General features: G+C 46.3%; 1 long non-coding RNA gene across 1 annotated transcript; it reads left to right on the plus strand.

Moving 5' to 3' along the window:
- Nucleotides 1–29,817: 29,817 nt before the first annotated feature.
- Nucleotides 29,818–103,982, plus strand: LOC129386324 (uncharacterized). Its single transcript, XR_008613748.2, has 5 exons — nucleotides 29,818–30,012; nucleotides 70,250–70,335; nucleotides 73,313–73,383; nucleotides 75,617–75,679; nucleotides 103,656–103,982. It is a non-coding gene; the product is annotated as an uncharacterized lncRNA (long non-coding RNA).
- Nucleotides 103,983–144,179: the final 40,197 nt, after the last annotated feature.

Raw genomic sequence — 144,179 nt, forward strand, 5'->3', positions numbered from 1 at the left:
ACTGCGTTCTATACCAGGAACTTTCGAATGCGTTTCGCGTTTCCATCCGTACCAGTTGAAAATAAGATGAGTTCTTGTGACACATGGCGTTTAAACAAAACACCAACAATCTTAAAGCATTGTTGGTATTTCGGAACACTAACCAGCCCCTTCTCATAAATAAAACGTTACGATAGCCCCCCCTGCCCCTCTTGAGTTCTTCGACAGCACTAAATATTTAGGCGTTTACATGAATTATAACCTCGCGTGGCACAAGCGTGTTTAGCATGTTTCAAAGAGAGCTGGACAGCTGACTTGGTTTTTTTCATACAAATTTCCATCCGGCTCCCGTCTCACAACAAACTTCTACAATTTAAAATCGTCGTTTGTTCTAAGCTCGAGTAATATTCATGCATTTAGGACCCTACGCTTACACTAGCTCACCTGTACACTCATTGGAATCAGATCAAAACCCTTGTGTTCGATTTGTCCTCTCTAATTCTTCGCACGTTGCTAGAGTCTTGGGCATTAAGCAAAAGCTTGAAGTCCCGCACTTGCTTACTAGACGTTGCACATTCCACCATAGGCATGTTGTATAAAATGCGTTGCACTGATAAAAAATTCCGACTGTCTCATTTTATACATCCCATCCACTTGTCATTCCGCATTGATCACATAATTCAAGTAGGGGTTCCACGACGTAACCCAAACGTGTATATCAATGCTTTCATACTTAAACCAAGCCAACACTGCAAAGGCCTTGTCGCCTTCATTGTCAACATTACTACCCATCGAGCGTTGAAGTGTGCTGTCTTATGAGGCTTTACATACCAAGGGAAAGAAATGAAAACTGACGAAACAGTTTTGGCTTCTCGTCAGTGTGCTGCTGCGAAAGGATTTTATTGTCTAACTCAGACACCTGTGGAATCGTACTTGTCCTACGATATTGTTACGTGCAACTGTAGCCCAATACTATATACAATTTGTTTAGAGGAAGCTAACGGAAGGCCAATATGGCGACGCTATATCAAAGGGGTTCACATCGTCTTCCTCCTCTTCACTGCAGCCACACTGTGGTGGCTGTTTCGTAGCATCACCCCCGGCAGTAGAAGCACCGTCCCGGTGCTTAATCTACACATCCGCGGTGAAAGGTGTATAGTATGGCTTTAGTCTCGCCACGTGAACGATGTCACTTGCAGCCGACGATGACGCTGAGAGGTCGGCGGCGACGACTTCATATGTGAGATCGGTCACTTGTCGCACTACACGGTATGGGCACGTGTATCGCCACAGCAGCTTTTCGGAAAGGCCCACACGTCGAATGGGGGACCAGAGAAGCACCAGAGAACCCGGAGTAAAGTGCACGTCGCGATGGCGGCAATCATAGAGGCGTCTCTGATGCTCCTGCGAGGCCTCGAGACGGGCGCGGGTGAGCTGGAGCGCCTGGTCGGCGTGTGCGATCGCGTCGCGGGCGTATTCAGTGGCTGAACGTGTGGCCGAGGGCAACAAAGTGTCTAAGGGCAACGCGGGTTCTCGGCCGTATAGGAGATAAAATGGCGAATAGCCGGCGGTGTCGTGACGCGATGAATTCTACGCGAACGTCACATACGGTAAGCGGAGATCCCAGTCATGGTGGTCGGTCGCAACGTACTTCGAAAGCATGTCGGTGATGGTCCGGTTGAGGCGCTCCGTCAGGCCGTTGGTCTTTGGGTGGTATGACGTGCTGAACTTGTGCTTTGTCGAGCAGGAGCAGAGGATGTCCTCGATGACTGCCGACAGAAAGCTGCGGCCATGGTCAGTGAGTAATTGGCGCGGAGCACCGTGCACTAAAATGATGTCATAGAGCAGAAAGTCAGCAACGTCAGTAGCACAACTTGTCGGAAGGGCTCTGGTGATTGCGTACCGCGTAGCATAATCAGTAGCGACGGCGACCTATTTATTTCCCGAGCCCGAAAGAGGAAACGGTCGAAGCAGGTCTAGACCAACACGAAAAAAGGGTTCCGGTGGGATGTCGATCGGCTGGAGACATCCAGCTGGAGGTGTGGAGGGCTTCTTCCGGCGCTGACAGGGCTCACAAGCGGCAACGTAGCGCCGCGCGGAGCGGGCGAGACCCGGCCAAAAGAATCGACGTCGTACACGGTCGTATGTGCGCGAGACGCCCAAGTGTCCAGCCAAGGGGACGTCGTGAAGTTCTTGGAGGACAGTCGAACGCAGGTGCGATGAAATTATGAGCAGAAGTTCAAGGCCGTGTGGATCGCGATTGCGGCGGTATAATGTCCCCTCCTAAAGGAGAAACATCCGGAGAGAGGCGTCGCCAGGCGTTGACTCCAGATGTTCGATGAGGGCTCGTAATGAAGGATCTCGGCGTTGCTCGTTGCCTATTTCAAGCAACTGGAACACAAAGAAAACGCAAGCGATGGTGTCCGCATCAACCGGTTCGTCGACGGGGTAGCGGGACAAACAATCGGTATCCTGGTGCAAGCGTCCCGTCTTATATACCATGGAGAACGTATATTCTTGCAGGCGTAACGCCCAGCGAGCGAGTCGTCCCGTGGGGTCCTTAAGCGAGGATAGCCAGCAGAGCGTGTGGTGATCAGTGATGACACAGAAGGGGCGTCCGTACAAGTATGCACGAAACTTCGCAACAGCCCACACAAGAGCGAGGCATTCGCGCTCTGTGATTGAATAATTGCGCTCGGCGGGTGATAGAAGTCGGCTGGCATAGCTATATAACACGATCATGTCCACGCTGGCGTTGTGCTAACACTGCTCCTATGCCGTGACCACTGGCATCTGTTCGAACTTCCGTTGATGCAGACGTGTCAAAGTAGGCTAAAATTGGAGGTGTGGTAAGGAGAGTAGTGAGCTGCGAAAAATATGCGGCATAGTCAGGTCCCCAAGAAAATGGGGCGTCTTTCTTCAAGAGGCCGGTAATACGTGTTTGAGCACTTTGGTGAAGACCTTCGTCTCTGGCGACAGCATGGCGTCCGAATTGCGCTTATCGAGGACCGATTGGTGTGATCGGAAAACGCTCGGAAAACGCAAGAAATGGGGGTCTATAAAGTAAAATTATTCCAATATGTTTTATTCCTATATTCTGACGTCAAATCTGCGTAACCCCCGGCGCAAGCATCGGGCGGTGACCCACAGGGCTGTCTGGACTGACCAATCAAATGCTCTCCTGATTTAGAGGCGGTCGCTTTGTTTGCTTTAAAGGGAAAAACACTGCCTACATGGCGCAGCTTGTCTTATCTAATTGGCTGACAAGAGGCAAGGGGCACGCTCAAGTGAGAGGGATTTGATGGGGCTGAGCCACTGCACTGAAAATCGATAGCATGGTGAAGAGGGTGGTGCCAGCATCTGTGATTGTTCGGCTTTCCCTTACATAGCTTGTGGTGGTTCGTCGAAAGTCATGGTGACATGCAATGGAAGGATAAAAATGCCACTAAAACAAAATCTTCAGCAAAGAAGAGTTGCCAGAGAGAGGTCGTAAACGTGCCGAAAGTGCTCGAGAAGGTTACATGGTCACGCAAAAAGTTTTATTGTAGACAAATAAACCCAAGCTCTCCTGCAGGTGCGAGTAGCCAGTACTTGAGCGATCGACGGCAGTCATCATTTATTCATTTCAAAACGGGGCAGCCTACGGTTATTCAGAAGAAAATTCACTTTTTTTTTCTGGGATATTAGCATCATTAACGCGTACACGTCACTTTGACGGGGTGACTTTTCGCGGTTTTGTGACGTCGCCCGACAGGCAGGTGAAGTGGGCGCACTCCTATAAATTTGACCGATATCCGATATCTAATGAAGAAAAGGCGTTGAATCAGAAATACCACTATTTCTTTTGTTCAGTCCAATCATGCATAATCAGTGTGTACGCGTAATATCAGATTGGGAACTATCGCGGTTTTCATGACGTCGCGCGACAGACAGGCGAAGAGGGGTGGTCCCAAAAAGTTTTCGACTATCCGCGGAGGCCTCATTTCAGAATTGGAATAGAAAAGTTTGGAAAATATTTACGCTATAGCCCCATAGATTCGCGAACTTACTAAAATACAAGTGAGATTTCAAACTAGCTTAATATTAGGACTTAGAGAATAGTAATATGCAAGCTATACTGCAATATGGTCAATAATGGATGTGCTACAACGTAAGAGCACGGATTAAAGTTAGATGAAGCATGATACGAACTGGCCAGCCTATCATGCGAGCTACACATAGTGTGGAAATCAATCAAACGCTCTAAATCTAAACCATACAAGCCTAAGCAGATCCGACAGAAAGCCGGCATTAAAGTTTTATGAAGCACATTGCAGCTAAGTATTTGTTTATTTATTTATTCATTGAATTATTCATTCACTGAGGAATGAATATATCCCACTTCGACATAATTGTAGGTGGTCGAAACAACAACCAGATTGGAAATATGGAAGTAAGCAAGCACAGCTGTCACTAAAATATCATCTAGAGCGTTCATCTTGCAAGGATAAGAACACAATTGCGCCACCGATAACACTCCTACCCATCGGATTCAACTCCATGTCATAAAATGAAAAAAAATTAACAATCGTCCAAAGGGCCCATACGACAGTAATATTTTGTCTGGTACGGCCGTAATATCTGGCGCTGTTTCGGGTGCTTCGAAAAGTTTTGAGAAGGACTAGGATGTCTGTATACTATTTTTGAAGCGAGCCTGTGGTAGACGAACGAAGACTGACGATGACGTTAGCTTGACGGCATTTTTTTTTCTCGTTACAACCTGTTCCGTTACCAACTGGGCAGCTCTTGAAGCGGTGCAGTCTAATAGAGCGTTGGAAACAGCAAGCCCTCCCCCACCCCTAGGCAAGAATAAGGGACACTGACAAACTCGTTGTCATGACGCAAGGGAACGAGAATGGCTAGCATGTTTTTAAGCGAAAGCTCCGAGATGCGCCTATTGTCTTAAAGAGCTCATTGGCAATTCCGCGAAAGACGGACATATGTGATCGTCGAAAAAAACGATGGCACGCTTTTCAACCTTATCAGGTTGCTTATCCTGCATAACATATAAAAATAACAAATAGTAGTGATGCACACGGACATTGACGTTCCTGTAACTTGCGATTGTTTCGAAAACAAATGTCAGAAAATTTGTCGCTATTCTTTCCCATGTGTGACGTCTGTGTCGCAAACATTCCTTCAAACAACATCCGCCGCAAGCTGATATTTTGGAGTGCTGTGAAGATGAAAATTTTCCAGGGATTGCTTACCAAGCTCTCTGCATGAAGTGAGGCTGCAGCTGCATAGTCGAGACGTTGACATTCTTAGAAAACTTAAAGAGCAGGTGTGATGTTGTTGAGAACGATCATTTGTTCAACGTACTGACGCAACATGCGCATACGTGCAAGCACGTCACCTGTAGGGACTGTCCAGCTGTAATATCCTAATAAAGAATTGTGAAAGATATCTTAAAGCGAAGCTTTGAATGGCAGCACGAAATGAAACTCCGCGTGTCAGCACCTGTGTACAGAAAACTATCATCATCAGCAATGGCTCGAGCTTCGGCGTCTTCTCCCAAACCTAGCTCGTTGCCGCCCCTCGGCGCAAACGCGCGAATTTACCACAGCTGCTGCTTTAGTCTTCGTCGCTTTGTCCACAGCTGTCTCCGTTGCCGCGGATGATTCCAGCATAGAATTTCGCTCCTCTTCTGTCGTCGTATTGGTGAAGCCGCGTTTACGGGGCATGAGCCATTGCTTAAGGCGGTATTAGCTATTTATAGACGAAAAATCATAAGCAGCAATGGAGGGCGGATGCTAGTAACCAAGCCTCCGAGCCAACTCGAGGCATGGAAGGCAAGCGACAACGGCGGGCTGTGGGCGTATCATCACTGACGTCGTTCTCTCCGTCGCAGCCGAACGTGTGTGGTACCTCATTAAGAAGCAAAAAGACGTAACCAATAATTGAGAAAGACTTTAATGAACCATTGGGATTAACCCAGGGATAAATACCGAGGCCTCAAATTTTAGCTTCTTTGGTTAACCATCTGTGCGGAGTGTCTGGGTGGTGATTTTTTTTTTTGCTCAATTTGTAATAAGATAGTTGGCACCCGATACCATAAAACGGATAGATAGCACCTGTCTTAAAGTTGATACCCTCCCTTTACGCTGCGCACTCAGGCTGACCACGTCCTGATACCTACTGGATTGCAAAAAGGAATCCCCGTGTAGGTTGTCAAATGTAATGTAACTTTTTACTTGGCCAACGACCGCAAACTTCTCTCTTTTTTAGTCCAGTATACTACCTGAGTAGGGGTGATATGTAGGATTCACCGAGTTTCTCATTCGCGCGAATTTGGAACGAGTTTGCTCGGTGGCAGCCTGCGAACGGAGATAGAATGTTAACGCGCAATAACAGCAGGGAAAAATGAATTCAAGAAAAAGCCGCGTGTGAGAATATATGAGCGCAACCTGCGTGGCACATTGCTTCCGTGTTTCAAGCACAGAAGGATACGAAGCGAAACGCGCATGCGCCGCGTACTGTTAACAACATATTATTGCAATTAACAATACCGTGACTGTGCCGCTGTCTATCTGCACGCTTGCCATGAACCGCTTGCCACACCTTTCTCGGGCGCATCAAGGGCATGCCCCCTTTTTCGGGTGCTATGATTCTATCCACAGTGGAGAGCGAACAGGACGCATGCGGCGCATTCTTGCACCTACACTTTCCCTCGATCGAATACTTTAAAATACAACAAAATACAACACACATTTTTTTTATGTATCTGTTTTTCGTATTAACCGCCATAAATTTCTGATGACGAACGAATAACTAGTCAATTATTAAGTTTTCCATATTTTGTCGCGAGTTGCGAGAGTGAGGCGGAACCTTATAAGCGGGTACATCTTGAGGGTCGCATGCATAAGGGAGTTCATACGGTGAGCAGTCACAAGGGGCACTGCCGTTGTCTTCTGGATAAAGTCAGCCATAACAATAATCGTACCATCTCCTATTCATGGAGTGGATGGCAACACAGTGTCACGGCATGGTGATTCTCCACAGGAACTTCACCCAGGTTATTAAGATGTCCGCTTCACCAACCACAAACGACGCTCTAGCCATAGTGGTGGGAGCAACTACTGTCGCTGCGAAATGGCGGCGCGATATTCTATAGGTTAGAAGTGACTCACCACCATAAAAATGTATAAATTTATCTCGGCGCCCGAAGCCTCCGCGTTACATAGTGAAGGAAAGTGTTGCGTCCAATGACACAATTCATCACTTGTCTGGCCTGGCCCATTGAAGGTGTCTCTGTGCGCATGTACGAAGTGTTTGAGTGGGTGGTGCAATTCAAGGTGGTTGCCGATTGCCTCAGATGGAGCTAACAGCTATCGCCGGTGGATATCGTAAAGATACCGCAGCAATAGCATTTTGGCAGGTGAGAGCCCTTGTGTGCATTTATGAAATGAGGTTTCAAGCGGAGGAAGGTCTTGCAACTGTTTAGTGCACAGTACTTGTGATGAGAAAATGCCATCACACAGGGTCTGGAAGAATGAGTGATTCTCGACGCTGACTGTGTTTCCGACACTGCGACTCCGATGCGTCACCAATGACAAAGCAGCCATTTCAAACAACAGCTGCAATACGTAGTCGTTCGAGAACAGTACGTATTCCTCAGCATCGTCGTCCACCACGGGGCATTGATTTCTTGCAGGCAGATGGAGTGACGTGCCGATAATTATTTGCCATGCACTACGTCGCCACAAAGCAGGGTAGTCAGGGCAAAGGTACTTTGCAATTGTATCATGACACAATAAAATATTCGAACAACAAGGATGTAAGATACAGACACAAGATACTACTGCAATTATCGTATCGGACAGGATGCTTTCCATTTGCATCTGGAGATATTTCTACACATTCGTAAATTTCTTCGGTACTTCCGAGGAACAATCACGTACACAAAACGACCGCTTTATTCGTCTCCTAGAAGCAGCGCCATACATGCTTTGGTTCACAACAGTCAAACTTGCATCCACCAGAGCTTTCAAGTCACTGAATTGCGAAAGCCACTCCTCATTATTGCATGTTCAGCGTTCGTAACAAAGCACCACGCAAGAGAAACTTCGATACTGACGCATTAGAGGCATCAGAATTTGCAGGAAGGGAAGCCGCATGCATTGGCGTACGCAACACACTAATGGTATCTTCGACTGGTCGCCTGTATGCCCCTAAGCAGAGTCGGGTAGATCGGTCGTTTTCCGAGCTCAAAGGTATAGGGGACAAGCGCGCAAGCCGAACGTGCGACTCGCTCTCGGAGGAGGAAATTGCTGATGCGAAACCACGTGACTTCTGCCAACGTCCGATGTTTCGCCTGTCCAAAGCTCCCGGCGCTGCCCAAAAAACCGGCGGACGTGTCGGTGGGACGAACGTTCGTCGAGACGCCAGCATGCAGTGGCCTAGGTTGCCAAGGTTACGGTGGGCCGTCGCCAACAGCAGTGACGCGGCGCTGCGATGGCGGTTCAATCTCAATGACTGCTCCACGACAGGGCTCGGAGCGCCTCAGAGCGCTCCGAGATAGAGGAGAGCAATCGAGAAGAACCAGCCGAACGCAGGGCGCGCACCCTCTTCTAACCAGTCGAAGACAACGCTGCTCGCGAGAGCGCTCCAGAGCGCTTAGAAACGACCAGCCGAAGATAGCATATGGTGACTACGAGCAAGTGACATGGCATCAACGCAATCGAAAACAAAAAGAAATCAAGAAATAAAGGCCGGCGGCACGAAGGTGTTCGCGCGCTTGTCTTTGTCGAGACGGGGCGAACGCCGGCACGTGACTCTGCACAAATAGGGATGCGCAGACCTAATCGCCTGCCCTCACTGGGCAACTGTGGCGGAGAGACACAGAAATGCCGGTGCCTTTAGTTAAAAAAAAAAAAAATTAAATTATGGGGTTTTACGTGCCAAAACCACTTTCTGATTATGAGGCACGCCGTAGTGGAGGACTCCGGAAATTTCGACCACCTGGGGTTCTTTAACGTGCGCCTAAATCTAAGCACACGGGTGTTTTCGCATTTCGCCCCCATCGAAATGTGGCCGCCGTGGCCGGGATTCGATCCCGCGACCTCGTGCTCAGCAGCTCAACACCATAGCCACTGAGCAACCACGGCGGGTGCCTTCAGTTTTATTCAGGTGGCTTAGTAGCAGCAGTAGCAGCTTGAGAGCGGAGTACAGACAACATTTGTAGTTTCGGACGGTGGGGTTGCGATAGGAGTATCTTGCATCTTAAGATACCTGATTCATTGTTTCTTGTATTGCGAATACAGATACTGAAACACGTCTTGTCAGACGTATCTAAGATGCAAGTATCCTCGATACTGCTCGGGCCTGAAATTGATGCAGACAAGGTGACCGTGTTGTGGGGCTATCACAGCTTGGGAAGATATATGCGTAAGCCAGCGGCAGTCGATTCTTTGTTTTTGATTATAGTGCTGAGCACACCGGCGGGGAAAGTGGGTTGTGCGTGTTTTATATCGGGGGTCACGACATGTCTCTCAGCACTGAGTCGCTGTTGCCGAAAAATAGGTGGGGTGTGGCCCAACCATGGTAGGTGCGCGTGCAAGAGTCACATGCCTCGCGAGGGCCATTAATAATAGTTTTGAGTGACCGGTGAACTCGTGCCAAACTCGTGCATCCTGAACACTCACCTCCCCCCCGAGTTCCACTCACGAACATGGCGGTGGCAGCGGCAATCTGTGTCATCGCATCCGGCAGCAGCAAACGTCAATACGACATTAATGACTCGTTCACGTACATGGCTGGCATATAGCTTCACGGTCATTTCTGCCTTTCCAAAATGCCAGAGCTACGCCTGTGTGAGCAGTTAGGCGAAGACCCTCGTCTGTAGAGACAGCATGGCGCGCAAATTGCGCTTTCCTAGCGCAGATTGGTGTGATCGGAAAGCGCTCGGAAAACGCCAGGAATAAATAGATTCGCAAACTTTCTAATAGACAAGGTAGATGTCAATCTAGTTTATTATCGATACGGAAGTATGAAGGAAGAAGAAGATCGCGAGACGCTGGCGGCTGCGTGTTGTTACTTGTTAGCCATTTTTAACCCCATTGACTCTGCTTGTATATACCTTGTAAACACAGTCTTATATCCCCAACATCCCCGTAACACATTGGTGGAGTTGCTGGGTGCCACGGCTGAAAACAGAGCTCCGCAATGGACGTCGCATCACCGTCATCACCGTGAATGACGGTGAGCACTCGGGACCAACTTCGTTACCACCTCCAACGTCACCATCGCCCGCTACGTCACTGTCCCCTTCGGTTGTGGTTGTGCAAACCAAGGATCCCGGAACTTTCTGCGGGACTGAAGGCACCGACGTTCAAGAGTCGGTGGCTATGTACGAATGTGTGAGTGGAATCATCAGATGGGACCCTACGCTTATGCTAGCTAACCTGCTGTTCTACCTAAGAGGCACGGCAAAGGTGTGGTTCGAAAAGCATGAAGAGGAGATGAACAGCTGGGACACATGCAAAGAGAAGTTAACAGAGTTGTTTGGCAAACCAGCCGGGCGTAAAATTGCCACAAAGCAGGAACTGGCATCTCCTGCCTAATCCTCCACACAGTCCTCTGCTCATGAGCGAAAGCTGCTCTACAGCTGATGCTATCATCAAGGAGTGCCGACAATTGGAGCAGTCCAAAAGCCAACGTGTCCTGCACCCATTCACCAGACTTCACAATACTGCCGCAACGTCGACGTGTAAAGATCAGCCTGCAGAGCAGCATGCGTCGCCATCAGAGGACGTGGTGCGAATCGCTCGACGTGAACTGGACGCGATGGCGCCCGTAACTTTCAACTCTGCTCGGAGCACGTGTTACAGTCGCTCACCATCGCCTCGCTCTCCGCAAACACGTCGCCCATCTTCCCGTTCGCCGCAGCCATGTCGCCATTCGTGTCCTGTGGCTTTTGGCCGCCCCCTTCCGGCAAACTAAGAAATGCAGCCCTCGGAGGTGGTGCTGCATTGTCCACTACTGCAGAAAATCATCTGTCTGTGCCCACGAAATAGACGGCGTACATGTCCAAGCACTCGTCTACACTGCAGCCCACGTATCTGTGATGAGTGCTAGCCTACATAGATGTTTAAAGGTCCTCACCCCAGCAGCTGCCCGAGTGCTTCGTGTGGCCGATGGTGGCGTGCTGGTTGTACTTGGAATGTGTACTGCTCGCATAAGTATAGCCAGCCGCAGTATAGCCACAAATATTAAAAGCGCTTTCGGTAACATGCACTACGCTGCAAGAGGAAGCAAGGACTCTGCCACAGTCAAGGAAAGACGTATAAGCAGAAGAAATGCAATACAGGAAAGACTCGCGATCCCTCAATGCCGCAAACGCTAAGCGAAACAGCGGCGCAAAATGTCACGGAGCAGACGAAGCGGCACAGGCCCCTTAGGCGGCCGCTTGTTGAATATTTAGTCGACAAGCAGCGTACGACGACATAGAAAGCTAGCGTATAGTTTCATAAAATAGTCCCTAGAGGGAACTCTGACGCTAGTGTATTGGCAGCTGAAATTGGGGCGGTTCGGCCAGCATGGAAAGTATCTGAAGTACATGGATTTACCTAAACTTCATTCTTATGGCTTTAAACGACTTCATGACTTAGGGAACTAGTCATATTCAACAAATCATTACGTATTAATGAAGTTAATAAACATGACTAAATTGTTCGACGTTAGCATTCCAACAAACGACCCGAAAAGCATAGAAGCCTCATATTCAATCCATGACGCCAGGAACGCGTGCACCGACAATCGACATAGAAATGCCCTTGTGAATTTATTGCGGGAAAGCCAGTGCCTTGAGGTGCTTGGCGCGTTTACATTGGGCCACCACGACAAGCCGGATCGTGACAATTATCAGCGACGGTGCTTGTCCGGATCATCTTCTGCACTTCGAAAACTATAGGTAGCCCTCAAATTTAGGAATATGAACGCATATAAAGCGCAATATAGGAAGCCACAAGTACGTCTGATTCCACAAGCACAAATAGTCAAGGAAATCCATGTACTGCCCATCATTCCCATGACGCCTCAACGATTGCAGTGCCATAGTTCCATCTAGTAACTATTGCGGGAAGCCCTTCGAGAGGAACATGACAGTCTGTAATGTTGGCTGTCGAGGTGGCACTCGAGCGCTAATCTCGGAAGCTGGCATCGCGTCGGAACGTGGCACCTCGATGGAGTTTCGCACGCGCTCCCGTGGTCCGCATGCCTTTCTTTTTGCTTACTGGTGTACATGTAGGAAGCTGGTTTTGTGGAGTGTCATGATTCTCATTCATGAAGGTATAATGATGCCCTCTGCAAGTCTGCGAATTCTTCGAGCTATGTAAGACGGCAGTCATGAGTGGCTGGTTAGCCATGAGGATGGTATTTACCTGTTCTTTAATCGGTGATAAGTTTTCCGCGGTTTGTGTGTGCAAGGTAAATATAGCTGGTAGCGAAGCTTCCATAGGAGCCTATACGTTCAAAATATGGCGGTCCAACGGTGGTTCATGGGGCTTAGCGCCATCTGTATGTGGTGGGAACACTTCCGGCTGAAGAAAAAATAATGTGACGCCATATCCGCTAAAGCAGAAGTGACGTCACGTTGTTTTCGAAGGCGCGAAATTTGTTTTGTTGTACTGCCTATGGAGCTAGATATTCAAATGTCCCGCCAATCGACTTGATGGGCGTTTCGAGCTTTCAGCGTGGAAAGCTACGCAGGAAAAGGCCAGCCGTACCGTTGTCGAAATCGCATCCCTGCCCAGAACATACTTTCTATGGAGGCCGACGAAAGCTTTAGGTGTAGGGTGCTTATTCTATTGTAGGATGCCAAGCCCATCGGCCAGCGCAGTCGCGCGAAAACAACTACACAATTATCTGGCGGTCGTAACTCACTACTTTTGACTGAACAGATTAAGAAGCGATGAAGCTACCCGCGTCACCAAATTCAGACAAACTTCGACAAGCAAGAAAGCACAAACTGTGATGGGGGCGTATTTCAACAGGTGAACTTTACGAGTGCGCCTTCCTGCCCATTTCAAGACGTGCATTGCATTGCGAGTGATAGTGGCGTCAACGCCCCCTGTAGCGATGGGCGCTGAAAAGAAATGCATTTTTTAATAATACTAAAATTAAATAAACTTGTATTTTCTTAACTCTTCACGAATACATAAAATTGAGTAGCAATTTTATTTTCGTTGAATGAATCTAACTGTGTCTCGCTTGAATTAAAAAACGCGTTTTTCTTTCCCAATGTTTGTTCCCTCCCAACATAGTCGTGCTTCAATTGCGGCTCCCATAACCTCCCATGCTGATGTCGGTGACAATCTGTACTGAACGGCTTTTCGCCTGAAGCTTCGCGACCTATTTCAATCGACCTTGGTGTGTGTTCGTAATTTCTTAAAAAATAGGGCTGTTTTTTGAGCTACAATTCCTACAGGCTCGTGTAGACGAGTGCAGTGCCGGGCAGAGGCGATGACGTCATGTGCTGCACTTGGCTGACTGGGCTGTAGCGAATCCAGTGAACCTCCACTATCGTTGGCATATCAGCGCTGGCAGTGACAGACAAAATGCTGCCACGAATTTTCAATGGCAGCCTGTTTGTTGTCTGCTACCTACACTCATTAAAACGCCGGTGAATAAAGTATTGCTTCGATGCTTCACCACTGCTAAAAAAGTGGCTTCATGTAGGTGGGCGGTGGAAGATTTTTTCTACACCAATGAAAAAGAAATTGCGACTTTTTCTACTACCTCCACTCGTGTAGCAAGTGTAAAAATAGCCCGAGTCTATTGCCTTTTACTAGCTAACGCGGATTTTGTTGTAACACATTGTGTTGCCCTTATTTTAAAACGAGTGCAGCTATTATGTTGACATTAATATGTGGTAGTAATAAACATGCAGCTTTATGAATCGCTTTTGTTGTGCTTCATGAAAATTATATCCAAGATCGAACTGAAAGCTTATGCTTAAGGTAAATTTACTGGCCAAAGTGCTATAAATTGCAGCTGGATCAAATACCATGCCAGCCGAGTAAAAGGCTGCTATTGTCGGTTTGGCAACTCGCTTGCGTTCTCTGGAAGATACAGTTGACGAATACGTCGGATGGCGTGCTCAAATATATGTACGCAACATATTCATTGCATAAAGCAATGGCAGTATCTTGGAGTGTCAGGTATCAGCTTGAAGCTTTTCTCAGAGTTCTGAGAAAGGAAAGTGCATGAGATTTTGTGAAGTCCCGTCCAACAAAGAAGCGAGTTGGTGTTTGGTATGTTATTCTTAACATATTAGAATGAAGTGTAAAGTTTGTAATGGCGACGCAGCCAAGCAAGTTGTCCAGGCCAAGTGATAGCGGGCCAAGCAGTCAACTTTTTTGTTTCCGTAATGACAAGTGTCGGCGGAGCATTACAAAAAAAAAAAAAAAAAAAAAACTAGCTCCATGAACATGGTTAAACGTACAATCGTAAAAAAAAAATACAGCTTTGTTGTAAGTAGTGTTGTATTTCCCAACTACTCGTATCAATAAAAGGAAAATGAGATATCTATTCAATCGCAGTTATTGCTATAAAGAAAGCCCATTCGGATTTCCTCGAAAGAAAAGCCTTGCAGTCGAAGAAAATGTCGTCCTGGTGCGGAATTTTTCTTGAACTGCGATGCTTTTTGCTCGAGGAACCCGTATGAATTTCCGTTGTAGCAATAGCTACGGTTGGGTGGATGCTTGATTTTCCCTTTATAATTACTTATCTGCACCTTGGGTGTTTCCACAGAACCATTACGTCATACACGTATCTACATTCCCAACTCTGAAATGCTCTCAGCGCAAGATGTGCATTGCTTGTCAAGTGAGGTTTATGTCTTCAAAGCAAATTTTCACGTGCCAAATTGGTCTTCTTTGAGGTGATCTTTCTAAATATGCAATGTTTCCAAACCAATTATTTGAACAAATTCAAACAAGCGGAGAGCCGACATATGCTACGTAATTAACACATAAAATTACGCTGGGAGCTTAAGAGGAGTGATCAACGATAAGGGCAGTCAGTGCCCCATGATAAGGCTTGGTAATAGTATATTTATATATCATGGTTAGCAGCTCATCGAACCCCTGGTTGACACCCCATAACAACTACATCAACTAAATTCTACAATACAAGTGTGGTGTCCTTGTATTTGCGAACAGTTTTCCAAAAACAATGTTGCAGTTGAACACCCTACCAGTGCTTGTGAGGCACATTGCATGTTTGAGATTAGAAGTCTATTGCTTGGATAGGATGTTATGTATATACTATCGTACTTTATATGATACGTTCACATCTGTATTTTTATCAGATCACTTATTTTCTTGTTTCTTATCTGCAGATAGTGAAAGACGTTCGTAATTTGTCTCATTTTAGATATTAGTCAATAATATAATTTTACGTAATGCGAATAGTCCTTTCGAGACAACATCAAACGCACATCTTCTAGTCCGATAAATAAATTATATTGAATCAAGTATGGAATAACATTTGAAGAGTTTTGGAATCTCGAACTTCCATTTTCGCCAATAATATTAAGCAATGCCGGTATCTCACTATTAGCAACGTTAGCACGTTGTCGCTGTTACTCTGTTCATTGCACATAACGCCTTGTTAAGAGCTCAAATGGAGCATTATAATCAAACAAGCCGGTCTCTAAGGAGCACTCGTGGTTGTCAAATAGCAGAATGAAGAGTTAAAATGCAGTCCTATAAGCCACTAATCATCTCAGCATAACTTGAAAAATAAAACGAGAATGCTTGACCACTGCAGCCGTGGCATAGCGACGAAATCAATATTGTTTCTAATCAACATGTTCACAACATATGGCGCGGCTATGGTTCAATATAATGCTACAATCATTTTCAGAATTATCCGAAATAAGAGACACAGGCAGCTATGGTAAATTGCACGAAACTACACAGCGGAGCGTAATGTCTGAGAAAATATTTAATTGCGAATGATTGTGCTTCAACTTCAAAGTTCGGGTGGCTCTTTGAGCGACGCAGCGCGCTCAACGTAACTTCTCGTCTTTTACGTTCATTGTAGCAATGGTGTAATTAGCGTCATTTCTGCCACAGTTTCATGTTAAATCGTGCACATTCATTCATGTTAGGTATTCTAAAACTACAATGAAAAGCACTCGCATTTGCTAATAGGCACTATTCGATTCGAGGACAGAATCAAAGACGACAATATTCAAGTCTTTATTTGGACGGGTCTAATATTGGCGCAGCCCTAATAAATTTTGTTCAGTCAATTGCAGTGTGAAGTTATTTGACTAATTGTTAAACAAGCTTCTATTATGTGCCGTTCGCGCTCTGTAAATTTCAATATTTCTCTTCCTGTACCAAATCTACTGCTTTTGCTTGACAATAATAACCTGCCATATTACGGAGTATTTACGTGAGCTATAAATAGTGAGAGAAAGACGCTACGGTATTAGCCAAATCGAAATAAGCATTTCTACTTAAAAAGGAACGTTTCTACCTTTTCTGGTGGGCTTGAGGAACATGAGCATAGAGGTAAATATTTAACAAATGTGCTATAATTTCGTGCGAAATTTCAACCCATATGTGCTGTGATTACCATTAGAATGTTTGCTTTTCGTAATGTTTTACCACAACCTGTGATACCATATATAGGAGCCAAATAAAAATAGTCTTACACTCGTATCGGCTTAAAGGCAGACACCCTACCTGTACGGCACCCAACATCAGGGCATGCAATAAATTTTGGAAAGGCATACTTACGAAGGCTGTAACAATAATTGTGGAGAATGAAACAAAGGATAAGAAAGCTGTCTCAGAGCACGCACCTACTGCCGAATGCTGGAAAATGGTGCGCGAGAGTATTTAAACCCAGAACTCGTTATTACTGCACCGTAATTGTCGATGCTGGCTAGCAGGTGCGTATGACAAATGACCTGGAGGTATTTACTGCTGAGTTGTCGGCCACAGAATAATGTCTTTATAACTTGCTTGACGGGCACTCACTAGACATCGTATGCCAGTAACAATCTATGTCTGGAAAGTAATATATCATAAGCGTCAGCTTATACTGAAAGCGGCGCTGATCTTTTTTTTTTCAGTTTAATCTTGGCTCTAAGGATAATATTTCTAAGAAATTATGTTGAGGCAAGGCTGTCAAAAAGGCATCGATTTCAAGATCCTGACTACGTAAAGCCTTAACCTCGCTGAAATTTGCTGTACAATATACATGTGCTCCTGGAATGTTTATCAGCGTCGCATATGTCAAGCTGCTGTGCCGTGTTTCCATACCTCAGCGACATATTCGCCTCCGGTGGTGTCTATGAACAGCACTTTATGACGTATTTGCAGAAATAAACTAAACCAAAAGAACACCAGTAAAGTCTTGATTTTACGTTTCTGAGCTTTGTCAACGATTCTTTAGGTGAGACAGTGAACTGATGTATATGCACATCGATTAGTTTAGGCATGCCTGTATCGAAGAACTAGTCACATTGATCGGCTCGTACACTGCAGGCATGCGTGAAAGTCTTATTCATTATCTCATCACCCATCCGATTTGGTGCTGGCTTAAAAAATAGCTGGTATAAACACAATCAAGCATAAACGGGTGGTGATGGTGCACTTTCTTGCGTTCTTTCCAGTAGCTCTCGCGCAACTGGGATTTTTTATTTATGGTTGCGATGGCGATGAATAATAACATAAAACATTGTTTAAAGAAACAAACACCTAAGAATGTTCTCCATCAAATAAATATTTATACACTGCAATAAGATATGTTCTTCTTCATAAGTATCTTCTTTCTTACCAAGGGACAATTCGTTTACTTCTTTTCGGCTAAGCATGTTTTTTGTCAATGCTATAACAGCACGCAAATCGCGGCTCGAACAAGCAGTTGAGAAGTATGTTGCTCAACTTCAATTACATGGAAATGCAGGGTGGAATGTAACTAGCGTTTGCGCAATCTGCACTTCTTCCTCTGTCCCGTCTATCGCACCTTGACCACAGTCATTTAAACAGCGCAGTACCAAAGTCAATGGTAAACCGCCATTTTTTTTCTGCGCACGCGAAGAAATCTCACATGTACGTCTTATTAAATTTTTTCCTTCCTTAGCGCTCGGCGCTGCATCGATAGTTCTCATTAGGGATGCACTGCCAGGTGGCTCGAAGAGAGGTTTCAGATTCTTCGAGCGCTGAATCCGGAACAACCTGGAGTGGATGACACATAGAATATCACGGACGAGCGCGTACGAACAAGGACAAAGTGAGGAGTAGAGAACACAAGTGTTTCATCATGACGCAGAGGCAGTGAAAGCGGAGCTTTGCCCCGATCATTCGGCAAACGAATTGAGGGAGAAAAGAAGCATGGCTATGGAGCAGGGTAACTTGTAATCGCCCGTACATCTCCTAGCATGAGACGTTTCATACAAATTCCGGTGCGAATACTTTACTGCAGCTGTGCCCTACGTGTGTACAAAATAAGTGCGAACCGCCTCGGTTTAGGAATTTATGTGCGCACCAAAATTATGTGAACTACGCCGATAACAAAACAAGACATCTTGCGAGCTTTCATGGCATTTCCAACATTTATGTTATTTAAACATGTCGACAACTTATGACTTTCGCAGCTTCATGATGTGAATACTGCACCCAAACACCTTTTATTTCGCGAACGTGACGAATAAGACGGAGCATTAAAAGTAATAGAAACGCTTGACATTTCGCTAGAGCCCATCACGTGGTGTTATAACAATAACCAAACCCAACACGTCGCGACGCCAGCACTCAAATTTGTGCTGCACAGCACTTGAAGCTCCGGCGCGGATGCCTGGAGCGTCATAAAGCATTTGGAATGAGGAGTCTCAGCAGCTGCTTAACAAGCATCACACCTTGATTACGCTCGAGAGGGAATCCAGAGAAGCGCGTCACTATTTGTCGGTGGCCTATGAATGAATTACTTATATTTAGCCTGAAGTTTACCATGGAGCACCCTCCGTGCTGAAAAGGAGGCGCATCGTAGAGCAAATCACGGCAGACAGAAAAAAACCAACCTCATATGGCAGAAACACGCAAGTGTGCTAGTTTTGCGCTACGGCGGGAATATTTGAACTGAGGATCGCCGCCGTAGTGGTGTACAATATCTGGGAGCTAACCTTCCCGTTTACGCACATATGCCCTCCACCTGACGCAAGCACGGCAACGTAGGGGCGCCTTCCGTAGCTGCAAACAAAAAAACCAAACAATTACAGCAAAGTTAAAAGACAACCAGGTACGCGTCTACAAATATACAGTGCCACGTACAAGGCCACGGTTACGTTCCGCGTAACTTGAGCCAAACATTGAAGATAGGCAAACAGCTATACATAGCTGGACCCAAACAAAGCAACGATGTTTGCCGTCGCTTGGCAATAGTCAGTAAATTTTTCCATTCAGCCTAATTTGATAATTAGTCCTCATATTTAATAAACTAACGAGTAGATTAGATGAAAAGTGTCAATGAGAAATTTGTAGAACAACATGAAAAACTTCCGATAGAGCATTGTCTTTCTCAATACGTGCTACATAAAAGTGTTTTTCCGAGCTTGAAAGAAGCCCGCGAATACAGGCAAAATTGGCGGGACACTGACCGCTCGAGGCACTTTGTGTGTATTCGCAGGCTTCGATCGGTACGAGTGATATAGGTGTGTTTGTGCTCGCTTCAACAGAAACATATAGGGGGGGGGGGGGGGGGGGCGGCGGAGCTGCACGCTGTGATAGGATTTGTGAAGACAAGATCGTGGTCATGACTCATGTGCTCACTGTCCAACAATGTGGAAAAAATTGGCAAGTAAGCACGGGTTGAAGTGGTGTTTTTGGCAGCTGCTACACTGCGGGGGCTGTGTAGGACGGTGAATGTTAACAAAATAAAATTATGTTTCTGTTGAAGCGAGCACAAACACACCTATATCACTCGTACCGATCGAATCGTTTGTTCCATTCCTCTTACCTATGAGAAACTATATAGCGGGCAGACGGGCAAAGATGTTATTGAGAGGCTTAAAAACAACAAGAATCGCTGCACAGTTATACCTTCACGACATTAGTACTCTTGATGCAGAGATTGCGGCTGCTCAACCGCAGTCACAAGAGCAGTGCTTGTGCGCAAAGAATGAAACAAAAAAAAAACAAGCAAAATTTTAGAATCTATAGAAATCGAAAAGTGGAAGGACGTGTGGATAAGTTGGCCTCCACATCATCTTCACAAAAAAAAAAACGTGTCCCTACCTGAGAGTTTGATTCTATATCTTGTACGCACATGGTCATGTGATCGGGTTATTTGTTTTAACCTTTACGCTCTGGTTTGCCTCGCCATGCATTTGTCACAGAGCTTAGATTTGCATACGCACTGGTTGTCCGGATAATCTCGTTTTGTTCTCTCAACTTGTCTGTGCTTTTTTCCTCTGTATCCTCAACCTGGGCACCACGCATTGCGTCGTGGTTGCTTAGGTGAATCAGCTATGGACAAACCAGCGCCTGCTCAGCGTCCAACGAAAGCCCAGTGCTTTCTCTTCAATGTACCGGTTTCGACGCCAGTTGACGCCATCATCGACTCCATCGAAGAAGTCGTAGGTGCCGGAGGGTTGCAGTATCTGCAACATCCCGGCGGCAACAAGTTCTCGGCAGCTGTCCGCTCCGCGGCTCAGGTAGCCAAGACGGCGGCAAAAGGCTCCCTGCTGCTCGCCAACAAGGTCGTACCGCTGGAACGCATGGGCACTCCAGTGGTTTATGTGACGGTCTATCGTCTTCCACCCTGTGTCAGTGACGACGCCCTGATTGCTGCACTTGCACCGTGTGGGAAGCGCCGAGGCATTTCCGACGTTGTTTTCAAGGACAGGACGGACATTAGCAATGGCAGCCGCCTGGTCAAGCTCGAGATGGTAAACCCGTCCCCCGAATTTCATCATGGTGACTGGCTTTCGGGTAATGCTGGAATACAATGGAATAAAGAGAGTGTGCTCCAAGTGCGGAGGAGAAGGTCATTTTGGGGTCACCTGCACATCAGCTCGATGCGCCCGATGTGCCATTTTCGGCCATGCAACTGCAACGTGCCATGCAGACGTTGTAATGGCGAGCACGCCACTGTTGACTGTGTGTTGCCACGTTCGTATGCTGCTGCAGTGACACCAGTAACGCCCGCCCAGCCACGACTGGGAGAGAATACATCTGAAGAGGCAGTACAGACGCAAGCCACAGATCAACCAGGAAAAGAAAGTGCCCCAGAGGCGCCGACGACAGCGTCCCCTGATGCCAGCGACGCTGCGTCTTCTCCCTCTGCTGACGAAGAGAGCAACGAGACGCCACCAGCCACAATGGCGTCGTCGGCCACGGAAGACGACGACGAGCCTACGTTAGACGCCCAGTCTACGCTATCACAGCGGGAACGGCTCCTTGCATGTGCTACAACACCGAACGCTAGCGAGGACGCGGATGGACGCCATCGCGGCCTCCCCGAAGTCTCGGCCGGTCCGTCGAGGATCACGCCGGTTGCCAAGACAACGACCGCGCTTGCGAGTGGTACTAGTACAGCGGTGAATGAGATGCACGCGCTCGCAATATGAAACTCTATGACGCGCTCGCAAACAGCGTCTGAAGAAGCCAAGAGAATGCTCTCTTCAGAGAGCTCTACCACTACCACGGACGTTGTCTCCGATTCGGAGACGTACTAACAATGGCGCCTTACACTGCTTCTGCTGCCCGTAAGGCCTGCTTTTCCTCTACTCCCCGCTACGAAGCTCAGGCAGCGTTGACGGAACGGTTTTTGGCGCAGACATCGCGTTCCCGTCCCTGTGCGAGCGTCTGCAGCCTCGGTATTTTAGTAATCAGCTTGCTTCCGGCTAACTTGTGTGAAGAACATGAACAGTGCCCGTTTCGCGTTCGCTGCTGTGACAGTCTTATGTCATTGCTTACTTTGCCGTGTACTGGCTGTTGCACTGATGTAGGACGCGAGTCAGTTCGCAACTAGCTCGTAGTAAGCTATTTGTCTTAGTCTGTTTCTGTACGCAACTAACTCACCATGTATTTGCACATAAAGACACTTAACGCACAAGGATTTCGTAGCAGAGATAAGCAGAAGGAAGTAATTCATTTCGCTCGCGAGAAAAAAGTCGACCTCCTCTTTCTTCAGGAGTGTAACTTGAGAAACAAGCAGGAAGTTAAAAGATTTTGTGATGAATTTTCTGTTAAAGCTTATTTTTCATATAGCCCCGGAAGATGTTGTGGTGTAGGAGTGGTGGTTTTTCGTAGGGTGCTTCTACATGGAAGTCACCGCCTTTTTGATGTGGAAGGTCGTGTAATAGCTTTTGATTTTTTTTCTGGGGTGAGAGGAAAGGTCGGGTATTGAATGTCTATGGACCCGCCATACGGTCAGACCGCAATGACTTCTTTGCGAGACTCTCCCCTTTTTTGTTAGACAACCACCCATTCTTTATCATTGGCGATTTTAACTGTGTGCTCTACCCCATGCGCGACTCACGAGGCCCAAGACAAAACGCTTCCAATACGCATGCAACTGAATTATCTCGTATAGTGAAAGAATACAGTTTATCGGATGCCTGGGTCCATATGCATGGCGGAAGTTTTGGCGCCACATGGCAGCAAAGGCAGTCGCAATGTCGTCTAGACCGAATGTATTTCCCCCCTGAATTAACAACGCAAATTGTCCAGTGCAGCATCCTCGATCTTCCCGCGGACGCCGGGTACATTTCAGATCATCGCGCTCGCTTTCGCTGTCGTGTTGAACCTCCAAGGAAGGCCAGGTGAGCGAACTAATATGTGGAGACTAGACATTGCTTCTTTGCGTGACCAGGCGACTCTAACCGAACTAAAAGCGTCAGTAGCTACAACAGTTTGCGATTATGAATGCAATATCGAAGCGTGGGATACATTAAAGGAAAGGTGGAGGTCAGTATCTAGCAGTAGCTAGCAGGAAACGAAAAAGAAAAGAGATCGAACAGCTTTTTGAGTGCCTGAGAAAGATAAGAATAGTACGAGATGGTAACTCCCAAACACAGTTAATGCGCGAATACCTAGATCATCAGCGTGAACGCTACCATAGACTTATGAGCTGGTACTCTCGCACCTCTGCAAAGGCGTGGATGACCAACAGGCGAATTTCCGACCCTGAGGTGCTGCGGCTGGCTCGTGCGTCCAGCAGGAGGCAAAATGGCAGCTCTTTCATTGAAAAGGTTATGATAGAAGATGGCACAGAGAGCAGTGCAAGGCGAGATATCGAAATAATTTTTTGGAACTGGTTCTCCGACGCATTTTCATCAGAAAAGAGTTACAATGCAGAGCTCTTGAGCGAAGAAAGTTCGGTCTTTTGCGAGAACCTACCTCAAGTTGAAGATACAGAAGGCCAGAATTTATTGTCTCCAACAAATCTGCAAGAAGTTTTTGATGTTATGCGACCTATGAACAGCGGATCAACACCCGGTCCAGATGGCTTACCAGTCGAATTTTACCGGTCCTGCTGGGAGGAAGTAGGCACTGCCTTAGTATAGCTCCTTAACGGCATTCTTGCACGGGAAGGTATTCCTAAATCGTTTAATCGGGGCCGCGTAATGCTTTTGCCAAAGCCAGACTCCAACCTTGCAGAACCCTCATCCTGGAGGCCTATAACGCTGCTCAACACAGACTATAAAATATTGACAACCCTTCTTGTAAATCGCATGAAGATATTATTGCCGAAAACAGTCAGTGTACATCAAACATGTTCCGTGCCGGGTCGGAGTATATTTTCGTCTCTCAACTTAACACGTGATATCATACAATACACAACAGCGCGTAAAGCTTCAGGGTATTAGTAAGCTTGGACCAATCCAAACCGTTCGACCGCTTAGAACACCAGTACTTATTTGAGGTTTTACGATGCTATAACTTCCCTGAAGAGTTTCTAGACATCCTGCGGATGTTGTATTCGCGAACAGCTGAGCTACTGCTTAACAGCATTTTAACACCTATATTTGACGTGACGAGGGGAGTGCGGCAGGGTTGTCCTTTGTCACCCATATTGTTTGTGCTTGCGATTGACCCGTTGTTAAGGCGGTTTAGCGAGAGCCCGCTCGTAAGAGGCCTTCCTATGCCGGGAACCGGGTGCATAAAAGTATCAGCGTATGCGGATGACATCACTTTGTTTTTACGGGATGGGGACAGTCTTGTTGAGGTATTTCGTATTTATAATCAATATGCTTCAATGTCAGGGGGCAAAACAAATATGAGAAAATGCGAAGCATTAAAATTAGGTCGCGCCGAAATAACGCTACCAGGGGACATTAAACAGACCGAGCATATGCAAATACTAGGTATCAAATTTTGTACCAGTGGAGTTTCACCTCACACGTGGCGAGACATTGTCAGTTCCATTAAAGAACAGTCGGAAGCAGTGACGGCGTCGCCACTGCCGCTGGCAGAAAGGGCTTTCTTCATTAAGAAAGTAGTGTGCAGTAAACTGTATATTGCTGCAGGGGTAGCTCTCCCGCCGTCACCAACAGTACGAGTAGTAAACTCACTTATTTTCTCATGGTTCTGGCTAAACAAGTCGCAATACGTAGCGCAGCAATTCTTGCGTCTGCCAAAATTCAGCGGAGGATGGAGCTTGCCGTGCATAGTTACATTCGATAGGCTGTTGTGCACTAAGAGTACATGTGATCTACTTGATGATGATGAGTACACTGGTAGGCCACTGCTCCTTTATTGGCTGGGCCATTACCGTCGAACGCTTATGCCGCAGAGTACAGGCAACTTGCTTCCGACGGCGACAACGCCAGCACCGCAGTATGCGGCGGCTGCGCGCTTGCAACGCCAGCTTGTACAACTAAGAATTACAAAGTGGCGTGCGACACCAGTTTCCAGGCTTTGTGAAATGTTCTGTGAGACAGCTGTACGTCCACGGACAGCTACTACACAAACATGGACAGCTGTGCTTTCACCTCATTTGCCCTCTCAAGTGAAGGATTTTCATTGGCAATATCAGTGGGGCATTCCGCCTACAAAAGACAGGCTTGAACGCTGGCATATGGTAGCGAATGATAAATGCATATATTGCGCACAAACAGAGACCAACGCGCATGTAGTAAAGGACTGCGTTGTGGCACGCACCTTCTGGAAGCTAGTTGCGAGAATGTTCGGAATATATCTATCGTGCGGCCACCACACCGCCGAGATCGGTTTGCGAGTCTCGTCTACTACAGCGCTAGCTACGTTTTGTGGTGCTTCCGTAACATCGCAGAACGATCTCGGCATTCAAATAGAGCAATGTACCCCAGAATGCGGAAACTACGGGTGATAGTATGGGGTCATCTTGAAGAACAGTTGCTCAAACTCGGTGAAGCCGAGTTCCTTCGCCGCTGGTTTACGCGGGGCAAAGTCTTTCTACAGCCAGAATAATGCTGAATTCTGTTGCCTGAGTTCAGACTGTATCTGTATGTGGCCCGGGTACCTTTCATAAATTCGAGGCGGACAATAATGCTTCTGCGTGGATGCGGTAAAGAGTTTTGTTGTTGTTGTTGTTGTGTGTGGCAAAGCCAGTGTCAAGTAGACACCATTTATTATTTCATTTGTTAACCTGTTTTGTTTATATCAAGTATGATGCGTTACATGTGATGTACTTCATATTGTACTTTTCGTTCATACCACAGTTGTAAGCGTGCCTACGGGTGAATAAATTTCCTTGTCAGCTTACTATAAATGGTCGTCTTTTACTCCAATGCATGCGTAAGTGCTTATCATCGATTCAAGTAGGATCTTGGTTTGAGCTAGTTGCTATTGATTCATGGTTAAAGCACACTTTCTGGCGGAAATTAAACGAGGACGAAGTACAACAATTTCTGGAGCCCGTCTTGTTGTTTGTGTTCTTCGTCCTCACTTAATTTGATCTGAAAAGTGTTTATTCATTTATCGTCGATGTTTGTGTTTAATTTATCTGGCCTTAGAGAAATCAGTGAGTGCTTTACTATTTGATGTTTATCGGCTACACTTCCAGGTCAATTTTGTGCTGTGCATGTTATACAAAACGTTCACGTGTTTATATAAAGATTGTTTCCAGACCTTATAGACGAACACAAATTTTTTGATGTTTCAATATTTGTCTTACACTGCCACTACTTAGCAGCAGACTTAATCATACCTGTGTCCTCCTTTTGTAAAAATGAATAATTAGCGGAGTTAAGCATCCAAGTATCTATATCGTCTTTTTAAGTACGGGTTCAATAGACGACTACAAGGAAACCTTCAAACGGTGATGCTAGGGGAATTCCCGTGCTCGTAGAAACCAAGCACGGCCAAGAAGCAGACCTTGGGAGTTGTGCTCTTTTGCAAGACGCCATCTTTGCGTCACCGCCCGAGCTGTGTTTCTTGAAGAACTAGTTGTCGAACTTTTTATCCAGAAATGTTTAGCGCCTGAGTATAGCGTCCTAATCCATCACACTTAGTCGATGTCCACCAAATCACAACGCGGCCACAGTTCTGTTCCCGGTGACGTGGAGACGGGCAATCGTGGCATGCCTCAAGAAACTGCACTTTCGCTAAATTCTTGAGATATCAGCGATTTTGTCGCTAGATTCACCTAATTTTTCGCCTGTTTAGCCGATATAATTTTCATTATAGCTACCTACGGCTTTTTTAGCAACCTTGTAAAAATAATTTTTGAGATACAATTAGTGACGTGAAAGTTGTAAAAGCGGTGTAGAAAATGAGATTTTTGAACGTACTTCATAATTGATGCCCTAATTAAGGTATAGACCGTGTAAATAGACAATGCGGCGCGTAAGCTAAGTGACCGTGATCGAGCAATCTGGTCACAGCTCACAGAGGTCATACACTGCGGTTAATTGCGCTGAAAAACGGACACTTCTAATTCTTCTTTTGAAATGCTTGTTTTCTTCCTTACGCCTACCTAATAGTAGGCGTAGGCGTATAGTAGGTGCTTGAAGTAGCACATATACTACTTCAAGCATCTTCAAGAGCGGTGTTACGTCAAAAATTATAAAATACGGGCAACATGAGAAACTCCCGTTGCAGCTTTCTGTAGCTCGTAGGTGCGACATAAAAAGTGTTTTCCCAAGCGCTAAAGAAGCCTGCGAATACACACAAAGTGCCTCGAGCGGTCAGTGTCACGCCAATTTTGCCTGTATTCGCGGGCTTCTTTCAAGCTCGGAAAAACACTTTTATGTAGCACGTATTGAGAAAGACAATGCTCTATCGGGAGTTTTTCATGTTGTTCTACAAATTTCTCATTGACACTTTTCATCTAATCTACTCGTTAGTTTATTAAATATGAGGACTAATTATCAAATTAGGCTGAATGGAAAAATTTACTGACTATCGCCAAGCGACGGCAAACATCGTTGCTTTGTTTGGGTCCAGCTATGTATAGCTATTTGCCTATCTTCAATGTTTGGCTCAAGTTACGCGGAACGTAACCGTGGCCTTGTACGTGGCACTGTATATTTGTAGACGCGTACCTGGTTGTCTTTTAACTTTGCTGTAATTGTTTGGTTTTTTTGTTTGCAGCTACGGAAGGCGCCCCTACGTTGCCATGCTTGCGTCAGGTGAAGGGCATATGTGCGTAAACGGGAAGGTTAGCTCCCAGATATTGTACACCACTACGGCGGCGATTCTCAGTTCAAATATTCCCGCCGTAGCGCAAAACTAGCACACTTGCGTGTTTCTGCCATATGGCGGTTGGTTTTTTTCTGTCTGCCGTGATTTGCTCTACGATGCGCCTCCTTTTCAGCACGGAGGGTGCTCCATGGTAAACTTCAGGCTAAATATAAGTAATTCTTTCATAGGCCACCGACAAATAGTGACGCGCTTCTCTGGATTCCCTCTCGAGCGTAATCAAGGTGTGATGCTTGTTAAGCAGCTGCTGAGACTCCTCATTCCAAATGCTTTATGACGCTCCAAGCATCCGCGCCGGAGCTTCAAGTGCTGTGCAGCACAAGTTTGAGTGCTGGCGTCGCGACGTGTTGGGTTTGGGTATTGTTATAACACCACGTGATGGGCTCTAGCGAAATGCCAAGCGTTTCTATTACTTTTAATGCTCCGTCTTATTCGTCGCCTTCGCGAAATAAAAGGTGTTTGGGTGCAGTATTCACATCATGAAGCTGCGAAAGTCATAAGTTGTCGACATGTTTAAATAACATAAATGTAGGAAATGCCATGAAAGCTCGCAAGATGTCTTGTTTTGTTATCGGCGTAGTTCACATAATTTTGGTGTGCGCATATATTCCTAAACCGAGGCGGTTCGCACTTATTTTGTACACACGTAGGGCACAGCTGCAGTAAAGTATTCGCACCGGAATTTGTATGAAGCGTCTCATGCTAGGAGATGTACGGGCGATTACAAGTTACCCTGCTCCATAGCCATGCTTCTTTTCTCCCTCAATTCGTTTGCCGAATGATCGGGGCAAAGCTCCGCTTTCACTGCCTCTGCGTCATGATGAAACACTTGTGTTCTCTACTCCTCACTTTGTCCTTGTTCGTACGCGCTCGTCCGTGATATTCTATGTGTCATCCACTCCAGGTTGGTCCGGATTCAGCGCTCGAAGAATCTGAAACCTCTCTTCGAGCCACCTGGCAGTGCATCCCTAATGAGAACTATCGATGCAGCGCCGAGCGCTAAGGAAGGAAAAAATTTAATAAGACGTACATGTGAGATTTCTTCGCGTGCGCAGAAAAAAAATGGCGGTTTACCATTGCCTTTGGTACTGCGCTGTTTACATGACTGTGGTCAAGGCGCGATAGACGGGACAGAGGAAGAAGTGCAGATTGCGCAAACGCTAGTTACATTCCACCCTGCATTTCCATGTAATTGAAGTTGAGCAACATACTTCTCAACTGCTTGTTCGAGCCGCGATTTGCGTGCTGTTATAGCATTGACAAAAACCATGCTTAGCCGAAAAGAAGTAAACGAATTGTCCCTTGGTAAGAAAGAAGATACTTATGAAGAAGAACATATCTTATTGCAGTGTATAAATATTTATTTGATGGAGAACATTCTTAGGTGTTTGTTTCTTTAAACAATGTTTTATGTTATTATTCATCGCCATCGCAACCATAAATAAAAAATCCCAGTTGCGCGAGAGCTACTGGAAAGAACGCAAGAAAGTGCACCATCACCACCCGTTTATGCTTGATTGTGTTTACACCAGCTATTTTTTAAGCCAGCACCAAATCGGATGGGTGATGAGATAATGAATAAGACTTTCACGCATGCCTGCAGTGTACGAGCCGATCAATGTGACTAGTTCTTCGATACAGGCATGCCTAAACTAATCGATGTGCATATACATCAGTTCACTGTCTCACCTAAAGAAGCGTTGAGAAAGCTCAGAAACGTAAAATCAAGACTTTACTGGTGTTCTTTTGGTTTAGTTTATTTCTGCAAATACGTCATAAAGTGCTGTACATAGAAACCACCGAAGGCGAACATGTCGCTGAGGTATGGAAACACGTCACAGCAGCTTGAAATATGCGACGCTGATAAACATTCCAGCAGCACATGTATATTGTACAGCAAATGTCAGCGAGGTTAAGGCTTTACGTAGTCAGGATCTTGAAATCGATGCCTTTTTGACAGCCTTGCCTCAACATAATTTCTTAGAAATATTATCCTTAGAGCAAAGATTAAACTAAAAAAAAAAAGATCAGCGCCGCTTTCAGTATAAGCTGACGCTTATGATATATTACATTCCAGACATAGATTGTTACTGGCATACGATGTCTAGTGAGTGCCCGTCAAGCAAGTTATAAAGACATTATTCTGTGGCCGACAACTCAGCAGTAAATACCTTCAGGTCATTTGTCATACGCACCTGCTAGCCAGCATCGACAATTACGGTGCAGTAATAACGAGTTCTGGGTTTAAATACTCTCGCGCACCATTCTCCAGCATTCGGCAGTAGGTGCGTGCTCTGAGACAGCTTTTTTATCCTTTGTTTCATTCTCCACAATTATTGTTACAGCCTTCGTAAGTATGCCTTTCCAAAATTTATTGCATGCCCTGATGTTGGGTGCCGTACAGGTAGGGTGTCTGCCTTTAAGCCGATACGAGTGTAAGACTATTTTTATTTGGCTCCTATATATGGTATCACAGGTAATGGTAAAACATTACGAAAAGCAATCATTCTAATGTTAATCACAGCACATATGGGTTGAAATTTCGCACGAAATTATAGCACATTTGTTAAATATTTACCTCTATGCTCATGTTCCTGAAGCCCAGCAGAAAACGTACAAACGTTCCTTTTTAAATAGAAATGCTTATTTCGGTTTGCTACGTACCGTAGCGTCTATCTTTCTCTCTCTAATTATACCTCACGTAAATACTCCGTAATATCACAGGTTATTATTGTCAAGCAAAAGCAGTAGATGTTGTACAGGAAGAGGAATATTCAGATTTACAGAGCGCGAACAGCACGTCATAGAAGCTTGTTTAACAATTAGTAAAATAACTATGGATAACTATGGATAATTATGGATACGCAAATATTAGACCCGTGCGAATAAAGATTTGAATATGGTCTTATTAGAGTCTGTCCTCTAGCCCAATAATGACTATTAGTAAATGCGTGTGCTTTTTATTGTAGCTTTAGAATACCTAACATGGATGGATGCGTACGATTTAAAATGAGACTGTGGCAGAAATGACGCTAGTTACGCCATTGCTGAAATGAACGTAAAAGACGAGAAGTTACGTTGAGCGCGCTGCGTCGCTCAAGGAGCCACAAGAACTTTGAAGTTGAACCACAATCATTCGCAATTAAATTTTTGCTGAGACTTTACGCTCCGCTGTGTAGTTTCGTGCAATTTACCATAGCTGCCTGTGTCTCCTATTTCGGATAATTCTGAAAATGATTGTAGCATTATTTTGAACCATAGCCGCGCCATGTGTTGTGAACATGGTTATTAGAAACAATATTGATTTCGTCACTATGCCACGGCTGCAGTGGTCACGCATTTTTGTTTTATTTTTTAAGTTATGCTGAGATGATTAGTGGCTTACAGGACTGCGTTTTGACTCTTCATTCTGCTATTTGACAACCACGAGTGCATAATGCTCCATTCGAGCTCTTAATAAGGCTCTATGGGCAATGAACAAAGTAACGACGGCAACGTGCTAACGCTGCTAATAGTGAGACACCGGCATTGCTTAATATTATTGGCGAAAATGGAAGTTCCAGATTCCAAAACTATTCAAATGTTATTCCATACTTGATTCAATATAATTTACTTATGGGACTACAGCATATGCGTTTGATTTTGTCTCGAAATGACTATTCGCATTACGTGAACTTAATTTATTGACTAATATCTAAAATGAGACAAGTTACGAACGTCCTTCACTATCTGCAGATAAGAAACAAGAAAACAAGGGATCTGGTAAAATACAGATGTGAACGTATCATATAAAGTACGATAGTATATACATAACATCCTATCCAAGCAATCCAATTCTAATCTCAAAAATGCAATGTGCCTCATAAGCACTGGTAGGGTGCTCAACTGCAACATTATTTGTGGAAAACTGTTCACAAATGCAAGGACACCACACTGGTATTCTCCAATTTATTTGATGTAGTTGTTATGGGGTCTCAACCAGGAGTTCGCTGATCTGCTACCAATAATATATAAAAATACTATTACCAAGCTTTATCACTGAGCAGTGACTGCCCTTTTGGTTGATCAGTCCTATTTAGCATCCAGCACAATTTCATGTGCTAATTACGTAGCATATTTCAGCTCTTCGTTTGGTTGAATTTGTTCAAATAATTGGTTTGGCATCAGTGCATATTTAGAAAGAGCACCTCAAAAAAGACTAATTTGGCACGTGAAAATTTGCTTTGAAGACATAGACCTCACTTGACAAACAACGCACATCTTGCGCTGAGAGCATTTCACAGTTGGGAATGTAGATACGAGTATGACGTAATGGTTCTGTGGAAACACCCAAGGTGCAGATAAGTAATTAATAAAGGGAAAATCAAGCATCCACCCAACCGTGGCTGTTGCTACAAAGGAAACGCATACGGGTTCCTCGAAAAAAAAGCATCGCAGTTCAAGAAAAATTCCGGACCGGGAGGAAATTTCCTTCGACTGCAAGGTTTTTCTTTCGAGGAATCCGAATGGTTTTCCTTTAGAGCAATAACGACGATTGGGTAGCTATCTAATTTTCCCTTTATTGATACAAGTAGTTGGGATATACAACACTGCTTGCAACAAAGCTCTATTTTTTTAAAATTGTAGGTCTAACCATGTTCATGGAGCTAGTTTTTTTTCTTGTTTTCTTTTTCATGCTCCGCTGAAACTTCTCATTACGGAAACAAAAAAGTTAACACTTTGGCCCACTCTCACTTGGCCTAGACAACTTGCTTGGCTGCGTCGCCATTACAAACTTTACACTTCATTCTAATATGTTGAGAATAACATACCAAACACCAACTCGCTCCTTTGTTTCACGGGACTTCACAAAATCTCATGCACTTTTCTTTTTTAGAACTCTGAAAAAAGCTTCAAACTGATACCTGACACTCCAAAATACTGCCATTGCTTTATGGAGTGAATATGTTGCGTACATACATTTGAGCACGCCATCCGACGTATTCGTTTACTGTATCTTCAAGAGAACGCAAGCGAGTTGCCAAACAGACAATAGCAGCCTTTTACTCGGCTGGCATGGGATTTGATCCAGCTGCAATTTATAGCACTTTGGCCAGTAAATTTACATTAAGTATAAGCTTTCAGTTCGATCTTGGATATAATTTTCATGAAGCGCAACAAAAGCGATTCATAAAGCTGCATTTTTTATTACTACCACATATTTGTGTTGACATAATAGCTGCACTCGTTTTAAAATAAGGGCAACACAATGTGTTACAACAAAATCCGCGTTAGCTAGTAAAAGGCGATAGACTCGGGCTATTTGTTACACTTTCTACACGAGTGGAGGTAGTAGAAAAAGTCTAAATTTTTTTTAATTGGTGTAGAAAAAATCTTCCACCGCCCACCTACACGAAGCCACTTTTTTAGCAGTGGTGAAGCATCGAAACTATGCTTTATTCACCGGCGTTTCAATGAGTGTAGGTAGCAGACAACAAACAGGCTGCCATTGAAAATTCGTGGCGGCATTTCGTCTGTCACTGCCAGCGCTGATATCCCAATGATAGTGGAGGTTCACTGGATTCGCTACAGCCCAGTCAGCCAAGTGCAGCACATGACGTCATCGCCTCTGCCCGGCACGGCACTCGTCTGCATGAGCCTGTAGGAAATGTAGCTCAAAAAACAGCCCTACTTGTTAAGAAATTACGAACACACACAAACCGCAGAAAACTTATCACCGATTAAAGAACAGGTAAATTACCATCCCCATGTTTAACCAACCAATCATGACTGCCGTCTTACATAGCTCAAAGAATTCGCTGACTTGCAGAGGGCAGCATTATACCTATATGAATGAGAATCATGACACTTCTCAAAGCCAGCTTCCTACAGGTACACCAGTAAGCAAAAAGAAAGGCATGCGGACCATGGGAGCGCGTGCGAAAATCCATCGAGGTGCCACGTTCCGGCGCGATGCCAGCTTCCGAGATCAGCGCTCGAGTGCTATCTCGACAGCCAACATTACAGACTGTCATGTTCCTCTCGAAGGGTTTCCCGCAATAGTTACTAGATGGAACTATGGCACTGCAATCATTGAGGCGCCATGGGAATGATGGGCAGTACATGGATTTCCTTGACGTTTTGTGCTTGTGGAATCAGACGTACTTGTGGCTTTCTTTATTGCGCTTTATATGCGTTCATATTCCTAAATTTGAGGGCTGCCTATAGTTTTCGAAGTGCAGAAGATGATGCGAACAAGCACGGTCGCTGTTAATTGTCAGAATCCAGCTTGTCGTGGTGGCCCAATGTAAACGCGCCAAGCATCTCAAGGCACTGGCTTTCCCGCAATATATTCACAAGGGCATTTCTATGTCGATTGTCGGTGCACGCTTGCCTGTCGTAATAGATTCAATATCAGGCTTCTATGCTATTGGGGTCCTTTGTTGGAAGGTTAACGTCGAACAATTTAGTCATGTTTATTAAGTTCATTATTACGTAATGATTTGTTGCATATGACTAGTTCCCTAAGTCATGAAGCCGTTTAAAGCCAGAAGAATGAACTTTAGGTAAACCCATGTAGTTCAGATAATTTCCATGCTGGCCGAACCGCCCCCATTCCAGCTGCCAATAGACTAGCGTCAGAGTGCCCTCTAGGGGCTATTGTATGAAATTATACGCTAGCTTTCCATGTTGTCGTACGCTGCTTGTCGACTAAATATTCAACAAGCAGCCGCCTGTGGGGCCTGTGCCGCTTCGTCTGCTCCATGACATTATGCGCTGCTGTTTCGCTTAGCGTTTGCGGCATTGAGGGATCGCGAGTGTTTCCTGTATTGCATTTCTTCGGCTTATACGTCTTTCTTTGATTCGGGCAGAGTCCTTGCTTCCTCTTGCAGCATAGTACCGAAATTTGTACCGAAAGCGCTTTTAATATTTGCCGCCGAGACGCACTACGGCTACTTTCGTAGATAACAGGTTTGAAACACTGTGTGATACACCGACTGGAAAACAGAGCTGGAATTGGCGGCACATGTGCCGCGGTTGATCAGTGGCTGTGGTGTTGGGCTGCTAAGCACGAGGTCGCGGGAGTGAATCCCGGCCTCGGTGGCCGCATTTCGATGCGGGCGAAATGCCAAAACACCGGTACATTCAATTGATTACTCGAAATTTCTGATATCTGGATGGCCTCGTCATTGGGCTGTTGTCCATGTGCCATTCGGTCTACAGAGTCTACAGAGCACACAAAAATGTGCGTGCGTTTGTGTTTGCAAAGTACAGAGACAGTATTAAAAGGACGTCTTGTTGGGGGAGTTGGTCACAATTCATCGTGGGTACTAGGCGCGAACACACACAGAAACAACGAAAGAGGCGGGACAGAGCGCCTGTCCCGTCTCCTCCCTTGTTTCTGCGTGTGTTCGTGCACAGTATCCAAGATTTACAGAGACAGTGTATAGTACTTTAATGCAGTCCCTTTATATGTTCGAGCTAATTTTCAACGTCGTTCTCAAGAAAAGATCAGGCGTGACGAATTCTAGTTTCAATGTATAGAAGGGGAACAGAGGGGCTCAATTTCGTCATTCATGACCATATCGTGGCCATTGCCTGTTGGCTTTGAATGGTCACTTTCAGCTAGGTCATTCTTGGACGTTGCACGAAGCACTATTTATTATGCAATGGCATCGGACGTGGTGGTATACTGAGGCACGTGCATTGAATATATGTGCATTCATGTTTGCTAATACGGTCTTGAGTGCCTGTCTGGCATCCACGGGGTGCTGAGGCTCGTCCTGATCTCTGCCCTGTAGTCTGTCAAACTCGATGCTCCCTAGCTACAGCAGCCAGATATTGTTTGAGCGCCGCTTCTGGAGCGGCTGTGCGCAGTTTACGTAGGTGAGCCATGTCTCGGGGTAGAATAGGCGTGAACCTTTCAAACAGACATGACGGCGACAGGGTCATAGATTGCAAATGAGAAGCCGAACAATATAGAAGACTAATAACGGCGAAGCATGGCACGCGCGATATTCCTCATTTCATGTAGAAGAACGAAGCTGAGTTCAGTCCACCTTTGGTAACTGAGAAACCGACGTGCTAGAACACATCGGAGGCGCTGACGCCAAAGACATCTGCGACACAGCTGTAGAAGTCGAACGTGCGTCATATCAACGGCGCAGCAACTGGAGTTGTCGCCCTCTCAAAGCCCGGTATTCATTGTCGGCTGCTTTAGCATTAATGGATTGTTCAAGAGGCATATATTTCTTCTGGCAATCTTCTGGCCCGAATTTGCGATTCTCGAAAGGAAATGGAGGCTATTTTTTATCACTGTAAGTGTATCGCAACAGCTTTCGGGGTTCTACTGACGTACACCGGCACGAGTGCCCGCCATCGAAACGATTGTTTCCTTCTAGGAATTGTGTACGTTTAGACGTTTTCGAGTGTTGACACTATTCACAGGTATACTGGCTTACCCTTTTACCTGGGACTGCATTTCCTACCAGCTAACAACCTGAAGTGATTCTTCAGCGCAAGACGCAAGTGCATAATTTAGAACTTCCTCGAATGTTATCGTCGATTCTATCTTTGGCGGTAGTGGGTAAAACGTCATTGGCCAGGAGGAGGAGCAGGGCTGGTTTGGACACCTTACCTGCCCCATGGTTGTAGACAGCAGTTTTAGAGTCACGGACAATGAATGAAGAATTTGGGATCGTAAAGGCCAGAGCGTCTGTGATTTCGCCCAACCCTACGTAATCACATTGTAGTTGACACAAAAACAGGCGTGCTATAAAGTACAGGTATTGCAAACTTTTCAGCTCCATTTCTGCAATCAGCCCTCCATGATTGGTCAAAAACTTTTTGGGTCACCTCCACTTCGCTTGTCAGCCGTGCGACGTCACGCAAAACTCGATAGCTCAAAATTTGATGTGATGCGGGCACACTGATTATGTAATATTCAACTGAACAAAGAAAAATAGTTATTTCTCATTCGACGCCTTTTCGCCATTAGGTCTCTGCCACTGCTCAAAACTTTTCGGCCTGACCCCAATTAACTTGCCTTCCCGCAACTTCAGAAAACCATGAAAACTCACCGCATGAAAGTGACTTATACGCGTTAGACATGCATTGCTTTGTCAAACAAAACTGAATTCTTTTCTCTATAGCCGCAGGCTGACGCATTCTCAAAGGAATACACGATGGCTGCCGCATATCGCTCATGCACTGGCTACTCGCACCTGCCGGGGAGCTTGGGTTCATTTTCGTATAGTAGAACTTCTTGGGTAACCGTGTAACGATTTCGAGCACTTTCCGCACGTTTACGACCTCGCTCTGCTAACTGTTCATTGCTGAGGATCCGTTTTAACGGCATTCTTAACCTTCCGTTATACGCCGCCGCGATATTGGAGAAGCCACCGTAAGCTAAGTAAGCGAAAACGGGCCAATCGCAGACGCCGACACCGCCCTCTTCATCCTGTTGTCTATTTTCAGTGCGCAGGCTCCGCCTCATCGAAACCCTCTGCACTTGACCGTGCTCGTCGCCTCTTCTCAGCCAATTACAAATGAAAAACGGCTCAATGTAGGCAATATAATTCATTTTGGAAGCAAAGTCACCTCCTATAAACGAGGAGAGTGTTTGATACGGCTGGTCGGCAACGCTGCGGCTAACCGCCCGATGCTTGCGTCGTGGTAACACAAATCTGACGTCACGAGATTGGAATAAAAACATATTGGAACAATTTTAAGTTATATGGCCCCATTTTTGTAATTTCTGGAGATTATGCGAGCACCCGTGATTACGCTGGAAGCTTCGACAAGTCATACAGGGCAGATGGTTCGTACTTATTTTGTACACACGTAGGGCACAGCTGCAGTAAAGCATTCGCACCGCAATTTGTACGAAGCGTCTCATGCTAAGAAATCTACGGGCGATTACAAGTTACCCTGCTCCATAGCCATGCTTCTTTTCTCCCTCAATTCATTCGCCGAATGATCGGAGCAAAGCTCCGCCTTCACTGGCTCTGCGTCATGATGGAGCACTTGTGTTCTCTACTCCTCACTTTGTCCTGGTTCGTACGCGCTTGTCCGTGATGTTCTATGTGTGATCCACTCCTGGCTGTTCCGGATTCAGCACTCGAAGAAGCTGAAACCTCTCCCCGAGCCACCTGGCAGTGCATCCCTAATGAGAGCTATCGATGCAGCGCCGAGCGCTAAGGAAGGAAAAAATGTAATAAGACGTACATGTGCGATTCCTTCGCGTGCGTAGAAAAAAATGGCGGTTTATCATTGACTTTGGTACTGCATTGTTTACATGACTGTGGTGAAGGCGCGATAGACGGGACAGAAGAAGAAGAAGAAGAAGAAACTTTAGTAAAGAATAGTCCGGCAGTTCTTGATGTGGTGGCCTCAGGTGACGGCTCGAAGTTCTTGGACTCGAGCGGCATCTTTGGCTTGCCGGACGGCCCAGAGCTGGTCTGCCAGCTCTGAACTTCTGATAGCCGCCTCCCAGCGGCGGCGACGCCTACGGAGAAGGTCCCCGTCGGCTCCCGCATCCGGGGCGGCGTCGGGAAGAACGGAGCTCGAGCCTTTTCCTACTCTGGCAACAGCCGCGATTCTGGACGCGTCGCCAACGGAGCTGCTTTGATTACCGTTGTTGCCGGCACACTCCCAGAGCATGTGTGGCAGCGTTGCTCTGTGTCCGCATGCTTTACACGCGTCTGTTGGATACAGACTCGGATAGCAGTGGTGTAAGATAGCGGGGCTAGGGTAGGTGTGTGTCTGTAGCAAGCGTAATGTTACAGCCTCGTTCCTGTTCAATTTATCGTGCGGTGGCGGGAATGTGCGTCTTTCAAGTCTGTAGTGTTGGGTGAGGTCTCTGAACGTGGTTAGGCGATCGCCCCACGCCCAGTGTGTTTCTTGTTGCTGTGTTTCTGTTGTAGTGTCCCGATCCGGCAGATCCGATGCCCCGCTCTCGGGGGTGGAGGCGGCCACATAATCAGCAGCGGCTCGGCGTGTGAGACCTCGAGCCGTGGCGTGGGCCGCCTCGTTTCCCGCGAGCGGAACATCGGTGTGTGCCGGGGTCCAGAGGAGGAAGACCGTAGAATTTTGGGGTTGCGAGGGCGAGTCGCCGTCGTCAGAAATTTGGAGTATGCGGGCCGCTTCCCGCGAGACACGACCACGCGCGAAGCCGCGGATTGCCGCCTGCGAGTCGCTGATCACGATCGCAGCGTTCGGCACCGCGACGAGTGCTAGGGCTATCGCGGCTTCTTCGGCCGCCTCCGTGTGTCCCGTGGTCACCGTGGCGCTCGCGAGGCACCTACCCGAGCGGTCTACAACCGCTATCACGTGCGCGCTTCTCCCTCCTCCATATCGCGCCGCGTCTACGTACACCGCCTCGTTGCTGTTACCAAACTTCTTCTGAAGGTCGCTTGCTCGTTTGTTGCGCCTCCCGACGTGGTGCGTCGGGTGCATGTTTTTGGGAAGCGGCGGGATGATCAGGCGGTCGCGAACAGAGGCGGGAACCGCCGTCTTTTCTCCATGCTGAGTGTGGTACGCGATGCTGAGCGACTCGAGGATGCATCGACCTGCCTTTGACCTTGATAATCGTTCGTATTGCGCAATGTCGTGCGCCTCGATTAACTCGTTGAGGGAGTTGTGAACTCCGAGCTCTAGAAACTTGTCGGTGCTCGCGTTGAGTGGAACGCCGACCGCCCTCTTGAAAGCCTTTCGGATTATGCATTCGACTTTGTTTTTCTCGGACCCGATCCACCTCAGGTAGGGGGCAACATACGTTATTCGGCTTATCGCGTACGCCTGTACGAGACGGATCGCGCACTCTTCACGCATACCATTGCGTCTATTCGTGATGCGACGCAAGAGTCGGATCGTGCCATCTACCGAACGACGAAGTATTCGCACCGTCTCTCCGTTATGGCCGTTTGCCTGCAGGTGTAACCCTAGGATTCTAATTTTCTCTACGTGCGGTACGGGAGTACCATCTGCCAATGTAATGCGTATTTTGGAATATTCCCGTTCCTCTTCGTGCAGCGTTTTACGACCTCTCCTTGTGGGTTTATAGAGTAAGAGTTCGGACTTGGTTGCCGAGCACTCGAGGCCCGTTCCACGCAAGTAATTCTGAACCGCATCTACTCCTGCCTGTAGCGTTCGCTCGACGTGACCGTCACATCCTCCTCCAGGAACCCAGAGGGTGATGTCATCCGCGTAGAGACTGTGATGTAATCCTTCTATTTCTGTTAATTTCTCGGGTAGACCAAGTAGAACTAAATTAAATAGTAATGGTGATATGACGGACCCTTGCGGCGTGCCGCACGGACCCGTCTCAAATTCCGGTGATTCCTCGTCGCCGACGACGACGCATGCGCGCCTACCCGTGAGGAAATCTCTAACGTAATTATACATTCTTTGGCCTAGTCCTAATGTTCTAATTGTTTTTAAGATCGCTTCGTGCTTAACATTGTCAAACGCCTTTTTAATATCTAAGCCTAGAATTGCCTTAGTGGAGCTGGTAGCGTCGTCAACGATCTGGTGTTTAAGCTGAAGCAATACGTCCTGTGCTGAGAGGTTGCGGCGGAATCCTAGCATGGTGTGCGGGAACGCGTCATGATCTTCGAGAAAGTCGGTCACGCGGGTGAGAACTGCGTGTTCCATGACTTTCCCGACGCAAGACGTAAGCGAAATCGGTCTTAGATTATCGAGCGTAACTTGCTTGCCAGGTTTAGGAATCATGATAACGCGCGCCCGTTTCCACGCTTTGGGAAGGGAACCCTCTCGCCAGCACTCATTGACGTAGGCCGCGAGTCGGGAGATTGACTCGTCGTCTAGGTTTCGGAGAGTCTTATTGGTAACCCGGTCCGGGCCGGGCGCCGATCGAGTGTTGAGTTTGAACAAGACTAACCGAATTTCCGATTCGCTAAATTCCGCGTCCAGTTTCTCGTTTGTGACGCCGTCGTACTCGGCGTGCTGGATGCTTTCGGCCTTCTTAAAGTAACGGTCACGTATTGCGTCGAGGAAGTTACCGCCTTTATAATCTCTTACGAGTCTACGAGTCTTATGGCCTTGAGCGGCCCGAGTCTCCTCCGGATCTAATAGGTGTCTAAAAAGGCGCCAAGCGCTCGCCCCGGTCATCTGCCTCTCGAGGCCGTTGCACGTGTCTTCCCATTGTGCCCTGCATACCTGAAGCGCGTGTTCTTCAATGCCTCTGTCTAACTGTGCTATGCGTTTGCGCAACGCCTTATTATGTCTTTGGCATTTCCATCTCTTTAGGAGGGCTCGCTTTGCTTCCCACATGTGTAGGAGCCTGCTGTCAATTATTTCGAAGTTCGCCTCGGGCGGAACGTCGCTCGTTGCTGCGCCTACGTCCCTTCTGAGCGTCTCACTCCACTCGTCTATGTCCGTAATCGGCTCGTCGGCTCGCCCCGCTTCTTTTCGCTTCTTGCGGAACGTGTCCCACTTCACGAGTTTGAGCTGACGACCTTTGCCCTCAGGGTTAGTATCCCGACCGCTCGGGCCCGTGCCTATCGTGATCTCGATCAGCGCATGGTCGCTCCCCAAATCTTCCTGGGTATTTTGCCGGTTCCTGGGTATTTTGCAAACAAACGCAAGGTCTGGTAACGTATCGGCACTCACGCTGTTTCCTCTGCGTGTAGGATCGGCGGGATTCGCGATCAGTGCAAGCCTTTGGTCTTGCGAGTCTTCCCAAAGGTGTTTGCCCTTAGGTGTTTCTCGGGTGTAGCCCCAGGCTCCGTGGGGCGCGTTAAAGTCGCCCGCAAAAAGTAGAGGCTCGCCGCCGGAAGCCGCACGCGCGCCCCGCAGTGGGTCCCCGAATCTGTGCTGCAGCGTGGGTTTACTATACACGTTAAGGACGAAGAGTCCTCGGCCGCTCTTACGAATTAATTCTACGAACACGTGAGGTATATTTACGCAGGCAAGTTCTCGCTGCGCCACAGTGACATTACGTCGAACGAGCACGGCGGCGACCGGCAACGGGCGCGGCGGGGGAGACGGCCGGCGTGGCACCATCGCCCCTGGCCCAGCGCCACCCGCCACGCGGGGTGTAGCCCGTTTCCTTCTTTGCCTGTTCTCCGTCGTGGTCGCGTCTATGGCTTTGTAGCCAGCTAGTTTAACCGGACTGGCGCAAACGCTAGTTGCATTCCACCCTGCATTTCCATGTAATTGATGTTGAGCAACATACTTCCCAAGTGCTTGTTCGAGCCGCGATTTGTGTGCTGTTATTGCATTGACAAAAACCATGCTTAGCCGAAAACAAGTAAACGAATTGTCCCTTGGTAAGAAAGAAGATACTTATTAAGAAGAACATATCTTATTGCAGTGTTTAAATGTTTATTTGATGGAGATCATTTTTCGGTGTTTCTTTAAACAATATTTTATGTTATTATTCATCGCCATCCCAACCATAACCTAAAAATTCCAGTTGCGCGACAGCTACTGGAAAGAACGCAAGAATGTGCACCATCACCACCCGTTTATGCTTGATTGTGTTTATATCAGCTATTTCTTAACCCAGCACCAATAAGGATGGGTGATGTGATAATGAATAAGACTTTCACGCATGCCTGCATTGTACGAACCGATGTATGTGACTAGTTCTTCGATACAGGCACGCCTAAAATAATCGATGTGCATATACATCAGTTCACTGTCTCACCTAAAGAAGCGATGACAAAGCTCAGACAGAGAGAGAGAGGGCTCTTTATTAGAAAAACAGCGAATTTTGCCGGCGCGTATATAACCCCTGGCATGCTACTGAGTATAGGGATGGGGAATGGGATTAAAAGCTTCCAGAAAAGAGTGGGAGAAAAAAAGGATAAAAGTAAATATGAAATGTCCGAGTGGACCTGATACTAATATTTACAGGTGGCATGGCGGGTAAGTTTAGGCTTTTGTATAGGAAGGATGCAACTTTTAAAGCTTTCCTATTTGACCAATTTCTGTCAGGTATTTGAACAATAAATCCAAAACCCGTCGCTGTTTTGAAGGGCCGGGCATTGGACCTAGGATGCTCGGTAACGTTAACGGTTCGTGGCAAATCATGTCCATTTGGTGCTCAAAAAATTGTGTCTCGTCGCGGTACGCGGGGCATTCTAGTAATATGTGCGCAATTGTCTCTAAGTTGCGACAGTTATCATAGTATGGGTTAGTGGCAAGTCCTATGCGGTACAGATAATTGTTCGTGTATGCCACGTTCAGTCGTAGACGATGGTACAATGTCTCTAAGGGTTCAGGAAGTGGTCGTGGAATTTTCGGTCTCATTTCTGGGTCAATGTAACGTAAGAAGTTTTCTTGGTGAAATGGCTGATTCAAGATGCGGTCTTTTTCTTGATAGGCATATTTTTTTGTTATGTTTGAAGTGTCGGCTTTTGAAAAATATGTTCTTTTGAACTTGCGGTATTGGAGTCCATTTCTGGCAGCTTCGTCCGCTCTTTCATTTCCCGAAATGCCGGCATGGCCAGGTATCCACTGGAACTTTATGCAATGCCCAGAAATCTTAGCCCTGTGGTGAAGATAAGCAATGTCAAATGCTGCTGGTTGATTATTGCAACGCTTGTGCCTGTTCCACATACTTTGTAGGGCTGCTTTTGAGTTTGTGAAAATCACCCATGTCTTTGGCGGCTGCTGTCGAAGTACATACACAAGGGCCTCCTTAATGCCATATAGCTCCGCTGAAGTGGATGATGTCGCTCGCTCAAGACGAAACGAGAATCATTGCCCTGTAGAGGGAACAAAAGTCCGCATGATGCACGATGTGGAGTTGTAGAGCCATCTGTGAAAATATGCGTTGCGGCTGCGTATTCTTTGTGCATATGTTCTAAAGCTATCTCATAAGTCGCTGCTTGCGGCATTTTCTTTTTCGCACTGATTCCAGGTATATATGGCACGAATTCCAGTGGGGACAGTGTCCATGGTGAAATGTTTCGCGGCATAATTTGTGATGCCTGAGCAGGAATCGAAATAGATATGCTTCCGACCACCTGCCCAAAGCTAGATGTAGCACGGGTTCTGGAAATATCCTTTAAAAAGTGAGTCTTCGTATGAATGACGTGGCGGAGGTGTATCCGAAGTGTCTCCTGCGAACATAGCACTTCCAGAGGCAGGCATCCAGCTTCTGCTACAGTCCCTGAGCGGGACAACCCCTTCGGAAGGTAAAGACATACGCGAAGGCAGTTGTTTCTTGCTGCCTCGAGTTTCCTCTTGCTTGTGGGAGATATATTGTGCAGGATCGGGAGGTAATATCGTAGTGTTCCGTCGACGTAGGCCTTATGGAGGAGCACAATTGATCTACAGTTGCTGCCCCACTGTGATCCGGCTAAAAATCGTAATACGTGCGACACCGAGGAAATCTTCTCACTCAGTTTTTTTTCAATTGGGGCGACCATGTGAGGTTCCTATCAATCGTCACTCCAAGAAACTTTTGCGTCTTGACGTATGGAAGGGCACGACCACCCAACACGAGTGGGTATTTTTCCATACACCTCCGCGTGAAAGCCATGGCAACGCTTTTGTAGGGGGACAATTTCAGACCCCTTGGATTTAGGTAGGCCGATATATTTGCTAGCGCTCTCTGGAGGCGTTGTTGGGTGGTACAGCGGAACGCGCCGCACTCCAAATGCAGATGTCGTCCCCATACGGTGTGATTTTGACGCCAGGGGGCAGGTTTCTTTTCAGATGAATGAGGATTAAATTAAATAATACCGGGCTTAACACAGCTCCTTGTGGCCCTCCCTTCTCGACGGCATAAAGCGCCGTGGGGCCATCCGGGGTACACATGAAAAGTTGGCGTCCTTGAAGATAGTCTTCAATCCATGCGTAGAGCCGTCCTCCAAGACCAAGGGTTTCTAAAGCGTCAAGTATTGCTTTATGATAGACCAAATCATATGCTGCCTTAATGTCTAAAAATAATGCAGTAGTTATGTTTTTAGATACCAATTCCTCTTCAATTGATGAGACCAAGGCAATGACATTATCAATTGCGGATCTATTTTGCCGGAAGCCATTCATTTCCTCCGGGTAAACTTTTGCAGTTTCCAGGAACCAATTTAGTCGTTTGTAGATCATTTTTTCGAATAGCTTCCCTACGCAGCTAAGCAGAGATATGGGTCTGAAGGAGGCGTAATTTGTTGGCTGCTTCGCTGGTTTCAATATAGGAATGACTTTCGCAAGCTTCCATTCCGTAGGAACCTCCCCAGTTATCCATGAGGCGTTGTAGTACTCCAGAAGGCGTAGCCGAGATGTGTGGCATAGATTTGCGAGCGCTTCATAACTCACGCCGTCATGGCCAGGTGATGATCGCTTGTTTACGTGGCCGATTGCTGCCGTGAGCTCTTCGATGGTGAATGGTAGTTCTAAGTCAGGAAGGGTAGCTCGAGGTGGACTAGGCTGACGACTTGCAATTTGCCGCAAAGGTTGTGCCCCGTTGGAAAGGAGCGTGCAGTACTGCTCTGCCACGTCTTTCAGGGATGCGTGCTCATGTACTGAGAGGGCGATAAAAGGATAAAGCTGTTGCGGCTCTTTGCGAATGCCTCTGACGACTCGCCAGATTTTGCTCAGCGGTTGTCGTATGTCCGGTGTCCCACAAAAGTCCTTCCACCTTTTTCGGTCCAGTTTAGTGAGGTAACGTCGTATATGTCTTTGTGCCCGTCGAAAAGTTCCGAGGTCTTCGATATTCTTAGTACGTAGAGCCTTCCTTTCGGCGCGCCTTCGAATGGCACATAACCTTTCAAATTCCTCGTCGTTTCTTGGTACATTACAATGCTTAGTGGCAGAGCGGGTACTTTGTTTCAGGCAATGAGCTATTGTCGGTATTATTTCTGTATTCGTAGTCGAGGCTGTGATTCCTCTGTCTACGGCTGCTGTGTAAGCTTCATATTCTACCGACGTCAGTTTCACTTTTCTGGGCGACGTCCGAAAATGAAGGGCAGAGATTAGGATCGGGTAGTGATCACTACCTCGAGTCTCGAAATCTGTACACCATCCGAACATAGGGGCCACTTGACTTCATACGAATGTGACGTCAATGCAGCTAACACTCGTCGGATAACAGTCGTCGGAGCTCAGAAACGTAAAATCAAGACTTTACTGGTGTTCTTTTGGTTTAGTATATTTCTGCAAATACGTCATAAAGTGCTGTGCACAGACACCAACTGACGCAAACATGTCGCTGAGGTATGGAAAGACGTCACAGCAGCTTGAAATACGGGACGCTGATAAACATTCCAGGAGCACTTGAATATTGTACAGCAAATGTCAGCGATGCTAAGGCTTTACGTAGTCAGGATCTTGAAATCGATGCCTTTTTGACAGCCTTGCCTCAACTTCATTTCTGAGAAATATTATCCTTAGAACCAAGCCTAAACTGAAAAAAGACATCAGTGCTACTTTCATTATAAGCTGACGCTTAGGATATATTACTTTGAGGACATAGATTGTTACTGGCATACGGTGTCTAGTGAGTGCCCAAGTTATAAACACATTATTCTGTTCTCATTACGCTCCGCTGTGTAGTTTCGTGCAATTTACCATAGCTGCCTCTGTCTCTTATTTCGGATAATTCTGAAAATGATTGTAGCATTATTTTGAACCATAGCCGCACCATATGTTGTGAACATGTTGATTAGAAACAATATTGATTTAGTCGCTACGCCACAGCTGCAGTGGTCAAGCATTTTCGTTTTATTTTTCAAGTTATGCTTAGATGACTAGTGGCTCACAGGACTGCATTTTAACTCTTCATTCTGCTATTTGACAACCACGAGTGCTCCTTAGAGACCGGCTTGTTTGATTATAATGCTCCATTTGAGCTCTTAACAAGGCGTTATGTGCAATGAACAGAGTAACAACGACAACGTGCTAACGTTGCTAATAGTGAGACACCGGCATTGCTTAATATTATTGGCGAAAATGGAAGTTCGAGATTCCAAAACTATTCAAATGTAATTCCATACTTGATTCAATATAATTTATTTATTGGACTACAAGATATGCGTTTGACTTTGTCTCGAAATGACTATTCGCATTACGTAAAATTATTTTATTGACTAATATCTAAAATGAGACAAATTACGAACGTCTTTCACTATCTGCAGATAAGAAACAAGAAAAGAAGCGATATGATAAAATACAGATGTGAACGTATCATATAAAGTACGATAGTATATACATAACATCCTATCCAAGCAATCCACTTGTAATCTCAAATATGCAATGTGCCTCATAAGCACTGGCAGGGTGTTCAACTGCAACATTATTTTTGGAAAACTGTTCGCAAATGCAAGGACACCACACTTGTATTCTCCAAATTAGTTGATGTAGTTGTTATGAGGTCTCAACCAGGGGTTCGCTGACCTGCTAGCAATGATATATAAAAATGCTATTACCAAGCCTTATCACGGGGCACTGACTGCCCTTATTGTTGATCACTGCTCTTAAGCTCCCAGCAAAATTTAATGTGTTATTGGTAATTACGTAGCATATGTCGGCTCTCCGTTTGTTTCAGTTTGTTCAAATAATTGTTTTGGCAACATTGCATATTTAGAAAGATCACCTCAAAAAAGACTAATTTGGCACGTGAAAATTTGCTTTGAAGACATAAACCTCACTTGACAAACAATGCACATCTTGCGCTGAGAGCATTTCAGAGTTGGGAATGTAGATACGTGTATGACGTAATGGTTCTGTGGAAACACCCATGGTGCAGACAAGTAATTAATAAAGGGAAAATCAAGCATCCACCCAACTGTAGGCATTGCTACAACGGAAACCCATACGGGTTCCTCCAGCAAGAAGCATCGCAGTTCAAGAAAAATTCCGCACCAGGACTACATTTTCTTCGACTGCAAGGCTTTTCTTTCTTGGAAATCCGAATGGGTTTCCTTTGTAGCAATAACTGCGATTGAATAGATATCTCATTTTTCATTTATTGATGCGAGTAGTTGGGAAATACAACACTACTTGCAACAAAGCTCTATTTTTTTTACTATTGTACGTTTAACCATGTTCATGGAGCTAGTTTTTTTTTTTTTTTTTTTTTTTTGCAATACTCCGCCGACACTTGTCATGACGGAAACAAAAAAGTTAACTGTTTGGCCCGCTCTCACTTGGCCTGGACAACTTGCTTGGCTGCGTCGTCGTTACAAACTTTACACTTCATTCTAATATGTTGAGAATAACATACCGAACACCAACTCGCTTCTTTGTTGGAAGGGACTTCACATAAAGTCATGCACTTTTCTTTCTCAGAACTCTGAGAAAAGCTTCAAGCTGATACCTGACACTCCAAGATACTGCCATTGCTTTATGGAGTGAATATGTTGCGTACATGTATTTGAGCACGCCATCCGACGTATTCGTTTACTGTATCTTCCAGAGAACGCAAGCGAGTTACCAAAGAGACAATAGCAGCCTTTTACTCGGCTGGCATGGTATTTGATCCAGCTGCAATTTATAGCACTTTGGCCAGTAAATTTACCTTAAGCATAAGCTTTCAGTTCGATCTTGGATATAATTTTCATGAAGCACAACAAAAGCGATTCATAAAGATGCATGTTTATAACTACCACATATTTGTGTTAACATAATAGCTGCACTCGTTTTAAAATAAGGGCAACACAATGTGTTACAACAAAATCCGCGTTAGCTAGTAAAAGGCGCTAGACTCGGGCTATTTTTACACTTGCTACACGAGTGGAGGTAGTAGAAAAAGTCGAAACATTTTTTAATTGGTCTAGAAAAAATTTTCCACCGCCCACCTACATAAAGCCACTTATTTAGCAGTGGCGAAGCATCGAAACTATACTTTATTCACCGGCGTTTTAATGGGTGTAGGTAGCAGACAGCAAACAGGCTGCCATTGAAAATTCGTGGCAGCATTTTGTCTGTCACTGCCAGCGCTGACATGCCAACGATAGTGAAGGTTCATTGGATTCGCTACAGCCCAGTCAGCCAAGTGCAGCACATGACGTCATCGACTCTGCCCGGCGCTGCACTCGTCTACACGAGCCTGTAGGAAATGTAGCTCAAAAAACAGCCCTATTATTTAAGAAATTACGAACACACACAAACCGCCGAAAAATTAGCACCGATTAAAGAACAGGTAAATATCATCCCCATGGTTAACCAGCCGCTCATGACTGCCGTCTTACTTAGCTCGAAGAATTCGCTGACTTGCACAGGGCACCATTATACCTTCATGAATGAGAATCATGACATTTCACAAAACCAGCTTCCTACATGTACACCAGTAAGCAAAACGAAAGGTATGCGGACCACGAAAGCTCGTGCGAAGCTCCATCGAGGCGCCACGTTCCGGCGCGGTGCCAGCTTCCGAGATCAGCGCTCGAGTGCTATCTCGACAGCCAACATTACAGACTGTCATGTTCCTCTCGAAGAGTTTCCCGCAATAATTACTAGGTGGAACTATGGCGCTGCAATCGTTGAGCCGCCATGGGAATGATGGGCAGTACATGGATTTCCTTGACTCTTTGTGCTTGTGGAATCAGACGTACTTGTGGCTTTCTTTATTGCGCATTATATGCGTTAATATTCCTAAATTTGAGGGCTACCTATAGTTTTCGAAGTGGAGAAGATGATGCGAACACGCACGGTCGCTGATAATTGTCACGATCCAGCTTGTCGTGGTGGCCCAATGTAAACGCGCGAAGCATCTCAAGGCACGGGCTTTCCCGCAATAAATTCAGAAGGGCATTTCTATGTCGATTGTCGGTGCACGCTTGCCTGTCGTAATAGATTCAATATCAGGCTTCTATGCTATTGGGGTCCTTTGTTGGAATGTTAACGTCGAACAATTTAGTCATGTTTATTAAGTTCATTATTACGTAATGATTTGTTGAATATGGCTAGTTCCCTAAGTCATGAAGCCGTTTAAAGCCAGAAAAATGAAGTTTCGGTAAATCCATGTACTTCAGATAATTTCCATGCTGGCCGAACCACCCCCATTGCAGCTGCCGATAGACTAGCGTCAGAGTTCCCTCTAGTGGCTATTGTATGAAACTATACGCTAGCTTTCCATGTCCTTGTACGCTGCTTGTCGACAAAATATTCAACAAGCAGCCGCCTGTGGTGCCTGTGCCGCTTCGTCTGCTCCGTGACATTTTGCGCCGCTGTTTCGCTTAGCGTTTGCGGCATTGAAGGATCGCGAGTCTTTCCTGTATTACATTTTTTCGGCTTATGCGTCTTTCCTTGACTCAGGCAGAGTCCTTGCTTCCTCTTGCAGCGTAGTGCATGTTACCGGAAGCGCTTTTAATACTTGCCGCCGAGGCGCACTACTGCTACTTTCATAGATAAAAGGTTTGAAACACTGTCTGATGCACCGACTGGAAAACAGAGCTTGAATTGGCGGCACATGTGCCGTGGTTGATCTGTGAAGATGGTGTTGGGCTGCTGAGCACGAGGTCACGGGATTCAATCCCGGCCTCAGCGGCCGCATTTCGTTGCGGGCGAAATGCGAAAACGCCGGTACATTCAATTGATTACTCGAAATTTCTTATATCTGGATGGCCTCGTCATTGGGCTGTTTTCCATGTGCCATTGGGTATATGCCCATACTTCGGAAAGTCTACAGAGCACTCAAAAATGTGCGTGCATTTTTGTTTGCAAAGTACAGAGACAGTATTAAAAGTATTGTTGGGGGAGCTGGTCACAATTCATCGTGGGTACTAGGCGCGAACACACACAGAAACAAAGAAGGAGGCGGGACAGAGCACCTGTCCCGTCTCCTTCCTTGTTTCTGCCTGTGTTCGCGCATAGAATCCAAGATTTACACAGACAGTGTATAGCGCTTTAATGCAGTCCCTTTATAGGTTCGAGCTAATTTTGAACGTCGTTATCAAGAAAAGATCAGGCGTGACGAATTCTACTTTCAACTATAGAGGGGGAACAGAGGGGCTCGATTTTGCCATTCATGACCATATCGTGGCCATTGCCTGTTGGCTTTGAATGGTCACTTTCAGCTAGGTCATTCTCGGGTGTTGCACGAAGCACTATTTATTATGCAATGGCATCTGACGTGGTGGTATACTGAGGCACGTGCATTGAATATATATGCATTCATGTTTGCTAATACGGTCTTGAGTGCCAGTGTGGCGTCGGCGGGGTGCTGAGGCTCGTTCTGATCTCTGCCCTGTAGTCTGTCAAGCTCGATGCTTCCTAGCTACAGCAGCCAGATATTGTTTGAGCACCGCTTCTGCAGCGGTTGTGCGCAGTTTACGTACGTGAGCCATGACTCAGGGTAGAATAGGCGTGAACCTTTCAAACAGACATGACTGCGACAGCGTCATAGATTGCAAATGAGAAGCAGAACCATATAGAAGACTAATAAAGGTAGCATGGCACGCGCGATATTCCTCATTTCAAGTAGAAGAACGAGACTGAGTTCAGTCCACCTTTGGTAACTGAGAAGCCGACGTGCTAGAGCACATCGGAGGCGCTGACGCCAAAGCCATCGGCACCTCAGCTGTAGAAGTCGAACGTGCGTCATATCAACGGCGCAGCAACTGGAGTTGTCGCCCTCTCAAAGTCCGGTATTCATTGTCGGCAGCTTTAGCATTAATGGATGCTTCCAGAGGCACATATTTCTTCTGGCAATCTTCTGGCCCGAATTTGCAATTATCGCTTGGCAATGAAGGTTATTTTTTATCACTGTATATTTATCGCAACAGCTTTCGGGGTTCTACTGACGTACACCGGCATGAGTGCCAGCCATCGAAACGATTGTTTCCTTCTAGGAATTTCGTACGTTTTGACGTTGTCGAGCGTTGTCACTATTCACAGGTATGCTGGCTTACCCTTTTTCCTGGGACTGCATTGCCTACCAGCTAACAACCTGAAGTGATTCTTCAGCGCAAGACGCAACTGCATAATTTAGAACTTCCTCGAATGTTATCGTCGATTCTATCTTTGGTGGTAGTAGTGAAAACGTCATTGGCCAGGAGGAGGAGGAGGGCTGGTTTGGACACCTTACCTGCTCCATGGTTGTAGACAGCAGTTTTAGAGTCACAGAAAACGAATGAAGTATTTGGGATCGTAAAGGCCAGAGCGTCTTTGCTTTCGCCGACCCCTACGTAATCACATTGTAGTTGACACAAACACAGGGGTGCTATAAAATAAAGCTATTACAAACTTTTTTACTCCATTTCTGCAATCAGCCCTCCATCATTGGTCAAAAACTTTTGGGTCACCTCCACTTCACCTGTCAGCCGTGCGACGTCACGCAAAACTCGATAGCTCCAAATCTGATATGATGTGGTTACACTGGTTATGCATTATTCAACTGCACAAAGAAAAACAGTAATTTCTCATTCGACGCCTTTTCACCGTTAGCTCTCTGCTATTGGGCAAAACTTTTCGGCCTGCCCCCAATTAACTTGCCTGTCCCGCAACGTCAGAAAACCCGGAAAACTCACCGCGTGAAAGTGACTTATACGCGTTAAACATGCATTGCTTTGTCAAGCAAAACTAAATTCTTTCTGCATAGCCACAGGCTGCCGCGTCCTTAAAGAAATACACGAAGGCTTCCGCAGATCGCGCATGCACTGGCTACTCGCACCTGCCCGAGAGCTTGGCTTCTTTTGCGTGTAGTAGAACTTCTTGGGTAAACGTGTAATGATTTCGAGCACTTTCCGCACGTTTACGACCTCGCTCTGCTAACTGTTCATTGTTGAGGATCCGTTTTGACGGCATTCTTAACCTTCCGTTGTACGCCACCGCGATCTTGGACAAGGCACCGACAGCTAAGTAAGGGAAAACGAGCCAATCGCAGACGCCGACACCACCCTCTTCATCCTGTTATCTATTTTCAATGCGCAGGCTCCGCCTCATCGAAACCCTCTGCCCTTGACCGTGCTCGTCGCCTCTTCTCAGCCAATTACAAGCTGAAAACGACTCAATGAAGGCAATAATATTCATTTTGGAAGCAAAGTCACCTCCTATAAACGAGGAGAGCGTTTGATAGGGCTGGTCGGCAACGCTGCGGCTCACTGCCCGATGCTTGCGTCGCGGTAACACAACTCTGACGTCACGAGATTGGAATAAAGCATATTGGAACAATTTTACGTGACACGGCTCCATTTTTGTAGTTTCTGGAGATTATGCGAGCACCTGTGATTACGCTCGAACCTTCGACAAGTCATACAGGGTATTTCAGCGGCACTTTCAGAAATAATACGGCAAGAAATTTTTGGCTAAGGTTCCGTGAAATTTTCATTTGTACGAGCAACAACTATCGTCATCAGCAATGGCTCATGCTCGCACAGCAATGGCTCGCGCGTTTTGTCGTCGTCGTCTTCTTCCACAGCTGGCTCCGATGGCACTTGAAAACACAAACGTTTTTAGCAAATGTGTATAATGAATGTGTAACACCAATTAACACAACTGAATAAGAATAAATGTTTGCTCTTACGTTTCGTCACGATGACCACCGATGAAGAGAAAAAATGCGTTCGTACCTTTGTTTAAAGCTCTGTGTCACTTCTTCGTGGTGTGCTACACAGCTTCGCTGGTCATGCACCTTCACAGAGTGGATTGACTGACGATATTTCAAGGATTGCGTGTGGCACATAGCACAATTCTAGTCCATGAGCTGGTCTACTGGAAGAGGGGAGCATTGCTTGCACGAAAAATTGAAATGTATAAGTGAGTAATTAAGAAAAATTTGCTTATTAAATTTTTAACTCTGCCCGACTCAGCTGGCTGAGAAGTAGCCGAATATTAGCGATAGCTACGCGCGTGGCACAGGTAACCCTTTGCACGACGGAAGCACCGGTGCTGGTATCTCTCGTTCACTTCGCTGTTTACTCGCACCGCCTGAGAAAACTTGAAGGCGCAGCCTCGTGTGTGTTTCCTTTAATAAATTAAAAGCCGCTGTTATCACATCATCTGATTTTGTGAAAAGTCAATAATTGTAATTACAATATGAATGCAGCAGTGAAAAGTGGAAATATTCGTAGGAGGTTTGTAACTTTTAACCAATATTATTTCAAACAGACGCGTTTCTTTAAAAAAAACGATGGCCAGAAACACAAATGCCGGCACCCCACGAGAGCGATGCAACTGATTTGAGCACGCATTAGGCTAAACAAATAATGGCTCGCCTGTAATCGAGAGTAAATGCAAGCACGAAATGGCTAACGGCGGATCATATTGGTTATAGACAATACTAGCCCCAACCTAATAATGTGTGTAGTGCATGTTCGCAATGGCACACCCCGGCACACCATACTTTGTACTGGTCAATATGGACGCAATAGTTTCCTAGCACATACAGAACCTCATTGCAAGTGTCGTCTCGGTCAAACAGCCATCCACGGTACGGCGGACGTTACCAGCACGGACGCTGCCGGACGCCACCGACGCTTCCGGCGGGCCGTACGCGCCACAGACCTCACGGACCTCAGGCAACTCTGTCTCAGTGCCCAAAGATGACAGTCAAGTGTATAGTGCCTTGCATCTGCCTGCTGGTCGCTGCTCCTGGAAATGACAATTAAAACTTCAGCGTGCTAGAAGTTACAGCTTGAGTGATATTGTGAACAAACATTTGGAGGAACTCGGAAGCAATATCTTTGAAACTTGTCTTGCAATATCTTTTAAACATTTGTTCTCGCAACTTACCCGGATGTCCTAGTTTTGTTTCCAAATAATGGCTCTGGCTTTTGACTCAATGTCACTTCAAGGCCGCCGACAATGGGAGCAAGAAGCATTTTATACTTAAAATTTTGATGCACCCAAACGACGAGGAAAATGCGGCGATACACATGGAATACCGACCCAGTGCGACGTCACGCAACGTCAAATTGACGTTTCCGATGTGGCCCTCCCCGTGGCGTCCCTCGGGGATATTCCTTCTGCCAATCGAGAATCTGGCATAGTCGCTATCTGGACACCCACCACATACATATTACCGAAATTGCAGATTCGTTGCAAGGTCTTCTGCACGCTACCTCACTTTTTTATTGAAACGCTAACATCGCAATATAGCTGCGAATGATAAGAAATAAGTACTCGTTGATAAAATGTGCAACTCCACGTCACGTTTCGTCATCTTGATAAAAACTCATAATTGTATGTTGCGAAACTTCCGCTTCCCGGCACAAACGGTAGAACAGCTGGCCTCTAGACAAACAATAGGAAAGTCCACATGATGAGTCCTGGCGTCCGTGCAGCCACATGCGTGTCGAGAATAGTCCATGATAACGTCGACTAGAGTCTACAGGCCAAGATAAGCGTTCATGACTGGACCTGCCGAGCGACCTTCGTTATCCTACAGCACTGCTTGCGATACGCATTTCTCGGCATAGACCTTCTGAAGCAACACGGTAGGATCATTGACCTAAAGTACAAGTCGATAGCGGTATCCGAAGACCTAGTAATATCGCCGGAGAGCTCTCTGAGTCACCCCGCCTTGCGTGTGCCGTAAGGTTGAGCCCCCACCCCCGCAGCGTTCTGCCTCCCTACAATATTATCATTTCCGCCTGCACCCTAACACGCGAAGACGTAGAAGGAATCATCGAGGGCGACAAACATACGCTCCTAGATAAGACAAATTGCGTGGAAAGAGAAATAGCTAGACTACACGGAGGAAAAGCGATAGTAACGCTGACAAACTTTAAGTCAGGATACAAATATCTAAAGATGACACTCGCATACATAGTGAAAATTGTGGAAGCCAGGAATACGTTTGTACTCTCGAATTTCGCCGCATCTACGTCGAGGACTCTACTTTCTGAACCAGCTGTCAACGTAAGTCCAATTCTTCCAATACGTGAACAAGAACAGCTTGGAAGTCTGCTACAATGGTACAAGGACATCTTTTCAGTCTCACTGAAGATTCAACGAACACCATCAGCAAAGCATTGCAGAGTACATGAAGAATGTCATCGACCACCCCATCAGGGCTCATACTGAATGTGGACACGCCGATTAAAAGCTACAAAGCGACAGCCAGCTCGGTAAAAATGGGGCTACACAAAATCAACCAGCCGTCGAACAGCCGATTGCCGTTTCCTCTTGCCTTGTGGAAGAAGAAAACAGCCGAACCTTATAGCTACTAAGAAAGCACGGCGGGTTACTGAACTGCTTTGGGCATTGAGTAGGTGCACTTATACAGTGACCTGGGGACAAAAAACACACATATTTGGAAGTTGTCTCACACTTTCGATAAGTTCGGTTTGCACTTAGGGCAAGCATTACAACCTCATCCACAGTCCACATTGAAACTCCGAAAAGAAAGTAACCTTGGGGGAGGAGATCCGGAGGAGCGTTACTTGGTGAAGGCGGACCTACGTTTGCCAAATATAAGGAAGAATCGAGGTGACGCCGAAAATTGCTGATCCTGGTATCGCTAGCTCTTTTCACTGAGTACGTTCGTACTCCGTCGGTTAAGGTGTCACCGCGTCAGTGCACAATAAAAAAAAAACATTACACCGATAGCTTTCTTGGACTCTTCTCCCCCCTTTGTTGTTTAATGTTTCTTGCCGTTTTATGGTCTACTTAGGTCACTATATGTCACCAGTTTCTATTGTTGCCAATAGTAGATTTTGAACCCTGGCACCTGTTGCGAAGTCGGCGGACTGTGCGGCCACGAAGGCTACATAGATGGTGTCGTGCCAGGTACCGGCAGAAAGAAAGGCCCTGAGCGATGTTGAAGAGATGAGTAAGAGGTTTATAAACAAAGTCACATGATCAGGTTTCACATAAACGGCTCCATGACTCTCATAGCACACAATATGCTAGTCTTTGCATGTCCGAGCCTCTCTCACAGCAGTTCAGATCTGCCTTTTGTGGCGCTTATTTCCCTCTTTCACTCGTCGAGGAAATGCACTAGTAATGCGATTACTACTCCTGAATCATAGCGAAACTCTGGTTTTTGTACGTGCGTCACGCCAATCCCCGATGTCAGCAAACGCCTAAGCTTGGCAGCTGCCCTCCGTCGCTTTTTCAGAGTCTCCTACTGGATCTTGCCCTTCGCGTATTTGCTTCTGTCATCTTGGCACTGCGCGCGTATGATTCTAGATGCCTCGACCACGCCTGCCTTTCTCATCTTGTGCCTACACCTCAGCTGTTCTTGCCTATTCGAATAGCAATGGGTGACTTTTTTCTGGCAGGCGAGCCGACATTGCCGCCACCATGCAGACTTAACCTAACGGAGCCCTCCGTGTCTTGTGCGGGAAAACCGCCGCTCTCTTCGGCAACGGCTTCCCCATCACTTCCGGCTACTAACATGTTCGACTCCTAACTGTGCGCAGCTGCTTTGGGAGTCGTTCTTTGGTCCTCTGACCACAACTCAATACGCCTATCAGTCTCCGAGTCTCCTCCCGTGTTTTGTCCCGGAAACTCCTATAGTCGAGAAGGATTCTCCTCGCTCCGTCCACGTTTGCCCCGACCTATTCATACAGCAATAGGTGACTTGCTCTCGCACGCTGGCTGAAATTGTCGCCTCCGTACAAACATTGCCTTTCACTGAAGGCTGACCCGTATACAACTTCAACACCTGCATGTTCTTATCAGAGTCCTGAATTGTGGCAATAAACACCCGCTTCTCGCACCTCCTGGCCCTGTGGCCTTTTTCTCCACAGCTCTAAAATATAACTCTTAACCGCACCTCCAACGTGAGCGCGCGGTCAACAGGCGCCTTCGTTTCTTGCGCTACTCTTGGTGCGAAACCCTATTTCTGCTGATACCTGCCGGGGGAGTTTGTAGTCTCCATTTTAAAATTCCTACGGAAATACTTGTTAGCCTTAGTTTTGTAGAACCAAATCCTTCTCTGTATCTTGTCTCTGAACGTCGCGGCGTACAGCGGAAATTTCGGCACGTGCAGTAATCCTGGCGAATTTTGCTGCTCTCTCTTTTTGGCCTTCGAAGTTGGCCTGAAATGCCAGGTTGAAGTGTCTGAACAAATCCTTCTTAGTCCTGTCGTAGTCTCCCACTTTCTCATCGCACAAGCAATTCATGAAACACGTAGCGACACCAAACGGGACCAGCTCTGGTAATCTCTCGGTCCACGAGTCACGGCTGACACCTTCCTTCTCACAAATTCTTTCAAAACTGACGAGAAAATTATTCATATCTTCGTCTGCCTTAAAGCTGTGAATCTGGTGTCGCGCTATCTGCCTACTAATTCACCGACTTTAACGTTCAAGCTCTTGCATGCAAAGAGCGTGCCGTTGCGCTTCCGTCTCCTCGCAGCTCTAGCGCATTTCTGCTTCACGCTCGCGCCTTTCTGGCTCTTCACACTCGCGCCTCTCGCATTCCTCTGCTTTTTGCTTTCTTTGAACAATAGTTTCTCAGGTCCCATCATTCGCAGTAGTCGGGGGGCGGCGTTGTCGTCTTGAAGTGAGCTGTCATTGTTTATGCGTCACCGTCGGCGCCAGGCCAGTCGTATTCCAGGTGGGCACTTGTCTTGCTGGTCAGCTCTGGGCGGTCGACAAGCCGATGATACAGAGCCTAATTCCATTTCCGTATGACTCAGATGACGTTGATTTAGTCACCTGGAGTAAACGGCGAAGCGTAACTATCACCCGAGACAGCTGCATGTGTGCCGGTGAAGCATGCTCTGTCCCGAGGGATGACCATGCAAAACACCCCCCAGCAGAGTAGTTCGATGTTCTAACAGTAGAACACGGCTGCATGTCTCAAAGAGCGGTACAAAATTGCGCAAGCCAGTGCTTGAGGGACTGGGCTCATCGAATAGGCATAATTTACTTATAAGAAATTATGCAGGTGCAACGCGCTTATTGGAATCTACAGGAAATCAAAGTTTTCTTGAAGCAGGTAGTCAAATCGTCATATTTTTTTAAGTGTTTTGCATAAGAAAACTGGCGCTCGCGTTATGTTGAAGACGCAGATACGCTTTCTGGCCGACCCCTGCTTTAGGCACGTGTCACGATATGATAATTAGAATTATCATCAGCGCGCGGCCATCCCTTCAAAGAGCTAGTGCCACAGTGCCACGTTATGTGGCACCTGTTTTTGTTTGATGCCCTCATGTCGGTATGTGCCACACTCGTTGCGCACAAGACGTATTGTAGCCGTCTGGAACTATTGAAATGGGCTAAAATGCCCAGAACTATTTAGGGCGGCTGAAGAACGTCTTTTTATGTACGTGTACAAGACATCTTGTAGACCCTATAGTGTACTTGAAATGATGTTTTGCAAATCTTGCCAAGACCTCTTGTACACTGATGAAATGATGACGTGTTGAGTGGGATAGTCTGCACATTAACATCATAACAAGCGGATACGCTTGTTGGCCGATGACGCCTTTATTGGACGTGCTGAATGCGTGGGTTTGCTTTGCCCCAATTTTTACATAGCTTTTGTAAGATGTGCTCACTTCAAATTACTGTTTGTTCAGTTTTCATGCGTGATCTTCAGCGCAATATACCGAAAAATTGATTATGGCCTAATTGTTAGCACACCAGGTTTCTGCGCAGAGAGATTACAGTTGGAATTTCGCCGCCATTTATTAATCCACTGTAATCTATGCAAACCCAAGCAGCGACCGAGCGACCGGTAGACAACAAACAGACGGACCCATCCCATCAAAACTATGGGAGGCTAGGCAATAAAATTTTCGCTTTTATAATAGGCGCGCGCTTCTTCTAGATGGCAATGAAGAAAAGTGTTACGGGATACTTTCGTCCCCTGATTTCGCTGCGCAACTTAACGAGTACTGTGGCAATGCGGCGCGTTTGTACAAGATCTGGCACATCATTTCTTGTGATTGAATGCGTTTTAGTGCTGACTAGCGCTTCCTCAGTGAAGTCGACCATGATTTTTGAATGACAAGTTCGTCACTGAAATCTGCAGCGCAACTCTTGTAATGCTCTAGCTATTACATACAATAGCAACAACCCAAAGTTCTGTCAGATCGTATTTTTAAGTGGCCTGTTGAGATATTGGACAGCTGTGCTCAAGTAATGTAGCAATATGTGCTTCCTCAACGACGTCTGTCTCTTCCCAAGAAGAATTAGCACTCAAAATCTCAGTATGTAGCGACGGTCCCAATTCGTCGTGAAACCACCAATGACGCACCCTCAACTCTTTGCAATGGTCAGGCGAGAGGCTTCACATGCCTCTAAGGATGAGATTGAAAGATATATTTTTCAGGGACTTCAAGAGCTTGAGAGGTGTAAGCGACCGAGTAATTATATACCTTTGAATAGAATACTTTCATTCCCAAAGCAAAATTCTTTGTACTTGTTAATGGCCGACAAAGAAGGTCGTTTCGCTGTTATTCTGAAAAGCCCGCAAGAGTTGAAGGCTCCTCTCGCTGTCCTTTCTGCCTTTCCTAAATTCGGTTATGTTTCTCTAGAAAACGAAGCAAAGAACGCAATAAAGGTGTACATACACCTAATTTTCAACACCTTAGGAAGTCAATTGATGTTTGAGGAAAGCTAACTCTTGATTTATGTTCTAATGCAAAAACGCACAGACCTGAGTTCCCGCTACGAGTTATTATATCAGAGGACTTCTCAAGGGCGTGGCAAGGATGTGGCAAAACATACAGGCAAGGACGTGGCAAAAATATCGATAAATTTCGAAACAAATATTTTGTTATTTTAGCCACCTATTCATTGATCGAAACTCGGAATATGCTCTAGGTTATTTTGCGAAATAAACGAAGTCTTACCAAATATTTCGCGCTTTGATTGAAGCTAAGAAATATTTATATTACGTTATACCACAGAACGCCTCCATGGATTAGCAAGTGTATGACCAGCACGGTGTTACAAAATTTAGGGCGCCGACAGTCTTCGCGGTAGCCAGTTTCCGGAAATGTTCTCCACTTACTTGCAATCAACTTTTGCCGAATGGGGACCCGATTTATAGATCCACAGCAACAGTATCTTTATCGGTAATCACATTCCACCTGCAGACTGCCAACTTCATCTGACTCCGCATGACAGGAAACGAAACAGCCTTGAACTTCGGCATGTAACTACAATTTTCAGATATGCTGATGTTGCTGTTTGTGATTTCAGATTGTCAACAAACGTTTCTTGATATTGGCGTGTCTATCGCTATGACAATATTAACCCTGTACCTTGCACCTTTGATTCGGAGACATAAATACTGAACAGTGGATTATTAGGTTTTGTAGGTCTTGGTCCCCATCTCTCCTCAAGTCGTGTTTGTTAGTCTTGTGAACCGAATGGCAACAAACCTGCCCTTCCCTTTCCATCGGCTCATTGAAAGCTAGTGAAGAGGGTGGTTGCCGCTTCGCAAACCCAGTAAGCCACCTCACAGACTCTGGCGACCCATCATAGCTGTTGGTTTCAGTAGTAAAACATTTACTGAAAAAGTCTAATATAGCATGCGGAGCTGCACGCTGTGATAAGATTTGTGAAGACAAGATGGTGGTCATGACTCATGTGCTCACTATCCAACAATGTGGAAAAAATTGGCAGGAAAGCGCGGGTTGATGTGGTGTTTTTGGCAGCTGCTAAACTGCGGGGGCTGTGCAGGACGGTGAATGTTAACAAAAAAAATCATGTTTCTGTTCAAGCGAGCACAAACACGGCTATATCACTCGTACCGAGCGAATCGTTTGTTCCGTTCCTCTTACTTATGAGAAACTATATAGCGGGCAGACGGGCAAAGATGTTATTGAGAGGCTTAAAAAGAACAACAATCACTGCACAGTTATACCTTCACGATATTAGTACCCTTGATGCAGAGATTGCGGCTGCTCAACTGCAGTCACAAGAGCAGTGTTTCTGCGCAAAGAATGAAACAAAAAAGCAAGCAATATTTTTGAATCAATAGAAATTGAAAAGTGGAAGGACGCGTGGATAAGTTGGCCTCCCACATCAGCTTCAAAAAAAGAAAGTGTCCCTACCTGAGAGTTTGATTATATATCTTGCACGCACATAGTCATGTGATCGCGTTATTTGTTGTAACTTTTACGTTCTGGATTGCCTCGCCATGCATTTGTCAGATACCTTAGTTTTGCATACGCGCTTACTAAAAATGGGCGTCTTTTACTCTAATGCATGCGTAAGTGCTTATCATCGATTCAAGTAAGATCTTACCCGCAGTGGTTGCTCAATGGCTTTGGTGTTGGGCTGCTGAGCACAAGGCCGCGGGATCGAATCCCGGCCACGGCGGCCACATTTCGATGGGGGCGAAATGCGAAAACACCCGTGTACTTAGATTTAGGTGCACGTTAAAGAACCCCAGGTGGTCGAAATTTCCGGAGTCCTCCACTATGGCGTGCCTCATAATCAGGAAGAGGTTTTGGCACGTAAAACCCCATAAAAAAAAAGTAAGATCTTGGTTTGAGCTAGTTGCTATTGATTCATGGTTAAAGCGCACTTTTTGGCGCAAATTAAACGAGGACGAAGAACACCAGTTTCAGCAGCCCGTCCTGATATTTGTGTTCTTCGTCCTCGCTTAATTTGATCTGTAAAGTGTTTATTCATTTATCATCGATGTTTGTGTTCCCGTGTTTTTTTATAAGTCCACTGTTTCACCGAAATCATGGATGACCAGCTAGCCCATCAATACCGATTAGGTAATTTCCGTAAATAATGGAATAAAACGAAGCATGATAATAGTCGCTTCGTTGCTGGAGGGAGAGAGACTATTGAAGCCAGAAGATGGGTGCCCTAGCATTTGCAAGAAGATAGTGGATGACATATGAACAAAAAGAGATAAAATAAATAAACAAATAAATAAACATTTGCACTTGAGCAGACAGCCGGCACATTTCAAGTTCACAATATATGTTGTGAGCAAAGAATGCCGAGAGTCACATATTTCTTTATTTCATTTAGAAGAGCCCGTGGCGTAAATATGAAGAGGGAGAAGAATTCCAATGCATTTTATTTCACTTCATTTTATTTATTTAAGCACCGAGTGCCTTCAACATCACACTGTGTGTGTCGCGGGGGGGGGGGGAGGTTACGTCAGCCACACAGCACGAATGTACCTAAATATAAATATGGGAGAAATCATTTTTCTTGTAACATCACTATGCAAAATGTCAGAAAAAGAATTGTAATAGAAGTGGAGCGCATCAATATTAACAACAACACTGCAATATCATAATAATATGGAACATTACTAGAATTGCAACACAATAGTAATAGTAGATATAATACAAACGAAACGTTACCGCAAGTTACTCAGGTGCAAGGAAGTTAGTTATAGCATGTTGAAAAAGGCACTGATGAGTGATCAGAGTTAGTTACAATGCTATGTAGCAGCTGATTCCACTCAATGTAAGCTTTAGGATGAAATGAATTTGAAATGGTTGCAGTTCTACAATGAAGAAGAAATTCCTTACGTCCATGATCAAGTCGTCTCGACATAAATGACGCTCGACCTACGAAAAGAGAGCGAAGTATTTCGGTTTTGGTATAATTATTTGTTAGAGGCGAGAAGCCTGAGGGGCACCCTCTCGCGAGTGACGCCACTGCTTGGACGTCCCTCACCCCGGCTCACTCGGTTTCCGCATGCGCTCGTTCCTTCGTGCATGCTTCGTGGATATTGGTGGCTCGAGCCGTACTTATTAACGGATATTTCGGATTATTTTTGCTGTCACGCCAGAACGGCACTTTCTTCTTCAAAACCACGTGAGTCGTTAAGATTTGCGATTCGATATCGAAAGCTATGTAGCGTTGAAGGTATCTACTGGCTTAGCGATGCATATATGCTCCGTGTCTATCGGTAAATTTTGCATAAACAAAATGTCTGCAAATTGAACACGCGAAGTTATGTGTGATGCTCCTCTAAACACTTAACATACCCTTAGTACTTAGCTACCAGAAACATTTATTTTACACGGAAGAAAAATCTGTGTCAGCATTCTAACTTCGTGCTAGGACTCCACATAGCGAAGTTTTCATGATTCTCATTGCTCTGGTGAGCTGTTTAAGTGAGATGTGTCCACTGCATTAATTCGTAAAATAACGAGTTAGGCTCGCATTTTGTGTGAAAAGGTTTGCTACTAATTTCGACGTTCGCTAAAACAGGCAACCAGAAAAAGCATTAGCTCTTAGGAGAATGGCGCATTATGTATAAGCATGCGCACACTTCGTGAATACGACAAATGCAATCACCTGAAAGAAAATTTTGTGGTTAAGATCGAGAACCAATTAACTGAAAATGATGAACTGTTTCGTAGTGGCCCTCACTAGCCTTTATCCAGAATATGGCAAATCCCTCCAGCAGTAGGAGCAACCGACTGTCGTTATGGCGAAGCACGCGTTGTTCGCGAACCCCGGCAGTTCATTACACCTTCACATTGAAACCATGAAATAGTTATTTACAGCGACAGCTACAATGCGTAAAGTATACTCGACGCACTACAGAGTAGCTTAGGTTGCCTTGAAAAGGAAAATTCAGACACCTTCTGCCTCACCATGTCTAGATCCTGCGTTGTTTATTTCTGCAAAATGACAACTATTCGCTTCGTCAGTACATAAAATAGAATCTCATATTCCAGCCTCATTAAGAAGACAGCGCAAGACTCACATGAATAACCTTGATTTCTGATCTGCGCTGGAGAATAATATCTTCAGTATGTCCCACACTACTAAGGAATGAGGCGTCGGATTCAAGCTCTTGCTGGCTGCACCCATGCGGAGCAAAAGGCATATTTTACTCAAAAATTGTCCCAAGCAGCCTGTGTCCGCCAAACAGATTCTTCATGTGTTTTCCCGAAGTAAAAAGCACCAGTAAATCGCTCAAGGGAGTTGTACGTCTAGCACAGAAAAGTGAATAAATATTGGTACAGTTTTTTCCATGTGCTGTAAACAGCTGTAAACCGCAAACAGCTTTAATTCAAGTTCTCGTCATTTAAAATTATTCGGGGAAGCAAGGCCTAATTTTATGAAGCAGTCAAATGCGCAAGTAGTGCCGGTAGAATCTAAACTGCAGTGTTACAAGCGAGCGATTCTGTAAAGAAATGTAAAAATCCGATATTATGCTATGAACTACTCGTCGTGAGCAAACATGTTTTAGTCGGCTAAAATCAAGGTAGGTGTTGTAGAAGTCATATATATAGCCAGTATTTAGGATATACCTGTTGCACCATGGCAGGTATGGTATCCTAACTGGATGTTGAAGCGCTGTTTTCTTTTCGTTTATGCTTTTATTATTCACGTGAGCATCACTGCAATGTGTAGACCGCGCATGAAGAAACCCGCAATGAGCTGGTCTGAACTCGTTCGGCTGGCAGCGTAGGGTTGCCTTTCAGAACTATATTCTCGTCTAGAAAATAATCTCTTTGAACCCATAAGCGCGAACGAAGAGGCAGTAAAAGTATATTTGAGACGATCGTCATAAGTATGCAAGCATAGAGAACGAGAGTGAACAAACAGAAACACTGCAGAAGTAACCTTGGCACGGCCCGAACTGCTGCATACGACAGGCTCTGACGTCACGTGGCTCTGACGTCACGCTCGCAGCGCTCGCAGCGCCCCTGTATGTAGTTCTCGGGGCTAATGGAACAGAGTGAGGCATGACTCGTAAGCAGTTCAGACATATAAATGTAATAATTTTGTGTCTAAATTATTGCAGATCCCCCCCCCCCCAAAAGAAATACTGTTGCCTTAACGTGTATATGACGAAAACAGAATGTCGCATCACATACTCTACTAAGAAATGCCAATGTGCTGCGTTTGCATATTTATTTATTGCAAATATCACTGCGTTTGTGGAAGACAGGTTGAGTGAATAAAAATAGCGCAAATGAAATAAAAGACAAGAAAAATGAATTTACAGTGCATAGGTAAAAGGCGAGATAACGAAAGAAAAACTCAAAAGTATCCCCGACTGGTATCTGATGGCCACAATGCTTAGAGGATGCGTGCGTCTCTGCCATCGGGCAGAAGGGTGGGGAAACATTGCAGGTGCCGGATTGGTGGATGTTTAATTCGGAATCTTGTTGGGAAAGGTGTCAAGTTCACGTAATTTCGTGCTTTAGGAGCAGCATGCAAGAAACGCATAGATTCTCATGAGGACGGCAAGACGCGGCCATATTTGTGTCAAATTGATCCAGTTATCTTCCTTTGTGCAGAATCTAGTTTACCTGTGTTCTGTTCAAAATTAAGTTACTCAACAACACAGGTGTAGTCAAGCTTTGATTGAATCAGAGGTTTATATGCCAAAAGTCTTCGAATCCCTGATTACACGTTAGCTTTACAGTTAGAGAACGTTAAAGTACCAAATTTTCGTAAATTTTGCATTTAAATATTGTCTTCGCCGTTGTGCCAAGTTAAGTTTTCCTTAAATATGACACCGACGTATGTGAACTCGTTTTGGGGAACAGACTGTGTGTATGATTAGCATACTTATGAAAGGCCACTTATGTTAGTAATCGTTGTTAGTACTAATTTATTTATTCTAGTTTCTACCTGGCCCTAATTACTTCATGTGTGGTGTAATTTAACGTTATTGATAAAATCTTAGGGTGACTAAGTAGTACGTCATAAATGATGAGCAAATAATATCTATATACAATATTTTTAGCAATAGCACGTAGAGACTAAGAAAGAGCTCACCAGAGAACAGGCAGAGCAGTCGCGCTTTATTTATGCGCTCTTTGGTCGATTCAGTATATCAAGTCCTACTTTAACCATGTATAAAACATGTATACTTCAGAGCTATCAGAGGTAATAAAAGAAGTTTCAAAATATTTCATGAAGATAAACAAGTTGAAGTATTCATTTGGAAAAATGAAAAAAGTAGTTATTCATAACAAGATCAGCCCTCAGCAACGCACAGTGATCACCGTTCACATATAGAGCCCTCTGCTATTTTTTATTTATCGTCGACATTTACTTGGGACAGTCGGTTTGTATACACACATTCATACGTACAGGATGTCCCAGCTAACTTTAGGCAGAATTTAAAAACATGCGAATGCAATGTAGCTAGACAGAACAAGGGTGACGTTGTTTGCGATCGCTTGGAAATACTCAGACAATTTTTTCATTCTAAACACATAATTAGTCTAAATACTTAATAACTTCTCAATATTATAATTAAATTATAAGTGTCAATGAAAAAATTGCAGAAGAATATGAAAAACTCCCGATGTAACTTTCTGTTTCTCAATACGTGCTACATAAGGGTGCTTCACCGAGCGTTAAAAAGCCCTCGAATACACGGTGAATTGCCGCGCGACTGGCCGGTGCAGTCATTTTGCGTGTATTGGTGGGCTTATTTTACGGTCAGAAAAACCTTTTATGTAGCACATACTGAGCAACAGAAAGCTGCATCGGGAACTACTTATGCTCCTCTACAATTTTTTCATTGACATATTTCATCGAATCATAATATTTGAGAATGTGTATAACAATAAGGCTAATTACTTAATTGGGCGGAATGCCAAAAAAATATTCTAAATCGATAACCACCTACTGCACTTATGGCAGGCTCGGCGATCGCTCCTCAAACGATGGCACCGCCAAAAGCTCAACCGCAAGCTCCAACGCCGAATTGCCCTATTAAGCATGCAGGCACAGGAGTACGCTGAACAGCTAGCGAGTCAGAACTGGCGATCCTTCTGCAACCAACTTCAAGGGACCCTCAGCACAAAGAAGACTTGGTATATACTTCGATTCCTGGTTGACGAAACTTACACCAAAACCCAACAAAGACATACAATTCACCGACTAATCCACAACTATGGCGGCACAGAGGAACAGCTACTCCAAGAACTTCAGACGAAGCTACACGGCTCAGCTAACCCGCAAACCACTGCCACCAACCTTTCCGCCCCTAGGGAGTGCCAAGAAGCGCTGAACGAAGAGCTAGATCGGCCTTTCACACAGGCAGAGTTGCAGGCGGCCCTCTCAAGGCTAACACGCAATACGAGCCCGAGCAAAGACAAAGTCACCAACAAGCACCTTCGACAGCTACCCCCTCGGCCGTTGACGGCTCTCCTTCGGTACTATAATGACTGCTGGATTAAGGGCGAGCCACCAACAGCCTGGAAACACTCGGAGGTAACCATGGTACCCAAGCAAAACAAACCCATCTCCATCGCAAATCTCCGCCCCATCTCCCTTACGTCCTGCGCCGGGAAACTATTTGAACACATGATCAACGAGCGGCTCACCACACATCTCGAGGAAAGCGATCGCTATCCGCACACCATGTTCGGCTTCCGCGAGATGCTCTCCAAGCAGGACGTCCTCTTCCAGCTAAAGGAAGATATTCTTGACCATTTGAGCAAACACAGCAAGTCTTCCATTCTAGCGCTAGACGTAAAGGGTGCCTTTGATAACGTGAGCCATGAAGCCATTCTCCGTAACCTAGAAGATATCGGCTGCGGTGCCAAAACATACGCCTACTTGCGCGCTTTCCTCACCAACCATACGGCCACGGTGGGAATCGCCAACCTCCGGAGCAAGACATTTCACCTACCTAACAAGGGTACGCCACAAGGTTCGGTAGTCTCGCCACTCCTCTTCAACGTGGCCCTCCTCAAGCTTCCCCGCCTCCTAGACACCGTCCCAGGGATATTCCATGCTCTATATGCAGATGATATCACACTGTGGACGAGAGGCGCGAGCACGGCTGAACAGGAGGACCGTCTTCAGGAGGCGGTCAACATCATCGAACGGTACCTCAACACTTGCGGCCTCCACTCTGCTCCAGATAAATCCGAGCTGTTAGTACTCGGGGCACGCACCCGGGGCTGGCCCCCAAGCCACCACGCACCGGACCCACAAGTCCTTCTTCAGGGAGTCCCGATACCGAAGGCCGACTCATTTCGAGTCCTCGGGGTTCATATACACAAGGACGGGTCCGGCTCCACCACACTCCACAGGCTACACAATACCGTGGCACAGCTTACTCATCTGATACGACGGGTAATCGCCGCAATGGCCTCAAACAACACGACACTTTGCAAATGGTACAAGCCCTCTTTTACAGTCGCATTACATACGGAACTCCTTACCTCAACCTGAAGACAGCCGAGAAACAAAAAAATGGCTGTGGCTTAGCTGAGGTTAAGCCCAGGATGCGAAGCATACTAGCCTTTATTTTAGTTGTTGAACCACTGTTTAGCCTGGTGAACTGATGTTGCTTGGCTATATTTGGTTCGGCTAGACGAAGAAACAACTCATGCGTTACTCTGCTTCGCCTTCAAGAGTGGAACGCGACAGCGTTCCCGTCGACCCGCCAAGGGGTGTAAGACAATGGGCTACGGCGCAGCGACTACGCGCCCCGCATTGGACGCGGTGAGCGTCGAGCAATGCAGCGTTCGGCGCGGCAACGAAATGTGCGCCTGAGCAAGCGACGCACGCCTGAGCCTTAGAAACAGCTCGTTTCTAAGGCAACACCGCATTCACTAGAGGCGCTTTTGTACCGCTTTGAAGCATCGTACTCGTGGCTCAGTGGTAGCGTCTCCGTCTCACACTCCGGACACCCTGGTTCGATTCCCACCCAGCCCATCTTGCAAGAGTTGAGCCAAAGCCACCTAGAAACAAGCGCAGCTGCTTATATACCGCCGCGACGCCGCGAGCGACGGCGCGAGTTGGAGCCCCGTTTCTCCTCTGTCATGACGTCACGGTGTCACGTGGTCAGCCTTGCAGGCGACGCCGCGAGCGACGGCGCGAGTTGGAGCCCCATTTCTCCTCTGTCGTGACGTCACGGTCTCACGTGGTATTGAAGGCGACACCGCCGCGCCTGAGGAGCTGGGTTGAGCTCTAGTAATATGCTTCGCATAAAACTAAACCTTCTAATAAGAAAGGCCACGAAGCTCGCCCTAGGACTTCTGACAACCGCCTCCACTGACCGATTGCTTCGCATGGGAGTTCACAACTCCTGGGAAGAACTCGCGGAAGCGCACCTCATCAACCAGATCGAGAGACTCAAGCTCACAACCACAGGCCGAGCAATTCTCCGACGCACAGCATGCGCAACGAATCTAGAAAACGATGGAGAACGCAAGGAAAAGATCACATCGAAGCTTCGAGAATGTCTACAAGTTCTTCAGATCTCTCGGAACATGCATCCAGAACACCATCGAGGCAGACGGCTCGCCAGGGTAAATGCCATCAGACACAAGCACCGTAACGACCCGCAGGCGCGCTACGTGCAGCCAAGTATCCGGGCCGAAACGCCTTCGCCATCAGCGTGACAGACTACAGGGGAACGACACTGGCGTTGGCGACAATTCTCGCCAAACGCGTGGAGACAGCTGAGGAGGCGAGTGCTATAGCACTCGCCACCCATACAAGCGAGGATGCCATAGCGGTCTTCACCGACTCTCAAACAGCGGCACGCAACTACATGCTGGGCAGGATCTCCATCAAAGCGATCAACTTACTGAAACGTGGCGATACTCTTCCCCCTTACACCTGCATCATGTGGGTTCCGTAATACGCAATATTCGAATTTATTACTCTATCTATGATTTATTGATAATGTATTACAGTCTGTGAAAGTAAGCTATGGTAAGTATAACAGTATTGTTTCGGTATATGGCAGCCCACAGACTAAAGTATTGTGTAAAATGAAGTATACTCATCGTTGTAATGAATAAATGCTTTTGTAGTGGTGAATAATTTGTGTATGATATATTATACCTTACATATATTATGTATTACTTTCAGAAAAATAATGCAATACCAAGTGAGTGCAGTAAAATTTCATGTGTACTTCACTGCAATACTCCTAATTTTCATTTGCAAGTCTGCAGGTAAGCATATGCACTTAGGCTTTTCACCTGGGAAACTTACCCTGTCCATTTTTTTCTTTATGCAATTTCTACCCTATCAGTTTGAGCAATTTGACCTTTTCTACACAAGCCATAACATGTTCATAGCCTTCATGCACATATGGAATTTCAGACAACAATAAATGTGCTGCTGCTTTGTGCCATTTCGAAAACATCGTATGATCCGTGGTTATCTTGTTTGAGGTGGGCCGTAACAAGAAATTGCAACGGATTCGGTAGGTTTAGTTAACCTTTGAAGAATGGATAGCGTACTGCAAAATACAGGTTGCCAACCCAGGCCAGGAGGCAGAAGCCAGCTTTGCACACGTTTCAATACATATTCTTCTTCTGGTTCCGCCGGGCCGCGCGATATCTTCTACGCGGGCAGACAGCGAACTCTGAGAGAGTTACATAGGCAGCAAGGTTATGAACTTTCAGTCGGGCGACGTGCGTGTGTTGCGTTTTACGTTACCGCCACTTGTGCAAGGTCACTCATGTGATGACGTATGTGACATCGCTATAGCGTAACAATATCACATATTGGCCGGTGTATCTTGAGAGGATTTTCTGTACTGCCCCTCTTTTCTTGTTGGTGTGCAAATCAAATAAAGTTCCCAAGAGCAAATGTGGCGGTAAGATGTTGAGCCTCACTCAACGACTTCGTACGATTCTTAGAAGAAAAGTTCTGAGGCGAGGCTGTCGACGTGCTTTCTCAGCGCGACGTAAAGTCTGATCTATTGAAGAGTCATCATGTGGAGACTAGGGAAGGATAGCGTCGATCAAAATTTCTGGATTGCGAGTGTACAGAAGAAACCAAACTGGTTTAACCTGTGACTTTGTGCTCCACACTATTGTAAGCGTCCATCAGGCATGGTAAAATATAATCCCACTGTTTCACATCTGTGGACACATACATGGCAAGGATGCTGGTCGGGGTGCGATTCGTGCGCTCAGTGAGGCCGTTTGACTGGGGGTGGCATGTTGTCAAGGCATAGTGGCCGGTAATCACAACTACCAAGACGTAGTAGTTGTCCAACAATATCCACATTAAACTGTCCTCCACGATCACTAATCGCAACAATCATAGTCCGGTGACGCAGATTGACTTAGCACAGCAGGAAAGAGGAAACATTTGCTGCTGAAGCCGAAGCGAGAGCCGTCGTTTCGTAATACTGCGTCCAATTGTCCCAAAGCGCAATAGTCCAGACACGCCCGGTAGCAGGCCCAGCAAAGGGACTAAGCTAGGTGACCAAAACATTTTTAGAAGGCAAGGTTGTTTACTCAACTGGTTGCAAAGCAACTGCATGAGGCGTAGTTGACTGCTCATGGTGTTGGCAAATGGCAGAGCTGTCAATGTATTGGAACGCCGTCTTCATGCGCTGGGGCCAATAGAAACGCAGGTGCAGTCGGTGTAGCGTCCAAGCGAAAACAAGGTATCCGTAGGTGATGTCAACCTGCGTGGCATAAAGGATCATAGGCATCAGTGTCTGGCGATTGGAGAGGAGGAGCAGGGCGCCTTCAGTAGAATTATTCTTATTATGAAATAAATCCTCAAAATAATTACAGGTGAGCACTGTGCTAATCTGCGTTACTATTGCGCGCATAACAACATTTAAACTTTACCTAACCAGTTCTAACAAAACATATGCCTGACTATAGTTGATCCCTGCAAGATCATTTCCAGCTCAGACGCAACTGGTTGATCAAGTTGAAACGAGGGCCTATAGTTACGAGGGACATGATTTCGTAGGTTCTTTGCGTGTCGCGAGGTGAGAGAGAACACTTGGGAAATGAAAATAAGAAAACTTTATCGCATACAGGTTGGATATACACTAACAAAGAGCTACATTTCAATGTTCTGCGTCTACAAAAATAAAGTACCAACAAATGACGCGAAATACAAAACAATAAATATCCCACGCACGCCATGTCCAAAAAAGTGACGGCAAACAGTTACGTCATGTTCATCTTTTTTTGCGCACGTAATTGTGGGCAAGCCCATGGGTAAGTGTTAATGCTGCGGTTGGAGGCGAGCCGAGGTGCCTGTGGCATTTTGTTTCACTTGAACCTGGCAGAACGACAACATATATACTACGTTGCTATACCACGTGTGGCAGCTGCCTACATCTGTCTGGCGGCGCTCCTCGGCCCACATCTCTTGTGGCCCTAGTCCCAGAGACGAGTCTCAGCAAAGGCGCCCCTGCAAAAGGCCCCTCAAAAAGCATCTTCAGCGGCCCTCCGTTTCAACACTGGCCACCGGAATCGCACGCGTCGCTGAGCATATGCGATGGCTGGGTGTCCTGATCACAGGCCCACAGCTATGACACCTTCTGGCAGGAGCATTGGGCAGGCGGAGGGGCGGGCTGGTTCGTGGGTCTGGCTTCATCACAGCTGGTACTGTCACACAAGTAATTTCCCCTATGTTGTCCTTGGTGTCAGTGTTTGTTGGCTTCTCATGATATGACTAATAAAAATCGGGCCCCTCGGTTAACCCCCTTTCTTCTCGTTTATTACATAACGAGGGTCTTGAATCTGGCAACATTGATGCCTTCAGGTAGCATATGTGGGTTTATTGACCAGTTGCCTTCACCCAAAAAGATCACGTTCTCGTGACGCCTGCGGCAAAAGCGACGTTCCACGTCCACCGCCAAGGTCTATGAGTGGTGGCGCTGGCTAACACTCCCAGGGTTCTACTAGTACACATAAATACCCAAGAAAGTGGATGGGGAAACGCCGCCGTGGTAGCTCAATCGGTAGAGCATCGCACGCGAAATGCGAAGGTTGTGTGTTCGGCTCCCACCTGCGGCAAGTTGTTTTTTCATCCACTTTAATTTCCACTAATTCATCGTTTCTTTATTTCATTTATTCAGCACAAGTAATTTCCCATATGTTGTCCTTGGTGTCAGTGTTTGTTGGCTTCTCATGATATTTCTTATACCCACTTATTCAATCAAAATAGGAAAGCTACATGCTAATGTTGAAGTTGCTGAAAGAACTGAGTCCAAGGATGCTCAAGTATCGTCAACAGGGGTAAGTCTACATAACACGCGCACATTTCCCTGATGTATCATTCATTGTTACTCTAGCTACATAGGCTGGAATTCACAGATAAAAATTAGGGAAATGCAAAGTATTACTCTTGAAAAAACGAGCTGGCGAACAGACTTGTCAAGAATACTGGGGCCCATAGTGGCGCAGCCAAACTGCTATTTTCATCGCCGTTGTCAACCTATCCTGAAGGAGCAGCTAGAAGAGCATCGACTGCAAAAGCTATATGTATTTACCGAACATTACTAAAAGTAAACGCTCAATGCAATGGCGCCACACAAGTCCAAAGTTTTCTTTCCAAATCGAATGTTTAGCAGAGCCCCGATGAATAGTATGGTGAAAGCGTATGAGGCAGATAATGTTCTAAAGCGACAATAAAGAGAAAGAAAATGTATGCTGTATTCGCTAAGTACCTTTCTACAATGCCAAAAACACCACTATTAGCGCGGGAAGACGCATGGTAAGCCAAAAACAACTAAAGACTCGAAAAACGGGTTGACATTATCGAGGAACGAATGTCAAGAGAATTATAGCACAATTTATGGAATAGGCCGAGCTGCAAAATTAAATTATGGTGTTTTACGTTCCAAAACCACTTTCTGATTATGAGGGACGCCGTAGTGGAGGGCTCCGGAAATTTCGACCACCTGGGGTTCTTTAACGTGCACCTAAATCTAAGTACACGGGTGTTTTCGCATTTCGCCCCCATCGAAATGCGGCCGCCGTGGCCGGGATTCGATCCCGCGACCTCGTGCTCAGCAGCCCAACACCATAGCCACTGAGAAACCATGGCGGGTAGCAGAGCTGCAAAATTATACGTCTTGATGCTGAAAGGGGCGGACCAATAGATAATTTCAATTTAGTAACGCTGATAGTGTTGTCATAATTCGATAAGATAAAATGCGAGGCACGATTTCGAGTAGCTTCTAAAGTGTCAATCAAGTACTTTCGATGCCGATTCCAAATTGTAGGTGCATATTCTAATTTGGTATGGTTGAAAATTTCATATGCCAGTTTACGAATCAACAGAAGAGACAAGGATAGGGATCTTTAAGTATAGTTAAGGGATCTTGAGTCATCGGCTGTTATTAGTAGAACGTGGTTCGACCAGTTTAGTTAGTGATAACGCCAAGGTAGCGGTAACTGTCGACCTCAGCTAAATTCACAGAGCCTAGAGAGCATGGAAATTTTCATATAGAACGTTTACGTGATACATGCATTAACTTGCACTTGGAGACATTTAGTTCCATCATCCAACGTGAGCTCCACTTGTCAATAGAATTTAGGTCATTTTGCAGAATGGATTGGTCAGTGTTAGGAGCGACACGACGGTGAATAACACAGTCATCGGCGAATAGACGTATTGTGGATGATATGGCTGTTGGGAGGTCGGTAATGTATAATAGAAAAAGGAGTGTGCCGACGACGGATCCCTGTGGTACAGGGATCCGTCCTCGGCTACCTCAAGTTCACAAACCAGCTCTCTGTGACGTCATAGATTTGAATGGCATCTGTTCAGGCCTAGTTAATTCTTGATTGGCAAAAATGCACTACATTGTGTTCTAAAGAAGCCGAAGATATATCATTACAAGTTTCAGTAAGAGCCAACGTGGCCTAAATGAGATTTTTTTTGTTGAGTGACAGCACAGCAACGTAACGACGTTACGTTTCTCGCATGGAATAAAAAAAAATTGAACTTTGATGTTCATTTTTATTCTAAAATCCAACGGATTGTCACTACATTGATAAAGACAGAGTTTAAGAGAATACTCCATCAATCTAAAGTGATTGGTTCTTTCTCTTTAGTGTCTCTTTAACCTTTATTTTATTAGGTTCTTTTGTGACAATATTATTGCGCATAAAAAACTATTTGCAAGAAAATCATAGAACACATGTGAATGCCACAATTATTAGTACAAACGCAGAGGCTACTACTAGGCTACTGAGTGGTTTATCACATAATCATATCTGCTCACAGCTTCGTCCCTTGTTTTAGTCTGGCGAGATACGTAACCGAATGCGTTCACAGATTTGTATTGCCACTCTCTCATGTGCTTTCGGGAAATGAAAATGAGGGTGCATTACACCAGATTGCAGCCTGAAGTGGTAAATATTATTCGTTTAGCCTTGATTAAATATTATAATTATTAGCTTTATGCACCCAACTAATGCTACCTATGGCTCGATAATACTATTCTTTTTGTGTTTGGCGCAGGGGGGAACCATGGACTGCATTGGTAAAGATGGCGAGCCAACTAATGAAGGAATGCTATGTTCAGTAAGTATACTGTTGTGTTCTTGTGTTCATGCAATAAATCGCTAATTTCGTGCGCGCAAATAATTTAGTTGCTTCGACTCTGACGCTCATCTCTTACACGGTCACATTAAAGTTGTACTTCAATTATACAATGTATCTATTCAACAGGAATTTTTTTTAACAGGCATTGTAAAAAAGTTCATGGTTATTCCGACATTTTACTATCGATATAACTTAAACGGACGTTTGAGACACCTTTGCGTCATTGTCGTTTGTGCTGTCGACATTGCTGCTCCTAATGTTGTCATGGTGTCGTGGTCTCGGAGCTCAAGGGCAAGAAGTACATGGAAGGGTACATGGAAGGCAAGAAGGGCTCCACAGACACGCAGTGCATTTGGCGTAGTACTCTCGGTGACAAGTAAATATTCCGAATTGTTTTCTTGGTTGCAAGCGAAATACGCTGGTTTTCCATAGGTCATGATTTGTCCATCATCGAAATGAGACGCCTGCAACGCCGTTGACAATGCTCCTCCGCTCACCAGCTTCTTTACGCGCCTTCACCGTAACGCAAAACCTTGCTGTCGGCTTGAGGAATTTGAATTCTGGCTAGGCTACCACTTCTACTTATTTGCCTCTTATCTTTCTTCTCCTCTTTTTTACCGGCACTGACTTCGTATGCTGTCTGACGATTCTAGTCTCTTTGTCGTAGGCGCTTCACATTTCTAATTTAGTATCTTCTAGTATTTATTATTTATTGTATTTGACACGAGAATATCATCTTCCCACACCTTGAAGGGCCTCGAGTTTGACACAGTCAATAGTGTAATCAATGGAAGTTCTTGAACTTAGCGTAGCCTTTCAATTAAGCGTCAGTATGCCTGGATTTTGTGCTTCTACGTGGCAGATATTTTGTAGAACATTTTTACCTTAAGTTTGACAATAAGTACCCGAGGTTACCATTGCATATTAGAGCTTTTACGGCAGCGATAATGGGCCATTCTGTGGCATAGTTTCCCTGAGAAAAAAAAAGCTACCATTACATTAGTGCCATTGCAGTTTCGCATCCATCCATCCATTACATTAGTGCAATGCTTTTGTGATACACTAAGCATGTTGGAAATTATTATCAACCCCTGATTTTGGCGGTTGACTAGTTGTTTGTCTTGTACAAGGCTTTCCAAAGGTGATCAAGATTTTATTCCATAAACAACAATAACGTGAGCCGGTTAGCCAGCTGCACTAATTCTTTTAATTTGTCGCATAAATAATAATGAACTCAGCGTGAATATGGATGCATAAAAACACTGATATTTACGTTTGAATAGTTTAGAATGCCGAAGAAGACATGTCAAAGTGGACTCAAACCTTTATCAGACGCGTTCGTTGTCGAAGATACTCTCAAATATTCAAATAACACGTGTCATATAAGTGAATTAAATCAGCTCCCAATAACAGAGCTGCTATCAATAAAGAGTCAAGAACCAAAACAGTCACGCTGCCCCGAAAGGCGAAAGAAGTTTAGCAATAGAAAAGTATGAGAGTACTATACGAAGTAAGTTTAGTTCTTTTGTCCGCAGTTTAAATTTATATCAACACCCCGTAAACATTACGTTAGCAAGCAGGGTGCCACATGAGTGCAGGCAAAAAGAAGTCTCCAGAAACTGCTCTGGTGTTGTGACTGATGTGTAAACATGCATCCAAATTTCAGTTGCCCCACCCCCAAATTTAAGTTAGCTCATCCCCAAATTTCGGTTTCGCCCCCCTTCAATTTCAAGTTGACCCACCCAAAATTTAAGTTGGCCTAGCCCCAAGTTTCAATCAGGTCCTCCTCCACATTTCAGTTGGCCCACATTGAAATTTAGACTTGGCCTATCTTCAAATTTCAAGTTGACCAGACCCCAAATTTCAAGCCTGCCTAACCCCAAACTTCCGTTACTCCATTCCAACTACAACGTCCCCATGTAGGAAGGAAAGGAAACAAGGGATGAAATGCAGAGAGGCTAACCAGATTAAGTGTCCGGTTGGATACACTGCACAGGGGGCGGGGGAAGGGCAGGAAAGATAAAAAAACAAGAGAAGAATAAAAATAAAAGAGGAAAGCATGAACTTGCTCATCCAATATTCTTTCAATGAGTCGTGCTTTTTTGAAAGCACACTAGGGACTTTAAAGCAGTTCGTGCCGATGTCGGCATGGACCAGGGCCTTTAAAATTCTGCCTTCTGTCAGGGGACTGTTGTCAGTCCGGTCGAGGGTGGTGCTGAGGACTTGGCCTTGCGCACTGAAACAACGACAATCACACAGAAGGTGCGCTATTGTCTCTTTGAACCGGCGAACTTCACGATATGGAATTGAGGTCGTTCCGACGAGGTATGAGCACGCATCGCCAAAAGGCGCTTCAAGCCATAGTTGACAGATGAGTTACCTCCCGTCGTGGTAAACCATCTGGAAAATGGAGCTTCTGATCAGGATTCAGGGAACAAAGGCGCTTGTTTTTATAGCCTGCCGAATCCCATTGGGCCAAGGTAAGCTCGCAAGCAAGCAAGCGTAACTTTCCCGCTTCGTCTGTTCTTGACAGCGAGATGGCAACACAATCGGCACTGTTGTGTGAAGATCGAGCGGCTGTGTCGCTCTTTTCAAAGGATGCCATGATAACTTGGCAAACAATGAAATAAAATGTCATGTCCGGTCTCAACGGCGCGATGGTAAATTTGCTCTTCGTCCGTGACAAGTGGCTCTTGGGGTCCACGGGGTAATGCAGAAAGCCAACTCTATAGGGCGGCCTTGGAATCACAGAAGATGGATCATTTCTGGGGCGTTTCCTCATCGACCAACTGAATTGCTGCACACAGAGCTGCGTGTTCGACAGCCGCCATGGATGTCAAATGCAATGTTCTGAATTTTGTCGCTGTAGATTCTGCTGGGACAAATTCTGCAGCTGCTGAGTTGGAGTGCATGACCGACCCATATGTGCAAGCATGCAAACGGTCAATGTGGACCTCATATAATAGCAATAATGTTACCAGGTTCAATGCTGCTGATGGCATTTGTGACTTCTTCTTGATGTGTTCACTGGTAAGGCATACTTTAGGTGAATGCAGAGACCATAATGGCAGCGAAGGTCATGCTGCTGGGCCGTAATTCGAAGGTAGGGATGCTCCACGAGCAATCACGAGAGGGCTGAAACTCGTACGTGGCCTAGTATTTGGCAGGCAAGCAAGATCGTGAAATGGCGCCCTTACCACATGTCGAATGCGCACGCTTAGAGCGTCGACTACAACGTATGTTGTTATTGGCTGGTCACGCCTATGGTGATTGTGGCAGCTGTGAATGCACACTTAGGGAGGCCAAGTAACATCCGCAGAGCTTGGGCTTGTAAACGCTGGAGTGCACGAAGTATATTTTTACTGGCGCTTTCCTGCACGTGCAGGCTGTATCTCAGGAAGCCCATAAATAATACATGGCAGAGGAACAGCATCCATTGCACCGATGCGCCCCGACACTTTCCGGCGGCAAATCTGAATGCGTGGGCTATTGCAGCCAACCACTTTCTCATATATGAAATTTGTGGCGTCGAAGAAAAATGACGGTTGATGAGGATTACAAGAAAACAATGCTTTCTTTCGCATGCAATCACTTGTATATTTACGCGCGTATCATATGGAGTCATGGGTTTGCGTGTGAATGCGATTAATCGGCACTTTTCTGAGGAGAGTTCTACACCCTTCATATTCAGGTAAGAGACGTTTGTGTGACCGCGCTCCGCAGACTTGCTCGTATCGGCAGAAGTGTCACGCCTGACGCCCAGATGCAGATATCTGTATACATGGACATCTAGACCATCCTTGGCAATGATGCACCGTAGCAAAACAGTGCTACATTGAAGAGAAAGGGGCATAAAGAGACCCTGAAACGATTTTGACAATTTTGTACAAACATACTGAGTCGTTAGAGTAGGTCCTTCTGATCAATAATTGACGTATTTAAGTGCTCCGCGTAAAGCGTGGAATTTATTATAAGGCTTTAAAAATCTACATTGCTGCCGATCGCTGCACATTCTTCGGCGGAATTTTCAGCCGCCTCTACCCATATGACGTAAATCACCGAATTCACGTAAGCTATCCGATCGGCTGCCGAGGGCGCATCATCGATAATTTTTCCGTCTTTATGTTGAGCATATGATGGTCGTAATAGTTAGAATGGTACTTAATTAGTTTCTATAAAAAGAAAGTAACAGAAAGAAACGGCACAAGAACAATTTCTCACTACGCTTAAGCACTTCCGGAACACAGCAAGCGTTTTCTGCTCTTGTTACAACGTGCTCTGTCTTGACGGGAGCTCCGCGGTCAGTGTCGGTCTGTCTTTTCGTGAGCACCATGAATCTCCTTTGTTGCGTTGCGGGCTGCAAGCGTAGCGACTGGCAATATGTCAAGCTGCGACATCTGTCCCTCTGCAAGGCAGCAGACGAGCGGAGTGGCTGCAGTGCATCTGACTGTCGCTATCCGATCGGCGCCAGAATTTGCGCGTTTGCGGCCGTTCCTTTACACCGGAGGATTATTACAACAGCGTCCCACGAGTCTGGTATTCGGGTAAACGCAAGTGAGGGGACAGGGCCTGGTCGCTTGACCTTGCCGTTTCACGGGATGAGCAGAAACGCGAACGTGACTGATCTGCACGGAGCAACCACTTGGTGGCACAGAGCTCAACCAAATACAGTAGCAGTAACGAAGTGTATTCTCTGCTGCTGGTGTAAATTTTTCGCAGAAGCGTAATCGTTAACATGCTGTTTATGTAAATGCTTAAAATGTTTTACACTTGGTTACAGCAATATTAGCTCTTTCTTTGGCTGGTTAAGCTCCGCGCGAACAGCTAGATGGTCCATGCAGACCGATCAGGCCGCTCACGTACGTCTACGGTAATGTTGCTTCGTCAGCTTGAGTTTAAGCCTCCACCCATCTGTCTAAAGGCCCAGCACGCCTGTGGTTATCGGAATACCCGACACGACCGGCACTGCGACAGAATTCTCGCAACGCACGCTGCTTCGATATCTCTTGCTTGGGGTCGACTGCGAAGCAGCTGCCGGAGACGTTGGAAAGGCTTCGCGCGCTCGCTCTTAGAGAACCGGAAGTGGATCACACGACGTGCCATCATGATGCAGAGCCAGTGAAGGCGCAGCTTAGACCCGATCACTCGGCGATCGCGTTGAGAAGAAAAGGCATGGCTATGGAGGAGGTTAACTTGTAATCGTCCGTAGCTCTCTTAATATTAGACGTTTCACACAATTTGTGTTGCGAATGATTAACTTTATCTGTACCCTAAGTGTCTGCAAAATTTGTCCGAACCGTTTCATGGGCTCTCTAACACTTCGCGTTGCGACACACCTTTGCTGCTTAGATGATGGGATCTCATGACATACTCTGTAAGCTCAAAGAAGGATCTGTTCTCCAAATAGCTTTGAATCCGGCACAGTGAACAGCCACCAATTCCCACATCAGTCAAAGCATCGAGGATTGCTCGGTGCGCTTCATTATCACATGCGCCTTTGGCATCAAGAAACATCGCCACCTTTAATCATTTGATAATCTTTTGATGTTGAATAGATGTTGCCAAATAAGGCACATTATCGATGGATGATTGACTGAGCCGGAAGTTCGCCATTGCATTCGGATATACCTTATTATGCTCTAAGTACCATTCAAAGCGCGTCAGCACGATCATTTTTATTTGTTTCCCAACGCCACTGGCAAGAGCGATGGGACGGTACGATTCCAAGCCTAATGGAGATTTAGAACTCTTACGTAAAGGTACTAGGTGTCTGACCTTCCACACACAATCAATCAATATTTCGCGCCACGATTCGTTGTATCTCTTCAGGAGTACATTGCTGGTTTTTCGGTCAAGGTTCCTAAGTGGGTTGTATGTGTTACTGTCGGGTGCAGGCGATGATAACATCCAAAAATCGGCAGCGCAGCTTCTACCTCCTCCATAGAGAACATCACATCGATGCGCAACTCCTGGGATGCCTAAACATCGCGTGATGTTGATACAGGCAGTCACGGCAAGTCAGCAATTTTTGCGCACAAGTCCTCAGCCACGTCAATCGCAAGTCATCCTTAGATGCAGGGAAAGAGAACTAAAAGGGTGGCGCTCTTGCGGAGATGATTGCAAGCCACACAGAGTTCTCCACGCATGGGACAGAGGCCTACGAGGATCGAAAGACTGGCAAAAGGATTTCCACTTTTGAGATTGCACCGCATCGATGCAGCGCTGGATTTTCTTTTGAATCTGCCTCACCTCCCTCAGATCGTCAATGCATTTGGTGCACATGTATCTTCTTTCTGCTCGTCGACGAATCGCTCGAAGCCTTTCCACTTCCCCTACGTATTCTATATAATTTGGAGAAGGCCTAAAAATGAACATAGTCTCTTGCAGTGCATGTCAAATCTGATTTTCAACGAATGACGGGTGGCCTTCTTGACATTCGTCTTCCATAGGTGACCTGAACTTTGTCCAGTCTCTGTTTTGCGGAGGGCAGTCGATAGACTTGTCCACTCCCCTGATATTCAAATAGGTAGGAACGTGATCACTTCAATGGGTTTCTATGTCTGAGAACAACTTTACACAGCTTCGAAGGCACATAGACACCAAAGTCAAGTCTAGATACCTGCTGTAGGTCAGTCCACGTAAATATGTTGGGCTGTCGTCATTGAGACAACAAAGCTCTTGGTTCGAAGCAAATGCTACTAATTTTCTTCCTTTGGAGTCCATCTTCAAACTCCCCCAGAAAGGGTGGTGTGCGTCAGAATTTCCACTAAAAATCCAAGGGTCAGGTGTTGCGGATAACAAAGCCTCCAGTAGTTGCGTGTCAAAACAAATGGTTGGAGAAATATATACAGCGACAGGAGTGAATGTAAGTTTTTGTTTTCACTGTTAAACGCACGTATTGATCGTAGCCGCGAGGCAAAACTAAATGTAGCGCATAAGTGACTTCACACCGAACATAAGTGACGGCCTTGCTGGGCACATTACACGTTGTGGATAACAAAGCTTCTTATCCGAACAGCCGGATTGTAGTTTCAAGGTTTGGCTCGCAGACGACGATGGGAGATTTGCTAGAGAAAATGAAAGGTCGAAAATCAGAATTTCTTGATCTGAGGCACCGAGCATTTCACCGAAAAAGTGATGCTTCCTTGACATCTTTAGCGAACGATAGCGGTGTATGAGGCATGATGCTATTCAAGAAATACAAGTAGTGGATTCATCGCGTCCTCTACCTTCCGTCCGCTGCGACCACTTGGAAGTGCTTGCCATGCCGTATGTTCGTGTTCGCCATATGAAATATATATATATATATATATATAAACATGTTTATTCAAAAAGTAGTGCAGAAAGAGAGTGGGTGGAGCCCCTAGTCCAGGGCCCCGCTGGCTAGAGTGGTCCACCGTGCCTGGTCGAGGAGCGCTAGTTGCATCTCCCTATCCTCGCTGGCGAGCCAAATCTCCCACTACTCCCTTCCGGAAAGTTTGCCGGCTATTTTTGGTGTATTAATTTTGGGTGGCCTGTTCTGGCAATCCCACGTAATGTGGGTGAGAGTTGGCCGGCCTCCGCACTAAGGACAGTGAACGCTGTACAACGGTCGGGGAATGGCATGTTTGAAATAAATGTTTGGAAATGTGTGCGTCTGTATTCGGCGCTCTTCATAAGAGTCCCGCCTGGGTAGGTCAGAGTGTGGTGGACTGTACTTTCTTCGCTCGCGCCGTTGGTGCTCAAGAATGTCTTGTGCAAGGGGTTTTCGTCAGATTGGTCGGCCGCTCGTTTGACAAAAGCACGAGCTGCGCCGTCCGCTCTCTCATTGGCCTCGATTCCTGCGTGACCCGGGCACCAGATGATCATGTGTTTCTGTGTTACGTTGGATCCTAATAGGTGAGTGGTGCTGTGTTGTAGCCTCCCAGTGAGGAAGAGTCTACATGCCACTTAGGAATCTGTGAGAGTTATCGACGATTCTCCCAGAGCGTCCTTAGTTTTAATAGCTAGTGCGATGGCTGAAGCTTCTGCGGTATTCGCAGATGCAACTCTAGCCGTGGCGAAAGTCACAAGCCCTTGATCTGCGACCGCTCCTACTACTGCGAGGGCGTACTTGTAAGCACTATATCAAGCGATATCTGTGTAGACTGTATCCGAGTTTCCACCAAATTGTTGCATTAACTTTCGAGCTCGAGCACTTCTACGAGCCCGGTGGTATTTCGGATTCATATTCTTAGGGATTGGGGCTACTATGATTCTTTCACGAGGGAATTTGGGCAGAGATGCGAGTTCTTCTCCCGCATACTGTGGAAGAGTAGGGTAACCTACGCTACAAAGTAATTTTCTGCCAGAGGAGGTTAAGCTAAGCCTCTCCCGTTGAGATATGAGCATCGCTGCCCGTAGCTCCTCGTAGTTATTGTGAATCCCGAGGGCCATCAGGCGTTCAGTATAGGTTCCCTGTGGTAGGCCGAGAGCCGTTTTGTACGAAGTTCTGATCAACGCAACTAGGGCCTTTAGTTCTGTTTTCGGGGGGTCCTGGAAAGGGAGGCTATATTTGAGACGACTTAGCACAACAGCCTGAACAAGCCGGATCGTCTCTGTTTCCTTGAAGCCTTCTCGGTGATAAATTACTCCATGAATCATACGGGAGATCTGTTTCACCCTAGTCCTAAGGGTTTTAATGGTGTCGTCTATTCGTTTGTTGCTTTGCAGCTACAGTCCGAGGAGTCGCATTTTCTGGACGTCCCTTATCTGGCTGTCTCCCAGGAAGAGGTTGACCGGTTAGTGAGTCTGACGGCCTCGACCTCGGATTCTGATAAATTATGATCTATCGGGAGCGCAGCTCATTCCGCTGCTGCGAGCGAAGGTTTCAACAGTGGTCGCTGCTTCTTGCAGGCTTTGTTCTTCTTGTGCTAAGAGCCGCTGGTTGCCCATAGGGTAATATCGTCTGCATATAACGTGTACCCAAGCCCGGGTATGACGTCGACTGTGTTTTGGCTAAGCGTCTCATGCCGATATTTAAAAGAAAGGGGGAGAGTATCGCCCCTTGCGGTGTACCTCTATTGGGCAAGGGAAAAGGGTCGGGGCGCTTAGTGCCGATGCCTACTGTCGCGATGCGAGAGATCAGGAACGAGCGGGCGTAGTCATAGATTCTTTGTCCCCAACCGATGTCATTTAGCTCAGATAAGATAAGTTCATGCGAAATAGTGTCCAATGCGCTTTTCAAATCAAGAGCTAGGATGAGATGTTCTGCACCAACCGTGGTGTTGCAAAGAACTTCTTCGCGAAGTAGCAGGAAAACATCTTGTGTCGACAAATGTTGGCGAAAGCCGAATATTTTTATGGGAAATAGGTTGCGGTCTTTAATGTAAGACGTGAGACGTGTGTGGATCACCTTCTCAAATAATTTGCCAAGACAGGAGGTTAGTTATATTGGTCTCAGATTTTGTAGATCATGAGGTTTTCCTGCTTTCGGAATAAGCACGATTTTGGCCTCCTTCCACTCTTGAGAAACTACGCCCCTCTCCCATATCTGTTCATTGAAATACCGAGTAAGCTGTTCTAGGTGCTCGTCGCTCAGGTTCCGGATCAGCATTTGTGAGCTGATCTTGTCCTGGAGCAGTATTTCTCTTCGCAGCTTGCGCTGCCGCGAAGAGTTCTGCCTTAGTTGTCGGGGCGTCTAGTATGGCAAAGTGCATGGGGGAGTGATTGCTGCTCCTACGTACTTCTCTTTAAGCTTAGTGAGGGGGGCCTGATCTCATCCGAAAATTCTCCGGCAACTTTTTGAAGGGTGCGGTTATTGGCCGGTTTGGTTTTTCCTGGTTCTATTATGCTGCGAAGTATCGCCCATGTCTTGGAGGTGTGTAACGTTTCGCGAAGTGAGTCGCAACAACTCGCCCAACTCGCTGCCTCTAACTGCTGGGCGTAAGCGTTTGCCCGCTCGGATATTTCAGCAATTCTGTTGCGCAGTTTGCAATTAGGTCGCTGTTTTTTTTTTCATTCTTTAGTTAGGCCCTTCTGGCTTCCACACATGTAGCACATGGTTGTCAACTACCGGTGTTTCCGCTGTGGGCGCTAGCCGCTTAGGTGTTGCTTTAGGAGCATCTCGTATGTGCGTTGCCCACCCTTCAGCGTTCTCAGGTGATATCTCCGGCATGGGGATTTTGCGATAATTTACCCAGTTCATGATTACAACCTGGCCGCAGGGTCGCCGAATTTTCGGGGAGCCTACCGACACGCTTATGATGAAATAGTAACTGCCTAGATTCTCTCCTAGATTCTCTTCAGAATACCTCGTCGACATTATTTGTGAATGTGAGATCTGGAAAGGTGTCTGCACTGACACTGTTACCTAATCTCGTCGGGTTTTGAGGGAGAATGATGAGTTGGAGATTATAAGCTTCAGCCGCTCGCTCGAGCTCCCGGCCTTTGGGGGTTTCTGTTCGGTAACCCCAGCTGGTGTGAGAGGCATTGATGTCCCCAAGAAGCAGTAATCTATAATGGGTGCCGGAGTGACGCATGACGTACCGAATGTGGGCCTCAAAACCAGCCCTCCTTGCTTTGCTAAGCTTCTGCGGTAGTATTGTTACGATTTGGTGGTTGATGCTGCTAGCCGCCAGATATTCTACACTGGTTGCTATGTCTTTGAGCATCATCGTCGCGACCTTAGGGTAGTCTGGGTGGGATATCGTGTAGTAGCCAGTCAATCTGACCGGTTGTTACCGATCTCTTGCAAACAAATTACATCAGGTTTGACTGGCACCGTGTTTATTTATTGCTGCACAGCTGCCGCCCGTTTGTGGTAGGTGCGGCAGTTCCATTGCAAAATTTCGAGATATTCGTGATGTGCTCGCGTTCTACTCGCCATGAGTAGTGTTTTCGCTGTCCGAGGTCGGTATGGGTCGCCGATGGCGGTTAGATTGAGCACTGGGGCTAATGCTGACTCGCTTACGAACCGCGCTCTTTACACTGGCCACGGATTCATCGACGTAAGTTTTTAGGCTTTGAAATTCTGTGTACATCTGCTGCTGAAAATTTTGCATACTTTGTAATTGATGCAAAACTTGTTGGAGTGTGACTTCAATAGAATTCGGCGTCGTTATAACCTCGGGAGGTATGCCTGCTGCTTTAGTATATGCTGTTTTGTTCGGTTCGGTACAGGGACTAGCTTTGAGGGAGGCAACTCTCGCTTAATTTCAGCCAACCTCTCGCGGAGAAGCTTGCTTTAGTTAATGATCTTCTGATATTCGGGATTTTCTGTTACAGGAGCAGTAAGATAAACGACTCGTGCCCAGCTTACCATGTTATCTTGTGGCGCTTGCTTGGTCACAGTGCCGAGAGGCATTTAGGCGACTTTGAAGATTTGGAATAAGGTGGGTTTTTGGCATTGGACTTCTTTCGGGTCCGCGATCTTGACCTGGATCGACGGCGACTCCCTGATACCTCCGCCGAGGGATCCGATGCGGATTCTCCATCATCGGAACTCAACCAACATAGGCGCTGAGGTGGCTTCGTTGAGCTGTCCTACCGGGTAGACCATTGAACGCCAGTTCTCGGCATTCTTTTGCTTTGGGGTTTGAGATGTTTCTTACAACAACTATCTCCTGTCATTTGACCCTCCCCACAGGCTGCACATTTGGGAGCGCACTCGTGTCCGGCTACAGGGTCCCGTTGTCCACATGTACGATATACTGTAGTGTGCGGCTGGGGACAGACGTCCGATCAGTGACCCCTTTGATGACACTCTTTGCACACATGAGTGGTAATTTTGTAGCGATAGCAAGCAAGTTCTCCGCCGTTGTAGTGGACGTACCGCAGCGTAATACTCCCAAACAGGGCGATAACGGCCGTTTTAGTGTTACGGAACATGCGCGCTTGGAGAATTTCAGCCCCTTGCGTGCGTATGCGTACATTCGCTTTTAGCGTTTCAGACGTCGTGTGTGGGTCTAAGCCGTAAATGACACCCTTGGTTGTACCGTCACTTGTCGCAACGTAGGCGTTGACCGAGTGAGGCAGGCCCTTGATGTTTAGCATTGTAATACTTCTAACGCAGTCCATCACTGTCTGGTGCGGTGTAGACACGATAAAGGTGTTGGAGCCCGGCTTGATTCTGAGCAGGCATAGCTCACCTGATATTTGCCCGTTCCATGCAGCAATCACGGCATCCGCGAGTAGTGGACTAGTCACGTTCGTGACCGGTAGCCCTTGATGCGGTCGCACCATTATCTTGAAATGATCCTTCGGCAGGGGGGGGGGGGGGGGGGGGTAACCGCCTGTATGCTGCTTTGTGTTTAGATTTTCTGGTTGCTTGACATTGCAAACTTGTTGATTCTTCATGGTCCCCGAATATGCCAGTGCTCTAGTCTGCTTCGCTTTCGCATTGTCTTTTTTTTTTCTGCCGAAGCGTGAGGACCGTCTGCCAATCCCCGTCTGTTTGATTTTGGCTCTCTGTCCCGGCGTGCTGGTCGCTGGTTCCTTTTGGTGTCGTGAGGTGGTGAGCAGCAGAGTCTTGAAAATCCATGTTGTCAAGGTCCTGGCAGCACGTGTCCGTCATCCGCGAGGATCCGGGACGTGCAGTTGCGTCGGGGGGTCGATTTATAAGAGCCATCGAGAGGTGGGTGGGAAACGGCGAGAAAGCCGCTTCCCATATGACTCCCGGCGAAAGCGGCCCGAGCAAGGGCGGTCGGTGAAGGTCGCGTCGTCTCGGTGGCTGCGGAGCGCGCCGACGACACGTTCGTTCACTTCCAACGCGAAACTACGAGTTCCGTCTTTTAGAAGAAAGCATTTTTGAGTTCTTGGTATTTGAGCTCCTCGGGGTTATCTTTTGTGCGTGTGCCGGCGCAAGCAAAACACTACAGTTTTATCACTCTTGGAAATCGCTCGTAGGATCTTCGACTAACGTGAGTACCGAAAGAAGGTATATGTTGCGGGGCCATAGAAAGCGTCACAAACTTGTCGAAGATTTATTACACGCCAAACTAACCGACACCATGACCGCCTTCCTTTTTTGCAGCGTCACAACCCCAGGCGGGGCGAGTGTGCCTCAAAAGCATTCCAAGAATAACGAAATTAATTACAATAATTTTGGGGGTCACATAATGCGTCACGAACTTCTCCTACTAAGATTCAGTAAACGCGAAACTAACTTCGACACACGGCTGAGCGACTTTTCGCTAACTGCGTCACAACGCCAAGGGTGGCCACTGTGTGTGAAAAGTACCCCAAAAGAAAGTAACGAGATTAGTCACAATAATGTTGTGGGTCAGAGAGAGCTCCAAAACATGTCCCGGTAAGCTTCAGTAGACTCCAAACTGCGTCACACGGCCGAGGTGCTTTTCGGTAACTGCGTCACAAAGCCGGGTGTGGTGAGCAGGCCCGAAAACTACCGGAATATGTTTTTATAATGTTGGGGCTCATAGCAAGCGCTGCAAGCATCTCCCAGTACGATTCAATAACTCAAATTACCCACCAGGACGGCCGAGTTGTTTTTCGCTAACTGCGTCACAAGCGTCACTTCCGTGCCGTAAAAGCCAAAATTGCTTGAAATGCGTCGCAGAGTGTCAAAGAAAATTTCTCACCTTGCCACAGTGCAATAATGCAATGGTGGGGTGTCGAAGTGAAGAAGGAACGCAAGAAAACGCTGGGGGCCCAACAAAGACACTACACGCAAGAGAGACACGTCGCCGAACAGGCGAACTTCACATGCCCAGCGGCCTCGCTGGTTTCAGTGGTGGTGGTAACAACTTTATTGATATTCTGCTCAGTCATCTGGCAGGCCCGAGTCTTAGGATGGCCCCTCACGAGGAGCGACCCTTTCGGCCCAGGCAACGAGGGCTTTTTGTAGTTTTATGCGTCTCATATTGCAATCACTCAGTTCAGCCCTTGGGCGCGGCCGGGCAACCACCATTGACCTTTAGCGCAACCACGTGACGTGACGTCACGACAGCCGGAGGAAAAGCTGGGCCCCAACTCGCGCGCAAAATGCAATGCATTCTTGGCTTAACCAAGCTAAGCCTGGCCATTTTTCATCCGGCGTTCTGAGCAGCTCCTCCCACGTCTGTTGTGAGGGAGCTGGCAGGAGCGACCTGGGAGGGGGCAAGCCCTCGCACCCCCAAAGAATGTGATTTTGGGTAGCCAATGTTTGATTTGTGCAATTTTTACATATTGGGTTCCATTGCCCGTTGGTAATTATGGCCAGCCAATGTGGGCTGGGAAACGACTTAGTTTGGATTCGACGCAGGATTGAGGCTTGCGCTCGCGTGAGGCTTGCGTTGGGAGGCGGGTAGATTCGCCTTTCTTGCTTGTAGTAGTTTGTTATCTCGTGGTATGTCGTCGGTGCCTCATCCATGGGATCCGAGTCTGAGGGGCACACGTCCCGGTTGATTAGACCTCGGGCTACCCAGTGCGCCTCCTCATTCCCTTGACTCCCCGAATGGGCAGGGACCCATACGAGTTCTACAGTATTTGCATTTGTGAAGTCCCGTAGGACTCGCGCTGCACAGACGCCTATGCTGCCTCTCGAAAAGTTGAATATTGCCCTTTTTGAGTCGCTCATGATAGTTTGCACGGAGGGATTCATGATGGCCAAAGCAATGGCAGTCTCTTCCGCTTCCACGGTGGACACTGTTTTTATGGTCGCGGCGTTGAGGATACTTCCCTCTCCGGTCACGACGCTCACTATGTAACTTTGGTGATTTTGCTTTGCTGCATCGACATAAGCGGTGTGCTGGTTGCTTTTGTACCTTTCTTGAAGGGCCTTGGCTCTGGCAGACCGCCTCTTGTCGTGTCTCCCAGGGAGAATGTTCTTGGGTAAAGGTTTTATGACCAAACGGTGTTTGACCGCACAGAGTAATGTTGTTCTTCCTGCTGAATTCATAACGGGATTCAGCCCGAGTTTACTTAGAATGACCCTGCCAGCTGCGGTGTTGGAGAGGCGTTCACTTTGGACTGTTTTATGGGCCTCCACGAGTTCGTCTAGGGTATTGTATATACCTTGCTCAAGTAATCGTTCAGTGTTCGCGTACCTCGGGAGACCAAGTGCAGCTTTATAAGCTGTGGGAATGACGCTGTTAACCTTTTTCTTGTCAGAAAGGCGTAGGTGGTAGCAATGGCAGGAATACACGATTCGACTGATGAGGAAAGCCTGCGTCAGATGGCAGATATCAGCCTCCTTCATAGCGCGGTGTCGTGTGGCTACTCGTCTGATTAGGCCACATATTTGGCGGGCTGTCGTCTGTGATCGGGCAATCGCCTCAGAATTGTGTTTTATGTTGAATTAGCATGCCCAGAACTCTTATAGTCAGTAGGGCGGAACTGGGCCATCTTCCATACTGACTCGTATAGGTGAGGTGACGTCCCTTTCGGTGGCGTGTTTGGTTGATTGATCACGGATGACGAGAAGCTCCGATTTTGTCGGCGAGCACGCTAGACCATTCCGTCGTACAAAATTTTGTACGGTATCCGCGGCCGCTTGTAATGCTTCCGTGATTTCTCCATCGGAACCGCTATTGGTCCAGATGGTGATATCATCGGCATAAATGGAGTGTTTGATATACGGGATCCTTTTCAGTAATGGAGGCAGGTTTCGCATAGTCACATTAAAAAGGAAGGGGGAGAAGACCGCGCCCTGAGGGGTGCCCCTTGTACCTAATCGAAATTGTCCGCTTTTAATGTCCCCAAATTGTATTTCTGCAGTGCGATCCTTGAGAAAGCTTGTAATATAGCTATAAGTGCGCTTCCCGACATTCATTTGGGCTAGATTTGTGAGTATTGAAGCATGTGACACATTGTCAAACGCTTCACTTACGTCCAGCCCTAGAATTGTACGGGTGGCTTTTATAGGACCCGGGTGTAGGATATCTTGCTGAATTTGCCACATAATTTCTTGAGTTGACAGATTTGATCTGAAGCCTATCAACGTATGGGGCAGCAGCCCATTGCTTTCAGTATACTCGTTTAGCCTGTGAAGAATTACGTGTTCCATAACCTTCCCCAGGCTTCAGTGGGGTGACTGGCACATGACGCAATCTGTCGCGCCTGGCGTGCCGTTAGCTTGCGACTAGGTAACTCAAGAAAAAAGACGCAAAGTATAAGTTTATTTATACGCAAAACTCTTAGTTCAAGCGAAAAAAAATGTAAATATGAAACGTTGTCTGTAAGTTCATTTGACATTCCTTCTTTCCTGTGCTCGCGTCAATTAACAGATGGAATTAACATTAGCCGTGACGTGTTTCCTGTTGCCAGTTTTCGCCGAGTGTCCCCTCTTCTTGAATTTCTTTCTCTATAATGAACTGATGAGGCAAGCACACTAATGCAGGTGGCGGCGTCAGGTGCGCTGATGAGGTTCCGATCCGTAGCCGTGGCTGTTCTACAGTGCTCGTGCGTGCCTGATTGTGCACGTCACGTGGTCACAGAGATGCACTCGTGCCGCTGCTCGCGCAATCATCGTCGTCTTTTTCCACAGCTGGCTAGCCCTACCTTTAAAGCGATCGTCTTACGCGAATGAGGGACGCACGGACAGCTTTCTCGTTTGGTAACCATAGAAATGCTTACGCATTTATATAAAGCACCAGAATTCTCGCATTCGTGTATAGGGTACGCCGCTATCAACAGCGCCGGCCATACGGGGGACAGAACAAAGAGACCCAGAACGCTCTCCTTCGTTCATTGCGTTCGCCGCCAGCGTTTCCCTGTAAACATTGCGGTTAGATAAGCTGCAGTTGCCGGAAAGTGTGAGAAGCTGTCGCGGATGTATGAATGCTATCGTTTTGTACGCTTAAAGGCGTCGCTTAAGCGCCTCCCAAGTTTCCAAGCGACAGCTTTAACTACAGAGTGAGCACAGAAACGACGGCATTGAGCGTAAGTGAAAACACTCTACCGGTCACACCGCTGCGCATGGCGTGTGCCGAGTTTCTACCGAGCACAGAACGGCAACCGACACGCGACGTGTTTCTACCAACCTCAGAGTGGCGCTCGGTTCCTTGAACGCCACCAGATGACGCTAACCTCCGCATATCCGCCCAGCGGTCGATTTAGAGAGCTGCCCAGCGGTTGATTTAGGCACCACTGACCTCCTTGAAGCCCTTGGGTTCAGCGAAAGCAGGGGAAAATTAAACATGTCCGCAATAGAGATTAGTAAGAGGCGATTAGACGATTGGCGGAAGAAAAGTAGGGAAACGACAAAAAACGGAGATGTACAAAAGCAAAGTTCGCAATAGGGGGTAAGGCAATTTTGTTGTGGGAGTTAATAGTGGTTTTATTTTTTTATTTTTTAGACAGTTTATTAGCACACATTAGGCAGTTTAATAGCAAGAGACTGGTAGCGCAACCCACCGCCCCGTTCGAAAGGGGACGTTCTTAGCATCGATCAATTCATCCGTGGCAGCGGCGCCTGAGGCCATGCGGGAGAAAGAAAAGAAAGAACCAGAATGCTCACCTTCGTGCATAACCTTCGCCTCCAGTGTTCCAAGTAAATATACGGTTACCTAAGCTACGGTTGTTGTGAAACGTGAGAAGGAGCCAGTGATATTTGAATGTAATCGCGATGTACCCTTAAAGGCGAAGCTTAAGCGTCTCCATATTTTCGATGTCGACGCCTTAAACGCAGTTGTATTTTGTATCTTTTTAATGCATAGGGTACCATGAACGCTTTTACCCTTGCAGAAGCTTTTGTGGTCGTTGATAAATTGAATATTAATCGTGATGATAGTCGTACTGGGGCGCCATGGCGTCGTATGAACTTTCTATGACACTGGTTTGGCGGAGTCACAGGTGAGCATTGCCGATCTTTAGAGCGATATTGTACGCTCCCCAGTGTTCACGGAAGCATTCCCTCGCACTATGCTCCACCTCACAGGCAACATGCACAAGGCCGAGGGTACGATGCGTACACAGCCAAGATGACTACTCCGCGTAATATAGATTCGTGCGTAACTGTTTAAATATTGGCGAGATTAGATAGCTTTATTTTGGCTCGCTAGTTCATGCATTTCAGGGATACTGGAAAAACGGGGTACCAGCGAAGTACGAAGCACGCGCACACAAGGAAAATGCGTTAAGAATGGACGGACGCTGGTCTGTGTCTGACGTCCGTCCGGTCGTGTTTAACGCATTTTCCTTGTGTGCACGTGCTTTATGTTTCGCTGGTACCCCTTTTTTCAAGTTCCTTATGCACGAACTGGCCCAAGAGCTTGCGCTAATGCACCTCATTTCAGTGATACCTAACCTGTTCGGTCTTTCGCGCATATGCGTCGAAAGCGGCAAAATGAGTGCTACGTTTAACGCGGCTAAGCGTAATAGCCACCTAACGTAGACTACGTAGCTACATGGCAGAGCTATCACAGCCCAGACCGCCAATTCTAATGCTAATGTTTTTGGCCAATCCGCTACTACTTGTACGACCACTTGTACGACTGCGCGCCGCATCTGTATTCGCAGCACCGTCAAAACGACCAGCTGATTTCAAAACTGAAGACATAGCTCATGCTTTGCTGAAAGCGTGATATGAGTTTAAGTGATGATGAGCTTTAATATTTACTTGTAGCTCCAAGGGCGGAGAGCCAGCAATCAGCGGAAGTTCAAAGCAGGCGGCCTCGGCTGCATGGACGCTGCCATGTTGCTACGTAATCGTGGTTATAGGTGACTATTAAGTTTACCATTGGTAACCACCACAGTTATTCGCAGTATAACACGTTTATGGGTAAAGAGCCTTACATGGAACGTAGCGTTGTAACGTATAAAAAATAACTCGCCATTCCGGCCCTCCAAATGGAGGTCCAGCGATGCTGTTCAGTAACCACCACTACAACTGCCGAGGGCAGTATGCAATGCTTTATGGATGGTTCGCATGCTTGTTTTGAGCTTGTTGTTTATTGAAACGTATACTGTACTGTGTGTTGTGTGGGTGATTTCAATGAATAAATGCACTGCTCTCTTCAGTTTACTGAGCGCTTGTAGCATCTGCCTTACGGGACGCGAGACATTGTACGTTTTGCTTGCTTAGTCGATCAAGAGGCATTGCATTTTGCTTGCTTACGGGTTATACGGCATTGCTGATGATGATAGTTGCTTGTTTTGAGCTTGTTCTGTATTCAAACGTACACTGTTCTGTAGGTTGTATTGCGTGATTCAAATCAATTTATGCACTGTTCGCTTCACATTGCTAAGTGCTTGTAGCTTCTGCTTTACGAGGGGGTGAACCAATGCATTTTTGCTTGCTTAAGCCGGTATGATACATTGCTGATGATTATAATTTTGTCCACGGACGGTTACAAAAACTGCGACCACCGAAAGGTTAATTTAATCCAGCCTATATTAGGAAAATTACGCCCGGAGCTTTTTTCCGCAGCGCAGGATGTTCCCAGTGTACAGCTCGCACCTGAGGCAGTGCTACAAGTTACATGTGAGATCGAGTATAGTATGATGCGGGATGACGGTGGCGTGCAAACGCCAAATATACGCGGAGCATACACCCTAAAAAACGTTTCCACCCTTTGGGGTGCATATTTGCCACACAACAATAATTGTCATCTGTCTTGCCCGCGTTTCCTTTCTTGAAAACGTGGCGCTTGTTACTTTCTTTTCAAGATGCTCTGTCATGGTGATAACGCGCATGCCGTTCGTGAATTGGAAGTACCGGGCTCGCAGCATTAAAGAATGTAAATGCGGGCAAGGCAGATGACGATTATTGTTTTGTGGCAAATATACACCCCAAAGGGTGCAACTGTTTCTATGGTGTACGACGCGACGCTGATGAAAATTTTTACGCCTGAGAACTGCCGAGAAAGCGTACAGATGAGGCGGCGCCCTGCTGTCGCCTTCAAATAAACGCAGCTTATGGTTACAACGTCAAAACATTTCTTGCGTAAATCCACCAACCTGTAGGATGGCAGAGCAGACGCTGAGCAGACGACGTGGCCCGTATGAACACATATTGAGGGGCGAACAGCCTTCCTATTCGCTAAAATATCACATAGCTTCCACAGTACTACTGAGATAGAGTATAGTATGATTTATTTACCATGCTCACAGAGTGTTGCAGTACCCCTTTAAAGCTTTAACACGCCCTGTAGGATGTGTAATGGCATCGCACAGGTGCCACTAGAAGGCCAGTCAAAAGATGCAACAGTAAAATTACACAACTGTGAGATTTTAGCATTGGTATTGCGTTTACCTTTGGTTATTTATTACCTTAAGACAATTTAAGATAAAGGCCATGCTCCGTAAATGTTACGTTTCTTGACATTAGTTTGTTGGCTACCTTCCTCAAAAAATTTGAAGAATATTCAATAAAGAACGGAAACACCTGGCTTGAGCAATTTTGGTGCTAGAATGTCTAGCACATAACTTGCACGTGCTGCATGCCATAAACACATGGGATTCATATACCTAAATATATGCGCAGCCTCTTGGCGGTGCTGCCGTCTAAAGTTCATTTCAAGTGTCAATAGAATTGATATACCAATAAAATGAACAAATCTCACTCGATGATCGCAAACACTCGCTGTCAGAACGCTGCCGTAGTATAATGCTTCAGTGGAGAAGAACAAACACTATGTGCTGACCCATGCTTCACCACGACTAGGAAATGAGACTACGCTACGTACAACAGTAGGCGCTTGGCAACACAGCGCACACGAGGCCACCAGCCATCTGTGCCGGCATTTCACGTTTGCACCGGTTTCTCATCAGCTCCAAACGACAGTGTAAGCACCGGTGCTCTGACTGCATGACTGAACGCGATTAACAAATAATAAACTTTTGCGTTGCAATGACTGCACAGCACCTTCTGTCGGAGAGGCCGAATGACGAGAAGTCTGAATAAGGGAATCAACGCTATTGGAGCCTTATTCTCGTTCAAAAATTCTCGCCCGTACTCTCGGTTGAGGATACTTTCACATTTGCTTGATGTGGCGTCTGAAATTGCATTTCAGTGGAGTGACAGGCGTTATGCCTGCAGGGTCAGCGAATCAGCGTCCGCTGAAAGTGAAATGGCAAGCAATTAAAATTTACTGCCACCAATATGCTTTGTAAAATTCCTATAAGGAGCACTCACTACTATTACCTAAAGCAAAACATTGCTATTACAAGCATTTAGAATTATACGTATTATAAGAGCAAGAAATATTCTAATTATGCCGTATATCCAATTTAGAAAGGCAATACTTCAGTATCGTCACATATGTTCTGTATTCCTTGTATTCCATGAAGAAAAAATGGCTGTGGCTTAGCTAAGGTTAAGCCCAGGATGCGAAGCATACTAGCCTTTATTTTAGTTGTTGAACCACTGTTTAGCCTGGTGAACTGCTGTTGCTTGGCTATATTTGGTTCGGCTAGACAAAGAAACAATTCATGCGTTACTCTGCTTCGCCTTCAAGAGTGGAACGCGACAGCGTTCCCGTCGACCCGCCAAGGGGTGTAAGACAATGGGCTACGGCGCAGCGACTACGCGCCGCGCATTGGACGCGGTGAGCGTCGAGCAACGCAGCGTTCGGCGCGGCAACGAAATGTGCGCCTGTGCAAGCGACGCACGCCTGAGCCTTAGAAACAGCTAGTTTCTAAGGCAACACCGCATTCACTAAAGGCCCTTTTGTACCGCTTTGAAGCATCGTACTCGTGGCTCAGTGGTAGCGTCTCCGTCTCACACTCCGCAGACCCTGGTTCGATTCCCACCCAGCCCTTCTTGCAAGAGTTGAGCCAAAGCCACCTAGAAACAAGCGCAGCTGAGCCGCGGGCGACGGCACGAGATGGAGCCCCGTTTCTTCTCTGTCGTGACGTCACGGTGTCACGTGGTATGGCATGGGGTCAAAAGTCATTGAAGGCGACACCGCCGCGCCTGAGGAGCTGGGTTGAGCTCTAGTAATATGCTTCGCATAAAAACTGTTGTGGTATTAGCTCCAAGAAATTAGCAAGTTCGGCTATACTTTGCGCTCGCTGATCTTGGAATGCGTAGGCAACGTTAAATAACATGGCCCCAGGAAGTCTGCAGTCAGTAATCGGAGTACTTTTATATCTCGTACTCGTACTTTTATATCTCGGGAGTGACGCTGAATTTTACAGCGTTAACTGTTATGCACTATTTCTAACAACCATTTTTGTTGGCGATGGTGTCCGCCGCCGCCGGCGTCAGTCGCAGCTAGCGCCTAGAATGCGAGAAACAAGTACTAGTTCTCTCTGGCATCAATACCCTGACCAGCTGCGCGGGAGTCACCTACTGTATCACTGAGCCACGCCAGCGCTTGTAGCGGAAAAATGCCCTACACATGCGTCCTAGCACCAAGAGAGAGAGAGAGAGAGAATAAAACATTTGTTGAGTCTTTGAAATGAGAGTGTCAGCCAGTGGGATCCGTAGTCTGGGATCCCATTGGCGCAGGCCCCTCTCTTCGACCGTTTCACGAAGGCCTCTTGATTCTTCCAATAGACACGCGATGTGAGATCCGCGCCACGTAGCGTCAATACGGGCACACTTTGCGTTGCTCTTGGTGATAATACACCAGCTGGCACGTCATATAGCAGCTGCAAAGGCAGCGATACAAGGAAAATAGACAAGTCTTGAAGAGGAAAAAGAAGATTTAGGGAGATGTATAAAATGCCCTACAATGATAAATATGTATGGCATACCTGATTAAATCAAGCAGGCTTTCTTAAATAACTGTTTGTCACAGCGAAGTTTCAAAGGGAATGCCATTAAAGCATAGGCCCCATTATCATCATCATCACCATCATAATCATTTCCTTCGCATCTTGCCACTTGTCACGCCGCACAGCGGCGATACATGCACACATCGCATTGCAGTTGCGTATTATTACATCAGGTGGCACGATGTAGCAGTTTATAGGCAGTTGCACAAGGTACGCAGAGTGTTTTTGTGGAAGTAAAAGAATATTAATAAGATGCATACAAAAATGCTAGAACGAAGGGCATGCACAGTACACCTTAATAATTCAAGCTGGTTAGGTGACTACTTGTCACTGCCCCTTTTCGAAGGACATGTCAATATATCATCATCAGCATCGTATCCTGCCACTTGGCACGCGATGCGTGATGCGCGCCGCGTAGCGTCGATATGTGCGCACTTTGCATTGCAGTTGCATATTATTACACCAGGTGGCACGCCATGTAGCACTTAGTAGGTAGCGGTACAGGAAGGTTTGTGGAAGGAAAAATAATATTAAGCAGATGTGTGCAAAAATTCTGGAAAGAAAAACATGTACAGCACGCCTGAATAAATCAAGCGGGCTAGGTGACTGTTTGTCACCGGTCCCTTTCAAAGGAAATGCCAATCGATCATCATGATCAGAATAATTGGCATCATATAGCGTCACTTGTCACAACTTGACCTGCGTGCCGCGTAGCGTCTATTCGTGCCAATTTTGCGTTGCAGTAGAGCTCAATTCCACCAAGTGTCCCGAGATGTGGCAGTTACAGGTAACAGTTCCATGTAGCAGTTGCATGTGGCAGGACTTAGTCAACTCCAGCAAGCTAAGTGACTATTTGTTACGGTCTCGTTTCAAAGGGGATGCAAATAAATGATGATCATCATCATCAGCAGCATCGTATCGCACCGCGGGTCAAGGAACGTGATATCCTTGTGATACTTGTGCAAATTAAAAGAGTTTCGAAGACTTCTAACATGCAATTCGTTTTGTCTAACGTAGGAAGATGCAGAGGGCTTCACAAACGTTCCTGTGACTATACTAATATACAGTGTGGTAGCCCCAAAGGAAACAGTTATAGCAAGACTCAAATTCAAGCCAAGCTTTTGGAAGGGTTGTTCGAAAAATTTTTTCCGTTCAATAATAAAACAGCGGCATGTCAAAAAGAAGTGTTGCTGAGATTCAATCTCATTGCATAAAGGGCACAAGGGCGATATAGCCAGATCAGACCCGTGGAAGTAAAAGTTCTATAGACGGGCTCGGCACCGTAGTCTTGTAATAGTTACCTAAATTTTTTTAGAGGAGCAACATTTTCTGTTCCAAGAAAATCTGAGATGCAGGAAATCAGCTTTTGCCAATGGTAATTGAGCGAACTTATTTGTAGTAGTATATTTTCTGAATCGGCGCCTCAGTGATGAGAGCTGACGAAGGTAAAATGGGGATTATAGGACCATTGTGTGATGCTACGGCGAGTGATCTGCATATTCGTTGAAGGCTAGGCCTTTGTGACCTGGCACCCACATTAAACGGACGACACGTAAATGTGTTGGGAGAAGAGAATATAAAGTTTTTAATGAATCTGACAATTTGTGTGTGGTTAGTGTTTTTCACTAATCCCGCGCAAATTCATTAGGTTCCTGCTGCTTCTTGGTCAACTCTTGAATTTGCAAGCTCTTTTTAGCTTCTTTGAAGTTACTGCTTTCACCGTAATCACCGATCTGGTTCGCATGTTCCCATCGACAGGCAGTTATTTTTTAAAACATAACGGGAACTCATCCATTTCCACGAAAGTTGGATTCGTTACTGTTTCCATGTGAGCAATGGCAATGTTTCTCGCACAATTTTTTGTACCCAGTTGGCATACTAGCATATTATCGGGAATGCCGGCGATACATTGGCATTCAAAGAACTCGAAATTATTCCTTGACTTGACAAACCCCAGTGCGTTTTGAATTATGAGCGCCAGATGCACCTTTTCCATTTTCCACTGACACTTAACTGCCCCTGGTTGATGCTTAAACATAAGTCACCCGCTTGCCTCGCCGCAGTATCGAGGTTATGCTGATCCCCTGTCTTCAAGCAGAGTCTTTCATTGGCTACTGTTACGATCGGCCGGCTGGGGCAGCAACCTTGCAACCTCTCTTCGATTTCCTGAGACGAAGTTAACATTAAGTTTCGCCATTCATACCAGTAGCCACACCATGGTGTGGTTACTGAGGAAATACGGCGTGGTTGATGAATGGTGTGACATCTGACGAAATACGACGCGATTTATAAATGCCATCGGGCCGCCGACCCCGACGTTGGCACAAAGAAACTGCCTGGAATGTGCATTCGGCGCCGTTTCGTTACGGCTGCTGCTGGCCGGTCAAACCAGCGTCCGAAGAAACAGATGATGGCTGGGTCATTGTATGAGCCGAGATGCATCAATTGAGACAGGCGTGAACTCTCCTATTTTCGCATGCCCCATCCTCTCTCTGGGTCACTAAGCCGTGTGCGCCCGAGGGTGTTCTCCAATTGTGGTCAAACAACTAAGGTATCGGAGTGATTATGCGCACCCTTGCTCACAAGGTGGGGCCCTTGATGACATTGGGCGCTACGCTTTGGAGGAACGTGCCACCGCAGATTTTCTTGACATAGGGATCAAGGGAGGGAAAAAGGGCATAGCCCCATAGGCAGAGTCTTTCGGTTCATCTGGGGTGCTTGAATTCAGTCATGCTGGTGTGTGCTGGTGTGCTCTCCGAAAAATGAAGTCTGGTCTGACCTGTAGTTCATGCTACAAGAACGATGCATGGAGCTCCGTGCTCCGGCCAGTACGAGTTCCCCTTGTTTTATGTAAATAAGTTTGCCTTTCCTATGTTAATAAACCCCCTGTTCTGTTTATCCAACCTCTGAGCCTCGTAGTCTTTACGAAAGAAGCAACTCTCGTCAAGGAAGCTCCGCCATACTCCGAGACCACGACCCCCAAAGCCTACACCACGCGGTCTTTGGTCTACCGCTGACTACACTTGGCCTTAGGCTTTAGCGAAAGAGCTCCCGCTTGGTATGCGCCCCTGCCGCTTTCCGTTTTTCTCCTCTGCTCTTTCATTTTTTTTCTCACCATGACACCAAGGGTCTGCGCTGCTTGAACGGACTTGAGTGAATGTAGACAAAAGGCATGGGTCGAAGCTTGAGGAGCTGCTAAATATATAGGCAGTAGGCGCCTTTTAATAAGATCAAACTGTTTGTTCAGTGGCGCTCTTGAATACCGCGCCTTTGTGCAAAGGTGTCCAATTCTTGCTCGCGCAAGCTCGATTAAACTTTCGCAGACGTAGTCTTGCGGCCGCAGGGCGCGATCACTGGTAGTTATGGCATTCTACTGCGCCTGGAATCGGGCATTGTTCTTTGGCAAACCGAACATATGAAATATATGTTTGCAGGTAGCATGGCCGCTGCTGCATCCCGGCGCAAGGTACTTGTCCGTTGTAGCTGCTAGGTGATGACGTCACTGCTCTTTGCTGACTGGCGCAAGTGCTATTTTTGCACTACCTCCACCACTGCCAAGCATGCCTGCTACGAGAACTGGGAGGAATTATCTGCTGCTCATGCCGTCCATGTGATGCAACTGCCTGCATGTGACACAAATTTTGATAAGAAACTTTGAACGAAAGCTATTGATAGCTACAAGAAAAGGCTCTAGCAACAAACATTCTAAATTAAAAAAAAAACACGTAGCTCACTTTCTGACTACTGCCAGTAGGCTAGCGGAGAACCATGCAACGTGCCCTGCTTCTAGGGTGCACTCAGACTCAAAACAACACGGTATGCATTGTTGAGCTGATCCCTAAACTTTACGTATTAGAAAATGCAAGACGTTACTCGTATTTGTGTCACACGAGAGTTCAATGAATTCTAAGGTTTGTCTATACCGCTAAGGTTTCCTGCCTTTCGGCCTCACTTAGGGTAGCTGCTATGGAGCGGTTTTAACGCGAAACTCGATTAATTATGAGGCATGCCGTCCCCGCTGCCACAGTGCGTCGTTCGAGCGCCTGTTCTTTCCCTGTGCTGTAAATACGACGCGTTGTCCGCGTATGCGATCAGCCATGCAGAAAGCTATGTGTAGCAAGGGCCGTGCAGGACGAGAAGACGCGCACACGCCTGCGCACGCTACATCGCGTGACCTCGAAAATTGGGCCCATCATCATTAGCATCATGAGTGCACCATCATTCCCTGGTCACCCCGCACTCATCGCCTACGGTGCGTGGCGCGCAATAGCATCTTATCGCACTTACACTTTACACAGGGCGAAAATGTGGCGGGAATGTGCGCGTCACATTTATCGAAATAAAACTTAATCACAAAGTAAGCAAAATATATTCGTGTCTAGGTAACCAGAAGAGGAATAGCCGAAAACTGGGCCTACGGTCGACCAAAGCTGTAGTTGAATGCCCGCGGCTGATGACGCGGCCAATATTCAGTGTTAAAGAACAGCCAGCTACGCTGCCCGTGTCTAAATGCAAAATTTTTGCCTTGAAATGTAATTAGCAATAATTAGAAAATACGTTTTGCCTTGCATATCTTCCGTCGAACAGATAGCTACTTTATGTCGTTTTTGTCTAGCCAGCAGTCCGCGAGTCTTGTTTATCGCGTTGCGTTTTACCGCATCCATGTTCGAGATCTGCTAGGAGAGTGCCCTGCTGCGGTGGTAAATGTTGCCAGTGTCGTCCCGCACTGCCGCCTGCATGGATTAAGCCTTAAGGCGGTCGTATGACAAGGATACAGTAGACACTAACCAGGACGTCCATGAAAAACCACTCCCCGCAAACACATCCCAAGTACTGCGATTGGTTGTGAGAACTTTCTCTTATATTTTCGTGATCTTTGATGCGTCTGTCTCTCAGATAGGCATAGAACTAAGAAGCTGTTTTAATTATGAGGCTGTGCATGCTATATACAATGCTTGAGTGCAAGAAGGTAGGAGTAACATAAAGGTTATAACAGAGAGCTAAATCCAGTCGAGCTGCAGCGTTACGTTTTGCTGTGAAACCCACACAGGAATTTGGTTTTGCGCACAGCTCTGGTCTTGTTCAAGTCGTGCAGTACAATATCATAATAAAGGTTTGCACCGCCTGGGTTCAGATAGCATGGAGCCTTATTTTTACAGTACCAGCCAGCTCATTATGAGCAGATTGGATAATAACAACGCCATCCGCCTTCTCTCTCTCTGTGTGTTTTTTTTTCCTTTTACCACTTACCCTCGTAGAGTCGCCCACCAGAAACAAAGCTCTTTCAGCTGACCTTTCCGTTTCTCTCGAACTTAATTTGGTTCATTTTCTCTTGCAGTTAGTGGTCGTGCTAGAAGGAAGAAAAGCCGATGTTGAAGCTACGTGTTTGACCGGCGCCTGCAAGAATGGTACTTGCACAAATATTAATAAAACAGACTGCACCAACGTCTCATGAAGAAGAAAAGAGTAAACAAGATGCAGTATAATGGAAAGCATCGTTTACAAATAGAGTGACATCCGGAATGTGGTTCGGTTTCGCTAAAATGTTTGTTTAATAACTTCTGAAAAAAATTTTGTCTTTGCAGGCCACATATTATTTCAACCACACCACCCCCCTTACTTGTAACATTTCCTATAATAAAGATACCGTTTCTGATGGATTCTGCATGCGGCCATTTTAAACAGGCAACACACGGAGAAGGTTATCCTTGTGCAGAGTATACCGTGCTATTACGACAGCGCTCGTCCAACACGTGGAAATATCGCTTACCTATTATCCCTCCTTCCAACGACATCTTAGAGCCCGTAGTTCAACTAGTAAGATATTTTGGAAAAGTAAACTCCAGGCAGCTTTCAAATTAACATTGCTAATTTCATCATATAAGTGATGTGTATTCTCGTGTGATGGTTACGCCCCGCGATGGGCACAACTTGTATATACACTGTTCGCATTGCGAAATTTATCCAAACGTTTTAGGGATTCTATGCCACCTGTGTCACGTTGGCACATAAAGGTTCTAGAAGATTAGCAAAGAATGGGCAAACACCCAGTGGCCCATAGTGAATAGCTGAATCATAGAGAACTAAGCTCATTAATTTTTGATATATCTCTGCTCGAAATAAATTTCAAAATAAGACAGCTTAGCTCCTTTTTATAGCAAAACTTTCTCTGCCTCTTACCTGGGGTGTGGAATTCGTCGGCGTTTTCTCCCGGGATACACTTATGGATGAACACGCGAAGCTTATATGTGCTCCGAATGAAAGTGCCAGCGTCCCGGCTTCTATAAGGTCGGTCTTCTGAGTGGCCAATAGCTTGAGGAAGGGCGCCGGTTTTCTCCGTAAAAATAAAAATTCTTACATAAAGCTTGAACCCAATATCGGCTCACAGGCAACTCAAAACCTGACCTACACTCTAAGAAAGAATGGAGTGACACTTCATTTATTAAGGTAGAAATGGCGATGTCCCCTATGTTCATCTTAAAATGGAGAAAGTTTCCTCCCTCATGCATGAGAGCAACGGTTCCTCCCTCTCCAAATCCAACGTGGCCGACTCCAGGCAAGCGAAGCGATGGATGCGACTAGGCCTACGAAATGTGCTAGTTCGCATCTGGGAAACAACGTACGCGTCATAATCATCGTGTACGGCAAGCTTTCTTTGGTGCAAACAAGGAACCAGGTGAAGGACGACACGATTTTGTAGCGATGCCTTTCACTCGACTGCCGCGCTTACCACCCACTGTTGACGCCCGGCTGATCATGTTAACAACGTGGGCGGACCGTCGCTATAACCACTGCCCAAGCGCGAAAAGGAATGGCATCGCTAGAACTTCGCGGTGCTTAACTTACGTAACCACAAAGATACCCATACATCAATCCATCGCGCGCGCGCACGCATAGACACACCCTTATTTATTTATTTATTTATTTATTTTATACAAAACAAAGCAATAAATGGAACTTACAGGAAAAAAAAACACCGTTTGCAGCGACACCAGTAAGTATTCAGTAACTGCAGACCTGAACAACGCTTGGTCCTCAGTGGCAGCGATGGAGGGGCAAGGTGATTCCACCCTCTACTTGTATTCGGAAGAACGGAATGTAAACAGAGGTTAGTACGGCACAAAGGGATGGCTACTTTATTGGGGTGGTCAACAGGTGATGAAACGTAAGCAGGTTTTGAGAGGTTCTGTTTAAGTACTTGAATATGAAAGAAAATATTATGAAAAAGCAAGAGGCGGGAAATCTTCTCATTACCAGGTCTGCAAGGTTAAGAGTGGATTTCATCAAGGTGACACAGGCAGCACGAGGACAATTATTGAGTATAAATCGAGCTGAACGGTTCTGGACCCATTCTATGGTGTGAATTAGCGTTGATTGAGTGGATCCCATACGGCTGAAACCTACTCGAACTTTGGACGGATTAATGTTTGATATAGCTGTAGTTTAAGGTGTGCTGGTTCTTGGCGAAAGTTTCGGCGAAGGTAACCAAGGACACGAGAAGCATTGTTAATAATGTAGTTAATGTGAGAGCGTCATGATAAATCATTCGATATGTAAACACCAAGATATTTGTAATTTCGTTCCGTTCAGAGTGTGTGTAAAAGGTTCAGAAGTGTTAGAAAAACGCAAGATTGCCATACTTTTACATTCATTTACATTAAGGGTAATTAGCCAAGTATTGCACAAGTCAGAGACGCGATTAAGGTCAGCTTGAAGAAGGTAGTTATCGTTTTCGTTGGCTATTCTAAGGCACATGACGCAATAGTGGGCAAACAGTTTTATGGATGACTTCATGTTATGCGGAAGGTCATTGATATATATTATAAAGAGCAAAGGACCTAGAACTGAGCCTTGGGGAACACAAGATTTAACTGCACAGGAATGTGAGAAACAATCATTAGCGGTTACGTACTGAGTGCGGTTAGCCAGAAAGCATTCTATCCGTTCGAGAATATTGGGGTCGAAGTTCAGCGTACTGAGCATCAGTAGTAATAGTTGGTACGACACCTTATCAAAGGCTCTTGCGAACTCTAGAAACATACAATCAACCGGAATTCTATTACCTAGCGCTAAGATGACAATATGCGTAAGAGACAGAAGCTGAGTTTCACACAAGTGGTGCTTACGAAAGCCGTGTTGGAACCTGCTTAAGAATGAGTTGGTTTCAAGAAATGTTATAAGGTTAGAATAGATTACATGCTCAAGCATGTATATTGGTCGGTAGTTTAAAGCAGAGTGTTGGTTACCGGATTTAAAGACAGGAATCACCTTCCCCACCTTCCAATCAGGTGGCAGAGTAGAGCACTGGAGAGACTGCATGAAAATGTGTGACAAAATTATGGAAGAGTACACTTCAGTGTTTTTCAGAAATTTCGCGTTGATCTCATCAGTGCCGCAAGCAGAAGAAAGCCTAAGTTTCTGGATTAGGTTAATGACTCCTTCAAATTGAATCACGAGAAAATTCATTGGAAAAAACCTGCTGTCTCATAGCTGCGGCACCGAAATCGCTCGTGAATCAGAGAAACATTGCGAAAGAACGTCGTTAATAATGGAACAGCAATCTTCGTTGCGCAATGCACGCCCATCGGATCAAATAAATGTTATTACAGTGTCCTTCATTGGTTTAACGCTTTCCAAAACTTGGATGGGTCAGTAGACAATAGCGAGGGAGGCGTAACGTTGACATAGCCCCTCCTGGCGTTTTGGTAGAAGAGCGATATACGGAAAGAGCTTCGTGAGAAGCGTGCCAACGACAAGCAGTGCTGCCAAGCTTTGCAGAACCGAAGAGGTGCTTTTTCTTATGAAGAAGTCTTTTTAGGCTTGTTGTAAACCATGGCGCTCGCTACATTTTGGATATAATTTTCAGTGGTACGTCCCTGTCGATCAATGAAACAACTTCGTCTCTAAAAAGGCTCCGATTCTGATCGACTGAGCTGTCATAAAAGCAAGGCATATAGTTATCGATGAAGTGTTCCAGTTCCTTACTTATTGCTGCATAGTCCCTTTTCTTGTAATTTCTTAATGTCTTGGTAATAGAAGTTCGGGGAGAAATGCCGACGTTTAAGATAAATGCAAGGCAGCAATGGTCGCCAAGACCAGGAAAATAAGTCAGTGAGCGCGTCAAGTTTGGTGTGGTGGTCAGGATAAAATGTGGATGGATGGATGGATGGACGGACGGACGGACGGACGGACGGACGGACGGACGGACGGATGGATGGATGGATGGATGGATGGATGGATGGATGGATGGATGGATGGATAAATGGATGGATGGATGGATGGATGGATGGATGGATGCTATTAGCGTTCCCTTTGGAACGCGATGGTGGGTTGCGCCACCAAGCTATTGCTATTATACTGCTTTATAGCCTACCTACCTAAGAAAGCACTATGAACTTCCACAACCAATTTTTCTGACCCCATTTTGCGAACTTTGCTTTCTTACGTCTCCGTTTTGTTTTGTGGTTCCCCTACTTTTCTTCCACAAATCTTCCAACTGCCTCTTACTAATGCCTATTGCGGACATGTTTACTTTTCCACTGCTCTCGCTGAACGCAAGGGCTTCAAGGAGGCCCGTGGTGCCTAAATCGACCGCTGGGCAGACGTCATCATATTCTTATAAAACATGCTCCACAGTTTCCCTAGCTTTACCGCAGCGAGCACATGCTTCTTCTTTCTTCTTGCTTTATAGTTGCGTTTTCTAAGGCATCCCGATCTCGCTTCGAAAAGTAATGAGTTTGCCTTTGAGATATCATAAATTGTTTCTTCCCTGATTTCGTTTTTTCCTCTTAAGAACTCTTAAGTAGTTACTCATGGCTGGTTTCGTTTCCATTTCCGCTACCCATTACATTATTTCCGCCTCTCTGACTTTCCGCTTGACGTTCTTTGCTGCTGTGTTGCCCACCCCAGAGGCCGCATACTTGCTGGTAAGCTTCCTAGTTCTTTTCCAGCACTGTGAATCAATGTTTTTTCCTGTACAGATGCCCCAACACTCTCCCAGCCCATTCACTTTCTTCCATATTCCATATTCTTCCATATTCCATATTCTTCCATATTCCATAATCAATTTTACTGCGACCTTACCTCACTTCAAAACTAGTCCAGCCCATATCACCCTGCACAGCTTCATTTGTAGTCTTGCTGTCAGCGACCAATGCGAGGCGTCCTGCTGACCTTTGGATTTCTATCGAGTCCTGATTGCACCCCTGATTATAAGCAAAAAACCACATTTCCAAAAATAATTCCTAGAACCATGACACCTTTCCACATACCCCGGAGCACCTCGTGCCTGTTGTATCCCGATAGCGCTCTGTGCTTCATTACGGCTGCATTATTCTGCCCCTTCACCGTTATGGTTCCTTCCTGGGTTTTCATATATCTACTTGCTTCGTTTATCCATATACAAATGTATTTTTATTCTCTTACACGAGGTATTTCCTGGCCCTGTATTGCCACTGTCTGTTGATTGTTTTCTTGGATTACCATAGAACCTGGTTTTCTAACACTACATTTTGAACCTAATTTCTTGGCTTCCTGTCCACAGATATTAGCCGGACGTTGCAAATCACTTTGCTTGTTAGCTAGCAAAACAACGTCATCCGCATTAAATAAACCTGGAAGCTGCTGCTCTACTACTGTACCTGCCTGGTTGAATGAGCGATTAAACCCGATATTACTTCCTTTTAGCACCCTCTCCATCCTCACCATGTAAATCATAAACAGCAGTGGTGATAAAGGGCCCCCTGCATCGGTCCCCTTGTTGATATCAATTTTCTCCTCGCTCGTCATCCCTTCCCATTCATCGCAAACGGTATTTTCTAGGTAAATCTCTCTCAAAAGCTGTAGACAATCGTCACCTAAGGTTTCCCCTTCCAGAATATCCCACAAAATGTTGCGGTCTACGTTGTCACAGGTTCCCGTAAAGTCTAAAAGGCCACATAAACGGTCTTCTTTCTACTCTTGATATTTGAATACACTGAGTAAGAACAAATAAGTTATCATCCAAACGCGTACCTATTAAGAAGCCATTCTGAAGTTCTCACAAAATGCCATTATTCTCTGCCCATGCTTGCAGCTTCAATATGATTGCCTGCTTTGCTAGCCTGTATATTACCGATGTAATGGTCAACGTTCTATACGAGTGAATTCTATCTTTCTCCCCCTTACCTTTCTAAATAAATGCCTTCTACTTGGTCGCCATGCTGTCTGGTATTCGTCTATCTTTTTATAGCTTCTTCCTCTGATTTCACGAGAGCTTCCACACTTTTTGGTCCTAGTTCACTAATCAGCCTAATGGGAACTTCGTCTAGTCCTGTGACTCTGGGCTTAGGAATTTTCTCTTCGCCTTTCTTCCGCTTGTAATCTGTCAGCACCAGATCCTTTTCCACCTGGTTCTCTTTCATGCTATTTTTTCTTCAAATAGAACCTCGTCATTGCTTTGCAAATATTCGGCTGTTATTTTACGGATGCAATTTATTTCCGCTTTCCCTTCCATTTGTTTTCCATCTTCGTCTAGGATATGTTGTTGTATTGTTGTTGACTTCCTGCCTAGTAAATTTATGTGGTTCCATAATATCCTAGGTGCGGCCTTCTCTTTCTCAAGTATTTCTGGCGAGCAACGTTCACTTTCACCTTTTATCTTTGGTTGCACCAGTATTTAAACCATAGTCTTCTTCTCACAGTATAATTCCCATTTTCTGGCTACTTCTTCCTGCTGCAACTGTGCCTGCTTTGCCTGCCTATGCTTTCGGGATGCTTTCTTTCCTTTAGGGATCGCTTCTCCTATCTCACTGTTCTACCAGCTCTTCGGTTGCTTTTTTGCTTTCGAACGAACATGTTGTTTCGCTTTAGGGTTTTCCGTCATTATTACACTTAGAAGCTCACTAAATTCCCAAATTTTACTTGGCCATTTGCCGAGTTCTTCCTCGACTCTAGTAACATTTCTTATTTGTTGAGCGTTCAAATTGGTACTGGCCATTTTGCACTCCTTACTCTCTTTCGCAACAACATATCCCACTCTCAGAATGATGCGTTTATGGTCACTCTCTATGCTGCTATGCCCTTCCTCATCAAATACCATTTGTTTCAACTTATCATGAATCCATTCTGTGATCTGCCCTTCACACTTAGGCCCTGAATTCGCGATAACGAGGTTATGTTGCTCACAAAGGTCTAGCGTTTACTTCCCGTTGCTGTCGGTATAGCCATCCAAATCCTGTATATGGGCATTCATGTCACCTAATAGGATAATTTCAGCATCTTTCCCGAAACCCCTAATATCAGCACTTATGTATTCCACTAACTCTTTATTCTTCTGTGTGCATTTATTTCCGGTTCACAAATAGGGGGGGGGGGGGGGGGGCGTAACGCCCAACCAAGTTTTTTTTCCCAATCATTGTACCTGATTACCAAAGATGCTCTTGATATTTTGAATTTACTCTTTTTAATTTGGCTCCCTGATGGATGAGCATTCCGACTCCCCCTCAGTTTCTTTCCGACTTAGTTCTCTCGCGCCCTTCCGAAACGTAATTGTCAATCACTGGCTGCCATTCCGAGTCTCTAAGGTGCGTTTCTGTAACCGCATACATCCCTATTTCCTCTTTATTGAAGTGCTCCCCAATCTCTGCCCACTTTTCCTTTCTTCTTTCACCTGACAAGTTTATGTAGCATGTTTATGTTTATGTCATTTATGTAGCATGGTGAGCTCTCTTTCTTGCATTCATCTTTTTTCTGTTATTGACTGTGATGCTATTCTGAGGTTCCCTTAGGGGACATTCTTCATTAGTACATTAGGTACCGTGAGCACCCTAAAAAAGCAACAGCGCGACCAGCAAGTCGCCAGCCCATTTCTCGTGCAAGCCTGTAATTGAAGTGACCCGCCGTGGTTGCTCAGTGGCTATGGTGTTAGGCTGCTGAACACGAGGTCGCGGGATCGAATCCCGGCCACGGCGGCCGCATTTCGATGGGGGCGAAATGCGAAAACACCCGTGTACTTAGATTTAGGTGCACGTTAAAGAACCCCAGGTGGTCGAAATTTCCGGAGTCCCCCACTACGGCGTGCCTCATAATCAGAAAGTGGTTTTGGCACGTAAAACCCCACAATTTAATTTTTTTTAATTGAAATGGATACTATCTCGTTGAAACCCATCACACCTTCCCACTTCCCTGTATGCTTCGACAACCTCGAAGCCTTTCTCTCGGCTAATTTTCCATATCGTCTCACTACCGGCCACTGCAGCTCCTTGTACGTGACTGTCACGTACAGGCACCTCCAGCACCATGCACACCATGATCTGCTCCTGAGGGGACAGCTCGCGCATATCAACCCCCCCCTTTCTCAAGCGCTGGGCTAGTCCTGCCCCTTCCCTGTTTAAGACGTCATTTAGCCCACCTGCTACTATGAGAAGGTTGCGCACGTGGGCATTTTCCGCGAGGTTTGCTTTTGCTCGCTCCATTACAGAACAAAGCGTCCGCCCCGGAAATGTCCCTACCGTCACTCTTTTGTCGCCTTTCACCCTCACCACAAGTGTTTCTGAGCACCTAGCCAGGTTTCAGTCGCCGGCGATAATCGCCATTTCACTCTCGCCTAGCTCTCCCTGCTTCCCTTTGTCCTTTTCCGTGTGATTGGGAATCAACAATGGTCATTGACCCCTGCTCTCCTGCTTTCGCCACGTGGCGGCCTCAGGGTAGGGGACACTCTTTCCAGCTAGCCCACCACCGTGTAGCATGCATTCCATGTACTTTTTCTAGCACTCCCTCTCCTGTACTGTCTAGGAACTGCGTTCCATCGTCATGACCATTCAAGTTCACAATGGCGGCCCTATTCAGCTTTTCGTCGGCTGCTTCCAAGTCTCTTTTCCACTACCTTCCGTGCATCACGCTCCCTATTTAGCTTATTTTTTAGGTCTTCAACCTGTTTAACAAGCTCTTCCTGGAAAGCCTCCATTTTCTCCAGCCTACCATCAACATCACAGTGTGTGCCGATTGACTTGATTCCTTCTCCATTCTGATTCGTCCCCTCATCTGCCTTGAGGGAACCCCCACACACTGCCCGCCTTCTGCTTTCTTGCCGAGTATTTTGCAGCTTTTTCGAATGCAAATACTATAATACTATAATAATGCAGAGCACGTGCCTTCTGGCAAAAACCGATACGCGCAAGATCTAAATCCTTAAGATGTCGCAATGTAATTCTCACCAATGTTTTAAAAGCAATCATTGCCGCAGAGACTTAAGGTATCAGACGTTTCCACACGTGTTCAGCCACGCAGCCACGCTTTCACTTTCCTACCAAAACACACAAAGTCAAACGACTAATAGCTATTAGTTTTGCCACTTCGAGGGCACTATTTAAATGCTATAAAGGCTTATCTTCCCACCCGGTTGCACGTGTTGAAGCACGCGGCGCGAAAGGACGCGCTCTGACTATCCTGCAAAACCAAATGTACACGAATAGCACCCGTGCCTACGAAAAAGAGAGACAAAGAAAATTAAACTACCCCATTATTATTTAAACGCTAAACAAATCAGCTAATCAAAACAGAAGCAAGCTCAAAGCATGCACAATACAAAATCACAAGCCACTCTGTTATGAAAACAAAGCGCTTAGGGCCACCTGGAAAGACTTAAAGCTACTAAGCCATATAGTTACGGCGCGGCTCGATAGATGGCGCTAATCGCTGATGATCGATAGATAGATGGGCGGTTTTGTTTGGATTTTGTGGCGGGTGGACGTGCTTTTCGGGGCTTCGTGGCGGCGAGTAAATCAAAAATTTTTGTTCATGATTTCAGCCGGCTTCTGTTCTTTATTTGCTGATTTTTTGCCTTTAAATAGTAATTAGGTGATTTTCTTTTTTCTGCTTTTGTTTTTGTCTCGTATTTCAGGTGCGCGGGTGGACTTCGTGTACATTTTGTTTTGCAGGATGGTTAGAGTGTCCTTGCGCGCCACGTGCTTCAACACGTGCAGCCGGGTGGGACTTTGAGTGTTTGTAGTCTTTAAATGGTAGCTCGGAAGTGGCAAGACTAATAGCTATTTGTGGTTTTACTGACCTTGTTTTGGTATGAAAGTGAGAGCGTGGCCGCGTGTTACAGCGCGTGCGAGAGCGTGTCATACCTTCTTTCTCCGCTGCATTGATTGCTTTTGAAACAGTGGTGAGAGTTGCTTTACGACATTTTGAGGATTTGGATCCTGTGCGTATCGGTTTTTGCTAAAATGCACGTGCTCTGCATTGATATAGTATTATATTATTATCGTATTTTAATCAGGAGTAGCATTATTAGAGTATTATTGTATTTGCAAAAAGCCGTGCAATACATGACGAGAAAGACGGGAAAGCAGACAGCTCGCGGGGGGTCACTCAATGCAAATGAGGAGACGGATGAGAATGGAGAGGGCATCGAATCAACCAGCAGACAATGTGATGTCGATACTAGGCTGCAGAATATGGAGGCTTTCCAGGAAGAGCTTCTCAAACAGGCCTTCCATTATAGCATTTGCTTCTCTGTATACTTTTTAGCTGAATCCTCAATATCGGCTCCTACAGAAAGGTCACCAATGTAGAAAGACGCAGCAAGCAACTTGGCTGTTTCTTCTGTTTGATCGTTGCTCCCTTCAGGTGCTGTTGGAGTGTGGCGCTGAGTAGGCATCGGCTTACTACTGTTCCATAAGGCAACCTTGTGATGCGCCATTCCTTTATTTTAGGATCGGGTTTTCTCTTAGAGGGTATATCCTTGAACCACAGGAATCTCAGCGCATCTGTCTTCCATTTTTTACGCTAACCTGGAGAAAGATTTCCTCAATGTGGAATAGCTAGAGTCAATATTTGAAGATTCTTCAGATTTTGAAATTGTTCTCCTTTCGTCAGCTTTTCGTTTTCATGCACAGATGGCTTGAATTGCTCCAAAAAGCAGGCCAATGACAAAGCTGTCCGTCGAATGTCTGCAACTGTAGAAATGGAAGCTTGATTGATTTGCGCTAGGCACGATCAGCGACTGCATGTGCTGAATCTGCACCTGGGGGCAGCAGGAGAACACTGATTTTGATGGAGTAGCCACTCCCGAGCCTTCAGCTCCCCCAGCATTCCTCGCGAAGCATCTTCATAAGTCAACACAGTTTCAAATTCTGTCGTGAACTCGTCCTCAGGAATGGCTTTTTCTATCTCGGCTTTAAGCTTGTCCAAGTCCGCATTATCGGCGTGTAGTCGTTCGATCAAAGGTGAAATCTGAGCACTGCCAGAGTTTTCAATCACGGCTTTCGCTTGATTGATGAGACGCATATTCATCTGGGGTCGCCCCGTTCGCTTGTCTTTAAGGACTTTGAGGCAGTTAATCTTGTGTTTCAACAATGTGTGACCTCGCTCGCCTTCTCAGGTGGACGCTGAGTAGGTGTGTTATCACGGCGAAGTGCAAGTCAGGCCGTACCGTCTGGCTTTCGAAGGAGCTTTCCGCTGTCATTACGACGTGGTGTCTTTGCTTTTAAAGTTCCCTATGTGCACTCCAGGCGTGTAGAGTCCCGGGTTTAGGCACCAAGTTATAGAACAAATGGTCACGGCCTATGAAGCAAACACGACTGTATTAACATTATTTACATTAATTAGATAGAATGCAGCCAATGACGGACGCTGTCTTTTTTTCTAATTTTTGGTCTTCTCCGCGCGCCCACGCTGTCGCGTGTCGCGCAGTTGGCGTCTTTTTCTCTAGCTCTTTGAAGAATGGTAAATATTCAAAAGACGCCATTATCACGAAAGGCTTCAAACAGGCACTAGGCATAGCCGCAACAGCCCCGAATGAACGATTCGAAGAACTGGGACTGCGCAATACCCTGAACGAGCTGCTCGAAGCTCAGAGGACCGCTCTACTGGAAAGGTACTCCAAGAGCCAGACAGGGCGGCACATATTATTATTCCTTAACATTATTCACGAGTCCCTATTGGAGCAAAATATACATCCTAACCGAGCTCAGTACAAACATCTACGTTCTGCCACTACCCAAGAACACGCACTCCGCATATTGTCACGTGGTAGTGACTGTGGCGAACACAGTAGCAAGACACTAAATGGCGAAACTAAATCTTTATACGGCAAGCTTGTGCCCTCAAAAGAAATTACACGTAAATAATAACGATAGCGGTGAACACAGCTGGCGATCGTCGGAAATCTGATCAGCGCGTCAAGCACGTCGGCTTTTATACATCAGTCGTGAAATGTTCCAGAGTGATCGCTGGGACCAACGGGTCTTCCACAAAGTTCTACACGATTCGCGTCACGCATACAAGCAATCAGGTTAAACAATGTTCGGTGACAGACAGCGGATGGAACCATCGATAACATTCCACAAACTTCAGATACATGCAGGCGCGTCCTCCGCTGTGCGATAACATTTGTTAGGTGGTGAAACGTGGTCGCCCGATAAAGATAAACAAGTACACGTGTCAATATCCCCCTCTTAAAAGCATCGACCCGATGCTTTTAAGAGGGCTTTTTTAACAAACAAAAGTAATAAAGAAAAACACCCGTAGCAAAGAAACAACAAAATGAGGAAGTTCCTCAGCGTGCGTAAAAGGGCTTAAGACGCACGACGTGGATCACTTCAGACCGTGCTATGCGCCGCTCTGAATGCAAAATGACGTCTGGCACGACCTCATACTCCAGTTCGCCAATAGGTCACATGATCTTGTCGGGTCGGAAACAGCACCGCAATAGTTTCTCACTGGGTCCTCGTCGGCGTATCGGGGTCCAAACCCAAAAAGGGTCGCCGGGCTGGTACTCGACGTAGGGTCGTCGGAGGTTGTACTGTCGGGTTAGCGGTCGGGCTTCTTCGGCGCGCTGGAGATAGGTGCCGACGTCAAGATTCTCTTCGTCGGTGACGTGCGGCTGCATGGCATCGAGAGTCGCTGTCGCGTTCCGGCCGTAAACCAGCTTGAACGGCGTTATCTGTGTTGTTTCTTGCACCACCGCCTTGTAAGCGAAGGATGGGTACGTCAGAACAGCATCCCAGGTCTTCTGTTCGACGTCGACGTACATTGCTATCATGACGGCGAGGGTCTCATTCAGGCGCTCCGTTAGACCATTCATCTATGGGTGCCAGGCAGTTGTACTTTTTTGCCTTGTCTGACTGTACTGCAGAATGGCTCGAGGGAGCTCCGCTGTAACGTTCGTTCCTCTGTCCGTGATCAGGACTTGTGGGGCACCATGTGGCAGCAGGATGTTCTCGAAGAATTTCGCCACTTCGGCTACGGTACCTTTCGGGAGACCTTTCTTTCAGCAAAGCGGGTGATGTAGTCCGTCGCCACGACGATCCACTTATATCCGTTTGTTGACGTTGGAAAGGGTCCCAACAAGTCCAACGTGATCTGCTGAAATGGTCGGCAAGGGCGCTCGATCCGCTGTAGTGATCCCGCTGGCCTTGTCGGTGGTGTCTTGCGTCGCTGACAGCCTCGGTACGTTCTGACGTAACGGGCAACGTCGGCGATCAGGTGTGGCCAGTAATACCTTTCCTGTAACCTCGATAGCGTCCGGGTGAATCCGAGGTGCCCAGTGGTCGTATTCTCATGCCGAGCGTGCAGTACTTTCGGACGCAGCCTTGACGGAAAAACACGAAGGACGTCGGCGTGGATTGGTGAGAGGTTCTTCTTTACTAGTAGGCTCTTTTGAAGCGAGAACGAAGACAATCCTCGCTTAAATGCCCAAGGGACAACGTCGGTGTGCTCTTCCGAATACTCGACGAGGCTTTTTAGCCCCGGGTCTGCTCGTTGCTGTTCATCAAAGCTTTCCGCGCTTGTTATTCCAAGGAAAGCGTCGTTATCCTCTTCATCTTGCGGCGGCGAGTTAATGGGGGTGCGTGATAGGCAATCGGCATCAGAGTGTTTTCGTCCGGGCTTGCAAGTTACAGTGATCTCGTATTCTTATAGGCTGAGGCTCCGCCGCGCCAGCCGCCCTGACGGATCCTTCAAATTCGCTAGCCAAGAAAACGCGTGATGGCCGCTGACGACTTTGAATGGCCTGCCATATAGGTATATATGGTACCGCATATTGTCGAGCTGTTCATAAAGCTAAGCATAAGCTTTTTCGTATGACCTGCGATTCCTAATGACTAACAATCCAAAAAAATTCTGGCGTACCATTTCCCCTGCTTCTTCTCCCTCTAATTTAGCATACAGGATGAAATCGGTAATTTGATGGAGGAAGAAAAAAATTGCTGTTGTCTTGAACAAGCACTTTACATCCGTATTAATGAAGGAAGACTGCTTAAATATTCCTTGTCGTGCCGACTTCAAATATAGGTATATGAACCACAGTGAAGTAACCATGGGAGGTATCACATTCAATAACCGAAACTTAAGGTATTCACCAGCTTCGATATGGATAAAAGCAACACTGAAATCTTTAAACTAACAATAATCCATTGCAGCATAATCCTTTAACATATCTTCAATCAGACACTATCCGTTGGACCACTTCCACATAATTGAAAATTAGCAAGGTGATTGCCATCCTCTAATCTGGAAATAAAAGTAACGTAAATAACTATCGCCCTATATTCCTGACTAACATCCCTTGAAAGATACTTGAACAAATAATTGCATCTAACATTTCGCAACACCCAGAAAATACCGATTTCATTTTTCACTAACAGACGGTTGTAGAAAAGCTTGTAGCAAACCCAGCTACTAGAATTCACCCATGACCTGTTTCCTAATATGGACGGTCACTAGGGGTGACTTGAAGTTTGATGCCAGATAAACAGGATTTAATCTGGCATCAGAATAAAAGCTGACCCGCCGAAGCTATATGGACTGTTCTTTTTGTATTTGGGATTTTGTCTGCGCTGCAGTTTAGCGTTGTTTCTTTTAATGTCATTCCTGAATAGCTTAGTTAGAGTCACAGTCCTTGGTCTAAGCAAGATGCGATTGTGTGAGGTAGAATGCGAAGGACCACTGGCCCTAGCAAGTCCAGTCGCCGTTTCCATAGCGGTGCAAGTACGAGAAGTGTGTGGCGAAAACCAGGGTCATTGCCAGAAATGCAATGTTCTTCGGCGCATGGCAGCTGCGAAGGGCTGTTTCTTCGACTGTCACAACCTGTGAGCCCGTTGATGCACCACTCGCACAACCTTGAATCATGCACGCCATGTATCCAGACATGTACACTACAAATAGATGCACATCGTGTGGCGAGGTTGCCACACTTAATCACATGTTATGCGAGTGTCAGTACCTAACATATAAGTCGGGCAGTGCAACCCCTCTGTCTCTTCCACCGTCAGCCTCCGCTCGCGCTGGAAGACCGCACTGCTCAGCTCGAACCTGACAGCACAACCCTGGGCCGACCAGCGAGGCGAGGAAGCCGCTTCGAGGCAAGGTCTCGGAACAGCGTCCGCGGCGGGTGCCCAGACCCACTAAAAAGACGCCGGACTCGAATCTTATTGATTTGAAAATAAAGTTTACGCTCTCTGCTGTGCATGGCAGCTTAGAAGGTCTGTTTCTTCGAATACCACAACCTGTGAGCCCGTTGATGCACCACTCGCACAAGCTTGAATAGATAACTGCACTCGTTTCTGTAAACTGGCAATGCGCACTGGCGAAAAAAAAAAGTTGGTAGAGTCACGGTTTCTCCGATGAGGATGCGATCGAATTTGCATAATAATGTTCCTAAAGAAGCGAATTTTTTTTTCTTCTGACCTCAGACACTCAAAATTTCAATACATGCGAGCACTAAAAATTCCCTGCAGAATGCCATAATTCGTGATTGAAGAGGTTAAAGTCTCTTAATTAACTTTGCCTATTTTCCGCACGGTGAGCGGCATCGGAGCCAGCTGTGGAAGACGAATTCACGAGCAGAAGCACGAGCGCGTGTGTGCGCGAGGCAAAGCTCACATGCCAGGGCATAAACGTTTTTTTTTTTTAATGAAACTGTTGATTCACTGGCAAATACATCACTATTCGGCCCTGTTCTCCCTATTCTACCAGTGACAGCACAGATCACGGCGGCAAGATTTCGGATGCGATCAATAAGATTAGCCTTATCAAACCCACATTTGACTGCTTCTCCAGAGTATAAGCACCTGGCATTTCCCTGGCATAGCGAATCCTGTGACACAAAGATGCTCGAGGTCTGCCTCACCAAATTACGCTGCCACATACCCTATCTGAATTTCTATTTACACAGGTCGGGTTTAGTTCCCTCCCCTTTCTGTTCTTTTTGTAATGAGGAAGAGACGATACACCACTTTCTTCTATGTTGTCGCCGCTTCACTGCGGTTAGAAAAAGACGGTTGGAAATACTTTTTCGAAGAATTGGCCTGGACTTGACAGAACCTGCAATTCTTTCGTTCGGAGCGTCCACTTTGGGATTCAGCCACAGGGATGCATGCTTCGCTGTCCGCACATTCCTTACGGAATCTAAACAAATGCCCCGCTAAATTCCTTTCTTTTTGTTTTTACTTTTAAATTAATTATTACTCATTCAATATGACCTTCCTGATTTTATTTAACAGGTCATTCTGCGCTATTCAATGCTATTTCAATAGCTATTAGGAAATTTGTGCTCCATAATAATTTCGAATAATTCACCCATTTCTTGGCCAATCCCCCATCGTGGGTAGGAGCCACACGCATCAGTGGCTACAACAACAACAAGCTCACATGACTTTCTGTGTCGCACACGGCATTTTCCAGGTCATCTGGGGTATGAGCCACTTCAGGCTTTCGCCTAAATAATGGGTGATCGACGGTGGAATAGAACCTCGGCCGTCGAGTACAGCAGCCCCATGCTCTAACTACTAGACCACGATCCCATGCGTACTTCTCTCCTTCCGAAGCCAGTCAGCTCTTCGGAATGCTCGGCCTGTGCACGCCCATGCCTATTACTCGTCTTTTTTTCTTTGTGGCAGCTCGCACGTGACGTCATGAAAATCAACCGTGCTCATTATAGTGTGCACGCGTGCCGTGCCGCTTAGTCATTCCTCCCTTACGCCTCGCCTTGTGCGCAACGATGCCCGCAGCCTTATTTGCGAAAAGAAATATCACGATAAACAAGAAAAACAGATAAACAAGCTACCTATTCCATGCCCGTGGGCGCGCAAGTACGAGTGATGTTTTCGTCGAAGTAGGAGCAGCCTTACCAGCGCCTCACTTGTGCGCTGCCCCAACAAGAGGTAATCGAGCTGTGATAGCCACATCTGATTTCAACATTAGTCCAACGTGCCCTGAACACCGGTGGGCCTGTGTAAGGCGCGGATGACATCTCTAGCCATGCTTTCGTGCATTATTGTGAGCAGTAGTGAGGTACTATACGCAGGAGACATAAGTGTGCCATGAATGCCGATACAAGCTCGTGCAACGACACACTATGCAGAAGAAGAAGACGACGAGCGATAGGCTCGCTTCCGAACGCCAGTCTGTAATTTTAGATCTTTTTTAGGAAGAGTAGCGTTCATTTTCACTCTTTGTGCCTCTATCTCACCGAACGGCGGTCTGGGGGTCACCGTCCTGCGAGAGAAGCACAGCAAGCGGCTCCCGAAGCGCACCGAACCGAAGCAGGGTGGCGAGCCTCCGCCGTCGGCCGCCCTTCGTGATGCTCTGATGGCATCCATCGCAAGCAATCAGCAATCAGGTAAACATATTCCTTCTGTAGACTATGAGGAGATGAGAAAGCAAGTAAAAGGCTACGTGAAGATGAGATCGACACAAAGGAATCTACAGGAGACCAGAAGAGATGGACCAGACAGCTTTCACTGTTGTCGCTTACAAAAAGAAAAGAGCCGCAGGAGTTTCTGTTATATTCAAGCCAACTCAGCCTGACAGCAGCTTATAGAAAGTAACCCCAAAACTTCTGGCTTTTGCGGTCGTGACAACAGCCCAAGAAAAGATATTCAGCTACCGTCTCAACAAGGATGGCAGCCTCATGATGACAGTGTCTACACTTCCTGCAGCCAATGGCCTCCTCACAGTGACAGATCTATCAGGTATTCCTGTAGAAGCTCGAGTTCTATGCTCCTACTCTGCAACGTACGGGAGGATGCAGAACGTTCCTGTTGAGTACTCGGATGACGACCTCAAGGAGTGTTAGAGCGAACAAGGAGTCATATCTGCTAAAAGACTAGTTTTGTACGTCCCTAACGAAGATGGCGTAGTAACGGAAACCCGAAGACGCTCTGTCATCCTGGAATTCTCTAAGGACGCCCCTTTACCAAACCGAGTGTCGCTTGGATTCTGCAGTTACCCCGTGAGGGAATACATGGGGTCTGCTACTTAACGCTTCAGATGTCAAAGACATGGGCATATAGCGAAATATTGTAAAGGCCCCATCCGCTGCAAGATATGCGCTGGTGCACATAGGCATAAGGAGTGTACGTCACGTTGCCAGCCTCTGTGTGCAAACTGTGGAGCTGAGCATGCTGCATCATAGCGAGGGTGTCCCAAAAATAAATCAGCCACTCTTTCACGGACAATGAACCAAATCTAAGGAAAAGTGCGGAAACGACGAGAACCACCACCGAATCCGGATATCATATGTACATCTACAAACCAAAAACAACGCGAGACGGTGGAGCACAGTGAGACAGCTTTGAAAAAGTCCTTCGCCTCAGTCGTGAGAGAAAACCAGCAAAGGCCTTCAACTGCAAAGAGTCTATCGAAGCCCTCAAGTGATATAACCTCAAGCCCACAACAACAACATGTGTCCCCAAGGTTGCAGCAGAAGAACCTGAAGAACCAAGAAATGCTGTTACATGGTAGCACTGCAAATGAAATATCATCTATGCTGATTCCAATGATGTTCGCAGCAATCAAGGCAATTCTCCATGCCAGCCCATCGTTTAAAAGCATCCCTGAGGCAGAGGCCGTCCTTACTTTAGAACCGCTAGTGTCGTCTACTTTCGCGACGCAACGCCGCGATTCTTCGCAGTAGCAACTATGCCTTCGCCAACAATCGTCTCACAAGCGGTGTCCATCAGCAAACACTTCCGCACATGTACTCTATTCCAGTGGAACACTCGCGGCTTGCGCTCAAAGTTAGCAGACTTTAAGCATCTTGCGCGAGTGTACGAATTCCATTCTATGGTCATTTCCGAGTCTCGCGTCGACGAGCAGTTTAGGATAAAGGGTTACTATTTTCATCATTCAAGGCGACAAAACGGAATTAGCCGACTGCCCGTTGGATTTCACAACGACATGCCTGCCTCTGCGATCGACGTAACACCACATGACAAGAATAAATATATTTTTGCAACCACCGTGATTGCATCCAAAATGTTTACCCTGATCGGCGTCTACTTGGAACCAGGATCACCTTTATTTGTGACAAGATTGGAAAACTTGTCGACAAGCACACAATCTCCACACATTATTTGTGGCAATTTTAACGAAGATAACGATCTGGGGCCATTCACATACACGTGCTCGGGGTGCTAAGCTAGCGAAGCTTCTTGCAAAATACAATATACAGCCCTTGAACGATGGCAGCATAACATACCTGAAACATCTGAAGACTGTTAGCTGCATTGCGTCCCATTCCCATCAAGTCAAGTGGCCCCTATGTTCGTATGGTGTACAGATTACGAGACTCGAGGTAGTGATCATTACCCGATCCTCATCTCTGTCCTTCATTTTCGGACGCCACCCAGAAAAGTGAAACTGAAGTAGGTAGACTTGGAAGCTTACACAGCAGCCGTAGACAAAGGGATCACAGCCTCGACTACGAATTGAGAATTAATACCGACAATAGCCCATTGCCTCAAAGTACCCGCTCTGCCACAAAGCATTGTAATGTACCAACTAACGACGAGGAATTCGAAAGGTTATGTGCCATTCGAGGGCGTGCCGAACGCAAGGCTTTACGTACTAAGAATATCGAAGACCTATGAATTTGTCGACGGCCGTAAAAACATATACGACGTTACCTCACCAAACTGAACCGAGAAAGGTGGAGAGACTTTTGTAAAACACTGCACATACGACAACCGCTGAGCAAAATCTGGCTAGGCATCAAGGGCATTCGCAAAGAACCGCCACAGCTTTATCCTTTTATCGCCCTCCCGTTACATGAGTGCGCATGTCTGAAAGAGGTGGTAGAGCAGTACAGCAGGCTCCTTTCCAACGGGGCACAACCTTCTCGGCGAATTGCAGGTCATCAACCTAGTCCACCTCGAGCTACCCTTCCTGACTTAGAATTACTATGCACAATCGAAGAGCTCACGGCGGCAATCAGCGACGTAAACAAGCGATCATCACCTGGCCATGACAGTGTGAGTTATGAAGTGCTCACAAATCTATGCCACACATCTCGCCTACGCCTTCTGGAGTACTACAACGCCTCATGGATAGCTGGGCAGGTTGCTAAGGAATGGTAGCTTGCTAAAGTTATTCCTATATTGAAGCCGGGGAAGCAGCCGACAAATTACGCCTCCTTCAGACCCATATCTCTGTTTAGCTTTGTAGCGAAGCTATTAGAAAAAAAAAATGATTCGCAAACTACTAAATTGGTTTCTGGAAACTGCAAAAGTTTATCTGGAGGAAATGAATAGCTTCCGGCAAAATAGGTCCACAATTGATAATGTCATTGTATTGGTCTCATCAATTGAAGACGATTTGGTCTGTGGAAACACACCTACTGCATTATTTTTGGACATTCAGGCAGCACATGATTCGGTCTATCATAAAGCAATACTTGAGGCTTTGGAAACCCTTGGTCTTGGAGGACGGCATTACGCATGGATTGAAGACTATCTTCAAGGACGCCAACTTTTCATGTGCACCCCGGATGGCCCCACGGCGCTTTATGCCACCGAGAAGGGAGTGCCACAAGGATCTGTGTTAGACCCCGTATTATTTAATTTAGTCTTCATCCATCTGAGAAGAAACCTGCCCCGTGAGATATAACGACATCTGCATTTGGAGCGCGGCGCGTTCCCGCAGTGCTACCCAACAACGTCTCCAGAGAGCGCAAGCAAATACATCGGCCCACCTAAATACAAGGGGTCTGAAATTGTCCCGCGACAAAAGCGTTGCCATGGTTTTCCCGCGGAGTTGTATGGAAAAATACCCACTAAAGTTCGGTGGTTGTTCGGTGGTCAAGGCGCAAAGGTCTCTTGGAGTGACGATCGATAGGAACCTCACATGGTCGCCTCAAGTGAAAAAAACTCAGTGAGAAGATTTCCTCGGTGTCGCACGTATTCAGCTTTTTAGCCGGCTCACAGTGGGGCAGCAACTGTCGATCGATGGTGCTCCTCCATAAGGCCTACGTCGACGGAACACTACAATATTACCTTCTGATCCTGCCTAAAATGTCTCCCACAAGTAAGAAAAAGCTTGAGGCAGCACGGAACAACTTCCTTCGCGTATGTCTTGGCCTTCCGAAGCGGTCGTCCCGCTCAGGAACTGTAACAGAAGCTTGATGCCTGCCTCTAGAAGTGCTATCTTCGCAGGAGACACTTCGGATTCACCTCCGCCCCGTCATTCATACGAAGACACACTTTTTAAAGAATATTTCTAGAAACCGTGCTACATCTAGCTTCGTACAAGCCGTCGAAAGCATACCTATTTCGATTCCTGCTCAGGCGTCACAAATTATGCCACGAAACATTTCACCGTGGACACTGTCCCCACTGGAAATCGTGCCCCATATTCCTGGAATCAGTGCGAAAAAGAAAATGTCTCAAGCAGCGACTTATCAGATAGCTTTGGAATATATCGACGAAGAATACGCAGCCGCAACGCACATTTTCGCAGGTGGCTCTACAATATCACACCGCTCATTGTGCGGACTTTTTCTTTACGCTACAGGGCAACGATTCTCGTTTCGTCTTGAACGAGCGACATCATCTACTTCAGCAGACCTATATGACATTAGGGAGGTCCTTGTGTATGTACTTTGAAAGCAGCCGCCAAAGACATGGTGAGTTTCACGGATTCAAAAGCAGCCCTGCCAAGTATGTGGAACAGGCATAAGCGTTGCAATAATCAACCTGCTGCCTTTGATATTGCTTATGTTCACCACAAGGCTAAGATTGCTAAGTTCCAGTGGATACGTGGCCATGCCGGCATTTCGGGAAATGAAAGAGCGGATGGAGCTGCCAGAAAAGGACTCAAATACCCAAATTTCAAAAGAACATTTTTTTACAAAAGCCGACGCTTCAAACATGGCAAAAAATATGGCTATCACGAAAAAGACCGCATCTGGAATCTGCCGCTTCAGCAAGCTACCTTCCTGCGTAACACTGATCCAGAAATGAGACCGAAAATTCCACGACCAATTCCTCGACACTTAGAGACATTGTACCATCGCCTTCGACTGAACGTGGCATACGCCAACAATTATCTGTACCGCATAGGGCTTAACTCTAACCAATACTGTGATAACTGTCGCAACTTAGAGACAATCGAGCACATATTACCAGAATGCCCTGCCTATTGCGACGAGAGACAATTTTTTGAGCAACAAATGGCCATGATTTGCCACGAACCGTTAACATTACCGAGCATTTTAGGTCCCATGCCCAGCCCCTTAGAACAGCGGCGGGTTTTGGATTTATTGTACAAATACCTGTAAGAAATTGGTCTAATAGGAAAGCTTTAAAGGTTACACACTTCATATATATATGCCTAAATTTAGCCGCCAGGTCACCTGTAAATATTGGTATCAGGTCCACTTGGACATTTCATATTTATTTTTATTCTCTTTTTCCCCACTCTCCTCTGGAATCTTTTAATCCCATTCCCCATGCCTATACAGCGTATCATGCCAACGATTATATAAGCGTCGGCAAAATTCTCTGTTTTCCTAATAAAGAGTCTCTCTTACCACCGCACAGGCACATCAGCTACATATTTTGGCTCTGTGAGGGGCTAACAAAATGACAAGCAAGTCAGTTGGGGATTCGGAGAAAAATTTCATATTCCCAGGGGCATTAGAGCAAGCTACGCTGTTCAGTTGCATGTCCAGAAAAAATAGCGGTGGCTGAAAGTCACAAAAGCACTCCCATGCGTGCAAGAATGTCATCCTATAGCAAATAAGCGTGCCATATAGAAAGGCAGGAGCATGGATAGGCAGTGGATCAGCTATTCGTAGATGAACAGCTTTCTTACACAAGAAAGAATTAAACATCATTCGAACTTACCCTGCTGCCTTTTGAAAGGAGCCGGGCAATCCATAACGCTGCACGGTTGGACATTGCAGCATCGAAAAACGCGGGAAATGAAACCCGGGTCGAAGCCGCCGCTGCGCACACATCCGAAACCACCACAAAAACCAGGCCTGCGTGCGCCTGGCCGTGTTCTTCCGCCTGGTGGCGTCGTTGCGCAAGTTCTGATGAAAAAAGTTTGTTCGATTGAACTCTTAATGCGGCATTATCAAAGTGGACATAGGATGTTCTTCCTGAGAATCACATACAAAAATATGGAGGACGCTTAATATTCGCCTTCAAGAGTGGAACACCGATAGCATTCGAAAATCCCTGTCTGCTTCTCACGCTTCCCGGCAACTGGAGCGTATGTAATCGTAACGTTTACCTGGGCCGCTATCTCGCACACGTTCGAAAAGCCGACGTTCGATTTCGCCTCGCGCGATTGTCCAGGCTGCGCCGATATCGCGGCCTAGGCCAATCTAGTCCAATCGCGTGAGGCGAAATCGAACGTCGGCTTTTCGAACGTGTACAATATAGCGGCCCTGGAAACGCTTGCCGCGAACGCTATGTATGAAGGAGGTGAGCTTTGTAGCGCAACCACGGCCGCTTACGTGTGCCGCGATGCGGCGGAGGCGAGCGCCAGCTGGAGTTAATGCAAGGAACCGGGCGCGTCGCTCCGTTGCCCCCAAGACACCCATCGCGCCGGCGCGCGCGGTGGGTGTCTTGTTTCGTTGTGCGAAATGGTTTCTTTAGGTTTTCGCTTATCAGAATTATGTTTTCTCGTGTAGTCATATTGCAGTCAGAGAGCTCTCATGTCTGTAGGTTGCGTTTAAGTCGTAGTTTTGGATATGTCTACGCATGTTAGCTTCAGAAATTCAATTAGCTCAGTTAACTCCTTGCATGACATGGAAGGCCTGGGTATAAGTGGTTCGAAAATATTTTTGCCAATGAGACTGCCGACGCCAAATTTTCTGCGACACGAGTTCTTCAGTGCTATCGCTTTAAAACGGTATTTACCACATGAGTCACAGTGAACATAACTACATATCATACCCTAAAATATGATTCCATTGTGAAACGGGTTCGGAGCCATTGATATTGAAGGACGTGGCAGGCACAGCGATCGTGGGCCTGCGGTTATGTAGGGTGACACTATCTTTACGTTTTTTTTTTTTTTTACCGCGTAGGACTCCGCCTCACTCTATCGTCATCATTTATACTGGCACTGAAACAACGACCACAGAAATTTCTGTCGCACTTGGAATACCTAGATTGCGGAGAAGGAATATTAAGGTGATGCTGACCATCTTCAGCCACGAATACAGACAATTAAAAAAACACGTGACGATCGTATACGCATAAAAGATACAGGAAGCATTTTTTTTATGTGCGCTGTCGGATTCTGCCACTTTACCTGAATGTCCCTAGTTCCTGAACCCACTTTCAGCAGCAACCTAAATCCGCCGATGTGTAACAGGAGCACCTTTAAGATCTTCGACAAGGCAATACAGGTTACTTTTCGACGTCATCGAAGATTCGGCTCACACAAATTGCAAAGCATCCCATAATAACTGAGGAGATTGCTCGACCGTGCTGTCACAGATGGTACCGCGTTCCGGAACAAGAATGGGTGGCAATTAGGAAACGAATTGATGAAATTCTGCTCGATGAAATCATCCAGCCCTCGAGACGTTCATGCCTATTTTAATCTTAGTGAGAAAGAAAGACGGCACTCTGCGTTCTTGCGTCGATTGCTGTCATCCGAACAAAGTCACGAAAAAAACCCGTGCACTCCTACCCAAGCAATACGATGCTCTTGTTCCGCTCTGCAATGCCAAGTACTCGCCATCAATGTATTTCAAAACTGGCTACTGGCAAATAGACGAAGAGAAAAGAGATCAAGAGGATACCGGGAACAATCACAGCGGACGGCTTCCGTGTGAAGGAAAGTCCTTTCAGACATAATTCGGGGAATCCCAATTTTCTAGCGCGTAATAGACATGACATTAGTGGGCTTGAAATGACAGACGTGCTGGCGCCAATAAGAAGACAATGGCACCAACATGGATACAGTGTAGAGATTTATTAGCGGTGTGTGAACTTTAGATGCGCTTTGGCAAATCATTTTTACGCATCGCCAAGACACTGGTTCATCTCGCAAAAACAGACATCAAACTCATGCCAGAAATGGCCAAGGTTGAAGCATTGCATGAGAAAAAACAAAGCCTGTAATCACCACCAGTACTTGCACGCTTCCATAGAGGCGCCGATACCAAAATTTAGACGAGCGCGAGTAGCGTAGGCCGCCGCGCCGGCGAGTCCAAAGACGGACATTAAAGGATCGTTGCTCAAGGTAGCCCGTGAGTATCAAAAGCTGAAGCCAAATATTCAATGTCGGGAAAAACGTGCTTTGTCATTATTTCGTTTACGGCTAAATTTCGTGCGTAGGCAAGCGACATACGCTTTAAAGTCGTTAGTGACTATGACTCATTCAGTTCACTGGCAAGGTTAAAGGACCTTTCCGGCCGCTTCATTCGATGGTTCCTCATACTTCAAGAGTTCGCTTACAGTGGTTTCAGCAAATCCGGACGCATAGACCAATGCACAAAATCTCTCCCTCGCAAGCATCGGTTGGTCGTCGCAGGAACAACAAATTATGACGTATTCCAAGCAACAAGACGCGTAGACGATCTCAGCGAACAGCAACGAGCACAACCACAGCTACAAACCCTTCTCGAGTGCTTGGACAGCAAGACCGACTTTATCTCAAAGGCATTTATACGTGGACTCTGTTCGATTTTAATTCAAACGACGTATTCGTAAAGAAAAAAGTCGCAGTTTAGCCCGAAAGGCAAAGCATTGATTGCGACTGCAAATTTGTGGATAGCTATACGAATTAAGGGTAGCAGTTTTATCGGTCTTCTAAAGCTTGTGAACATAGCAATACTAACTAAATACCAAGCATGGTGTCACGCACGCAAAAGCAAATATGGACACATCTCACTCAATGACTGCGGAAGCTCGCTGTCGAAAAGCTCGAGTGAGGACGCGCGGCAGCAGTAGCGAGCAAATTGACCTTCCCGCTGCATCTCGCACCAATGCGAACTAAAGCGCGAAAACAGCGCATGGCGGTCTTTCTCCCGCTCACAGCTGTCCTTGAAAATGCTGCAGCCTGGACGGGCGCTCACGGCTGCCTGCGCTGCCCGGAGTAGAACACGCTCCCTCGTCCCTACGCACGGCACACCTTGTCCCCATCGCAGATGTCTTTCAGCATACAGCAGCCCAGCCAGGTGCGCGTGGACCCCTGCAATAGAAGGCACCCCGCTCCCTACCCTCCTCCTGGTGCCTTGGACGCAAGCATTGCGCACCACCTCGAGCCCTTTCGTAGGTGAGATTTAGCCACGATCAGCGACTTCCACGCTTTCGTTCACACATAAGCATACGGAGCGCAGTGACAATTTTATCAGCCTTAGGTATTATGATGAACCCCACGGTGATGGCGACGCCGACGCTAGAAATGGGTTTGAAGAGTCCATACAATTGCTATCGCAATAATTTTCACACCGCGACGGGCAAAATACTCTTTCGTTGTGCCTTTAGCACTGATGCCACAAGTCCTGCATGCCCTTAACGATGATTCAACGGCAGGGATACTTGGTTTCTCGCTTACAGTCGCGAAAATACAAGGGGAGTGTTACTGGCTGAGCCTAAATGTCGATTTCGCCCATTACATTAAAGTCAAATGCCATGAAATTTTCGACCACGTAAAACGCCAAGTTTCAGATAATGTAAACATATAGTTGTGGTCTCTCTGGCAACTATTACGTGTTGAATGCGAGTGGGTGCGTCATAAGATACTCGCAAACATCGATGTTATCTATAACCAAGCTGAAAAAAAGCGTCATTACTACTAGCCGGAAGCGACCTATGACTTAGGCTGTTGAGCACGAGCGCCCGTGTCCTTTGCTTCCCTTGCTTGTAGCATTCACTTCTATCAACGAACAGGTCCCCCGCATCAGTTAGCCGCAGAGTTAGTACACTCTGTTATCTGCTTTATGACATTTACCCACGCTGGTGCACGTCCGTATTGTTTAATTAATCCAAAATATTCTTCTCTGCAACAAGCAGGGAATCTGTATCTGGTTGTCTGCGTTGAATTAGCAGAAGCTCCATTCGTTCAGTCTCCTGTTGGAGATGAAGAGCTTATTGTGGTGACCAAACTAAAATGCGCGTATGCAATTCGGCGTAAGGCGAATGTGATCCACGCGGGCGCAGTTACGTTACATCGACTTAAATTGAACGTTGGGTAGTGCAGGCATGCATGTCCTTTCTTACGCCCGAGTCCCTGGAGCTGTGCATGGCTAGCTTCACTGACCAGCAGTCATGTTCGCCTAGAGTTTGGTTTCATTGAAGCTAGCGTGCTCACTTTGTACCTTCGAAAACCACAAAGCGCTGTCTTCCCGTGTAATTGGGCGTTCCCCTGCGACATTATTAAAGTTTATTGTACGAAGGGACTCCACGTGCTTAATGTTTGGTGCAGCCCTCTTGTAGAGCCCCACTGGCCTCAGTGGCTCGCTGGGCCTACTCCAGGGTCGCTAAATGGCCGCACAGTGCCAGCTCGAAAAGCCGTGCCTCCCAAGACCAGGTTGTGAGCTTTTGTGATGAGTTCACCCGCCTGGATACTGCCGGGACTGGACACTCCATACACTGGTAAGTAATGTGTACCAGCGTGGCTGCGTGTTCGGTGCACTATAGGCATTTCCTTCGTGTATATACCTCTGGAAAATTGCGCGCACTCTCCATATGTTGGTGTGTATGTTGGTTTCAAGGTCTCACCAGTCCCTTGCTGGTTGGCTGCTTAACTGGTGATGTGGATAAGCGCACTCCAGTCTCGGCATGTGCCGGTGTTTGCCACAGAACCTGTAAGGGAGGCACCTACACTGGGTGAAATTCCAAAGCTGACTTATCAGCTTCCGAATATAACCACACGAAAGCACGGACAACTCGTAAGGCGCCTTCTGGAGCGCCAGCGAATGCTGATCGCCGTCCAAAGACTGAGGAAGAGCCCAGAGTTGATCAAACTCAACAAAATATATTCTGCAATCGAGTAGGTTACTTAGACACATTCACACTTCAGCTAGGCACTTCACAATGCAATTGATATATGTGTCAATAAAATCTGAAAAATATTTATCGACATGCACTAAGAGTTCGGCACGTACAGTACAGAATGTAAATAAATACCAAGTGCCCACCCATATTCACCCATGCTGGTCTTGAGCCAGACGTCCTCGAAGTAACTTGAGGCAAATCTCGAAGCACGGACTTTTTCCAGAAATGTGGACCATCGTGAAACCTCTCGGCCATCTTGTCAAGGAATTCCCTCTTCTTCTGCCGACGGTCGGTCTACGCATCACATCTATTCGCCGGTGCTGTAGCATCCCTGATTCCAGCACGGCGCTTTTATCGCCTCGAATGGTGTTTCTCAAACTTCCTGACGGAGTCGTGCTCCCATATCATGAACCAAGGTGGGGAATATTCTTGACATTTCTTGCGTTTTCGGCTGCGGCCACAGAACGTCTTCGAGGAGGATGTTGGCTCAGCCGTTGGCGTGCGCTCGGGTGGTCGCGCTCCCCTCTCGCTATGCTCGCCGTGTGTCGAGGTCTGTGAGAGTGCTTGGACGCGCCCCCTCGTTCTGTCCACTACTTCAAATCTCTTGTAGAAGTTTTTAGTCGCCGTTGATCGCGTCGGTTGTCTGTGGCGTTTGCACCGTCTCCCTTTGTCGAAGATGTCGCTGGGCCAATGTACTGCTTTGTGATACGGCTTAGGTGATATGGCTTAGGTGATACGCGGCGCGCGCTTTGATAATGCGCACTTTCGTTACAGTCGTCTAAAATCTGCCTTCTTGGGATGAGTTCTTTATGGTACTCTGGGAGAGGCGCCGAAGAGGGTTCTGCGTCTGGGCTAACAAGTCCCCGACTACGCAGTCCATCTCCACGTTGCCCCACAGGACGGTGTGCCCTGGGCACCAGACAACACCATTGTCTTCAATCAACGTGGGGCCCAGGATTTTGGCAACACACCTGGGAAGTGTGCCTATGAGATATACCTGATAAGCGGCTTGTGAATTCGTCAGGCTGTATGCGGGGTGACCCCTCATCCTGCTTCTCCCATAGCAAGGGCTGCTGTTGTGCCATAGTACGAGCACCATCTGGCAACCACGAGGCGACGGGATCTGCCATACTACATGCCCCACATGGGTACTACGAGGCGACAGGAGCTCCCACTTCTCCGCGACGAATCAAGAATTCGACACGGGAGGCGACTTTAAGAAGCGCCCAGCCATATCCGCGGTGCCCAGCCATCTCCGCGACCTATCAAGAATTCCATGCGGGTGACGTCGTCACCCTGCCCCGCTTGATTCCTGCAAACAAGAACTTGCCCAAACTTGTCCCTGCCGACGAGGGGTCGCCGAAGGGATTCAAGGGAGAACCGGCCCATTGAGAGAAGTGAGAGTCGCTTCCAGCCTCTCAGTCCGTCTGATGAGCTCTTACTGCTACCTGTACGCTATCATCCACTATCTGTAAATATTGTCTAACATTTTTCTTTTTTTCCTCGTCCGCGGAAAGAGTCCGTCTTTCGTCCTACACCCCGAAGTCACAACAGTGGATGGCAAGCTGTGGGATTCGAAGCCAGATAACGCCCGCTACACCGCTCAACGACAGCCACGAGGACCACCGGCGTCAGCTACTTCGGAGGGGGTGAGTGCCCAACGTTTGCCTTTTGCATCGCCAGACGTTTGTCGCACATGTAAATGCTAAGGACCATTGCTGAAGTATTCTGAAAGCGTTGAAGTGGTTTAGTCTTAGTTCGCTTCAGGCCTTGCATAGAATTCCGGCTTCGGAAGCAAAGCTAATTTAGAGTCATATCGCGAGGGAGAACCTCAGGATACAGGACCTTCTTAATGTTTGTCAGGAGATGGGCATCTCGGTTGCCGCGGAAAGGCGAAAAAAAAGCCATTCTTTACGTTCTGAGGGCAGAAGAGGTAACTGAGGAGGAAGTCGAAGAGGTTCGGGGAGAAATTCTTCCAAGGAGAAGCAAGAGAAACATGCGCAAAGAGGAGCAGAAAAGGCGCGAGGAGGCCGAGGAGCAGAAAAGGCGTGACGAGGTAGAGGAGAGAAAAAGGCGCGAATAACGAGATCATGCCCTTAAAATGAGAAAACTGGAAATAGAGCAAATTCGAATCAGCTCGGCGCGTTCAAGTCCCCTTTCCGGCGGAGACGATGCCCCTAAACTGAGGCTAAAGGACATGATGTTACCGTACAGGATAGGCGGTAACAGAGGAGAGGCCGCAGAAGTTCTCGCATGCTTGTCTAAAGAAGACTACGAGAGCGATGGAAAGGTAAAAGCCAAGCTTCTTAGCAAATACCGCCTCTTTGCCGAAGCATTTCGACAGCGGTTTAGACAGGCAAAAACGGTCCGCACACTGACTTCGCGTACGAGTGAAAGTCTAACTCAGAAGAGTGGCTCAAAAGTGCAGAAGTGCGTGGCAACCATGACAAAGTGCTTGAATGCATAGCAGTGGATCAGTTTTACCAAGTTCTTCCAGAGGAAGTTAGACTCTGGCTGCAGGAGAGGCTCCCAGAGGTAGATCTTGAGAAGGCAGCACAGCTCGCGGAGGGATATTACACACGCCGAAACGTCCAAGGAAAACCGATTCAGGAAGATAGGCTAGAAAGAAAGGGTTATTGTGTAACGCGGATTTCGCCTCGCAATCTAGTTTTGCCGAATAAGAAATCATCCACGGGTCACGAGTTCAGCAAGGGAGTATCTACTAACTGCTGAGGCGGTGAGGAAAGGGCTAGCAGTGACAGCCCAGTCGGCTGGGGCCGTTAAAACTCAGGCAGACGTAGAGCGCGCGTTCGAGACCCAGAGACCAATTATCTGCTTCTGTTGCAACAAGGAAGGCCGTATTTTCTCAAATTGCAAGGGTCAAATCGCGTTCGCCAGCATTATCCATTCAGACGAAAATCGGAGGCTGCTCGAGCCATATGTCCAGTAGGTCATGGTAAACGAGAAAATGTTCCGTGCACTTCGCGATGCTGCCGCCACCAATGAAGTTACTCATCCGTCTTGTGTTTGTGCCGGAGACTGTACAGGGGACAGCGCCTGGATCAGACAAGTGTCAGAAGAGCAAAGCACATGTTTGCCAGTTGCAAGGGTAACCCTCGAGGGCGCGTTTGGAAGGTTTCAAATGGAGGCAGCCGTGGGTGCAAGTTTACCCGAACACTTTTCAAAACATTTTCAAACAAATCAGAGCAGTTTTTAGAAAAGGAAAGCCGGTTGTCCTCTGCCAGTGTCGCTTTCATGGCATTAAGATGATCGTGGTCGCGCGCCCTCTCAAGGAAACATGAAAGCTCATCTTCAAACGAAGAAATTACTGACAATGGTACTTCCTCACAGCGGCAGTCAAGGCCGGGAGATACGGCTGATGAAAAGCAGATGACTCAGACTTGTGATGGATCAAATACCGGATCAGTGATAGTGGATGAGGAGCCTTTCGAGACTCCGGAAAGTGGGGCGCCTAGGGCTGAAGTGGAAGGTTCACTGCTTAGTCCCGCATCGTTTTGCTTGGAGCAGCTCAGTAGGGTTGAACGAAAGGTGCTTATCGTGGCACAGAAAAGTTACTCTTCGCTAATTGTGCTGCAGGCTATGTAAATAAAGGAGTGGCCCGAAAGAACATCTCGTTCTACACTAGGTCAGGTCTCAAGTAGCGGAAATATCAGGATTTCGGACATACAACCAGCTACTCGTGCCAAAAAAGGTACCGACCACCGCTTTTAGAGTTAGCGCATGGTAATGTTTGGGCGGGTCACTTCAGTATCAAGAAGACAAAGGCTGGGCTAGCGCAAGATTTCAATTGCCCAGGATGCTCGAAAGAGGTTGACATACTTGTCCGGTCAGGCGACGCATGTCAGCAGGTTGGTAAACCCAATGATAAGTGACAGAATTTTAGTCGGAGTGAGACAGGGCAAAATATAAACTTTCTTCGAACGCCTCAGCTGTGTCTGGCCTGCCCGAATGACTGTTAGGAATTGCTTTGCAACCTATTCCTTAGCTGTTAATTCTCTTTGAATGCGTCTTCTTTGAGAGTACTATTTGTAGAGGTCTGTATCCCGGGCTCTTTATCAGGTGCGTGTTTCGTTATTATTACAACAACCGTAATGGTGCTGTGGAGAGCACATAGGGGGTTAGAGCGTTTGTTTTTATGGAGTTTGGTCTGGCGTTGTGGCGCGTTATAGCGCGTTATAGCGTGGCGCAATATGACGTCAAAAGTTCAACTGCACCGCTGCGAAGCCAACTTTACGGCCGCGATGCTCACTGGTCTTTCCGTTTCTGTCATCAACATTGCAATCAGCGGACTATCGAGAATGCGTTGTATTCATCGGCTCCAGCTGTAGGTACGGTATGAGACGATATGAAGTCAAGGACCTTCGTGAAGTGATACGAAACACATTGTATTCAGACTGGTATGACGGCGTGTAGCGCACCAAACAGCACAAACTACATGGAAGGTGGCACAGCTTTTCTATGCAGTGCCGCGCGGATGGACATACGTACGAAGCCGACTGGTATGGCTACCACGTATCAGCTGAGACCGGCTGGCTCCGAACGGGACCAGGATATGGGAGGCGCGTTCTGATTGTTTACAGAGGTGAGTTTGCCTTGTTTACACAGAAGTCAAGATTTATCTCGAGTAACACCACTGTTAACGCTGAGTTGCGTACGCCTTGCATGAAAGGTTGTTCACTCGCACGAATTTTGGAGTATACGCGCAGCGCCACACAGACGCAGGACACAGAATGAACGACACGTCTGTGTCGCGCTGCGCATATATGCCAAAAATTTTAACTTACGAACTAGCTCAATTTGCTGTTTTGCTTGTACGATTGCTCGGACTATGCGACTCTAGAACATTTTTATAAAGCAGAATAAATACTAGCGGATACAATTTTCCCGCTGCACCTTTGGTTCGTCTCTCCGGTATGTTTTTTTTTCTCATTTTTTGTCGGCGTTCTGATTTTTCAAGCAACGTTGATTTATGCGCCAGTGTTCATTGTTTTCTAGTAGGCGAAAACCTCGTGCGCTCCCGCTTATGAGACAGCTGTGATAGTTTGACGCAAGAGGTCTGCGGGAACCCGCTAGCTGGAGAGAAGTAATTAGCAAAGGGAAGATCAGAGATCGACACGTCCGTAGCTATTGCTGCAAAGGAAACCCATACGGGTCCCTCGAATGAAAAGCCTCGCAGTTGAAGAAAAATTTGTCCTGGTCCTGGACTTGAACCCGGGACCACCGCCTTTCTGGGGCAGCCACTCTACAATCTGAGCTAACCAGACAGCTAGCAGTAGGCAGGGAGAAGCCGAATTTGTCAACAACTCTAACCAAAGGCAAGAGTTCGACGTAATAGTTTTGCGGAAACCCGCAAGTGCCAGAAAAGTCGTTACCAAAAGAAAAATCAGACCTGATTTTCACTTTATTTCTGTTTAGGATTGGGCTTGTTAGTGAAACATGCGTTTTATGTTTGAATACCAGCGCAAGCACACCATAAGGCAAAGAAGAGAGCACAGAGCGCTGACATACAAGTTTGTTTTATTTGCAACAACTTATTTACCCACAAACTAGCACACCAAGCTTGCACAGAACACCGCGAAATAGCCAAACAATATTAAGTGTATATATAGCCCAAGGTAACTGACATCCTTGTCAATTAGCGCAACAGAAGGGGTGCTGAAAAAGGGAGTTCTTTCTCAAAAGAAAACATACTTTTAGAAATCAGTGCTCTGTCCTCACTCGTATCCTCTCCTCTCGTTTATGCGCTGTTATTCAAAGTTAAAAGTACTGTAAAAGATTAGGGGATTGTGCTCTCTCTAGGTTATCATTGCATTCTTAGTCAAGCTGCAGTCGACGTTCGCCGAATTTTTTTTTATTCTAATGGGAACTTTAGGGACACTCCAGGTGAAATTCCGCTGATGCGGCGTAACCAGGGTACGTGCGCCATGGTGGTGTGTTGCTTCATGAGTGGTGTGCCCGGGAGCTATATTCTCAAAGGTCGCTTAAACTTAGCACATCAAGCTCTGGGAACGCGTTGTGGCTCGAAGCAGCAAATCTACGATTGCGTGTCGCTGCTTCTTCGCTTCAGCACACCAGCGTTCCAATCCCTTGTTTTCCCTTTCATCGACAGTGATGTGTTCATATTTGTCTTCGCGCACGACACGAAGCATTTAATTTGTTAATTAAGCGAAGCTTCGCTATAATTTATACTGGTGGTAACACGCACAGCTTCACAATTATTGAAGCTGTTTGGTAATTCGTTATGGCAATCACTAATTTGCCAGTAGGGAGAAATTACGCCATTAATAATGTTACCAGCTCGTTTGAGAAAGGCACCCTGACGTAGAGCCCTTAGGATAATTCCTTTTAGCTTTGCACCGAGTCCAAATTATTACTTCTTTTCTGGTGGCTATCAGCACAGGTAGTCTTTATAAAGTCACAAGGAAGCAAAGTTGCTGTCAAAACCAGCATATTGCTGTTAAATGTCGAGCGTGTTAACATACACATGGCGGATAGTAATTCATGTACAAATGTCTAACATGCCTTCCTTACAGCCATGCTGCCTGCCTTTACTCAGCCTGATGTCACTTGGGGTAGACATCACTCTTCGTAACTGCCCACAACTGAAGTAAGTCCACAGATATCTGCTAACTTTCTTAGCATCTCTATTCATAACAGTGCATTTCAGCATCTGTGACCGCTGAAACAAACCTGCAGCATGACTCGTAAATTGTGTAGTCGCCAACGTAGTCATGACCTCTCTCCTATTCTGCAACTGCAAGCATGGATGAAAGGCCCCGCCCAGCAAATGGTTACATCCTTACGGGGATACATCCTTACATCCTTAGTGTTGAAGCAAGTCCACAGAAATGCCCCACTAAATTTCTTTGTGTCTGTGAACTGCAGTGCATTTTGTGCGTGCAACCACTGATGCCAACCTGAGCGAGTTTTAGTAAATTGTGTACTGATCAAGATACCTATGATATCTTGAGAAGTATCTGTATCTGCAGTCATGGAAGAACAGCCACAATCACCTCCGTTCACTTCCTTTAGCTGACTGGGATAGCTGACTCGGACTTGTTAGAATGAATTTCTGTTTGTGTGACGGCTGAACCAAGCCCACACAAATCCAGTCAGCTTTTAGTACAGGTGAACTCATACAATAAATTTTTGCATCAGTGACAACTGGAGCAAACTTTCTATAATGTTTTAGGGAATTGTGCAGTAGCCAATGTACCAGTGAAATCTTCTGCAGTATTTGGCTGCGACCGCGTAGAAAAGGCAGCATTCAGTCATTGTTAATTTGCTTAGAGGCCTTCGAACCTACGAATTCTCGAAGGGTATTTGTATATGTGACTATTCAAGCACAGCAAGGATTTTGTGACTTCAAGTGCCCATGAAATCTGTTTGGTTTTGTGCTGAAGCAAGTATTTTGTAACTGCTTTTCTACCTGTGAACTCTCCAGTTGTGTTTGCGTCTGGAACTCCTAAAGTGAGCCTTTAATAATTTTATTAGTGACCAATACATCTCAATCATTTTTAGTATCATTACTGTGTGGGGCTGCTGAAGTAAGCCCACAGAAAGCCTGAATGAAGCAGCTTCCTTGATGGCTGAGACACCTGTGAACTTTTAAGCAAATTTTCTGTGCCTGCAACCGCACAAGTGAGGCAGCCCCTAGTAGGCGTCCTACTGACGTACTTTGTGCCCAACCCTTACAAAGGAATTTTAAAATTATTTTACTGGCCGAGGCGCATCTGGGATGTGCTCGTGTCACTCATATAGTCTCATGACCACTGAGAGTGCATTTGAGAGTTCAACTGGTGTTGTACCTGCAACTGTTTTACTGAAATAATTGCTGTATTTATTGAAAAATTCAAATGAATAAGCAGCCTTCAGAACATGACTCTGTAGCTTCGTTCATGTTAGCCCAAAAAACAAGTTTGTATCTCCTGGTTCATTGTAGTTTAACCTATATGTTTTGATTTATTGCATCTTTGTGAAGTCCTATTTAATGTATTATCTTACCGTAACAGTAAATTATGTGCAAAATCCTTAGCTGCACCGCAGCTTCCTTTAGCATTCTTTGAGATGCGGTGGGCTGTATTCCTAGCTTTCCGCCTAGTACTTCAGCTATAGCATGACAAAAATGTTTCCTAGCCCTATTCAAACGCTGGGATTCATCTTCGAGAACCATGCAGTTCCTTTACCATCCATGTCCCACCAGCCAACACAATACCGGGACAAGCTTAATTTGTTAGCGCTATTTAAAATGCGGCGGACTTGCGGCACCACTAGGGAACATTCTGAGAAACGTCCCAATTGTGTTAATCTATGATCAATGTGTACGGCCTCTAGATCTCCTAAATCAACAACCAACAGAGGCAACGTCCTTAGGACGTACTCTGGTTGGTGCAATAAAAATAATTCACATTTCAACACCTCTTGGACGTCCGCATATCTCATTGGAAGGTTCGTAGGGACATATTTACGAACGTCAATTTATGTGCATGTGAGGATGCCATGGACATCCTAAACCAATCCACAGCATCTTGACGTATGTCCAAGGCCGTTTGAATGTCCCGTTTCGGACACTGTTCGATATATGTAGGTGCAATGGGTAGATGCAAAACGCTTGAAGTAGGCAAAAATGCCAATTCTGAGAAAAGATTTACGACCAGATAGCGCCGAAGCTACTAGTTGATGTTTGATCCCCAATAACAATAATTTTATACACGTAAAAGTCGGCTTCAACTTTATTTTTACGTTAGCAATTATGTTTCCTTCTTGAGCCATAAGACAATCGCTGCTCCACGGGAATGACATCGCGCACCTATAGGAACCCAAAATTGGAAAGAGGCAGTAAATTGTTGTGGCTTATAAAGAGCTATTAGCCATATAGATCATGAAGTGCCCCGTACAAAATACCTTGTCTTTGTGTTAATCCAAGGCATGTTATACGTTTTAATGCATTCCCCTGTTGTAGCCAGAGCAGTGAGTCAACCATTTATCAGCTATAACTTTTCCGACTGAACTCACGCAAGCCATAACTGAGCGACTTTATGCATGCCAGATGCAGTTCTGCGCAGAAAAGCAGAGGCGCTCACTCGTTGCATTCGTTGATTGCTCATTTAAATAGGTCTACTATATAACTTTTATTAGTGAATGAAACCCAGGGATATCGCTTTTTTTTACTTAGGCATAGCAGTGCAGATTGCGCTCGCTCCTTGGCGTATACACGGCAAAGGTCACTGGAAAGTGTGTACAGAGATTGACTAAAGCAAATAGGTCATGCTTTTTTGGATTACTCCCTCCCCATGCTCATTCAAGGGGATTTTATTCGCATCGTACATTCGTGTTATTTTCCTGCCAGATTGCAGTCTTTTTGTTCCCCCTTAAATTCATCTGATGCCCTCGCATTTCTGTCGCTATCCGCAGGCCTTGAATATATAAGGTGGCGCTTACGTATTCTTGTTTTACTCTCACTGTAGCGGATATCAAATGTAATTTTGCCATAAGCAAGAAAAAAGTGTGTACACGCATTTAAAGCATTCTGTAGTTGTGTTGCCATGCCCGTGGTTTTCAACGATTCACATTTTTATAAATTAGTTAAGCAAAATACCGGTGCCTAGCAGAGGCATGCCGAGCAACAAAAAGGGCAGGACGGGCGCATAGGTAAAGGAACCTTTATCTGCTTTCGTGTCTGCTTCAGCTTGAATGAATATATTTCCTTGAAACCTGACACCCCGACTAGTAGAAGCTAAGACGCCACATGATTGAATTATACTTGTTTCCCGCTGAAATATTCTATGTGTGAGTTATCACTGTTTAATGTTTCACAAAGCGGAAACGTCACACTCCTTCCCCGTGTACGGGTACCTGTATACGGTGGACACACGCAAATGTCACGAGATCTCCTCGATGTTTTTTTTATATTAACAATGGGCGCCTACTAGTCATGAAAGAGATAAAGAAATGCAGTGGCTCACTTATTACCATTGTGTTGTAGCTCGCGTGAAAGGCACTCTGTTTCAGAGCATGAAAATAATTGAGGCGAGATTTGGAAATCATAATGTTAGAAAGGCTGCCGGCCAAAAAAGTTAAGCAAATCTGTTCTCTTGCTTCACGTCGATGAGCTGCGCCCAGGGTGATCTGTCCTCTTTTCTTCTGCATGAAAATAAAATAAATTTCTAGACCAAACTCCGTCATGTTTGGCACCAGTTTGTTATAGTTGTATTCTATGAGCAAGAAAAATTTTAGTGGGTGTCCGAAACTACGGCGGCATTGAACAGTAAGCGCGAGGGAACATATATGCAGCCGAATGACAATTGCTTGATGGAATTCAAGCGCCCTCTTCAACTTCAGCGATAATTACAATTTCACTGTGATGACGAAGCTAACCACAATGAAACAATATCAACTTCCATAAGAAAAACATGGAAAAGGGTCAAGAATTTTCAACACCAAATATTCCTAAATGCCCACTGCCGCGAAGCTGATTAACAATAAAGATAGCCTGCACTGAAAGGTAAACGCGATCGCGCTTGCAGCACATCGAACGTATCATGACGCGTAATGTCAACGCACAGGAAGTGAAAGCTGGGCATGGTGCAACAGTTATTGATACTTAAGTTGCTTGCAATTTAATTACCAGTCATTTAGCGGCTCGACATCTCTAAAGACGGCTTGGTATTAACTTGATGAGCTTGCTTGAAGAGCGTTCGAAGTACAAATGCCCAAGCAATGAAGCCCACCAAACAGTCTAAAGCAAAGTAATACTTCGATGCCCTCGAAACGGAATATGATGCAAAAGCGGCGCCACACGGCGCGCAATCACAGTCAGCCATGCTTCATAGCCTTCCAACTTAAAATCAAAAGTACCACCTTGCGTCTGGGCATTCCGCCGCCACCTACGTAGCGTCTGGAGTGTACGAATGCCTTTGACGCCTTACGCACATGCCAAGCCGTACAAATGCAAATAAACTATCTGTGTGCCCTGAAGGAGAGGACTGGATGGGGTGACACAATAACACGACACACTCTAACTGAGCCACAGAAATCTGTCACGAGTGGAAAGGAGCATCATCTCTCCCGTCTGCACTGCGCGCCTCCACATTAGCCCGTCCTCACGCTTCAAGCTAGCCACTAAGGAGCCGGACTCTGAGCATCATGGTTGCCCGCAGGAATCATACTGCCTAAATAACCAATGTCCCTATGGTATATTAACCTAATATTTAACGCCTCGGTGGCCCTGTGGCCATTCCCATACAAGATGTGGACGCTACAGGCCACAGGCTGCCCTGGTTCGAGCAGTACATTGAGTCATCTGTAGTGCATCGAAAGAAAAGGTTTCGGAAGCATGATACACTCCTGAAACACGTGAAGGCGAAAGCCGGCTGCTTACTAGGTAATCCGCCGTCTTGCATCGTAGTGTTACTGCTTTCCCTGTTCGGCTTCATCGGATCGTTTTCGAAGCTTAGCTGCGGCTTCGCATGCTCCTAAAGCGGGGTCACACTCGCACCAACGACGTTTATCTATGACTTTGCGTTCCATCCTCTGGGTAGGGGGTTGAAACGTATGACGTTCTGTGTGTTGTATCGTAGATTTCGATGAATGTATGCGCTGTTCGCTTCAGTTTGTTACGCGCTTGTAACCAATGACTAACGCGGTTATCAGCCTTTTCATTATTTCGTTTATTACGGATGAATAAGGCTCCCCATACCGGGTGTCAGCCATTAAGAAGGCCGCGCGGGGTTTCTTTGTACCTCTCGACTAGACACCGTGTTTAAGGTGTATGCACGATTGCGTTGAATGTATGCACTGTGCGCTTCACTTTGATGAGAACTTGTAGCCTCTTCAATACGAGAAGGATCAGCCATTGCATCTCTTTCGGGGCTTAGGGGAGGGGGGGAAAAGAAACAATGCTGATTATCTATAATTTTCTACCATTGGACCGGATGACGCGTTTTATTAAGGCCATTGGAGGTATGAGTCATTTGAGGCTTTCGGCTTAGAAAAGCACCTGACGAAACGGCAACAAGCTACTAAGCAGCCATCCTTGTCGTTCAAAACATCCCACAGAGAGGGATTGATACCTCTGAACTGTGAACTGAGCATAGAGAAATACTAGTAGTCCGTATTTATGCAGGAATATTCAATATAGAAAGAAGAACGGTCCTTGCTTCAATATACGTAAGCACAAATAACAAAGCCGCCAATTGTACAATATGGCTAACCAAACTCCAATGGTCAGAGCTGAAGATTCAATATCTCGTTGTGTGCACCCCGCCTTGAGATACGCAATTTCATCGCGTCGGGGCGTATGGCTGAAAAGCAACACTGAAAGCGCACGCCTCGGCGTCTTCGACTATAATGGTGTCATCACGTGATTGGCGACCTGTACACCACAAAAGGGCACATATGCAGACTTCACATGTGTAACAAGGAAGGGCCCAAAGCCACAGGGTAAGCTTTAAGCGACTCAATGGGTAGTGCCCATCTCCCTATAGAAATCGAAATCCCTACCAACTGCACACCACTGACAAAAGTGCTAGTAACAATGGCAAATGAGACTCCAGACATGCTAAAAACCCCTTGTGGGGGAAGAGGAAAGCATTCAGCCTGTTTGAAGAGAGCGA

The sequence above is a fragment of the Dermacentor andersoni genome, chromosome 3 (genome assembly GCF_023375885.2).
Source record: "Dermacentor andersoni chromosome 3, qqDerAnde1_hic_scaffold, whole genome shotgun sequence".
In the NCBI taxonomy this organism is placed as follows: domain Eukaryota; kingdom Metazoa; phylum Arthropoda; class Arachnida; order Ixodida; family Ixodidae; genus Dermacentor; species Dermacentor andersoni.